The sequence below is a fragment of the Cygnus atratus genome, chromosome 7 (assembly GCF_013377495.2).
Source record: "Cygnus atratus isolate AKBS03 ecotype Queensland, Australia chromosome 7, CAtr_DNAZoo_HiC_assembly, whole genome shotgun sequence".
Classification (NCBI taxonomy): domain Eukaryota; kingdom Metazoa; phylum Chordata; class Aves; order Anseriformes; family Anatidae; genus Cygnus; species Cygnus atratus.
The window spans coordinates 38,003,435-38,114,802 of NC_066368.1; the positions used below are offsets into that span (position 1 = coordinate 38,003,435).

The 111,368-nt window shown below is 40.3% G+C and overlaps 3 protein-coding genes and 2 long non-coding RNA genes across 13 annotated transcripts; 3 read left to right on the forward strand and 2 right to left on the reverse strand.

Annotated features, from left to right (window-relative positions):
• Positions 1-219: 219 nt before the first annotated feature.
• On the forward strand, positions 220-52,620 carry PPP3CB (protein phosphatase 3 catalytic subunit beta). 5 transcript variants are annotated; one of them, XR_004778487.2, is made up of 15 exons: positions 225-584; positions 13,050-13,250; positions 15,399-15,523; positions 18,774-18,885; positions 19,769-19,914; positions 27,057-27,196; positions 27,295-27,372; positions 27,468-27,562; positions 29,130-29,255; positions 31,348-31,425; positions 35,568-35,652; positions 36,585-36,682; positions 46,198-46,257; positions 46,811-46,884; positions 52,304-52,620. XR_004778487.2 is itself a non-coding variant. In XM_035545639.2 (14 exons), exons 1-14 carry the CDS (start codon positions 515-517, stop codon positions 44,129-44,131), a joined length of 1,560 nt encoding a protein of 519 aa, XP_035401532.1. In that variant the 5' UTR covers positions 220-514; the 3' UTR covers positions 44,132-45,651. The 5 variants fall into 5 exon arrangements, 4 of the variants coding, with proteins under 4 accessions (XP_035401532.1, XP_035401523.1, XP_035401553.1 ...); XM_035545639.2 differs by lacking the exons at positions 46,198-46,257; positions 46,811-46,884; positions 52,304-52,620 and adding exons at positions 42,243-42,272; positions 43,953-45,651 and having other exon boundaries at positions 220-584; positions 35,571-35,652; XM_035545630.2 differs by lacking the exons at positions 46,198-46,257; positions 46,811-46,884; positions 52,304-52,620 and adding exons at positions 42,243-42,272; positions 43,953-45,651 and having other exon boundaries at positions 221-584.
• Positions 49,246-69,699, reverse strand: ANXA7 (annexin A7). The gene is given in 16 exon segments (XM_035545677.2): positions 49,246-49,595; positions 50,287-50,399; positions 51,586-51,661; positions 51,770-51,940; positions 54,937-55,058; positions 55,061-55,106; positions 56,405-56,518; positions 57,620-57,655; positions 57,657-57,715; positions 58,049-58,151; positions 59,103-59,143; positions 60,297-60,404; positions 60,724-60,913; positions 65,633-65,687; positions 68,828-68,877; positions 69,673-69,699. Coding segments are annotated over 15 exon segments (1,398 nt in total). The 5' UTR covers positions 68,869-68,877; positions 69,673-69,699; the 3' UTR covers positions 49,246-49,472.
• Positions 69,700-76,224: 6,525 nt separating this feature from the next.
• EIF3F (eukaryotic translation initiation factor 3 subunit F) lies at positions 76,225-80,957 on the reverse strand. Its single transcript, XM_035545692.2, is given in 9 exon segments — positions 76,225-76,612; positions 77,367-77,480; positions 77,613-77,749; positions 77,943-78,034; positions 79,083-79,220; positions 80,312-80,391; positions 80,481-80,551; positions 80,639-80,790; positions 80,792-80,957. Coding segments are annotated over 9 exon segments (1,002 nt in total). The 5' UTR covers positions 80,932-80,957; the 3' UTR covers positions 76,225-76,534.
• Positions 80,958-97,747: 16,790 nt separating this feature from the next.
• Positions 97,748-103,269, forward strand: LOC118247591 (uncharacterized). 5 transcript variants are annotated; one of them, XR_004778491.2, is made up of 5 exons: positions 97,748-97,881; positions 98,058-98,288; positions 99,734-99,954; positions 101,155-101,771; positions 101,853-103,269. It is a non-coding gene; the product is annotated as an uncharacterized LOC118247591 (long non-coding RNA). The 5 variants fall into 5 exon arrangements; XR_007708527.1 differs by having other exon boundaries at positions 97,748-97,849; XR_004778493.2 differs by having other exon boundaries at positions 97,755-97,881; positions 101,155-103,269.
• A 1,073-nt stretch (positions 103,270-104,342) lies between these two features.
• Positions 104,343-106,653, forward strand: LOC118244459 (uncharacterized). Its single transcript, XR_004777540.2, has 3 exons — positions 104,343-105,137; positions 105,797-105,889; positions 106,364-106,653. It is a non-coding gene; the product is annotated as an uncharacterized LOC118244459 (long non-coding RNA).
• The last annotated feature ends 4,715 nt before the right edge of the window (positions 106,654-111,368 follow it).

Sequence of the window (111,368 nt, forward strand, 5' to 3'; positions counted from 1 at the left end):
CTCTCCATGGTGGCCGCGGGGCCGGGCCGCGCCTCCCGTCCCCGGCCCCTCAGCCTCAGCCTCGGCCTGGCCACCGCGCGGCCCGGCGGCGGGGGCGCTCCCGTGTCGTGGGCCGCAGCCGCCGCCCCTCCCTGCGGCGGAGGCGTCGCCCCAGCGGGTAGCGAGTCGCGCCGCGCCGCGGGGAGTTTCGCTACGCTCCCTGCCGGCCGCGCTGGCGGAGCGGGTAGTTTCGCCACGCTCCCGTAGTCCCCTCGTGGGGTGGCGGCGCGGTGCATGCCGGGCCCGAGGCGGACTGACTGTCCCCTGGCTGCGCGAGGAGCTGGGAGCCGCGCCTGCCGCCATGTTCCGCCGGGCTGCCGCCGCCGCCGCCCGGGGCCTCTAGGCGCCCCGAGCCCCGCCGCGCCGCCCCACGCCCCTCTCCCCGCCGGCCCGGGGGCGGAGGAGGCGGACGAAGGCGCCGCCGCACCCAGCAGCAGCAGCCGACGCCGCCAGCGGAGCCCGGCAGCGCCCAGCGATGTCCGCCAAGGAGGGAAGCAAGGTGCTGCTGCTGCCGCCGCACACCACCAGCGAGCGCGCCGTCAAGGGTGAGCCACTCCCGGCACGGCACCGGCACCGGCGGAGCCGCGGGGGGGAACATGGCTGCGGGCGGCTGGGTGCCGGCCCTCGGCCGGGGATGGTGGCGACGGGAGTCGGGGTGAGGGTGGGGGGCTGGAGGGGGGCGGCCTCGGGAGGCTGTCGCTGTGCGGGGCTCGGAGCATGGGCAGGCGGCCCCCGGCTCGGCGGCGGAGCGGGGCCGGGGCCTGTGGTGCCCGCACAGCCCGCCTGAGCGGCCCTGGTACCGCTACGGGTGGGCTCCATGGGCCGGGGGCTCACAGCTTCCCCCTAACACCCCCCAGGGGCCTGGCTCTGGCACGCTCCGTTCCCCGCAGGGGTTTGGTTCTGCCCGCACGGCAGAGGTCCTTGCACTCGCTCCCAGTGACAGCGCTGAGGGGAAGGCAGTGGGAAGCCGTTGCCTCCTCTGCTATTGGTTGTCGGTCTCTCGCTTCCAGTCCTGAGGAAAAAACTCACCTTGATCTATTTCTTCCCGGCCTTCCTGGTATCAGGATCTCATGGGGAGGCTTTAAAAGCCTAACCTTATGCTTCTCAGAAGAAAAAGTAAAATGTCTCAAAGCAGATACATCTGTGTAAAACTAAGATGGTCTGGTGGCCAAGATGCCATAGAACATGAAGATCTGTGCACCAGAGCACACTGTGTATCATCTTAGCATTTTGAGGAGAATATTCCTTTGCAACTAAAGTGCTCTAAACGTTTCTTGTTAGATCTATATCCCCAGTGAAGAGGGTACCATTGGTTGCGCTTTAAAGAATTTCTAGTTTTTGTTCACTCAAATTGCGGATACATTCCCAGAGGTCTGATGTCACCCTCTATTTAACTGTGGCAGTGTGGGCATCAGTTTGAGGTAGCAGATCTTAGCAATCAGAAATTCGTGGTTGTATACAAAGCGGCCTGTTTTTAAGATTGAAATTCCAAAGAACACGCAATGTTAACAGATTTCAAAGGAGAGGAGATCTGTTCGTTTAACTTAATAGGGGTTCTTGAGAAATGAAGAGGATGTTTTTGTCTTCAGCAAGGCTTAATCAGGGCCTTGGAATCCCATAGTATGTTTTGGAAATCAGCGTGTTTTCCAGTAGGCTGGAAACCTTCACTCACAGTAAGTTGTTACTTATTTTGGATTGCTTAACTTGTTGATCTGTTTGAACAAATTACAAGGGTAAAAGTAGAAAATGGTAGAACTAGCCTACTAGGAGCTTGTATTAATTTGTGCTGTTGATTTGAGACTGTTAGTTTCACATATGGTATGGTGTTTGGACTTGCTGAATTTTTGTACCTTTACAGCAATCCCTTGTAACAAATCTAAGTTCCTCAAACAATGCAGGAGAACTATTGCTAAGTGATCAGCTACTTCAGAGTGCACTGGAATACCTGCTGATTTCCAAAACCTTAATAGTTCAGCTTATTAAATGCTACCTATGCATCTGGTTGTTAAAAATGGTAGTTAAGACCTGCTTCATTCTGACAGGATTACAGGCTGGGGTTACAGCATTTCTTTGAACCTGGGTGTGTGGGATACAGAACTCTTGTAATCAGGCTTGATATTGTCATCTGACGTAATTACAGCCAGTTAAATGTTCACATAGCACCATTTTTCTGTTCTTTCTGTTGACCTGTCCTGTCTATACCTGTCATGCTGAATCACTGGTTTCTGGAGAAAGCCTGGCCAGCTGTGCTAAGCTGTCTGTGTTCTTTGTAGGAAGGACAGGTTTTTCCACCACCCGCCATGAGATGCAGTGCAGTTTGAAATATTTTTTTAGACAGCAACCCCAGGGGTGCAAGATTGCAGGTTATGTCAGCGCTAAGCGGGAGTATCTCTGCAACAGAAATACATTTGTTGAAAGCATGTTAAAATGTGACATCTCTGTTCACAAATAGACGCGTTACCTCTCACATACCAAGATATGTTCGCCATGCTCCTACCTATGGTATGGTGAAAAGATTACAGATGGGATGGTATTCTTTTAAAATCGGTGGGTCTTTTGCTTTTGTGAAGACAACGCTCATACCAGGGGATCTAAAAGTATTACTTTCTTCTAATGGTAATATGTGGAGTGGGTGGGCTGGTGAAACTGTTAAAGATGAATTTAAATGGTTAAATAATGCCATTTTACTTCGTGAATGCTTATGAATCATTGTTGAAATTGGTGGGTTTTTTTTTTCAGAAGTATCAAGTTCTTTGTTGATAGCTACTAAAGAATTTGTTTACTGGAATAAGTTTTTGAGATTCTTTTTAAGGGAATAATTTTTCATCAAGAAAATAGAAATCACTATAGGACAAAAAATACACAAAGGTGTTCTGATTTTTTTTCACGCTGCCAGTTCTGTTTTCTGACTCTCGTTGCTGAGGCATTTCATGTATAATATCTTAGGTCCTTGAGAACAGCTGCAGAACTTGGAAGACAAATGTGGTAACGTTACCTGGTGTGTCTGCGTCATAGAGTATTGGTCAATGTTTCAACTTTCATGCTCTCCAGGTACTAGGTCTTTTGGGGAGGAAACATGAATTCAGGATTTAATGCTCGCTGGTGTTTGCATTGTTTTATCTCTTGCTTTTATTTTAGCTTTATTTTTCTTCCTCTGTATTAATGGGAAAGGGGAAAAAGTAACAAGCCATCAAAGACAAGAGGCTGTGAGAAATTAAATCCTTAATGATTAATAATACGTGTTGGCAGAAATGGGCTAGAGATGCTCATCCAAGAAAAAAATGGTTGAATTATTGTATCATCAGTAACTAATCTTTTCTAATAAGGTAGGATAATAATTAGGATATGCCCTTCCCCATTATATTTTGACCTGTATATTTAGCTGTTCATCAGAGGTGCGTGTGTCTGGAAGAGCACCTGAAATGTTATCAGGTATAATGCTCAACATTGGGCATATAGATAATAATATGATATGATATGATAATAATAAACATAATAATTATATGATAATAAACATAATAATGGTTTTAAATATGCAGTGTATGCAGTCTAGCTGTGTTGGTCTGGCATGCCTTCCGCATACGAGTTCTATCATCACAGATCTTTGGCTGCTTTTATTGAACTTATATAAAAAGCTCAAGTTGTCTGTTCATTTCTCAGTTAAAATGTAATTCGTACTTGAAATTTTTCTTACCAACTGATGGGTAGCTATAGAATTGAAATGTGTAAAGTCAGTTTGTGGCATTTGGTTCCCAAAAAATGTCTAGTGGCGAGGCTTTTGTTGCTGCCTTTAACAGAGATGAGGAAAGGTACATGTCTTCTTGATTCACTGTTTTCTAAGGTGCCTTCTTCATCCTCGAAGAATGATACTTAGCATTTCACTGCCTTGTGGAAGATAGAACTTTCCTCTATTATGTTCTGTCAAAATCACAGAAAAAAACACCTTTTTAAACTGCCACTGATATTTAACTGCTGTGTCTGGTTCTTTTTTTATGTTTTGTGGTGATCCTGGAAATGGCAGGGGTGAGCCTTCTCTGGCGTTCCTTTGCATGAAAAGCACCTGGGCTTGTCTGACCCACCTCTGAGCAGCTATGTGGCAACATGGTGCTTGTAACACTGCTCTTTGTCTGCTAGGAATGTCTTACCAGGATTTGGGATGCAATCCGTAGTACCTTGTTGCTGAGCTAGTGGAGGCTTTTTGCTAAATTTGAAGATGGTGTCTGTTCTGGAAATGGGAGACTTCAGTGTTCCTTTGTTTTGGATAAAAGTCATGATGCAGTGTGATAGGCAAACATTCATAGTAACAAAATGATAACTTATTGAAGCAACTATTCAGCAAATCCCTAAGGAAAGTAACTCATGACTTAGCCCTGAGCAGGATCCTAAGTTAAGATACCAATAGCTACTTTTTAACAATGATATCCATGTAGGAGAAAAATAAATCACTCTAGTATTGAACTTCAAAATATGGAGTCTGATTTAAAGAAAAAGAACCAGTAAAAGGATAAAGGCTTACAGGCAGCATGAAGACTGTTTTAAAAATATAGTAAAGGCACTTAGAGTGCCTTTATGCTGCTGGTCAGCAGTGATTCTGAAATAATCCAGGAAGGCAGGAGAGTAAAGAGAACATTAAGAAGTCATGCTTTGAAAAGCCATCACAGTTCTGATTTGGGATAGGAAATGGAATGGAACTGAATTCTGACAAGTTAGTGTTTGATTGGCCTTATACTTTGTTTTACATTTCTTGAGAGGGTAGTTAGAGTGAATGAATCTTAAACAACAACAACAAACCCAAACAAGCAAACAAATAAGAACAACATGCATGCCTTAGTTCCAGTAGGGCCAGCTGGCAATTGAGGCTTGGGACAGGAAGACCGGAGCAGAAATCTGGCAGCTACTTTTGTCTGCGTTTGTTATGTAAAGACCTAACAACTCTTTCAGACAAGTCAATTTTTTTTTTTTTTTGCTGAATGGGACTGAAGAATTCTCACTGAAATGTAAGTGGTTTCAGAACGTATCAACAATATGAATGTTTAAAAAAAAAAAAAAACAACCAAGACCAGAAGATATTTTTCTAGTGGCACTAACGGAGTTCTTTGGGGTTTTTGAGTGCAAAATTGCTCATCTATTTTCCATAGCCTGTGGCATAACTCATCTTTCGAGTCTGAGAAATGGAGCACAGAAGCATTTTTGAAAAGCTCCACATTGCGCCGAAGAGCTGTAGATCAGTAAGTTTAATTTAAGCAGACTCATAGCACTTGTGAAAGAGTAGACTAATTCAGTCCCTGGCAGAATATAGTATTAAAGAAGAGATGGTACGGTTTTCATAGAAGGAAATCAAGAGAAATTGTTAGATATTTTTTTTGCAGTAGCCAGTAGTCTGATTGATCCAGGCAAAACTGTTCATTGGGTTCCCTCATCAGAGTCTTTAAAGTAAGCAAAAGAGGAAATGACCTCTTTTGGATCAGAATTAATTGGGAAAGATAATAGGTAATAAACTTCCATGCTTGAGGGAGATTAACATTTGTCTTCAGTGCTCTTTAAGAGTATTCCTAAATTGTTTAGAAAACAGAGCAAATAGCAAAATAACACTTACTTGGGCTAGTTAACTTCCAGAGGTGTTTCAGAAGGCTTTTGTTAGACAGAGTGACTAGGCAGCGAAGTTGTAAGAAGCACTGTTGTGATAAAGGCAAGGAGCAGAGACTACGAGGGAGAGAGTAGCCCTTGTTTTGATGAGTGGGGAACTCAGGAAATAAACGGTAGGGTCCATCTGGATAGTATTCGGAAAATACTAGCTTGGTGGCAGTTGAACAGGCTGATGGGAATTTAGAGTTTACTGGAAGATCGTAGAATTACAGAATGGTTTGGGTTGGAAGGGGCCTGAGAGCCCACCTAATTCCAACCCCCTGCCATGGGCAGGGACACCTCCCACCAGACCAGGCTGGTGTCCCTGCCTATGGCAGGGGGGTTGGAATTAGATTAGATCAGTTTAGAGAAAGCACCATCATCCATTATATACATCTTGAGTTATATGTGCATCTTCAACAGTAGTGCGTAATTTTTGGTCCCCCTTCCTGCTTTTCTGCTTTATCTAGAGGTTATGTTCAGCAGAACAGAGTGCCTTTTATGCAAGGTGGAACTAAAAATTACAAATCTGTGACTTGGAAAAGGGGTAGATGAGTAGGGGGTGGTGTTGGATATTGTTTACATTGTGAGTGGTATATAATGGAAAAGATTAGTAGGTAACAACTGCTATTTTTGTCTCCCTGTGAAAAGGAGATAAGCAGTACATTTTTTTCTGAAGTGAGTATAAAGGAAACGTGAAATACTTTTTCATGTAATGTGCAGTTACAATTCTGAAATTCGTAGCAATTATATGCGTTGAATGCAAAAAGGATAAAAGCATCTATTGAGGGTCTGAGCAAAATACTGAAAAATAGTTCTATTTAGTGGTCAAAAATGTGATGAAACTTACCTCTAGAGGAAATCCTTAAACCACCCTGCTTGGAGAACGGAGTATGACGAGGGAAAGACCTATGAATCCATCAGTGCCAGAATCACATTTAAGCACTAAACAGTCTTTAGGCATAGCACGCTATGGTCATTTTTAAGGATGCTCCTCCCATTAATGATGTTCAGACAAATAATATTTTTACTGAGATAAGTTTTTAAGAGTATTAACCAAATTAATAGGAAAATTACACAGCATAGAAGGTATTATTAGGGCATATCAATTGTTTCATCTGAGATTTAAAATTTTATGGAACTTCTAAGACTGCAAGTACATGGTATGTAGAAATAAAATAAATAGTGCCTGCAGTGCTTTTGTAAGGTTTCAAGGTTTACAGGGTCATTTTTCTTTGCTTTAAGAATTCTTGACATTGTACCAAGAGACATGCCTTTAAGGAAACTTGAGCAAAGGGATAATTTTTGTGGCATTTAGGAATAATACCATAATTCGTGAGGAACTGACTTTGCTGAATCTATGCTTTGTTGTTTGGGATGAATAGGGAAACTTGTATCTTTTGACGACTATTGATTTGAGCTTTCTGGTTCAAGTAGTAGATGCTGCCCTGTGATTGTGCTTAACTGTGTTTTCAAGGTTGCAGGTCCATAGACCATCTGGGATGTCTTCATGCTATTTCTTTTCAAATCTGGCCTGCCAAGTGCAAAAGGATAATTGGATCTATTCTGTCCTCAGAGGAGTCATGGGTGCTGCACTTCTTTGTTCATTATAGATGTTGGTATAGAGAGGTGAAAGCTCCAGGGACAGACTGGAAGATTATCTGGGAGTTAGGCTTTGTGCTTCTTCTGAATGCCAGTATGTAAATAGCCATGCCTTTATAAAAACCAACACATGCACCTCTGCCACCCTTCCCTTCCCAGCCCCTCACAAAAGTCCACAAAACACAACCAAACAACAAAAGGAAAAACATGCAACAATGCTGTTGTGGTAATAAACCAGTTGGCAAAGTGAATGCTCCTGGCCCATCTTCACAGGACACCGTAGTTGTGCTGTGATAGCATCCATCCATAGCATACCATCCATCTCCACAGTCTGACGTTTCACATATATCTGCCACCAAGGCATCGAGTTGTGTCCTTGTGTTAATGTTGCAAAGGCTTACACAAATACTGTCTGTGTTAGTAACCTCGGTAATGGGAATTGTGGCTTGATCTGTGAAACTAAAAACACTCTAAGAAAAATGAAAACTGGGATGTTGGGCATGCTTTTACAGCCAAAGCTGGGATTATGGAACATGTCGTGGGGTCCTGATTATAGGACAAAAAAGGCTAGTTTTCTTTCAATTACAGAGAAAATAGTTCAGTTTTAAGGCCCTAGGAGCAGAAAATACTTTGGTTGTGGAAATGGAGTACCTTGTACAGTTGATCCCTGATGCTTTTTCCTACCATTTGTCTAGTGGCTTTGATCTCATCTTGTTTCATGAGCCTGTTCCAACAGAGTGCCTCTGATGCAAGCCAGATTTAACCACCATTATTAAAATGGGCATATATATCAGGGTGGTTTAAATTTACAGTATCTACACGTTAGATTTTATTAGCAGCTACTGTTGTACTGTAGCAGTTACTAGGCAATGTGAGATCTGCTTTGGGTCTCGAAGTAGCGTGTTTGTGTTAGGTGCCATACTGCACCTCTCCACAGGGATTAGTATGTTGGGTGAAGTGCCATGCTAATGTAGCTTTTCTGCTTTTGAACCTCTTTACAATGTAATGCAAGTATATCCATTCAGCTTGATGCTAACTTTTGAATGTATGTAGCATGCTTTTTTGTAAGGTATAAAGGTACCAGAGGTTTGCAGAAAGTCTGTCTGTGGAATTAGGTTTAGAGAATTGTTTTTTGCTTTTGATATCTCTGTTCTAAGTAGTACTGCAGTATAAAGCAAGATCAATTGTTTTCCTCTTTGCAAATGCACATGAATAGTAAAAAAATCACAACCTTTTTGCTAACAAAAAAAAGAAAAATTACCCACTTTTTTTCTCCAGGTTTAGTGTTTAAGATTTTGAATCAGTATACTTAAAATTACATCATCCATACATATTTTAAAAGTGAAATTGACTAATTTTGGCTAGTAAACAACAGTTTGTTTTAGAAAATCCAGAGTGTTGTTGTGAACCATGACATCACTGTTTTTACAAAGATCTCTACTTTTACTAATAGGACATAGTCTGTTATTTTGTACCACAGTGTGTACTGCTTTAGGGATTCATCTCTAAATGCTTATCTATTGCTTAGCTTTGCGGGGAGTGGTAGAAGGGAATCCTTTAATGACCAGCAACATATTATTTCCTTCAGGTAATTCCTCTTAATTACCATTCTGTTACAGTCCCAAGAGCACAGGTTATGAACAAAGACTTTGAAACGTGGATTATATTTCTGTGTCTTGGAATAATACATCATGCTGCAATTCTTTTACCTTAGGCTATAACGTTCTATTACTACTTCATCAAAGGTTTAATTAAACCCATTAGTTTGCAGAAATTGTCTAAATGCTTCAAAAATTACCATACTTAACCTATTAAAATGTTATTTGTAATATTTTTTCAAAGGTGTGAGCTCTAATATGTTAACTATGTTAACTATTATTGTGACAAAAATTAAGTATGGATCTGAAAGAAACATTTTTTTATAGTAAGTCCTTCAGTTTCATTCCAGTTGGGTGATGCAGATTAAATCTTTATTCTAAAAAATACCCTTCTTGAGCAATAGGAAATATATTGCAGAAAAGGATTCTGTTAAACTCTGAGGAACTGGTTTTAAGACTTTGTTTTTTTCATGAGGCAAATAGAGCTTTATAGATGCCTAACTACTTCTGATAGTAACACGATTTGGGGGCATTAAGGATAATCCCTGGATATGCAGTTTTCATTTGAAATATAATTTCTGTTAATATATTAATTGAAATAATTTGACACAGTTCTTCCCAGACACTAGACAAAAACTTCTGTTTTCAGTGTCACAGAAAATGCAGCTTGCTAGCTGAACTCAACTACCAGTAGTTGTTAAAACAGAATTATTTTTTGTGAGGATCTGATTTGAAAAATATTACATGGACAGTAAAACTTTGTTAAGGGAAGAAAATTTCATCTGCCTTGTGCTTAGAGTCCTTCGAGTATTTCAGAACTGTCACAAGGAGGACGTTTCAGTACCACCTTCCTGAATGCTGCGGCCATTGGTAGGCCACAAATCCGAGTGTTTTGCACAGGGGCAGTGAAGATCAGCTGGCCACAGGTGGTTCTCCATCACACCCTGCTTCTACCAAAAAAGTCACCCAAAAGCGAAAAGGGTTGTCTTTCATTGAAGTAGGTCATTATCCAGGAGTGATGCTGGAACTAATGAAGCACAGTTTCTGCAAAACTGAGTCTTGGAGTTGATCAACTTCGGTTCTGGGAAGATACGATCTCTAATGCTTTTGTGACAATTAGCGCAGGAGAAGCCTACCCCAGGAGTTGTCTGATATCTCATAAAAGGGTGAGCTCAACTTTGCATTGTTGAAGGCATTTGTGGTCCCATCTCCTCAAAGGACCTGCCTGTTTTTATAAGCTTACATGAACTTGACACCTGCCAACAGAAGCCACGGCCCCGTTTTAGTAACTGGCTTTCTCACCTACCGGCTCGTGTTGTGCGTGCTCGTTGGTGTACGTTCACAGTGCGTACGTTCGGGTACTCGCACCAGCTACGTTCAGGATGGACCTAGATTGAAAAGCACAGGTTCTCCGTCAGTCTTAGCACCGGTGCTTCTTGTGACCTTTGTCAAGCTCAGCTCTCCAGGCTCTGCTCCACACTTTCTCCATCTGAACTTTGGAAAGCGTCGCTTCCTAGTTCTGGATGGTCCTGTACAGTAATGGGCTTGTGCCAGTACCCCAGCACTGATGCTGAAATCCAGTCATAAAAACCATATCTGGCAAAACAAGAAAAGAAACAGACCCACTTCATTAGATAATACTTGATCTGCAGTTTATGTGGAGTGGGTTTGTTCCTTGTGGCACAAATAGTGTGTTATAGTGTGTTTAGAAAAAGGTGGGGGATTTTCTAAAAATAAATTATGTACAGGTTAATATAAATTTCCAAATACAGCAAAAATAACGTTAAGAGAATATGAAGATTGGAAAGTCAAGCTCAAAAAACAGTGAATGCTAGCATAGAGGTGGTGAAATGATGCTTCTAAAAGTGAATTACATTCCTGTCTTTCTGGAATGAGAGATTTCTCTTTTCAGAGATGGATTTCTGTTTGTAAATACTTGTTGTACATGGAACAGAAGTGGTTGTCTTTTGATTTCTTAAATACACTAAGTTTGTTAGCATTTGGGCTACATGGAATTTTAACACTTCCAAATGAAACCTGACAGATTACTAGAGAAGGCTGGAAGGAAAGGCATGCCGTTTACTTTTCTTAGTAAAATGTTTTATGTCCAAAAACAAAGTGCCAAACTTGTTCTATACTGTTTAATTTCAAGGCAAGTTTTTCAGCTTCTTCTGCTCATGAACCTTTATAAGAGGAAAAATAGACAATTCTGCAGTGTATTTTCTAATATAATTTAGTTTCAGTGAGTATATGTATGTGATTTATGCATCAGTTGTTTTATTGATGGATTTTTATTACAACACAAGGGTAGCAATATGTTACTAGTGATCTAGAAGTCAATTTAAATGAAGTCAGTGAATGTCTTAGTATTTAAGTATTGATTCTGGGGTGTGAAGTTTTACTTTGGAGAGTAAGAAAATAAATGAATCATCTAACTGAAAGTGTGTTCATACTAGTAGTTGTTCTTTAAGTAGATATGTTTCCCTCCATTTTTTAAAAAAAATGAAATAATATTTACAGAGAAATTGAACAGTGTTGCTCCTTCTTTTTTTCATTATTTTGGTAGTGGTATACATATATATTTATGTGTGTGTGTGTGTGTGTGTGTGTGTGTATATATATATATATATATACACACACATTTTTTCAGATGAGGTTTACTTCCTGTAACCCTGCACGAGCAGGATGATATTTGGGTGCGCTGCTTAATGGGAATTTCAATGTGAACCAGAACCCAAAGACTTGTGATACTTCCAGACATCTCCGACATTGTGTCTAGTGTATGGTCAGCCTTGACTCAGTTTAATTTTTTAGAGACAGTGTAACAGGAAAATAAGGAAAACAAGCTCAAAGAAGGATTTTCTATCCGTAATGGTTATGCTGTAGGCTCCCCAAATTACAGATTTTTCTGATAGTATGAACTTGTTCTGCTGCTTAATCAGTGGTTTGACAGACCTTCAGGCTGTCAGAGTCCATCTTGCAGCCTTTTTGCCATTTGGGGGCCAAGGGAGTTGTTTCACCTTCACCTTCTCCATTAATGCTGTCATAGACCCCTGTTATAGCCCCCCCCCTTAGTTTTCATGATTTTAGGCTGAAGAATTGTTGCTTACCTTAGTTATTCATGTAGCAGGAACCATCCTAACTTATTTTCTTTGTTCTTTGAATACCTTTTAAATTATTCTTTCCCCTTTATAAGATGGGTTAACCAGAAATACCTACTGGGCTTATCAGTGGCATAGTTGTATCTTCTGTTTTCTATTCCTTTGCTAACAATTCTGTTTTGTTGTTATTGTTGTTGGTTTTTTTTGTTTTGACTTGTCAGCATGGAGTATTTTCATAGAACAATAGGAAGGACCTTGCTTCTGAATAGTAAGCTTATAATCTGTAATTTTTTTGTGTAAAGCTAGAATTTATTTCCTTCATTAATTCTTATTCATTGATATTTAATGTCTTTTTTCTTCAAGCCATTCAGTAGCATGAATTTCTTCTGTAGGTCATCCTAATCTGCCCTATGCTTCATTGTCCATCCAGACTATTTGTTGTCATCTGAAACCTGCACTCCTCCATTAGTTACCTTTTTTTTTTCAGTGTACTTTACAAATATGTTAAATAGCACAAATCCTAGTGGGGCTACGTAGTGAACTTCCTTTCCATGTGCTGGCTATTACCTCCCTTTGATTACAGTCCTTTAAACAGTATTGTATCCTTTTGTTGCTAGCTTTGCAGTTTTTCTTATTTGTTAATTTGATTATTAAAGAGTCTTTGATGATGGACATATTTTAAAATGACTTTTGCAAGTCTGAGTGGATATTAAATGGATCTCCTGCATCCCCAATACTTGTTGAGACCTTCAGAGAATGCCAGTGTATTTGAGAGAGACCATGTCTCTTCGAAAGGCAGTTTTGACTCTACCAAATGTTGTATATACTACTGTGCCTTCTAGCACAGTGTATTTTATAGCTTCTATGAACTTGCGTGTTATAGAGGTTAATTCTTTTAATACATACACAGATAATACTATTCCATCCAGGTTTTAATGATGTAATTGAGTCGATTGATTGAAAGACAAATTTGCTACTTTGCATAGCAGCTGTTCCATGATAGATCCAGTTCTGTTCCCTCTAGCTGGAGTGTATATTTAGAATTGCATTGATATGACTAGTGTTTCTTCTTTTTAAATTTTAGCTGTCCCTTTTCCACCAACGCATCGCCTGACATCTGAAGAAGTTTTTGACACAGATGGAAAACCCAGGGTTGACATTTTGAAGAACCACTTGATAAAGGAAGGTCGAGTTGATGAAGAAATTGCACTTAGAATCATCAATGAGGGTGCTGCAATATTACGGAGGGAAAAAACTATGATAGAAGTTGAAGCTCCAATCACAGGTAATATTTCTAGATGATTTCACTCATAATTAAATTTGAAAAACGGTCACATTTTTTCACCAGTAAAGTTTCTCTTAAAAATTGTTAGAATAAAATTTCTCTATAATCTTTTTGAATAATCTTCCACAATTGCATTTGCTTAGCAGTACTCAAATGGTCTGAAAAAATATACTGCACATTATTGTGCAAAATGAAAGCATTAAACCTGTTAGGAAAAAATAGTGTAATCAGTATTATAATGACCAAAGAGAAAGTAGTTACATGCTGGTGAATTAGGGATTTCTAATTCCTGTAATGGTGTAAATGGGAATGAAGACATCTCTCTGGAATAGAAAAGTGAGTTCAGAATTATTATGAAATCTAAATACTTGAAGAGAACCAATTGCTGTTGTTTGAAGCAAATACTGTGACCTGGATTTCTGAGTAAAAAACACACCTTATAGTTCCTCTCTAGGTGAGAGTGATGATTGTATGTAAAACAGTTCTTGTGAGGGCAGTAGTTCTGGAAAGTGTTGTAAGATTATTTTGGCATCTTCAACACAACAGGACTAGACCCATTGAGATACAAAACTGCCTTTCAAGGTTTGGGGGAGTATTTTCCTAGTTGGACTAGTTCTGTTTCTGTTTGACCCGGATAATTATAGAATCACAGAAAGATGATATTACTACTTTTATTTATAAATAATCCAGACTTGTAGAAAATATATTATATAAATGTCATTTAAAATAATGCATGTAGATTTGATTTTTGTGTTCAAATTGGATGGTCTTTAGTTTGAATATGTTATATCTTTGAAATGGACCTTTGTAAAATAAGTGTTTCAAAAGCTTATTTTAGGGTATCAGCTTGCGTTAATTTGATAGCATCAGGTAAATGAAAATGTTTAAATAATAAGTCATTATTACTGACATTTTAAAGAAAATTAAACTGTTGAAAAGGTAGAAATAACTAAATGAATGAACTGAGTCTCTTGATGCTCCAGATCATGCTCAAAAGTACAGTATTTTCAGTATCTTTAGAATTTTTATATTTCAGTTCATTCAGTTACTTACCCTGAGTTACTGATGTATTGGAAGCTGAAAAAGGGGGAAAGTTTTTGCAGTGTTAGAGTAGAAACCTTAAGAAAAGTGACACACAAGAGGATGTATTGTATTTGGTCTGATGTTTTATAGGTCACTGTGACAATTGGTTTGCTCCAGGGGAATTACAATCTTTCAAGTGTGCCATATCTGATATTTCTTTGCAAAATTAGAAGGATGTTTTTCCCCCCAAAATTTACTAGTAAACACTGAGAAGTTAAAAGAGGCTGTTGGTAATCTGATCAGTGACATTTTGCATCAACAGAAAGCATAGGCTCTTGAATGTCTGTTAATTGTTATCAGCAATACCTTCATGCAGAAACAAGAAAGCAGCTCCTGACTTCCATTGCACTGGAAACTCCTGTGGGAATGAGGAGTTAGGAGCACTTCTCTTCAATGTGATTATTTTTCTAATTGTGAGATGACCTGGCTTTGCTGCATGCTCTTTGAAGTCTTCCCATCTGCTATCTTTGGCACTTCTGCCTTAGGTTGCTGACCACTGATCTTGTCCTGTCTCATATTTTAAAAACACAAGAAAAGTCCACTGTTGAAATAGTGAACATGGTTATTTGAAGGAGAAAAGTAACTGAGCAAAGAGAAGATATGATATTAAAAGGTATGTTAGTCTGACTCAGAAACAAAGGCATACTCTCCCTGCTTTTTTCAGTCCCACGTGGACACAGCAAATTGTTGCAAAGCAGAGTCATAATACCTTTTTCAAATTCATACCAAGGCAAATTCCTGAAGATAGATAAGGGGCTGGGGAGGACAGTAAAGGGCTGCTGACTGACAGCTTTCAAGGCTTTGATGCTCAGTGCGTTAACTGCTTTTGAAGAATATTCTGCAGTCTGCCAGATGCAAATCTCGTTATTGTCTGTGTGGTCACAGGTAGTGAGAACAGTATCTTAATGAAAAGCAGACGGTGAAGCTTCAAATCTTTGGTTATTCCTGCTTTCTATATGTTTTTTCTCTTTATTAGAAGTACTTTGTGGCTGTTAACTATAACTTAGTAACTTTTCTGTTAGATTTTTTTTTTTTAATTAATTTGAACAAAATTTTTGCTTGCAGTGTGTGGTGATATTCATGGCCAGTTCTTTGATCTAATGAAGCTGTTTGAAGTGGGAGGATCACCTGCTAACACAAGATACCTCTTCCTCGGTGACTATGTAGACAGAGGTTATTTTAGTATAGAGGTAACTGAATATATTAATCTGTTTTGTCCTAAATTTTTCTATAAGCACACTTTCATGGAGATTTTCAAATGAAATTTTAGGTCTGGTTTAACATGCGAATGTGTTCTTCCTTGCTGTGCTTTCTCCTAATACCAAGGCCTGCTTACAGGAGGATATTGACCAGCAGTTTGGACTGTCCTGTTGGAGTCATCAGACTTACTCATTTTTCCTCCTATTTCTTTAGCTAGTTTTTTTGTTTGTTTGTTTTGTGTTCTGTTTTTTTAAAGTTGAATTCTATAGCATTATTATACATAGTTTTGTTTCTCTGGTAATATGCGGTAAGTTTGGAGAACAGGTGAGTCATGACTGGGAGGTCTTTCTCTTCTTTTATTAAAAATGTTTATCTGTACAAAGAAGACTCCTTTCACTTATATAATCAAATGTTATTTAATAATTATTAATATTTTTCTTTACTAAAATTCTGAGGGCCATTACAGATATTCCCTAAGGATGACGTGTATCTGCCATTAATTTTTCAGGTATTTTGAATTCAAATAATTTCTTAATCTTCAGCATTTTTATTAAATATGTTATTTTCTGGAGATATTCACGTGTTCATATCAATTAGTTTCATAGCTATGATTTTTAGACTTTTCTGGAGCTAGAATGGAAGTTTCCTCAGCTTGGGATCTCGTCAAAGGTACCAGATCTATTAGAGTGGCTTACCATTTGAAATAATATTTTACAAGGCATGGTGTATGAGACTTTATATTAAAATCGTTCTGTTCTAATAATGTGTGAGTGTATACTGTGAAGGATATGCACAGTGCGCTTTGGGATTCTTAGGGATAGTAGACAACCAGAAGATAGAGCAAGAATGATAGCCTCAGAATGTCATTTGTAAGGAAAAATTACAGCAGACATTCCCTATTTATTCATTTGATCCTCATGGCCTGTTCTTGATGATTGCAAAGAATATAATTGTCCTTGAAAAGGACATTTGCATAGCAACAATGAACTATAGCAACAATGCAACAACTTTTCAGTCATTATAGTTAGGAAAAACTTCTAAGCAATGGATGTGCTTGAATATTTCAATAAGAATAGTCTCACTTTTTTTTTTCCTTCACATGTTCATAATTTAATTTTTAATATAATATTTGGGATGCTAAATACAGTTACGGAATACATAAAGATACGCTAAATATACTATTGAAAACCCCTCCAAGGTTCTTAAAATGCTTGTCTCTCTTCATTGGGGTAATCTGTGTCTCTTGCCCAAAGTGACTATTGGAACATCGCTAAAGTACATAGCAGATTATCTGAATGAAGTTGAAATGCTGTAAGTACACAGAGGTTGGCATGTGCTTTGTGAGCCTGTTGAGAAATTAAAAAATAGTATGCTAAAATGCCCTTTGCCTCCAACTTTTTGCTTAAAAAAAAATAAAAAAATCCTAGGTAACTTTTTGCTTGTTCATCTTTGACATTTATGAAATGTGAGTTAACCTCCAGGTTAAGTCTGGGAGTGTTCACATATGGTCACTTCAAAATCTCTTTTAGTCCTTGGAAATGTATTATACTTTTGGTAAAATATTTGACTTTTCACAGAACAGAGAGGGTGAAATCTTCTTAAAATGTACAAAAACTGAAATTTGATTTTTTCACTAATAAATGAAACGACTTTAATTGCATTGATATTTTAGTAGTAAATAATTCCCAGTTAAACAAATGCCATAACTTCTAGTGGGAAAGATCACTTCATGTTTCCATGGTTCTATAAGACAAATTGCTGGGATCAAGATGAAGGTCTTCACATAAGTGTATGCAAGCTCTTTTTTTTCTGCACTGAAAGTAATGGAAGATAAAGAACTCTGACATTAGTCTGTATGTAGTAATAAAAGAGAAATATGCTGGTACAGGAACAGTTCAAAAATGTTCTTTGTTTACTTAGTAGGTATCATGCTTGAGAATATGGTAAATTTCAGCAATTTAATTAAATGTAGTATTTGTTTATTGAAAGGAAGGAACTGCTTTTACACTCTTGTATTACAAGTCTATAAGGTTGCCAATATTTATAATTTTTTCATACAAACTGACTCAAAACAGTTCACAATTGTGGAATTTGCCAAATCAATTTGCATATTCATCTGATGATAAGCAGTCATTTTATCACAAACTGATTATGCTTGCTGCTGGGAAACGGTTTTAAAGAGTCTTGGAATTTGCAATATATCAAGATATTTTGCAGTTACAAACGCATTGGGGAAAAAATGGGTATGGTTAGCAAAATAATTAATTTGTATATTTTTACTAAGATAAAAAATCAGTAATAGTTAATCTAAACTTCTCAATAGAAGTCGTTGTCGTATTTCTCTATATGTATGTATTGTTTTTAAAGTGTTCCTTTGTTTTCTTTCTTCTTTCACGTACTCATTGTACTATGCAAAAAAAGTTTGAAGAATGATACCTTCAGGGTTCTTGTATTGGTTAACAATATGATAGTAATAACTTGTAGGTGACTTTGACATGGTCCAGAACTACTGGGATTTTAATTTTTCTGTGCTCAGTTAAAAATACAAGAATCAAGTTTGAAGATAAGAAATACATTTTGGGTGTTTAGGAATGACTGCGGAAACAAGCTCTAAACTTCAAAAATTGTGCATGTTTCACAACTGTTTGCTACTAATGTTGCAATGATAACAATATATGGAAACTTACTATACTACTTTGAATTTGCTGCTTGATCAGTGAATGAACAAGCAGCTTTCCAAGTTCTGGGAGGGGGGGGAGATCAACTCTGTCCATTCATAGCTAAAAACACCCTAGCATGATGTATTGTTGTCTTTAATGTAAATGGGTTTTTTTGTTTGTTTGTTTTGTTTTTTTTTCTATCTTTAGTAATAAATGTTTGCATTCCTTCTTATGCCAGTCTTTAGAATCGTATTTTGAAATCAGATTTTATGCACAAACACATACTTTGTCTAGATGAAGGAGTGTTCGGTAGTATAATTCTGTTGAATTTGACTTATTATTGATTGTCCAGTAAATACAAATACTACTTCAGCATTCTGTGCATTGGTTCTTAGGAAGGGTGATAATCTGTATAACTCGGGTCCAAAACTGGTGTGTTGACTCAGGGGAGTAGTGTTGTATTTCAGAATGGCACATTAAGCTGTACTTACGTTTGAAGCTGTTAACATTCTTACTCAAAGTTTCTGAGTAATAATAATTTTTAAAGTGTAATTTACTGTGTATCTTTGTTTTTCAACAGTGTGTGCTGTACTTATGGGTCCTGAAAATTCTCTATCCAAGCACATTATTTCTTTTGAGAGGCAACCATGAATGCAGACACCTAACGGAGTATTTTACCTTTAAGCAAGAATGTAAGTACTGTCTAAGAATGTAAGATTAGCTTACCTGAAAGCTACTGATCTCTGGTCTCTCATTTTGCTTGAGAGATGTTTGTTAGTTTAATCAAATTTTTGCAAACCACTGACTTATGTAGAATTGCTTGCAGTTAAGTAAGGCATTGGAGTGCAAGTATGAGAAGGCTTGTATTTGTAAAGATACATTATGGAGTAGATTTTGATGCAACCTGTTATTAAAATCCTGGAGAGAAGTAGGTTATTTTTTTATCTTGGCTATAACCAGTAGCACGAAGTAAGTTGCTGTCCAGTATTGTGGAGCTAGCAAGAAAAATAACCCTGCTGCTGAATATTTTTTCCATTTGGGAATTGATTTTAGCTGTTCTTCTAAAATAACTCTTTTGGTGATGCAAGCTGCTCCTCCTTTTTGAGGTTTGTTTAAGTATCAATCCATCGATAAATAGGTCATTTGGCCTGGTAAAACTCTTTTCAGAGAAGGTAGAAGTGATACAATAAGATGTATAAGCAGTTCTTAGCTTTTCACTGTAAATGACAAGTCACAAACTTCTCAATAGTATTTTATATTAAAGTATGCTATGTAATTGTATAATCTAAAATAATTTTTTTTTAAACAAAAATAGTTTCTCCATACTTGCAGTAACAGAAGAGGAAATAAAAAAAAAAGTTTTTGTTCTGGAAGAGAATGTCTAAGAAATGTGCTTGCTATTGTGGTGTTTAGGAACATGCATTTAAACTTAAAAAATATTTGTTTGTTTTAGTATATTTTAAGTACTCATTTTATGAGGTTGGCTCTTATATTTATCATCTACTAGATTACTTTTTCCATGGAACATAGAAATGAACATGGAATTCTTAACATTTTACATTTTCTTTCCTGCAGGTAAAATAAAGTACTCAGAAAGAGTCTATGATGCTTGTATGGAAGCTTTTGATTGTCTCCCCCTTGCTGCTCTTCTAAATCAACAGTTTCTTTGTGTTCATGGTGGACTTTCACCAGAAATTAATACGCTAGATGACATTAGGAGAGTGAGTATTTTGTGTACTTGAAAATAAGTGGAAATACAGATATTTATGATGATATACAATTCATGTATGTGAAATTGTCAACGCATTGCTTTCTTTTCTTGTCTGTTTTGAAAATGTAAATCAGGATCGGAAATTGAGACCAAGAGTTTTTTAAGTATGATCCTGCTTAGCCTATCTGGCACATTTTTCATTAGTTGATCTCAATAGGGACAGCTTGAACTGTTACAAAACACACAAAAAAAAACCCTCAAAAATTCCAGAGTCTCTTGAGATCTGTAGTGCATGTAAAGAGCTTCATATCCAATCTAAATAGTGTTTTTATTTCTTTCTAGATGAGAACTAGATTTCTGATGACTTTCAGAACTAAACTCATAGAAGTTGTAGTCTTGAAATTGTTTGGTATATCAAACATCATATTTCATTTGTTTCTTTGAAAACAGTTTTGTTTTGCTTTTACTCTTTTGAACAAAGGGATTTTTCTCTTTTTATGAAAGTATGAAATTGCAATATTTACTAGAAAGTCAGATTGCTATTTAAAATGGTAAATTTGGCAGGCAATTAATTAACGGTTGTCAAATATTTTACATTGTGGTAAATGTGCTGATTATATCTCATAAATAATAATAATATATCACAATAAGAATGAAAACAGGTTTTTAAAAAATGAACAATGGAAACACTGAATAGTTTAATAGCTTTTAATTTAAAGGGAAGAAAGTTAGTGATGAAATAAGGTACCCATTTCTAATAAATTGGTTTCAGCTTGCATGGAGTATTAATGTCAAGTGAAGATTGTATTGGATGAGAATTTTCAAGTTCAATTGCTTTCGTTTTTGTATACTCCTTTTTGACTTACTTTAGTTAACTCAGCTGGCATCTTGAATAAAGGACACAGCTCTTCTTCCAGGAGAGAGTACAGATTTTTTTAAATTTTGGAAAGCTGGCATACAGCCTGATCGGAGTGATGTTTCATTATATTGGATCTTATTTTCAAAATTTGGATTATTCAACAGTGGATAAAAAAAGATAACCAGTTGTTTGAGGACTGGAAATAAAACTGCTTGAGCAGAATCCCCGCCTTCCCTAGGTCATTCCTGCTAATATCTTTGGAGGTCAGGTACTAGAGATGAGGGATGGGAGAAGAGAGTGCCTCATCTTATGTTGGATCAGCTGCATGAGTGAGTTTTGTTTGCTTCCACAATTCCTGATGTGCCTTTAGTCATGACATATTTTCTAGTTTCCTAAATTCTAGGAGGAACTGTTGGATACCGGACAGGTTCTACTGAAAACAGAACTTCTGAAGAGACCAAGAAAACAACAAAAAAACTCTTTTGTCAGGCTTTTTGGACAGGCAGGTCTTACAAAACTTAAGATGTGCACCTCTTCTGTAAAGACCCAGCTGCTCTGAAATCTTTATCAGTTGTACTGATATGCCCCAAATATGCCATTGCTACTTGGTCAGAAAATGTGATAATATCTGTAATGGCTCTGTAGTCATTCCTGTACTGTTTCACTAAACAAAGAAAAATAAGAAAATTGTACCTTCTTCATTAAAGATGCAAAAGGAAGAAGACAGTAGTTTATTGTTTTATGTGTAATAGTAAAGTTTGCTTTAGAACATCTGTGGGTATTCTGGTTTTAGATATTTAGAGCATGACCTGTAGTTAAGAAGTCTTGGTATAATAATACTTTCCCATAAGACGACTTTTCCCCCTCATATTGGAATTTCTTCTATAATTTAATGAAGGAAGTTGTTTTTAGTATATATGCAATATCTGAAAAATACAGAGAAAAAAAGGGCTATTGTGTTGCATTGTGTTCACAGAAGTTGGTTTTAGAAGCATATAAAAGCAGAACCTTTTGAAGTGCGTGTCCAGGCTACAGTACACGACATTCTATCACTTTCAATGGTTTGTTCTGTTGTAGATGTGAATTCACAGTTCTTTTGCTTCATGAAATGAATTTTGGTACAAGAGGCGGAGGCTATAAATAAAATAAAGGGTTGAAATTCTGAAAGTATTCCCTAACGGGAAATCTAATGGCTGCATTTGGCATAGAATTGATTAAGTTTTATGGCCTCAGTAAGATTAATAGTTTTATGTTTATGATGAACTTAAATGAAACTACTATTAAAAATAATCATAAGCCTTTTCATGTGCTACTTATAGAAGATTTTACATACAAAATGAGTTACAAAGTGCCTTTTGGCAAGTTGTGGAAGTTAAAATAGCTGTATTATTTTCAGAATAGGGGGAAGTATTTACAGAGTTCTTCTAAAGGGAAGCACGTAAGTTTGGAATCAGGTTTCAGTTTGCTGAATGAGTGTAACAAGCAAACTGTCCTGCAGCTGATAAACTATTTTTGTAGACTTGAATAGGACATGAAATACGATTTTTGAAACTGAAGCAGCAAGCATAACTTTATGCTTCTGTTATTTTCTTTGGAATTATTTAATTATCTGTGGCTGATCTTAATCGTTTTGGCAGGGTATCTGGGAGTCTTGCCTGCTGTTACTCCTCTTTTACTTAAGAGTGTACAAATAACAATGCTGCTATAGCATTAGAGAGGTTTCTTACCAAGTCAGAATTTTCAAAAGCTGAAAGACAAAACAGTCTGAGTGTTAGAGAAACTTGTAATTTTGGATAAGCGTTTTTCTGTTTTTCCTATTTTTTGTTCGTTCCGTGAGAGGTGTGAATGTATCCTTTGTATTTTGCTCCATGCATTCTCAGATCAAGACCATTCCTGTTAGGATTAGTGACAGCTAAAGTGTCACTAATATTTTTATTTAATATTTTTAATCTGCTAATAATATAGCAGATTAAAATATGAACAGTTGGTTCTAAGAAAACTTTGGAATTATAGGTGAGGGTGGAAGAAAAAAAGAAGTTTATATGCATATGGAACAAGGTATGTGGAGGCCTATTTCAAGAAAGATCCAAATGTCAGAGAAAAGGGTAAAAGTATATACCTAATTTAGTTTTGTAGTATATAAATATTGATGGCTCCTTTTATTTTTTCTGTCTTCATTTATTGTATTTTGTGTTTTCTTAGAAGTTTCTCTACTACTTGTGCTCCATTTTCTTTTTTTACTTCTCCCTTTCCTCAGAATTACAGGCTGTCCAGTTGTATCTAATTTTAAATTCAACAGTTTTTTTGTACTGACTTGGACCATTTCAGAGGCTGGAATGTCAACGTATTTCACTTAGAAATCTTACACAGCCAAGCAGAATGATGTGTGAAGAAAATCGTAGAAAAAGAGAGGAAGAATATTTACAAGCTCAATGGTGTAAATGGGAAGATGTACTGAAGCAATTTGCATTTTCGAGGCAATATTAACATGTACAGAGATCTGTATGCATTGTGCAGAGAGAAGTGAGAAGGCGAAGCGAGTACATTGTGCCATTCTGAGGAGGCCTTAGCACTTCTCACATTACAGATGAAAAGAAACATGGTCAGAGCTTTCTGGAAAGTAGCACAAATGAAACAAAGTCTGAAAAAACACTTTATAGAGCCACATCCAATAGGATTGTGATTTATTTTTTTTTAGTCTCAAGTCTTGCAACTAATCAAGTTTCAAAGTGTCAAGTAAACTTAATTAAAAGGTAATTCGGTAGCATTGGCCTGTACTTTTACAGGCTCTAGGTTACATTAAGATGAGTTACAAGCTTGTGTGTTTGTGTGTGTGTGTGTATATACATATATATGAAAATCTGCGTTGTATATTGCTTCTGATGAAAACCATGTTTATAAATGTAAGACAATGTTATTAGAACTGTTCCTGGGGCTTTTTTTGTTGTTTTTTAAAGAATCATCTGGTAACTCTTGGAAAAAGCAGTAGTCATGGGTTGGCAGCAGTTTCAGGAGCTGCATTAGAACTTGGCATACAATGATATTGTAAATTTATTTAAATTAAATAGGTGATGTGAAATGCTCGTTTTGTATCTAGGAAAATACCATACACTTGTAATACAAGTGTGATGTGTGAAATGACTTCTGTAAACAACCAAGAGAATTGTATACTATTGTAAGCCTTCTGGTTTATTAGCAGAAGTCCTTAATAAGGACAGCTCTCCTCTGCAAACACGTGTAGACTTCATCATCTGGCATAAGAAGTGAAATCAGCTTTAAGCAGCATAGGAGTCAACTCAAAAAAAAAAAAAATCTGTATAGATGCATTTTTTTTTTCTAGATGAAGTCTTATGTCAGTATTGACATTCAGAAAGGTGATAAAACTACATGAATGAAATTATTATTTTTGCTGGCATACTCTTATTTCCAGTAGAGGACAGCTGTCATAGTAGATATGACGGTGAAGTCTAACCAGCAAGATTGCTGCAAGTGCTTCTTATTTCTGAGAAACTGCAGGTTTGTGACACTTGCAGTAATCTGATTTTTATCCTCTGAAGTTCATTTACACAAATGTTATGATTGTGTTGGTAGAGTGTCTCTTTCAGAGGCATTACCGTCAATTTAGAGATTCTGTTTAGTTGATTTCATTTACACTGCCAAGACTACTGCTGAAACAGAATTCCATGAATCTTGACTCTAAGACTAATGATTGATATGAAAATGTCCAGATAAGGTTATCGGGTCTCTTAAAGAAGAGAGGCAAAGAGATTTTATTTTATTTTTTCCCTCTGATTGACAACAGATGGTCATTCTTTTGTTTAGTTCTTGTTGTGGCAGTAAGGCTTGATCAGTAAAGTGCCTTGAAATTTATGGGTGCAGTCCTAGGAATCTCTTTATAATCCCTTACTTCATTTCTGTGGTATTCTGAAATTTTCTTTTCTTTAGTAATGTCTGTCTGCCACTCTTTACTGGCCTTCACATGATTTTTAGGGCTTTTAATATGTGATAGTTATCAGGAAAATTAGGTTAATTAAAACCTGTCTGTATCTTCAAGTATATGAAACTTCTCTGAAGGTCTTCTGCTTCAGAATTAAAGTATTTTTAATTTTCTATTCCTTAGTATATCTCCAAGGTTTTGCTATTCCTTAATTTGAGCATTCATGTGGAGGTATGGTGCACTTCAGTATAGTAGCCTTGACTTCATAGTCCTAGTAAATTAATTTAGACTTAATTATTTTACAGTGTGCATTAAAAAATGCTACCCATTTCTGTTTTAACACCAGATACAGAGATTGTTATTCTTGAATAAAATTGTGTCATTCTCAGTTAACTTAATCTTGCTTAGAAATACGTTAAGCTAATTTATATTGAGATTCTGCTTTGCTGTAGTCACAACATACGCAGAAATAGTTAATCATTAACAAGTGTTTTGAATTGACTTGTTCTTTGTTAACTTTATTGCTGTCCACGCTTAGAGAAACCTTAACCTGATTATTCTGGTTTGATATATGCAATCTGGGTTGAATAGAAGTGACATTTCCTTAAATTTTGAAATGTCTTGGGAAATATGCCAGTTTTTAGATTGTCTAGTGAAGGAGACGCTGATTTGATGTGTATGTAAGTATATTTATTTTTTACAAGCTGACCTCCTTACTTCAAGAAATGTCTACATTATTGTTTCAAATGCTAAGAAAAAGTAGCTTGGGAGAGGTACGTTGCTTGCAGCAGTGAAAACTTTTTATTTATAATGTCTTCCTCTATCCATTCGGCCAAAGCCGTAAGGAAAATCCTTGAAGAAAAACTCAAGAAAATTTCTTAGAAATGCTTTCTAGACTTTCAGCCTTCTATGTTGCAGGAAACATCACGAAGCACAGAATTGAATCTTCCTTATTTGAATGCTTCTGTTAGCTTCTAGACACAAATTTATTGCTGGAGGTTTAGAAACTCGATGGTTTAATCTACAGAAATTCAGGTACTTGCAGAAGTTGATGGACTGATTTCTTCAATCTGGAAGGAGTATTCCATGCCGGGTTTATCATCCAGTGTGGGAAATGTAAAACCACTGGACTTTTAATATTGAATAAATTCCAACAACATCTTCAGTTAATACCTGCCTTGCCATTATCTGGCAGGAATTTGTAAAGATCTGGACCTTTCCACTTATGTTACAGGTGGCAGCCTCGGGAGCTCTGATTTTCCAGGGCATGAGAGAGCTTGGCACTACTGCTGGTTCCATATTTGAATGGATTCCTATGGACCGTTAGACTCAAATTCACCAGGTGCTCACCAAACCTCCCTTCGAACCTGTCATGAAGAGTTAAGTGTTCTCTAGTACCATCAAAGTCATCTTCTTTGGTATGGGAGGTAAAGTGAGATAAATGCACTGTCCATCAAAGAACCGTTCCTACATTTCTTGGATAAAATCATCTTGTGAACAAACTCCAGCTACATAAAGATCAAATAAGCTTTACATTGAAACTGGGAAATCTCATTTCTGGGACGTCAGAGATTGATTGAATGGTACTTAAACAGGGTATTTTCCTTTTACGTTAACAAATGTGCTGTCCTCCTTACCTCTGGCTCTTTTCACTGTGGTTACTAGCAATGTTACAGGCTGCTAGAGCAAGCGTTTCCAAGTGGAAATCTGTAAAGAAGCAGCTAGAGGGAAGAAAAGCAAACAAACTAAGTCTCTCCCAAAATGCTTATGGCCCATTACACCAGGGCTATATTTGAGAAATAAAGCCTGTATGAAAGAAGTCTAAGATGGCTATGCTAGTCATCTCTTCATTGCATTGTTGAACAATCCACGATGGAGATGGCTGTTTCAGGGGTTTGGTTTGGGTTTGATTTTTTTGGATATATTTACTTTATTCTAGTCTATGCTAATTATTCATGCTTTTCTTTTACAATTCTTGTTTTCTGTACTGTTTCTCTTTGCTAATTCCTCGTAGTGTCTCCAGATTGGTAGATATGGCATGTGCATGAAAAAGGACCATCTAGTTTCTTGTCCGTAACTTGACTTTATATTACACATATCCATCAGTCTGGAATTTCTCTCTTTTCTCCTTACAACTAATAAATCTTACTGCTCTTAACAGGTTTGGTTTTTTTGGCATGCCTCTGCCTTATTTCTTGACGAGGAGAGGAAAAAATATACAGAACCTTTCTCTTTGATATGGTTGGGTTTTATTCTGTAAATGCTTGGTATTGATGGATATGTAGTCTAACAAATGTGTAAAACTTACAGATTTAATATTTAAAGAATTTTTATGCTCTTGCTTTTTCTCAAACAGTTAGATAGATTCAAAGAGCCTCCAGCATTTGGACCAATGTGTGACTTACTGTGGTCAGATCCTTCAGAAGATTTTGGAAATGAAAGTTCACCAGAGCACTTCAGTCACAATACAGTCAGAGGATGCTCATACTTTTATAGGTGAGAGTATGCTAGGATCTATTTAATATGTTCGTGCTAAGTCTTCCTGCATATTTTATAGAGGGTTTCTTTTACTCACAGTTGTTTTCATTTCACAGCTATCCAGCAGTTTGTGAATTTTTGCAAAATAATAATTTGTTGTCAATCATTAGAGCACATGAAGCACAAGATGCAGGGTAAGTACATTCCTTCAACAAATTATTCACAGTGTAAAATATAAAAAGAATAGCTTATTGCTGTAAGATGTAAAATAATCTGTTTGGTTTTACAGTTATAGAATGTACAGGAAAAGTCAAACTACAGGGTTCCCATCATTAATAACAATTTTTTCAGCACCTAATTACCTTGATGTCTACAATAATAAAGGTAAGAACTTGTAATTAATATCTGTATGCAATGCTGAAATAAAAATGTGTTGTTAAAATAAAAATGTCTTACTACATAAGTCATCTAATGTCAACATTTTTCTGGCAGTTAAGAAATTAAAGGACCAAAAAATCCTGAATGAAAGTTGTGTTGTGAAGTAACACACATGACATAAATTACAGTCTCATGTAAGAGTACCTTGGAGCTGAAATGTGGGCAGAAGTTTGTGTTGTAAAAATTGTTGTTATTTAATACTTACGAACACATCACCTGGTGTTTTCCAGTCAGGCAAGGCTTTGCAGTGCTGTGAGTTTTCACTCCTCTGGTTGTCTTTAGTTTGTGAACTAAAGTAAGGAAGGGAGGAGGCATTGGTAAGTAGCCTATGCATGAGGTAGTTCATGTTGTGTATCATGGCATCTGAGAGTCTTTAATTATGGACAGAAGAAATTACATGTGGATGAAATCCAAGAAAGTCAATTGTGGTAGGTACCTTGGTGAGGAAAGAGACAGAAATGGACAAAACGCCCATGCTTACAAATAGGTAGTCATTAGGAAGAAAATGAGACATGGAAGATATGTGTTCTCTGATCTTACAGGACAACAATGGCTGTGTTTGGGAGATCAGGGAAGGGCAAATATTGATCTAAATACTGATCACCTTTGGAAATGTTATTATGGAGGTGTCAAACAATTAATTTTTGTCCATACTCTGTTAGGGATGCAGTGTAAAGTTGCACAGGAGACATGCTTAGTAGTGCAGAGAAAGACATAAAAGTCAGAATTACAGAGAGCTTAACTGTGAATGAATATTATTGATATTATTTACTATTCAATACATTGAATTTTCTCCCACCCACCTCTGAAGAACCCTCACTCACCCAACCCATACCATTATGTAGGGTGATTAACTGCATAGAGGGAAAGATGAGCTGCTGTTACTTGCAATTGAAAGTAAAGGAGAAATAACAATAGCTTCAACTGTCTTTTTATGTTTTTCCATCATCTCTGTGGATATCACTTTTTAAGAATCTTTTTTCCCCTCAGCTATTCCCATTGTAGTGCAAGCTTAAGTATGGAAAAGTGCAATCAAGGCTTATTTAGCCTTGGAATGCTTTTTTTTTTCTGTTTTGTTTCTCTGCACTTTCTCCCTGATTTTTTCTAGATTTCCCTGGCTTTATTCCATTCTGTAAGTCTGCATTCTGAGACTTCATGTTGCAATGTGGGAAGACGCATGCCAAGAGTAAAACCTGAAACTGAACATGCTGCTGTTCTGAGTTAGGATTTTGTTTAAAATCCTTTTCAGGACTTTTTGAAATCATTGTTCATTTATTGACTTTTAATGGGATAGTATAGAACTAAACTGATAAGTAACAGTACTTTAAACTGCAATAATTGCAGTAAAATAAAATCCAAAATTCTCCACTAAAAATCTATCACTTAAATACTGTGAAAGAAAGACAATGGAGTATCTCTGTTTTTATTTCGTCTGTAGTATAAAAGTGTCTTTACATTAGTGATACTTGCAAGTTTTAAACAGTCATTCCAAAATGTCTGCATTTTATTTTAGCTGCTGTATTAAAATATGAAAACAATGTGATGAATATTCGTCAGTTCAATTGTTCTCCTCATCCTTACTGGCTACCAAATTTTATGGATGTTTTTACATGGTCCTTGCCATTTGTTGGAGAAAAAGGTATGCAAGAGTTACAGACCAAATAATTTCTTTTCTGTATCTCCCAGTTTGTTGTTGTGAAGGGTTTTTTTGTTTCCTTTTGTTTTTGTTTGACTTGGTGGTTTGTTTGTTTTTTTGTTTGTTTTAATATTTACCAAATAAACATTAATTTCATAGTTTTTGTGAAGTTGGTTATCTGCGTTTGTCTTTATCAGGTAGACTTCTTGGATGCTCGATTAGAAAGAAAATTTGGTAAAGTTGTTAAGCTGACCCTGATGAGGGTTTTTTTTGGCACGTGAAGATAGTATGTCCAGGAAAAGATAGACTGAAGTAAAACATGTCCTACAGTTTTGGCTGTTTTCTTCAGTTGTTTTGGTCAAGATAACCTGGATATAACAAAGGAAAAGTGTTAATACAAATTATAATTTCCATTGAGTGTATATATACCTGCATTGTTAGGAAGTACCTTTGAACTTCATTTGAAGTCAATATGAAAGGTGTTCATATTTTACAAAAGGCTAGGTTATATATAATTATTAATCTTGTATAGTTACAGGTATAAACTATGTTGAGATGTTCCTGTAAAATTTTTATTTTATTAGGTAGCTATAACAGATTGACCTTCATTAAAATAACTCTTTTCAGTTATAATTTTTCTTATAAAAGATAATTAAGCACAGGTCCACTTTTTTCCGCCCTAGAGTTAATAACTCTAAATCTAGGACACTAGAGTTCCAAGTAGTCTTCAGTTAAAAAGCAATGAGGTTAGAGGCTATTTGGGTCTATTTAAAATGTCTCCATGACAGGAACTGCTCTTTTCATAAAGAAGGTATGGAAAGCTCTGTGTATTTCTTTGTGAAATACTCTAGAGATAATCTGTTTACAGTCGTACAGACACAGGATTCTAGATTTGTTCATGTTGTGTTCATGTTGTCTTCAGTGAGCAGATACAAGCAAATAATTTAAACATTTTTTTGTAATGGTTAGTCCATTCAACATTTTTTTTGTGATTTTTAAACTAAGGGACCTGAAGTTTGAAAGGAGATTTTGTTTCTTTCTCTTACCTGATGATGCAGTAAATAACCCTTTGCTGTTAAAAATTTTAACGGTGTTTATTTTACTTTTGTATAATACTGGTAAGGAGACACCAAGTACTATTAAATAAGTTCCTCATTGCCCCACTGTATGCTTAAGACTGCTGGAATAATGGATCTTGTAATTTGTCATGACCTGTGGATATGTGCATACTTCAACTTTCAATGAAAGATATGGTGCCAATATTGTTTGGTCTACATTGAACAGATCAAAATCAGAATTATTTGTTGTACTTCTTCAGTAAAGTAGAGAGTAGCTCCCAAGAATGGAGAAGAGTAGCATAGCAGATGATACTGGGATTGTATGAAATAGTCACAAATAAATACAGACAGGAAATTACAAGGTTTCTAAACACCTGATTGAACTTCTGGAATAAGTTTCTAAGCCCTTTAGGAGAAAGAAGAAACTTGACTTTCTTAAGAAAGTCTGATGCATGTGTGAAAGATTGAGTGATAGAATAAGGAGATTCCTGGAGGTAGAAAATGTAAGATTTTTGAAACAAGTTTCTGTATCTTCTATGCCAGTGTTTAAGAGGAGTTTGAAAAGACATGGAGTTTGCACCATATTTATGCCATAATATTTTTTTGCTTCACTGCTTCTGCTAAATGCCTGCAGGTGCCAGGAATGGAATAGTTTTCAACTTTTTTACCTAAATTTGAGCTGTCCAAATATTTTCCTATTTATGCAAAATTTACTTCAAATAAAGACTTACCCTGATGTAAAAATACTAATGTACAAGAAGAGAATTCTTATCTAAAAGAACTCCTTGTAAGATAGGAGAGAAAGGTGTGCGGTGTTCTTTTATAGTTGGTGTAATTTCTGGCTTTTTTTTTTGTGAATTTTTAAAATTCTGTGACAGTGCACATTAAGAAAACCACATTTTAGAGACTAGATTACTGAGCAGAGTTTATGAGGTGGGAAGTTCATTCACTACGGTTGCTGGTGACGAGTTACATCGTATGTGCTTTGGAAATATTTAAAATTCTTCAAGCAGTTAATTATTTTTTTCCATATACAGTTACAGAAATGTTGGTGAATGTTTTGAGCATTTGTTCTGATGATGAACTGATGACAGAGGGAGAAGATCAATTTGACGGTAGGGATTAATTTTAGATATATTTTTTTAATGGAAATAACGTGTGAAACAGTAATTAACATAGTGGTACAATTTGTTACCTGAAATTTGAAGAAAATTGCTGTCAAATTTTTCCTTAGATGATGAGAATTCTGGGGGAGGGAAGGGAATTGTTTTTTCACGTTTGTCATCAAGAAGCAGTGATTGTATCCTTTACAAAAATTCATATGTACCTTGTATTGAAAGCTGAATCTTTGTGAAGAATTCTTAGAATTTGTTGGCACTTTATTTGAAAACATAACTAGACTTTAGTATTTGAAACATACTAAACTTACTTTACAGAACTACATCGTCTGATGTATACAATTAATAAACATCTAAATAGGACATTAATTATCTAGAATAAATTTATTATAATCTCTTAATTTTCTTAATGATTGCTCTTCAGTGAAGAATTGATAGAGGCAAAAACCAGATACAGTATTTCTTGTGGCAAAGTACTAGAGACTTGAAGTATGAAATGTGTTTAAATCTTGGTGTTTGAGCTTCAAGCATAAAAGTTAGAACTTTGTGTGCATTGTATAACAAGTATTCATGTTATAAATGATAACATCTTGTAAACTATGATACAGTGGATTGTTAAGATGTTTGTAATGTGATTAAGATGGTGATCAAGAGGCATGTAGCGTTGAGACAGCGCATCATACTTTTTTTTTTTCTGCAGTATTGCTTAACATCAGACCTGAAAGTTTTTCAGACTTGCTTCATTCTATCCAATAACAGAATTAATTTGTTGGATGGTTTGATGGCGGGGTAGGAAGAAGAAAAGTTTCAGCAGCCTTGGAGAAACACTAAAGATCAGTTATAAAAGATATTTGAAACGTGGTCCAATTCTTACTGTTTGGCAGTTACTGTGTTAAAATTTAGTAGCAGAATTGTGGCGTTCTAAAGTAGCTGTGTGTTTTAGATTGGAATGCATTGGTTATAAGCCACTTGAACTTTGCTGTCATTTACATAAAAAATCAGAAATAGTCTCAAATGTGATCCTGCAAACAGTGAATTTGTTTTTCATGCAAGTAATCATACTGAATTGAACATAAAACAGTTATACCAAACATTTGCAGTATTTAGGGTATGGTGGTGTTCTGGGATGCTAGGATTTAGGTTGTCCAGCATAAGTGTGCTCATCAGTTGATTGCATATGCCCTCTCTTTAGTACAATAGATGCAGTTTCCTAATTTGAATTATTTTAATTTTTTGTCTCTAACAATTTCTTTGCTTGGTGTGTATGTCTTAATGCCACCTAGGTACTGTCTACGCTTTATCTTTCTATGTGAATGATTTTTTTTAACTGTTGACTTTTGAAGCTTTCACTTGTTTATCATCAAATTTTAAAATATACTCTACAATTCCACTTCTTGTTCAAAGAAAGCATTTTTAAGTGTTGCAATTTTCCATTTTCTTTTTTTTTTCACATTTCTTCACCATTCCTTCTTTATTACCACTGCCAAGTTAAATATCTTTATTTTATTTGTCTCACTCACCTTTTTCTCCATCGTTCACGTCCTTTTTTTCTGGACTCTCCATCTGAAGAGCGACTCATATATGGCAATAAAAAAGGTACAGACCAGACAGAGTAGGAATGTTTTGAAATATGACTTCATAGAACCTGCTAGTACAAGTATTAATGCAGAAAATATCTTTGTGTTGGAAGACATACAGCACTTTATTACCCATTTTAAAGGGATGTTTATACAGGTTTGTGAATTTTGTTATCAGAAGTCATATTCCAAGACATCTGTCTTTCTGTGCATGAATTTTTTCCACCTTTCTTCCATTCCTTCTTCTTTTTTTTTTTTTTTTGTAGAATTTCATTCTCTTTCCTATTTCTAAATCTTTATCTTTGGCCCTGCATGTGTAGGGAGCATTCAGTTGTCTGTCTTGATTTTTAATAATTTTATTGTAAGCATTTTTTAAGATTGTGCATGGAATATATGTTTATAGTGTTCCAAAACCTGGCTTGTCTAGTACTTTAGTTTCCTTCACCTGAGATGTTAAAAAGATACTTTGTATGTTCAATTTTGAAAATGGTTTGATGCAAAATTTCAGAAGTTGTCTACTAATTTCAATTCATAGCCTATCACCTGCTTTTCTGAAATTCCAGGGTAGATATTTCTGTGCAGGAAAATTCTTCTGACCATTACTTACCTAATAGTCAGTTTGCTTTCTGCGTATATTTGTCACTTTAAGAGAGTATTTCTAATATTTGGGAATACATTCAGTTATAGGGATACTTGGAAAGTTTATATGAATTCTTTGGAGCATAATAGTATGAGCATTTCGGAAATTGTTTCTTGTACAGGCATTAGGAATGGGCAATGGGAGAGTTCTTTGTCATATCCCCTCTAATTTAGGGTGTAATCAAGACTTTCTTCTCCAGGCAGATGCTACTTGACTGTTCTCTGAACTAACCAGGATTCAGTGGCTAGATGTTGTGCAGTGCTGCCTCCTGGAGTAATACATTCTACGTAATACCATAAACCAGTATTTCTCTTTTTATGGCATAGTGACCTACCAGAGTGGAAATATGGGCCCTAGCAGTGCCTGTAATCTTCTGCCCCTGAATGTTATGGCTCTGCAGCAGTGTAGGCTTCAAGAAACCGGTGTAGATGGGAAGAAAACTGAGTGACTTGCATGGAAGGTGTATGGTCCCTTATCTAGCTCTAGCTTTTACAAAAACTCTGAAAAAGCTTTCTCATTACAGATCTTCAAGCTGTTATATAATAGTGTTCAGAGAGAGAAATTGAAAACATCTAGAATATTAAAAAGTAACTTTTAAGCTGAATTATTTTCAGTAAATGTTGATTTTTTTATTCAGTCTATCCCCTTGTTTTTTTCAATGGCCTCCTTTTTTTCTTTTTTCTTTTTTTTTGTTTGATGTCTGCAGTTCATTAAAGTTGTTCCTTTGTCTAAAAAAACTTAACTCAGCAGTTTGTTTTTTTTTTTCTTTTTGTATATTTCATTTAAATGGATTAAGATATTTGTTCTACCCCAGAATTCTTTCATCATGTTCATACAAAGGTTGTCTCTTCCTGCCTTTTTTTCTTTGTCTCTACTACACGTTTTCCTTTTTGTGTGGGTTTTTGTAGCAGTTGTTGTTTACCCCAATGTGCCCTTATCTTTTGTATTTCATTTGGTTTGGTGTTCAGGATTTGAAGTCCACCCACCCTTCTTTAACAGAAGGCCTTTTGCGTTCTTGCAGCGGTGGTCTGACAAGGTTTACTGTTGTGCTGTTTTGATATCTCCTCATCTGCCTATACTTTTTTTGGGGACCTGGGCTGTCCGCAAAAGGAAAGCAGGATGACTTTGACTATTATACATTGAACAAAATAAAAACCAGTGTTGAAGAAAGGCACTTATGTTTTTATAATATCAGTGCAGGCAAAGGTAGCTTTCGTTCCAAACCCAAAGCCTCCTTTCAGAATTTTGTCTTCACTTTTATCTGTCACAAATGGTATTTCTGTGCTCTGTGGAATATGCAGTATTTACTCTGTATCTTTGGTATTTGTAATTTCTGCAAGTGATGCAAACCTAAGATATATAGAACGTAGAATTAGTCGGTAAAGGAGGTAACACTGCAATTCTTTGGCATTTTATTTTGGTTTTTAGTTTGTGCAGGTGTATGTTTTGGGAAGTTGACTTAAAAACAAGAAAATCAACAACTGTTTTCTCATGGACAGCTGTGTAAGAATTAGCAACTAATTTTTTTTTGTGGCTTTTATATCTCTGGCTTCTGTATTGAGCTACGTAGCTACATCCTAATGAACACAGATGTCAGTGAATAATTTGATGCATAAAATTAGGCAGATGAATTATCATAGTTACTCTGTTGTAATGACAGTAATTTGGATGCTTGCTAGCTTTAGCAAATCATTGTGAACATCCTAAAATTTTTGTGTGTGTTTTGTGGACACGGAGGGTGATGATGGTTTTGGTGGTATTCTGAAGCCAGAATTTTATAATGTGGTGTTTTGTAAGTGTTTGGGTACTGGCCTCCTGTGAAGAATACTGAATTTAAACAGTTGTATTGAATTTGATATGCTGTGAAATGGTGGCTTTGTAAATATCAATGAGCTTGAGACTCTCTCTTATTCCATTGAAAGTAGGTACAGCTGCTGCACGGAAAGAAATAATCAGAAACAAAATTCGTGCAATTGGCAAGATGGCAAGAGTCTTCTCTGTTCTCAGGTACTTGGGTGGTTTATGCTTTCCTAAAACCCCTCTTAATATGTATATTAGGAAAACATACCTCTATTCCAGGGTAATAGATACCAAATGTTTTTCAGAGAGGTCATTGTGTATCAGAATCTTATTTTGCATATCGACGTACCCCATTGATGTTGGTATTTTTGGTTAAAAATATTTTTAAGTTATTTTTGAGACATACCCAGGCATTAACTACAAGTGTTGGAAAGGCAATAGCAAAATAGAGATACTGAAATCAAAGGTGTGAAGGAGAAGGTCTGGGCTGGCTGGGAAAATTTCTGTCATAACTGAAAGTTCAGGACTTTGTGTTGGTGGTTGTTGTTGTTGGGGGGGGGGGGGTTAGTTGCTGGTTTGGGACTCACTTATTTGTTTGCTTCCAGCTTTTAAAAAATACCGTTTTCTCCTGCTGGTCTAGACATAGAGATTTCGCAATCACATTTACCCAAAATAGTAGTAGTATGTTACAGTACATGTATCGTGTGTGTGTTTGTGTGTGTATAGCTTTCCACAGACTATAATTGTTCAAATAGGGATATTTTTTTTGAAGTTGGTATCTCCTGAAGCTCAGACACGTTCAGTGAAATTGTGGGTTGTTTTATGGCACTGAGTTATGCACAGTACCTCATGAGGCATTCAAAATTAATGAGCCTGCACACGAATAATTGCTTATAAGTTATTTCAGAAGTAATCAGTGTTTATAACTCCTAGACAGGAAAGAATAGTATAGCATAGAAATATTTGTTGATGATTAAATTGAATTTGTTGTTGATTAAATTTGAATTTGCATTAGCCTTGGCATGGATAAAGGACAGCAAAAATAGGCTCTCCCTTTCCCCATTTCTTATTTTGCTTTAATACAGGTATTCATGAGCAGGTACTTAAGTTTTTGTTACCGTTGTTTTTTCTTACACCAGGGAGGAGAGTGAAAGTGTGCTGACACTCAAGGGTTTGACTCCCACTGGAATGTTACCTAGTGGAGTGTTGGCTGGAGGACGACAGACCCTGCAAAGTGGTAATGATGTTATGCAACTTGCTGTGCCTCAGATGGACTGGGGCACATCTCACTCTTTTGCTAACACTACACATAATGCATGCAGGGAATTTCTTATGCTTTTCAGTTCTTGTCTTAGCAGCTGAAATAAGCATAGTGTTATGTGTTAATCAGGCAATGTGAAATGGATACTTAACCAGGGTATAAAACTAAAAGCAATTGAGTTCAGCCGTGTCAGGCCACATTTTTCAGACTTCGAGCTTCCGTAGTTTACAATTTTTCAGGTGATGCAGATGTCTCAGGTGGAGTGACCTTATAAATCTGATATTAAGGTATTTGGTTGTTACAGATACAAGAATTACAATGTAATTTTGCATCCTTACTTGTCTGCTTTCCATTAAAATGATTTTATCATAGATGTATTAGTATTTTCATTGACGATGTCAAATTCTCACGGATAATAATCTTAACAAATAACTACAGGCTGCAGAGTTCCATATTACACTCCGTTGATAGATTGATATGTGCTACGTTTTGTACCCTGGTAATTAATGCCAAAGTTTGTTCTCTATGTTGTTTGTCAAATGTTCTATGTATAATTGACCTCCCTGAATTGTCCTTGTAACATGCTGTTTCCTTCCTCTGCAGATGTAGCTGCTTTCTTAGATCTGTCTGTCTCTCTCTAGGTATAGATGTATGTCTGTATAAGTGTTAAAATTAAACCACTATCCCAGACACTTGTCTGTCTCTTGATGTAGAAGCAATGTTGTAGCACCTTGTTTTTGAGGTTTGCTGCATTTGCTGCTGCACATTGTCTGTGCATTTTGAACAATAATGTACTTGAAAAGTATTCAGTAATTGTTATAAAATCAGTTGAGAATAAAGGGATTGAATTTAAAACTTGTAAATAAATCAAAATAAAAGGGTGTTATTAAGTGTGCATATATTTTTGCATGAAAATAAAAAGAACTCTATACAAAATATACCTGTAATCTGGCTCATTGAATATTTTGTAAAAGGTTTTTCTTCTTTTTTCTTTTAGTTTGTTGAATCATTGGATCATATTTTTCACAAGGCCCATAAACAATTAGCTAGGCTTAGGAAGAACACTGTGAGATTGTACCAAATGTATTACAAAATGAAGTCCAGGTTTCTGTTCACAGCAATGGATAACTAAAATATATCCATCTGAAACTGGACTTCCTATCAGCAGCACTCAACATAAATTATTCAGTGACAAAAGATATATCAAAAGATATTTTTATTTGCCAATCTTAGGTTTTAATAGAACGTATAAAAATGTCATATTTGATCAATTAATTTTATAGCAGTTGAAAGACTGTGATATATTGATGAACTGAATACCATTTTTTATACAATCTCTTTTCCAAGAGTTGCTGCTTTTCTCATTTTGGGATTTAGGATATTTATGTGTATACTTTTAAATTTTCTATGTAGCAGTTTTTTGTTTTTTAAACCCTTTCACTACATTTTCTATTAAACTATCAAAGCTGTTCTCTTATAGCTTTGAAACATGAATGTCACATTTTAAGTCATTTCTCAGTGGACATATAATGTCTGCAAGTAAGTTTATATGTCCAGTGTGTGTATGTAATTGTTTTGTGAATGTCTATAACACGAAGTGATGTATGTTTCCTAATCCATCCAACTTTTTCAAAAGCATATGTCCTAGTTTTAATTTTCATTGTTTAATAAGATACTTTATATGCTTAAAAGAGTTCGTACTCCTCTCATTCATTTAAGAGATTTTTAACCATGTTGCATTGCAAATATTAGAGAGGATCAAACTGACTAGAAAATTTTTTAACATAAAACTTTGTACCATTATTGAAAATGTGGGTTGTTTGGAAAGTATGCAAAATGCATTTTGGATTTTTGTGGGTTTTTTTTTAAATTTTTTTAAAATTTTTTTACTAGAATTTTTGATGGCAATATTCCTTGAAGCATTACATTAATATACCTCATTTGTTTAATCATGTTGATTGTTCAAAATAACTCATGCTGACTGTGAGTTCTCCTTAAATTGCAGTAACTTCTTTTTACCGATAAGAATTTTACTGTCTCATTTTTCAAAAAGAAGTTTTCAAATTTAATATGCTCAACTGCAAAACTAAAAGTAAACCAAAAATAAAATAAAACTTCACTAACTGATACTTTACTAAGCCTTCACAATATCAGTGAATTCATATTCTTGGCAAAATATGGTCACTGATAGCGTAGTAGGATTTTTGTATTAGAAATTTTTAATTACTTCTTGAAGGATATTGCAGTGTGTTGATCAATATACTATCAATAACTTAACTCAAATCCCTAGATTTGGGAAAATAAATAATATCCATTGTCGTACTCTTTTTGCTTATCCTATTTTATTCATGAAAAAATTCACGAAGATCTATGTGGGCTGTTTCCCAGTAAATCTCTAAGAAGCTGAGAAAGTTATAAGAAATTGGAGTGTATGTCTACATTCCTCTAGAGATCTGGGCAGAAATTTTTTTATCAGGCCAAAATATATGCAAACATTGCATATGTATTGCATTAATGGTGTCTTAGTTGCTTTGAATTGGATTACATTCAGATCCAGTTTCATCTTTTGGGGTAGTAAAATCTGAATTGCAATGGTATTTTATTTTGAAGCATCAGTAAATAAGCACAATAAATTCTTAATGTCAATAACGCATTTTGTGCTAGATCTTAGCATATACCAATACTGTTTCAAGAATTTGTTCAACCATGCCTGCTGTCTTTGGTAAGATAGAGGCCGTTCTCATAGAAGGAGTGAAGCTTGTTGGCATTGATGTGATGCAGAGTGGGGCACCAAAAATGTTAATCAATCTAATACAACTGCTTTATGGCGGATGGTTGAACAGATTCGTACTGCAAAAGAGAGGATTCTGAGGGTAAAATAGAAATTGTAACTGCAGTGAAAGCATTAAACAAAGATGAACAAAGATAATTTTGAAAATTAATGTAAAACTACATACTATAGAAGGAGTCAATATCTGATTTTTTTTTTTTTCTAGAAACACATGGATATATTTTTTGAAAAAGAATCAAAAATTATTTCTAGATAGCTTTATTTTACTAGGATAAAAATACACTTTGAGAAATTATAGCCTTTGATATGTCTCTATAAACTCTGGATTTATGGTTTTGATTAATTACATTACTTACATTATAGAATCTCAAATGTTAAAGACCATACTTAAGTATCATTGCCTAGTGAACTATGAACTGAAATAGTCAACCTCTGTTTAAAACAACAAAACTACCCTAAAAAGCCTTATTCAGCACATAAAAAGCCACAAGCCTAAATTTAAAATCTTAATACTTCCACAGAAATCAGTTTAATTAGACAAATACTTCTTGATCAGAGTCATTGCTAACCTTACTATTAGTCAGAGTGACAATGAGAATTTTTTTTTTGATTTTGTATTGTAAGTTGACAACAATTTTGTATCAGATCTGTCTCCTAAGTAAAACAGGGCGAGAGTTGGAGTTGAGAATGGAAATGCTTAAAATTTGATGGGAAGGTGAGAATTTTCAGAATGAAGAGTTCAGGTTTATAAAATATATGATGCAGTATTTTTTCTAGATTTATCAGGATCTATCAAGGATATAGTTTTAATTTAGAGGTACCTGCAAAAGAGGATCCAACAAAATTATATTCCAAATTGAGTCTTTACAGTGTGTTTTTTAAGTGATTGTATTTTCCAGTCAGTTTGTTCTTTTATGTCAAGGTGAAAGTTCTCTTTTCTTAAGTGCATTGTATATTCCAAGATATATTTTGGAGATAAGGTAGTGATAAAAGTAGAATGAATTTGGAGTAAATTTTAAAATCTGTATTTAGTATGAAGCTACATAATTTACAGAGATAAATTAGTATTCATGATCTTTTCAGGAAAAGATTGAAAACAGAGACTTCACGGGTAACGGGAAATGGTGGAAAGAGGTGGTTTTTTTGACGTAGTTTTATATTTACATGGCAAATTGGTTATAGTATGAAAGTATATATTTAGTAACTTTCTAAAATAATTCTTTTATTTTTTACAAAATGAGAAAGCTTTTTCACTAATACAAACATAAATAGTGATCTATTCAAGTGGCTTTTTGATATAATTCTGGGATTCCCCTTGTCTCTTTAGATTTGCACAAGATTTTTTTATTATTACTTTTTTTTGGCAGCTGGGAATGTGCAGTATGTAAAAATTAAAATGCTGCATTACCCTTACGTATTCCACATAATCTTATTATGAATTCAAGTTTTTTATTTTATTTTTTAGAACATCTCATTGGAAATGATAATTTGCTGTAATAGGTTAAGGCAGAGTGTAGGCAGTTGATGATACATCTGCTGTGTCTGGTTTATGCTCAGTAGGAAACGAGAAGTACTAAGCTTTTAATTCACCTTAAAGAATTCTATTCTTCAGCACATACGAAGCACAAGCCTAAATTTAAAATTTTCTTCTTATTAAAATTTTCTTAATTTAGCTAGTTTGCTTAACACTCGCTTGAATACTCCTTAATGATATCCTTTGTTATTAATCTGTATCAAGCACCACGAAAGTAGGTTTACAACTATGTATACAATTTTTTTGTTAAAGTATATTACTTTATGATATTAAGAGGCATGGTAAATAGTAGGGGAGGTAAAAAGTTGTTACCATTATTGAAATTTAGCTACTATTTAGATCTTAGTTACAAGTGGTTTATTTGTCTGGTCTAATAGAAGATGATTTTGATGTCCTGATAGCCTTATGTTATAGCTTTGACTTTAGATCTAAAACAATAAACAATGGAAAAATCTTACACCTACGACATTACAGCATTTGTCGTGGTTACTTAGTTCAAAAAAATAGTAAGCTAGGTTTTTATTCTTATCCACATAAAGTCATCCACCAAGACTATGTTAAATCGAGAGCTCTTCCTGCTCTAGACTCCGTTGTGGATTCAACTAAAAAATTTATGAGGCTTTGTAAATATGACTTGCTAAATTTGTCTTTTATGGTTTAAATTTCACAGTTCAGTTCTCAGAGATACCCATTTAAGCATAAAATACGGTGAGAAATTGAACAACTAGTTTAACCTCAGGGAGCTAGCCATAACAAGAAAAACATGTTATTAGAACACTGACAGTGTTGTATTTATTGCATATTTCCTGGTAATTTAATGAAGCTCAGTAATACATTTTAATCTTCAGAAAGAGTAATCTCATAGATTTTCTTTTTAACCATACTATAACATTAGTTGAAATTTTATGTTGCTGCTTTAAAATATATACATATCTTTTAGAAATGTACATTTAAAACCATAAATGAAGTTCCAGTAATTAGTGTTTCTCTTGATATATTTTTAGTTGATAAATTGTAATAGTTAAAATGTAGGAGAAATTTCACTTTAAGCTTAAAAACAACCCCCAAAACCTTAATTATAATTTTAAATAATTGTAATCTAATCTGGCGTAGCATATTATATTAAATTGATCATTGCCTTTTCTGCTATGCGATATTACACTCTTCATCTTTCTCATTCATTTTGCATGCATCTGCTCACTTCTGTACAGCCACTGTAGAGGCAATTGAGGCTGAAAAAGGTATGATCAGAGTCTTTGCCATTGGCAGAGATCTGTGGTGTCTGGGAGGGAATTCAAAAGTACTCTGTGTGGGTGTGTTTTACTTTCAACTTGCACAAGCAGAGATGAATCAACTGTATTGATTCATCCCTTTGACATGTAACATTCATTTCTGGCCTCAGGATGATGATTATCTTTAATATTTTAGGGATATTCTTGGGGTTTGGGGTCTTTTGTTTGTTTGTTTTTACAAAATATGCAGTAGGTTTTTGTATAATAGCATGTTGTGATACGTGGTGTTGTCTTGAAATCGTTAAAATGATAGTGTTTAGTGTGGTTTTTTTCTGCATTCAACTGCAAGGGTTTGTTGGGGGGAGTGGGTTACCTGTGGAAGGAGGGTTTATGCATGCCTTTTCTCATAAAAACAATTTTTAATGGCTTTGAACGTAATTTTTTAAAAACTTCCTCTAACTGTTCTGGTAGTGCAAGACATACAACCGTAATTTTTTTTTTCCTATGGGTTTTGCACATAGTTTGATGACCAAATTTATTTCCAGTATATAGGCTAACATACCGGTATGAGGCGTATTAAATTCCATGGATTATCAGTGCTTCTGTGCTAAATAAACTGTTGTATGTACATCCTTTTTAGCAGCGTTGAGTAAAATGCCTTCAGATTATTTGCTATTCAAGTACTCAAATTCAGATTGTTGAAGTTTTTTCATAGACCCTTTAATTTCCTCTTGCTCTATATTCAATGAAGTGAATGACAAACAGCATAGCAATTGGGACAGCTACCTTTGTGTGTATTCTGATTTGGATGCAAAGCACCATTTAATAACTGCATTGTTTGTTTTTTAATTAAGGAAGTCAGATGTCCAAAAATATAAACGAGGGCCATATTCTGTTCTCTCACACACGTGCAAGAGGTTCCGTTGTTGTGAGTGGAAAGCTGTACTTAAATCTCCAAAGAATTATTTCATCCCAAAGGCTTCGGTCTTACTATGTGGTCAACCATTTTCAGGTCTAAATTCAACTACAGACCTCATTCATTAAAATAATCAGTAGAAAAATAATACCTATTTTCTATATGTATTTTAAATACATACGTATTTAAACGATTCCATTGTTTGAACACAGTGCTAACCCAGTGATTGTGGTTGTGTCCATTTCCATCATCCACGTGATTAGCACAGAGTGTGATCCATATCCCGCAGTTTTGCCTGCATGAAAACTGCAGGATCAGGCCATCAGCGTGTATGCAGAACATAAATCTCCTGTTACTTTTGTAGCCCTTTGCTGCTTTGCCTCCACCGCACTTGCTGTGCTGCTTAGATCTTACTGACATTCCATTGAAGACAACAGGGATGTTAAAAGATAAGCCTGATGAACTTGACAGCAGAAGCAATTGGTGCTTAGAGCTGGCCACACCAGGGACATGCAGAAGCAATCAAGTGGGCTTAAGCGCCTTGATTCCTACTTGCAGAATATTTGCCATACTTTGTTCTTTTTGTTATAAACCGAGATCATGATAGCCATATCAGGAGAGCAGATTAGAGAAGCTTTTACGTAGTACAGATACAGAGACACACATTTCTTTGACTGATTTCTTACCTGTTTTTAAACATCATTTATTAGAAAAAGTGTATGCTTTCAACTTATTTTTCCATTACTGACATATCAAATTTGCATTTTGTTAAGCAATACGAGGATTCTCTCCGCAACATAAAATCTGCAGTTTTGAAGAAGCAAAAGGTTTGGATAGGATCAATGAGAGAATGCCACCAAGAAAAGATGCTCTTCAACAAGATGGTATTAATACTATAAATGCAACAAATGCCAATGGAAACAATGGAACTGGCAACAACAATGCACAGTGACCACGTCAACTTCTGGTTTACTCACTTATGTCTTGCCTGAGAATTCCTAGATTACTGCTTTTTGATGTGACAACAGATGAAATATTCAGGGGGATCAGCTGAAGTGACCACTTAGTAAGAGGTGGAAAACCAACTAACTTGATCCTGCTGAAGAAAAACCATCGTGCTTTTGAGACAACAGCCCCTCTCCTCACATGGTGACACAACCTCCTGGGAGCATGCTTCGTGGATTTACACACAGTCCATCGCCAGCTGCTGCATCTTCAGAAGAGATCTGAGGAGAGAATCGGGCTGTTATCGCTAAAGCACATCTAGACTAGCATCTTACGCTTATTGTTGTCAACACTTTAAGTTTACAAATGGGATTTTCTTTCAGTAGAGGTAGCTCGTTTGTTTGTTTGTTTTTTTTAAATCAGACTTTCAAATACAACCCTAAGAGCTAACTATTTATTAATGGACATCAGTTTCATGAAATGTCTTTAAAACAACAGATTAGAAAGGTCTTAAAATATCTGAGGCTGCAAAAACTGTATTTTAAATGGAAAAAAATGCCAAAAAAAAATCTCAGTTGGTCATTCTGTAAAATGCTGACCTCAGGTTTACTCCTTAGATGTTGCTAATTCTATATTTTATTCACTGTGTTTTTTAGTTACAGCTTATCAGAAGATTTCTATGTAGGAATGTTTATTACTTGAACACAGATTTTAAGAAATATTTAATTTAGAAACATTTTTGCCCAGCTTTTTCAAGACTCTTCCCCATCTTGAATTTTAAAAAAAAAATATATACTAATTTTAAAAGTAAGAAAAATATGGAAGTGTTAATTTTAAGGTACTTTTAATTGAACTTTGTACATTGTTTAAGGAAATTTTGATTCATATCAAGTCTGTAAAGCTTGGCATTGTATTTTGTGTATGCATGTTTTCATTTTGCAAATATTTAATATATAGACCTATTATGTACATCTATAGATTACGTAGATGTTATGGGTACTTTTACTTTATTGTGAGTATTACAGTTGCATAAATAGCTAGTAATCACTGGGCTGAATAGCTGCAAGCTTTTTATTATTTTTTAAGCTGCAAAGGAAACTGAAACCATTGGGCATACTTTTTGTTCTAGGCAAAGCAGCACGTAAGCAATTGCTCTGTTCAACTGCTAAGGCATTAGTGAAAGTGTAAACTTGAGACTGCATGTATTTTGATATCTACAGGACTGCTTGGTTAAAATAAAAATTGAAGCCCTGTGCTAATTTGTTCACAAATAATGGACTGTACTGATTGCCACTGTACTTTGTTACCTATTTTGACATTTGCTACGTGTCCTTCTCATCCCCTGGAACACAACTTGAAACTTATGTCACTAGAGTTCATCTCCCTTTTTTTTTTTTGTTTGCCATGAAGTACGATCTGTACGTACCCCTGTCAAAGTTGGAAATTTTATGCATGTTCTGAACTATTCAAGTATTTTATAAACAGTAGCACACAATAAATTTTGTGCATGGGCTGCGGCTCTTATCATTGTGTATTGGTTTTATTTGGCATACTGAGATCTAATCTGACTCTGAAAATTGTTTTGAAATGAAATACTGTTCAACATTTAAGCTATTGAAAATACAGCCTAAGAGGTGAGATTTAGCTTGCAAAGAACTAGTTTACCGTAAATGCTGTTTAATTAAGATATTACTCCTGCTTTTTTTTCCTTTTTTTTTTTTTTTTTGAGTTCTGTCTCATATATTAAGCACCTGAACATTTTCTGTGTGCTAGACTGGACATCCATTGTTAGTTTGTACAGAGTTGTAAGAGCAGTGTTAGTTTTTTATAGAGGGGCTGTGAAGCACAGCCACATCTTGTTTGTTGCTTTGACTAAGTGTGTTCAAGACACTAGTGAAGTGTGTTGGGACTGCTTTGGGAGGGGCTGTTTGTTTTGACAGTCAGCAAAGTTACCTGATCTTCTCTTGGTATATTGTCTTTGAAGTATGTAGGGCAAACTGCTGAGCAGGATGAGAACGAAGAAAAAAATGACACGTGGGATTTTAATGATTTTTTGATTTTACTTTATTGCAGATGCGTTCTGATTGGAAACTATTCTCAAAGTTTGTGTGCAGAAGATCAAGTCAAAAAATGGTAAGTTTTTTTTATGAAACAACCTCCATACTAGTGAGCTGTACAGTCTATGTGTGATGTTGTGATAGAGCAGACCAAACGCATGCTACTGAAGTACAACTGAGATTTTACATGGCAAACAATATGATGGTACCTTCCTCCTTGTAAGCACTAATGAAAACGTCTCAGTCTCACAAGACAGTATATCCATGATTTGATACTCAGATCTTAGTTCCCATTACGATTCTGACTAGCTGGAATTGTGTGCACAGAGAAAATACAAATTCAGTCTTTGTGTGGAAGGAGCTCGCGGTAATTGGAGAGAACAGCTTCTTGTCCAGCAGTCAGTGCTCTGATTCCCCAACAGTAATCAGTTGTATGAGTAGTTTTTACCAGGTATGAAGGCAGAGGTACAGTAAAGGAAACTTTCTGGGCAATTTTTATCAGTCTCTTCTCTCGTGTTGTGTACTTTCGTGTTGCCCTTTAAGCAAGCCCTCAGGTGACAGGATTGTGTCTGTGGGCCTTCTCTGTTTAGGAAGAAAGTACTCATTTTTTGCTGCTGTGTTTCTGAAAGGTGGAGCCTGCAGCTGTCTCTAATTCTTTTATTGTTGACGAGAAAAAAAAATGTATCCTCCCTTCCAGAAAACCGTAAGTAGTTTTGCTTTGTTTTCTGCTTTCAGTGTTTTAAGTGGGGGGAGGCTCTGTGTGTCATTAGTCTATTCTTGGGTTAGGAGGGGAGAATGCTAGGAAAGTAAATTTGTGAACCGAAGGATGCAAGTAGCAAAGCATGGATGGTTCCTGGCTCATGCCAGAGCAGTCACTGCTTTCTCCTGCTCCACTGCATGGGGCTCAGTGGGCAACCCCAGATGGCTCAGAGTCCTGGCTACATCCTGCCCTGAGCTGCTGGTTCTCAACAGCACCTGTAGTGCTGCAACCTGCAATGAGGATTCAGAGATGGCTGGGGATTGGGGGGAGGTGTTCCAGCTGCTCTGAGAAATCTAAATGCATTTTAGTGAAACTGAAAAGTGGGCCTGAAAATACAAAATGTGTTTGAGTGTGGTGTTCTGGGGTCATGCCAAAACAGGACTTGGTGCTGTCGGGAAGCTTGCTGCCACCTGGTGAGCCAAACAGGGAAGATCAGCCTAATTTACATACTCTCCTTACATTTAGTTAAATGGTGAATATAATAACCTCACCATCTGAAATTACTTAGTGTTAAATAATAGTTTTCCTTTCAAAGCTAATTAAATTCCAAATTGTGAAATTGAAAAACTTAATTGTGAAGAAGATTGGCCTTTTTAGCAAAAAGACAAGTGATTGGGATCGGGGATACTTTTTTCTTTGAGGTAGAATCCTGGTTTGAGTCTGAACAGTTTTTAAGAGACATAGTCTCATAAATGGCTTTCTTTTTTCTCATGTTTAATCTTGAAACACCATTATATTAGTTATATGTAAAAATCAGGCTCTTTCAGAGGCAGGATAGATAGTATTCGTCATAGTATTGTTTATTCTTCTCTTGCCATCGCTTCATTCAATTTTTATTACACATTTAATAATTCTTAATTAGTAGCATGTAAGAAAAATAACTTTTTGCCATAAAACACGTGAATGGCATTAGGACATAGAAGTCTCTTCATCTGTTCGTTTTCTTGTAGTAACAGGATGTATGACCCAGATTTAATCAACATTCTGCTTTGCATGACAAATAAATTCGTGGGGATATTTGAGTTGCATGAAGAGATGCAGGTGCATTAAATATGCTTTAATTATTAAATGCAAAGTTTCTTCACATGTAAGGAAGTTTGCTCAAGAGCAAAGAAACAAGAACCAAAGCTCTGAGAGTCTTGGTCATGCTTGGAAGCCTATTGACAGATATATACATATATATATATATATATATATATATATATATCTCAAGTGTGTGTGTGTGTGTGTGTGTATATATGTATATATACACATATCTCACAGTGGATGCTTGCCCCAATGATGACCAAAGTAATACACAGTGGAATGTCCTTTAGTCTCCCCAAATCAACTTCTGTCGTTCACATTTGGATTATTTAGCTTCAATCTGACTCAGAAATTTTAAATTGGACTGTGTTTCTAAGTGTAGTATCAGAAAACATTTGAAGTCAGATTTAGATTGCAGAGTATTTTATGTAAGTGAAATACTTGAGTTTTTTTATAGTAGACTTGGTATCTGCTATTGTTTTGCAAAAACCGTTATGTACTTGGTGTGCATGAGTGAAAGGTTTCCCCTATTAGAATCAACTCTACTCTACTTGTGCTAGCTAATTCTGTTTGAGGGCTAACAAAAATAGAGCTTTGCTGTTGTGGGAGGTTCCTATTTTTTTTTTTTAACTTGATAAAGCATTGCTTAGAAATGCTAGCTGCTGGACTTCACAGCTGCCTGGGGACAGATTCACTGTGGCTTTCTAAAAAAAACAAATGTACTTTCAAAGCTGTTTGTTTTTTAATCCTATGAAACCGTCCACATAGTCACTTGTATCATCTCTGTTGCTGTCATTTCCAGTTTGAATTTACACATGTTCTGTAGTGTTAGTATTTGCTTACAGCAAATTACTGAACAATGAAAAAACAGTATAATCCACTCCTTTACAAGATGATTCTTCAAAATTAGATTAGATTTTATTTTTTTCTGCCTTAACCACAATCATAACTAACTGCTAACCATAATTAACTTAAGAACTTAAATAGGGGAGTACAGTCAACTTCTGCCTAGGTGCTTAAACTGTTAGTGTAGTGTGACTTAAACTGAACACTTGTTTTTTAGCACTACCATGGAAGGACTTTAAAGAGGGCTTTTGTTAGAGAACCTGGCTGGGTTTTTGTAAAATGCTTTACATCATCGCCTCGGGCTTTTTTGTAATCCACAGATAGTTCAGCAGTTAAATTTAGATTTTTTCAAGGAAGTCTAATTATGCAGGAGTTTGGCAGAGGACAGGTGGAGGTGGTTTTGTCTGGGTCAAAAGAACTAAGACTTAGGGCTAATACATAAGATATATCTTTTATTATACAATAAAGAATATTATGTGCTGTAAATTAAGGCAAGGGTAAGTGCAGAAAGCTTACTAAATCACCAAGAAGGCATATTTGATTATATAAAGTTTAAAATTATTTTTTTTACGCACAAGGGGTCAGTGTCTGCATAAAGCATGTTACATGTCCTCCAGTTTGTTTTTAAAAAAGAAAACCAATGAACAGATAATCCTCTTCTATTGACCAACAATTGCCAGTAGCAAACGCCTGTAATCACCACTTGTATCGCTTGATATCACTGAAGCCAAAGTCTTCTGATACATTTGTGTGAACACCTGTTTAATTTGCACGAGATCAATCTGCAGAGAAAAAAAAGCACAAACCTTAAACATAGTGCATGATCTGAACTCTTAGACAGTTACCCCCATCTCCCTCACAGACTACAGAATACCAGCCAAGGGTGTAATGTACAACTGATTAACTCTGTACATTATATAAGCCATCAGTTCCCTCTACAGACAGATAAGCAGCTCCCAAAGCAGTCTTAACAGCTGCTCCTTGCTTTCACAGAATCGCAGAAAGGTTTGGGTTGGAAGGGACCTTAAAAACCATCTAATTCCAACCCCGCCCTGCCATGGGCAGGGACACCTCCCACTAGACCAGGTTGCCCAAAGCCCCATCCAGCCTGGCCTTGAACACTTCTGCAGCTCTCTGGGCAACCTGAGAACCTTGCCTAACTTTGCTAGAACTGTAGTATCCTTACTTCCTGCAGTTGAACCTTTGGATTTGAGATGCTTTTCTGCTACAGAGACAGGCAATCACATTTAGGAAGGTAGACAAGTAGTATTACTACTTAGCTAGAGATAATTAAATTACTATATGAAACATGGCTTTAAAACAAATTGCTTTGTTCATCCACATCTGAACCAGATAAAAGCTTCATTACAGTATGTGATTTCTACAGCTGTGAAGGAGGGACTACATAGAAGGCTGGTTAGAGTAGATAGCTTTTCACTACATGTGAGGTCTACAGAGGAGACAGTTTCTTACCTCGCTGCGAGTGACTATAATCCTGATGAGAGTAGAATCATCCGTGCCAGCTCCTTTCATAGAATAATAAAGTCTTTCTGCAAAAAAGGCTGGGCGATTTAAAGCACATTGCACTGCAATAAAGTATATTTTTAGGATTAGTTCCAGTATAGTATACTGTATGGTGATACCTAGCATGATGAAGTCAAGATTTATGCTTTAGACAGCTAGAGGTAGATATCGATAAAGATTCAATACTGTAGATTACAGGAACTGTTTTATAAAGCTGAGTTTATATTGTATCTAAACAAATCAGTTAATCCTTCACAAGAAAAGTTATGGTTGTTACCAGTTAACTTGCCTGGAAGTGCTTTTGAAAGCTGGCTGAAACCTTAATTACCAAATCTATAAACAGATCTCTTCTTTGGATAGCTGGTACTAGGATATGAGGTATTCAAGTTGTGGTCCATTGCTAGAGTCTCACTAACAAAAGTACAAAGGTAAAAAGTTCTCATTCTCAAGTAGTTGTGGAATTGATCTTGTTTCAGTTAGTTTCTTCTTTCTCAAAGACAAGCCTCTATTTTACATGATTTCAGAGGTGAATTTTTCCTGTAGAACTCTTTAGTAGAATATTATCTGGGAAGATTTTGTTCAATACAATAGGTTTTAATGGTTATGGCTGCAGAAATGCAGTCAATTTGATAAGCATTGGTGGGATTGGTGTGTGGAGTACTTGTTTCATTAGTAGTAAATCATACTGGTTCTCACTAACAGCGAATCATGATAAATTTGTAGTGCTTTAGAGTACAATAAGCAGGGAATAGTGAATTCAAAACAAGTCCTCTATTTTGGTGACATTTTCTTTAGAAAATGCTGAACTTTTTGGAGTAGGTGATGGTGGAGAAGAGAACTGGAAAGGGAACTGTGCCTAAAGGAGGTTCTTGTTGGTTCTGTGATCATGTGCACCACAGCTCTGTTACACTGGTACTCACATAAATTTGCAGAGTGCTGACACACAACCACCAGTTCTAAACATTGACCCCTGTTTCTGTGTAGTTACATGCCTTTCCAGAAAAGTGACAAGTAGTTTCTATGTAACCTTTCCTCATTTGCAACTGACTTTTTCAAGCTAGATGCTTATTTTCTCCAATATAAGTGCATAGTGAGTAATTTGAATAATTGAAGTTACTTTTGTATTAGTGGAGTCTCAGACTGTGTATTCATTTGCCATATGGACAGTGCTGAATTGGGTTCTTCTTCAATTACATTTAGAAGGTTTTATTGCCAAGGGATAAGAAGAGGGAAGAACATATCACTTACAAATAGCCTTCAAGCCACGTTCCACGTTTCCAGAAAATTCTCGATCGATGCTGCTTAACAAATCACGATTAGCAACCTACAAATAAATGAGATTAACATGTGGATAGTGAAATGCAACAACAAGTGGAACCTTAATTCAAAAAATGCTGCGCACACTCATTTGAAATCAGTGAAGAACTCCTACCCTGGAGTATGCCTCAACTGTTGCTTTTAATTGGGGAAAACTTCTGCTTGCCAGAACCATATTAAAGCATGATTCATCTGTCCCAAGTCTTCCTTCTCCTGCTTGGTAAAGACGCTGAGCATCTTCTTGAGCTTTTTGATAATCCACATTTTGATTCTCATCCCGATTCCCCTAAAAGCAAAGATAGCGGATATCAAACATAGTTACACAGAGAAGGCTATGTGTTTTCATTGCTTGAAGTGTAGACCCCGCACACGTATATCCAAAGCTTGAAGCAGGAAGAGTAATACCAGTTTGAAATACATTACATTGTTTTAAAGTTACTTTTTGGTTTAATAATTCTTGTAAGCAGAAAATAGAAAAGTGGCCCAAAACTCTTATCTGTAGGGTTTGGCTTAAGCTGTAGATATACTGTATATATACTGGCACATAATTTTGCCTATATATACTATCTCATAGTTCTAGTCTTTTTCAGGAGCTATAATCAATTCTGTTTTACTTAATAATGTAAGTTTTCTCTTGATTTGTTTCTAGGCTTCAAGTTACAAAGAATCTTCTCAAATGAACTAATGAATTATCTTACTGAATATGCACACCTGAAATATCTCAGGCTTTCTATTATATTTAGAATTTGCTAATTTCAAGTATGAATGTCTCTAAAAAGCACTTAGTATAGTTGTTATATGTCAAGTAGGGCTTGTGTGACATTTTATGTGCTTTGGTATTTGTTTTTTTGCTGCACAATGCATGGATGAATACTGCTAAATATACTGTCTGAGTAGGCTAAATACATGCTCTTAAATACTGTTGTGTCTGTAGCAGTTAATATTTAAATTATGTGGTTGTCAGTTACTGTAAAGTACTGGATTTATTGAAATAAAAATTAGCATGAGCTTCTCAAGCTTTGCTTTCTTGTGGATTTTGACTTTGTAATCCTAATACCTAGTGAATAGCTGAACTGTCTTAAAGGTAGAAGCAAACAATATAGTCATAGAAATTCTAACAGCAAATAGGCAGATTTATCACAAAAATGTGGGAAGTTACATTTACTATGTATTTCTTCCTAAACTGCAAGTTACTGTTCTTCAACACAAAAAAAGAGCCCTATTACAGAATCACAGAATCGTCTAGGTTGGAAGAGACCTCCAAGATCATCTAGTCCAACCTCTGTCCTAACACTAACAAGACCTCCACTAAACCATATCACTAAGGACTACATCTAAACATCTTTTAAAGACCTCCAGGGATGGTGACTCAACCACTTCCCTGGGCAGCCCATTCCAATGGCTAACAACCCTTTCAGTAAAGAAGTTCTTCCTAATATCCAACCTAAACCTCCCCTGGCGCAACTTTAGCCCATTCCCCCTTGTCCTGTCACCAGGCACATGGGAGAATAGACCAACCCCCACCTCTCTACAGCCTCCTTTAAGGTACCTATAGAGAGCAATGAGGTCTCCCCTGAGCCTCCTCTTCTCCAGGCTAAACAACCCCAGCTCCCTCAGCCGCTCCTCCTAAGACTTGTTCTCCAGACCCCTCACCAGCCTCGTTGCCCTTCTCTGGACTCTCTCGAGCACCTCCATGTCCTTCTTGTAGCGAGGGGCCCAAAACTGAACACAGTACTCGAGGTGCGGCCTCACCAGAGCCGAGTACAGGGGGACAATCACCTCCCTAGACCTGCTGGCCACGCTGCTTCTTATACAAGCCAGGATGCTGTTGGCCTTCTTGGCCACCTGAGCACACTGCTGGCTCATATTCAGCTGCCTATCAACCAGTATTCCCAGGTCCTTCTCGGCCAGGCAGCTTTCCAACCACTCATCTCCCAGCCTGTAGCGCTGCTTGGGGTTGTTGCACCCCAGGTGCAGGACCCGGCACTTGGCCTTGTTGAACTTCATACAGTTGACCTCAGCCCATCGGTCCAGCCTATCCAGATCCTCCTGCAGAGCCTTCCTTCCCTCGAGCGGATCGACACACGCACCTAACTTGGTGTCATCTGCAAACTTACTGAGGGTGCACTCGATCCCCTCGTCCAGGTCATCGATAAAGATATTAAAGAGGACCGGCCCCAGCACTGAGCCCTGGGGGACTCCACTAGTAACTGGCCTCCAACTGGATTTGACTCCATTCACCACAACTCTTTGGGCCCGGCCATCCAGCCAGTTTTTAACCCAACAAAGCGTACGCCAGTCCAAGCCACGAGCAGCCAGTTTCTTGAGGAGAATGTTGTGGGAAACGGTGTCAAAAGCCTTACTGAAGTCAAGGTAGACCACATCCACAGCCTTCCCCTCATCCACCAAGCGCGTCACTTGGTCATAGAAGGAGATCAAGTTCGTCAAGCAGGACCTACCTTTCATAAACCCATGCTGACTGGGCCTGATCGCCTGGTTGCCCTTCAAGTGCCGCGTGACGACATTCAAGATAATCTGCTCCATGAGCTTCCCTGGCACTGAGGTCAAACTAACAGGCCTATAGTTCCCTGGGTCTACCCTCCGGCCCTTCTTGTAGATGGGCATCACATTTGCTAGCCGCCAGTCGACTGGGACCTCTCCTGATAGCCAGGACTGCCAATAAATGATGGAAAGCAGCTTGGCCTATTAATGATATGAAATAAGCAGCCTTCAATGTTCACCTGAGTGCAGTAGCAGCACATACCTAATTCTAGTTATCTGAAGGGAGGGCTGTGATGTGACTTGGGAGGTAAGTTTTGATTTACAATGCCTCTAGGCTTCTTTGGGGAGATGCTTGCTGATATTTTACCTACCATAAAAATTATCCTATCAGTATTACTCAAATACTGATCTAAATTTTGTTTATGCAAAAAAATTTAAAAGTGTCTGGCTTTAACAGCAGTGTGGAACACTGCTTGTACTTTACAGTTTGATTGCATCTGCTCAGTAAAAAAACAAATGTGAGTTCTCTGATGTGAATTGGGTGTTCAAGTAAGTCACTCAGCTCATCATATAGATAGGAAGTAACTCTTCCTTGAGGAGGGGCTGAAGTGCCTTGTCTTATCATTAGAGAATATATTAGTAGTCTAGGGCTAAGTTCTAACAAAACCTAGCTCTAGCTAAGCATGCACAGGCAATTCATTTACGGAGCAATTATAAACACATGCATCAAAGTGTGTATACCCATATCTTAACAAAATAAGAAAAAAAAATCAAGCTCACTTGGCACATAGATATAAGTAATCGTTCAAAGTGTCCGGAAGTGTCTGCTCTGATGTCTTGTTCGATATCCCTTCCAAATTCTGACCTATAGCAGTTCACTATGTCTCGTATTTCCTGGTTGTCCTTGTGCAAAGGATCTCAATCAGCACTCTCTCCTGAGTGCCCGCTCCCTGTAAGCAGAGGAAAAGAAGGTGTAACTGCAAAACACCACCTACTTTATTTTGTTCAACTGTGGGGGAAAAAAAGCAGTCATCTGTTACTTTAAAACTCAATACAATCCACATTGTAAGAACAGTATTCTTGCACTGTGAAAGCACCAAGTTTACTGTATGCTTACTTAAAAAGGAATGAAGAGTTCAAAAACATTAAATTCTGTACTAGCTTAAGAAATACCCCCAGCACTGTACATCCACAATTGTGACATCACCCAAAGATAACAAGAAAAAGATTTAGGAAGAAAATGAAGAAATTCTTTGGCAACCTTATTGTGCGAACATACTGGAGGAAGGCAGAGCCTTATCTCTTGCTTTAAGGGCTATCATATGCATGTAAATCCTATCTTGATCAGTGTATAAGTGTGTTCGCCATTCCAAATGTAGCTGCTTCCTCAACATGGAGTACCATCAGGAACTTTCCATAGATGCTTCCCTCTCCTCAGGATAGAAATTACCTGTGAGTTCTGTGTACAGTCAGATCTTAATAGCATGGTCCATCTATACTCAAGCAAGGATTAGATGGGGTAGATCTATCTGAGACTTCTAAGCAGTATTGTAATCTAAATTTAAAAAAAAAAGGTTGAGTGGTTTTTGCCTCCACTAAAGCCAGATCTTCATTTGTGCTCCATATTCTTTGGAGCTCTGCATTCATACACGGATTAAGTGACGTGTTTCCAGTAATCAGGCACCTGCTAACTGCTACAACTCAAACAAACAATTCAGGTAAGCTGGACATACCAGTTCACCTGAATGAAAAGTTTAATCCAATTATCTCACCTAACCTCCAGTGCAGTCTTAGCACATGAACAAATGCAAGCATCACCTAACCTTAAGAAAATACTCTTTCATTTTCATCCTATTGAAAAACCTGGGATAGTCCAAAAATATCTTTTTGTACCAGTGGCTTGTTCCCAGCAAGGAGAGGTATGTAAACTTCAATTTGAACAGTGGTTAGTTTAAAAGCACCATGGCTCTTATTACATTCTAGCAAAAAGTATGACCAAGAGGGTGGCATAGAGCAAAATTCCATCCTGCGGCATTTCATCCCCTGCTGTACATCTGCTGCAAATTGGCCGATCCTGTAGAAATTGGTCAGTACTGGGGCATAAAGCAGAAAATAATTTTAATCCCCAGTCCCTAAATTTGCTTTCCACCACAGGATTTTTCAACAATGCAGGGATCAGGTATTCTGTTCCCTTAGATGAGCATTTTTAAGATGGTTTGAAACTATTTTGTTCAGAGGAGAACCATACCTTCATTGCATGACGTAAACTCCAGGCATCATAGTATATGCTAGGCATGAAGAGTGCTAGAATCAATTCTTCCACATTTCCGCTTAACTCAGACTTCAGATCTTTAATTAAATCCTGTCCAATTATAAATACAAAAATTGAGTAATTATATAGTATGGGGGCTAGAAAATACTTTGTGACACTGTTCAAGTGGCACAAACTTATCCCAAACCATCCACTTAAAGCAGCTGATGATCTTTTTATGCTTCTGTTTGCTACAGTACATTGTTATCCCTATTCTGAGAATCCCTACCGTTCCTTACAAAGCACAGACATCTCTCCTTTCTTTTAAAACACATCTCTCCTTTCTTTTAAAACACTGTCAAAATACATAGCAATACACATCCGTAACTCGATAGTGATTGGAGAGCTTGCTGAGGAAGGAGGCCTGAATTCAGGTCAGGCCTTCTTGCACCAAATATTCCAATCCTACAACAGTCTACAACTCCTACCTCTTGTAGAAGTATCTTATCCAAAGATACAAGTTCAGCCTGGTGGGGGAAGAAGCCAATTCTTTCAAAACAGTGCTACTGAGCAGATAAGAATGTAAGATTTCACTGCAGCAGAAAGCACAGAAATGAGATCACTTGAAAGCAATTGTTTGCAGCACTGTCTTGTCTTGGAAAGGAACCTTCCCTTATGGATCATAAAGAAGGAAATGGGAGTTAGGTACTGGCCTGCACCTTTAAAACCGAGCACAGTTAGTGTAATAATGGCATGGCACTGAATTACTCTAGCGAGCTAAGCCCTTGATGTTGAATCACCACAAATTCTCAACCAATTTCTCAGTTTGTTTCTTATGAGTGGAAAAAAAAAAGATTTTTTTGAGCTTGTTTGTGCACGTAAAAAAAATGTATTTTCAGACTAATACATAAACAGTTTATGCTTGATTATTTTCTTATCTAATAATCATAGCAAACTCAGAGAATCTTCTTGTTTGGTCAGGGTCCTAGTCAGACTCCTCTGTGCCCTCATTTCTACCAGATATCAGAACAACACTCTGGTAAATAGCAGCTGTTCACCTGGTGTGCAACAAAAAAAAGTTAACCAAAAGAGTTGCATTTAAAAAGTGCCCCAAACCACTTCCTAGGACTAAAATGCAATCAGGCAGTTATAGCAGCGGTTGAAAGTTTGTGGGTTTTTTTGTTTACTGATTCAAAGAGCTAGTGAACATACCTTGCCATACATAGTCTTGAAGGCTGCCTTGATTTTTTTGCCTTTGATCATTGGAGCGGTTAGCTACAACATTGATGATAGCCTGCTCATCAGTTCCTTGAACAGAGAAAGGCAGTGTAAGGGCTTAATCATAGAATGGAATCATAGAATCCATGTGGTAATCCTTCCGACACCGTGCATTTTATAATCTCCAATTTGGGCATAGTTACCTAATACATGTATGAATATCAATAAGGTCAATTCACCAAATTTCCCATATATCTTAGTCTATAAATTGCCCAAGTCATCTTGGAAGCATGACTTTTGAGAAGATGAAGTAGAAAAAAAATACATACGATTAAGTAAAAACTGAAGAAAAGGACCAAATAGTCTCAGTAAGTAAGTGAGTAAGTAGCTGAACAGAAATTTAAGTAGCTGTTGCTTACTTACCAAACCCCTTCATAGCTTTGCGCAGAATTTCTGCATCCCTGTTAGCATCAAAGTTTGGAGCAGCTTGAATTGTGCCCTGGGTATACTGAACCATTGCTGCAGGCTGAAAATAAGAGCCATGTTTAACTAGCTGTACTGCACAATATAAATTAAAATTAAAATCACAACTTTGGAGTCATTGCTTCAGGAGAAATCACAGAACGGTTCATTCCATTAGTTCACCATTTTTTCTAACCCAGAAGCAGGATGGCATTTAATTGTGTTCAACAGCTTTGGCCCACCAATGCTTTTACACAGTGGTATGGATCAAGAGCTACATGATGAGTATACACAGATACAGCGTTATGGTTTTGTTTGGGTTGTATTCTGAGCATAGCTGGGAGATCTTGATGCAGAACACTCTGTATATTAACTTCATCTGCAAAGACATTTTTTATGGCAAAGGACAGTTTGTTACTTTTAAAACCATTTGAGAATACACGAGCAATTTATACCCTTTCATATCAAACTCATTAAGAAAAGCTGTATTAAAATACTTGCATGCAAATACGTTTAAATTTTTTTTTTTTTCAAATACAGAGGTGTAAATCTGAATCCTATCAAAAGCAATGGCAATGAATTAATTACTTTTCTGTGTGGCCAAGATTGGTACTATTTTTTTTTCTTTTTTGCCTTTAGCACAGTGTCCCTCTAAAATAACATCATGGAGGACCCAAATGCTGCAGTGAGTGACCCAGTGATTTCAGGATTGAATTACTTGAGTTTCCCCTTGCTCAAAATTGCCTCTCATAGCAGTTCTTCCTTGCATTGTGGACAAGAACAATTATTGAACAATTGTTACTGAACAATGTGTAATACTAACACCCAAATACATTTTCAGCCATCATATATCCTTTCCTCTATGACACATCCCCAGCTCATATTCAGTGCTCCTCCCTACCCTCTGCCACACAATGAATTGTAAAAACATTGCTTTACCCCAGGAACAGCAAGATGGAAAAAAAAATACAGAAACCGCTTTAAGGTTGATTATAGAAGAGGATACAACACATACCAGACCAGGCATTGGTGATGGTGCTTGTCCACCGGTATAGTCTATTGAAAATGAATTAAAGAACAAGATAAAAGGAATTAATTGTTTCTTATTATGTACATGCTATCTAATCTGAAAATAAAACCATTTATAGACCTGGTAAGTTACAGGTCTACCACTGCACAAAACCTGTTTTTTGCTAAGGAACAGTACTTTTAATAATCAGTAACTGAAGTTCTTGCCCTTGGGAACAATGGGAAGAAGTAATCACAGAAGCATTCTGGTATATACACTAGCAAGGGAATTCTAAAAATACTAAATTTACTGGTCGCGTGGGAGCTGGAAGGATTTCTCCTTATTAGATATTGCTGTTCTTGACAAAAGCCAACATAGGCCATACCAATGAAGAATGCATGTCCTGCGCTCTCTTTCAAAGTTGTATTACTCCGTTAAAATGTCTAACACATTAACAATAAATACCGAGAATTCATTGGTGCAAAAAGAACTGAAGGAATCTCATTTCGTGATCAAAAGCACTGTGAATACCAATGTTACAATTACATTTATTATACTAGAAGTTTATTTTTATCCATAGTACATATGTACAGTTATTTTTTTTAACAGCAGCTTAGTTATTAGAATCAGTGAAACACTCATTAAAAGAAAGGTTTTGCTGCTCTGAATTTCTTACAACCACAACTGACATGTTCTAGGATAAAAGTGTTCTTAATGGTAACTGACTACTCAAAGCATGAAAAAAACTGCGCTGTTTTTAAACAATGGTGTGTATTCTCCTTTTCACTTCCCCTGCAGTGCCCAGGATCACCATGAACACTGAGATGCTCAGATTCAGAAAAACACATCCATTTCTTTGAAATTAACAGAGCAGCTAGATACTTTTTGAATGTTGCCTCTGGATTTCACAGTTCTGGTCAAATACTTGCAGTTCGAAGAATGACAAGCACCTAAACGACCACATCATGATCATTAATCAGTGGCAGCCGTCCCTTTTGGATATAATGTATACAGATGGTTCTCATCTGCTCTTTACTGGTCTTGTCAAGAAAGGTGGTAGGATGCATACAGCATACAAAACTCAATAGCTAAAAGTAGCAAAGATAAGGGCCTATTTTGTTGCTACCTGTCTTGGGCTCTCCTGGTTTAACTTTGGATGCTTGAAGTATCTTAACATATGGCAGGGAAACACCCACGTACCTGGAATTTGCGCTGGTCCACCTCCACCATAGCTTTGGACAGGAGGCTGGGGATAGCCACCAAAGGCAGGGCCAGCGGGAAGCACACCAAATCCAGGGCCTGTGGGGGCTAGGAGAAGATGGCAGATTTTAGCACACATTTTGTAAGTGATTTCTGGCACAACACGAGCCAGGTTATTGAGCAGAGCTATGCAAGAGATTAATTTTCTTTTCTCTGTGTCTGTGCAGTGGCCTAAAACCCAAAGGTATCAAGGCCCTACTATCGGCATGCAAGTATTTATGCTAGATAGCAATCTCTCTGGCTGTCTAAACGCTGCTGCCTAAATTGATCACTGAACAAAGCTGCTTTTCATCACTACCTCTACCAAGCACAAAGAACAGTTACAACGGAAATAACTCCCAAGTGGTAGTGTAACAAAGGACCTTACCTCCAGGGTAAGATGTCATTCCTCCAGCCTGGGGAGCTCCAGGGTAGCTCCCTGGGGCAGGATATCCTGCTGCCCCTGGATACCCAGCATTCAGTGGTCCCGCAGGGTACGTCCCTCCTCCTGCTGGGGGGTATCCTGCAGGGTAGGTGTACTGACCAGCTGGCGGATAGACAGACTCCTGCCCTGTTGGCTGAAACGCAAAACCCAAAGATCTCTGTATGCCTGTTATCAGGATGATAGAGTAAAAAGCTCTCAAAATGTCCATGTATATAATGCTGTGATAAGATTTAGCTCTTAGGAACAGCAGCAGCATTCCCTAAGCCTGGGTGTGGGCCTTCTGGATGGGTTCTCTTGCTCTTAAAAAACAGGTATTTAAAATCAGCTTTATAACACGTACCATATGGACTTAATACTTACTGGAAACAATCCTTACTCACTAACAATAGAAGGGTGAGCAACACATTACATACAGTACACACCCATTCTTGAGTACAGAAAACACATAAAAAGCAAAATAGTAAAGTCTACCTCAAATGTTTTCCTCAGGTTTAGTTGCTCCAATATTTCTTAGCCCCAGATTACTGTGCCCATAGTACAGTGAGATCCTCTTCTATAGCAGTAGTCTAACCTTTCTCAGCCAGACTCAACAAAAAGATTTTAATGGGATTTAAATTCACAAATCCAAAGTTAGGATCCCCCAAAGCCCTGCTGGGATGACCATTACAGAAGAAAATCTTTCATATTGATTTTTTGCACAGGTTATTACTTCGGGCATCATCAGTAAGACTAGAAAACCTAGAATGACTCATCTAGCATTTAAAGGGTGTTTTAAATTCATCCACTAAAGTTGGCTACATTTTAGATGCTATCTAAAAAAACAAAACAAACAAAAAAAAGGTACAATGTAGTTAAAAGTGGCAAGCAGGATAAATTACAGCTTTAGAGCTTTTCAGTATTTTAGTGGGATACAGTGAGCTCCATCCTTAAGTCTAGTTCAGTACAACATAAAACATAAACCATATAAAATTCCCACAATCACATTATCAGCACTGTACTAACAAAAGCATACAGCTGCATCTAGCTTTGAAAAATGATGCAGGCATCGAAAAATGATGCAGGTGTATCAAAAACACTGCAGTATCAGCCACACCTGATAAATTCCATCCTCCTGTGTTTTGTTGGAATGTATAGTCTGTTCAGTCATGAGCTGAAGGTGGAACAAAGTACTGTGGCTGAAGGACTGGGGGGTCAAAGTCAAGCTACTGTGTCCTGTATCCTCAGAAAAATATTTACTTGGTGTCGTATGAAAGCTGCATACTTGAGCTTGGATTGCTCAGCAGCTTTACTCTTCCTGAACGTAACAGTCACTTAAATTTGTTCAGCATCTCTGTAAATACTGGGATACGGGTACACACATTATTTGGTAGAGGCTGGTTCAGACAATACCTCTGATCCTGTACCTAAAGACCCTTCTATTTATGTAAGAACTACTGATACTTAAAAAAAAATTATTTGCTGAGACAGTTAGCTATAGAGAGAGATAAAAAACAACCCATAAGACCAAGGCAACAGACCAAAACGGAACCAACCAACTAATCAAAAACCCTTCTGGAACAACAGGCAATATTAAAAAAATAGGTCATAAACTTCCTTCTTGGAATTCATATCACAGAATCACAGAATCGTCTAGGTTGGAAGAGACCTCCAAGATCATCTAGTCCAACCTCTGTCCTAACACTAACAAGACCTCCACTAAACCATATCACTAAGGACTACATCTAAACATCTTTTAAAGACCTCCAGGGATGGTGACTCAACCACTTCCCTGGGCAGTCCATTCCAATGGCTAACAACCCTTTCAGTAAAGACGTTCTTCCTAATATCCAACCTAAACCTCCCCTGACGCAAATTTAGCCCATTCCCCCTTGTCCTGTCACCAGGCACATGGGAGAATAGACCAACCCCCACCTCTCTACAGCCTCCTTTAAGGTACCTATAGAGAGCAATGAGGTCTCCCCTGAGCCTCCTCTTCTCCAGGCTAAACAACCCCAGCTCCCTCAGCCGCTCCTCCTAAGACTTGTTCTCCAGACCCCACACCAGCCTCGTTGCCCTTCTCTGGACTCTCTCGAGCACCTCCATGTCCTTCTTGTAGCGAGGGGCCCAAAACTGAACACAGTACTCGAGGTGCGGCCTCACCAGAGCCGAGTACAGGGGGACAATCACCTCCCTAGACCTGCTGGCCACGCTGCTTCTTATACAAGCCAGGATGCTGTTGGCCTTCTTGGCCACCTGAGCACACTACTGGCTCATATTCAGCTGCCTATCAACCAGTATTCCCAGGTCCTTCTCGGCCAGGCAGCTTTCCAACCACTCATCTCCCAGCCTGTAGCGCTGCTTGGGGTTGTTGCGCCCCAGGTGCAGGACCCGGCACTTGGCCTTGTTGAACTTCATACAGTTGACCTCAGCCCATCGGTCCAGCCTATCCAGATCCTCCTGCAGAGCCTTCCTTCCCTCGAGCGGATCGACACACGCACCTAACTTGGTGTCATCTGCAAACTTACTGAGGGTGCACTCGATCCCCTCGTCCAGGTCATCGATAAAGATATTAAAGAGGACCGGCCCCAGCACTGAGCCCTGGGGGACTCCACTAGTAACCGGCCTCCAACTGGATTTGACTCCATTCACCACAACTCTTTGGGCCCGGCCATCCAGCCAGTTTTTAACCCAACAAAGCGTACGCCAGTCCAAGCCACGAGCAGCCAGTTTCTTGAGGAGAATGTTGTGGGAAACGGTGTCAAAAGCCTTACTGAAGTCAAGGTAGACCACATCCACAGCCTTCCCCTCATCCACCAAGCGCGTCACTTGGTCATAGAAGGAGATCAAGTTCGTCAAGCAGGACCTACCTTTCATAAACCCATGCTGACTGGGCCTGATCGCCTGGTTGCCCTTCAAGTGCCGCGTGACGACATTCAAGATAATCTGCTCCATGAGCTTCCCTGGCACTGAGGTCAAACTAACAGGCCTATAGTTCCCCGGGTCTACCCTCCGGCCCTTCTTGTAGATGGGCATCACATTTGCTAGCCGCCAGTCGACTGGGACCTCTCCTGATAGCAAGGACTGCCAATAAATGATGGAAAGCAGCTTGGCCAGCTCCTCCGCCAGTTCGCTCAGTACCCTCGGGTGGATCCCATCCAGCCCCATCGACTTGCGTACATCCAAGTGCTGTAGCAGGTCACCAACCATTTCCTCGTGGATAGTGAGGGCCACATCCTGCTCCCCATCCCCTTCCACCAGCTCAGGGTACTGGGTATCCAGAGAACAACTGGTCTTGCCGCTAAAGACTGAGGCAAAGAAGGCATTGAGTACCTCAGCCTTTTCCTCATCTTTTGTAACTAAGTTTCCCCCCGCATCCAGTAAAGGATGGAGATTCTCCTTAGTCCTCCTTTTTGTGTTGATGTATTTGTAAAAACTTTTTTTGTTATCTTTAACGGCAGTAGCCAGATTGAGCTCCAGATGAGCTCTGGCCTTTCTAATTTTGTTCCTGCACAGCCTCGCAACATCCTTATAGTCCTCTTGAGTAGCCCGCCCTCTTTTCCAAAGATTATAAACCCTCCTTTTTCTCCTAAGCTCGAGCCACAACTCTCTGTTCAGCCAGGCCTGTCTAGTTCCGTGCCGGCTCGTCTTTGGGCACGTGGGGACAGACCGCTCCTGAGCCATTAAGATTTCCTTCTTGAAAAGTGCCCAGCCTTCCTGGACTCCTCTGCCCTTCAGAACCTCCTCCCAAGGGACTCTGCCAACCAGTGTCCTGAACAGCTCAAAGTCAGCCCTCCGGAAGTCCAAGACAGCGGTTTTACTGGTCCCCTTCCTGACTTCGCCAAGAATAGAGAACTGAACCATTTCGTGGTCACTCTGCCCAAGACAGCTCCCGACCACCACATCTCCCACCAGTCCGTCACTGTTTGTGAACAGAAGGTCTAGCGGGGCACCTCCCCTGGTAGGCTCTCTAACCAGCTGCATCAGGAAGCTATCTTCCACGCTCTCCAGAAACCTCCTAGACTGCTTTCTCTGGGCGGTGTTGTGCTTCCAGGATATGTCTGGGAGGTTGAAGTCCCCCATGAGAACAAGCACTGACGATTTTGCAACTTCTGCCAGCTGCCTGTAGAACTCCTCATCTATCTCCTCATCCTGGTTCGGTGGTCTATAACAGACCCCCACCAGGATGCTTGCCTTGTTGGCCTTCCCTCTGATCCTAACCCAAAGAGACTCAACCTTATCAGTCCCAGCCTCAAGTTCCACAACATCAAAACACTCTCTAATATAGAGAGCCACACCACCACCCCTTCTGTGCTGCCTGTCCCTTCTGAAGAGCCTATAGCCAGGCATTGCAGCACTCCAGTCATGAGAGTGGTCCCACCACATTTCCGTGATGGCAACCAAGTCATAGCCTTCCTGCTGCACGATGGCTTCCAGTTCCTCTTGTTTGTTACCCATGCTGCGTGCATTAGTGTAGATGCACTTCAGTCGGGCCATTGCCTTCTCCCCCGGCCTTGCCATTGTTCCCCCTGGTACAGCTCCAACAAGACTTATTTCAGCCCCGTCCCCCTTCTTACCTAGTTTAAAGCCCTCTCAACGAGCCCTGCCAGCTCCTGGGCTAGGATCCGTTTTCCCCTTGGAGATAGGGACCCGTCTGCGGTCACCAGGCCGGGTGCCGAGTAAAGCGCCCCATGGTCAAAAAAAACAAAATTTCTGGGTTATATAAATATGAGACAACTGTAGAGTCTCACTCAGGATGGATATGTGGATGACAACTAAGACCATAATCTATAGCAAATACTTTATATGGACTAACAGCTGCTATTTACACACACACACAGCATGGTAAGAAGGGGTACTGACCAGCCATACTTACAGGATAGCCAGGGAAACCAGGGTAGCCAGAAGGGGGATAGCCTGGGTATGACATTCTGGAAAAAAAATATATTTTGTCAGGCACTGTAGATGAGTTTGTAGTAGCTATTTGCTAGCTAATTACCTGTGACATCACTTGAAGAACATGTTTAGTGCATTCGGTATTGCTAAGAGTACTTGTCAGCTACTAAACCACAAAACCTTTCCTTTTTCCATACACATGACAGTAGCAAGCAGGATTCAGAAGAGAACCATCATCAACTTTGCAATTAACTGCTACCCTTAATTAGGGTCAGATAGATACTGATGCATGGTAAGAGACCTGACTCCAAAATAATTCTGAAATAGACCTTTCAGACCTTGACGTGCCAGCAGAAGGGGGCTGAGCCTTTGCCAGAATAGAGACAAAAGGGTATGGCTAAAGTAGGTCTCAATTCTCTAACGCATCAAGCATTTGTCTCCTGTCAGCTTGCACTCCTCCATTCACAGGAATAGTTCTTGTGAGGAGAGTAGTCCTTATCTATCCCAGAGAAAAGGATCATTTGATAGAAACGTGGTCAACTGTTACCTCCTTTTAGCTATTCTTATGTATGCACTGCTAAATACAGAGCAATGATTTAAAAGATCAAATAAAGTGATTAAACCAAAAATAACACACAAAAAATTTATGCTAGCTGTTACAGGTATGACAGCAGGACAGTTTCATTATGCACATGTTAAATACAAGCTCAAGCATGGGAGGACCATGGTGGTTGAGCAATCACAACTCAATTACTTTGACCTTTAAGTCTCTTTCAAAATTCCACATTTGTCTGACTCCTGTAAAGCATAGTGACTCAGACTTTCTGGTGGTGATGACATGGGACATCCTTTAAAATTAAACTGCACCAGGCACTGGTTAGTGCACCATGAAAAAGGTTTGCAAAGATCTAAATTTTAATCTAAAATGAGTATTTAAGGATAAGAAAGAAAACTCTATAAATGGAGGTTTATAATGTAAATGTTTTAGAATCATTAAGGTTGGAAAAGAGATTTAAAAAACAGCTATTAGCATAATACAAATTTACAGATAAACCATGACAAAAAATGGGAGGAAAAGGTCAGACAGATGAAGTTGCAAAGGTGCCTGTTTTTGAGCATGCAATCTTTTAGTCTTTCATTGACTATTCTGCCAACAAATGCCTCCGTGAGACATTCCTGTCTTGCATAAAGGTCGCTGAAGAGGGAAAGAGGCAGGGAACCTGCTGGAGGGGGAGATCCCAGCACGAAACCCACCTTCAGAGCAGCTCCTCAGTGACCCGTGCATATCGTCACGTGTGTAAGAACTGCTTGGGCTGGGAAGGGAGAGGATCTGTTTTGGTTTTTTAAATTGTTTAAAAATAAAGTAAGCTGCTATTTTAGAATTTATGAACAGAAAGATTGAATTTAGCCTCTCTACAAATACTTTATGCTGATGGAATTATTATTGTTTCTCACTTTAAAATACTATTGCCCTCGTGCTCAAACAAAACACTGAAATGAGGAAGCATCCAGGAATGAGTTCAGCTTCCAACATACTCCCCAATTACCCCCACACATCATTTGTAATCCCTCAGCATTACTTCATTTGTGTAGCAGATTTCTGTTTCCTGGTAATAGCTATTTATTTTAGTCCCATTTTTAATAGAGGGACTTGGGAAGTAGAAGCAGAACAGGACAGAGATCATCGACCATGTCCCCAACCAGCTGGACAGGGAGTTTCGAGGTCATTAGCCATACTACTAAACATCTAATGGCAGGGGAAAAAATCCTGTTAATGCTAATGAGTCAGATTCCCTGATCAGGCACTGGGAGTTACTCCCTGCATGTTTATATGGTAGTATCTTAGCTGCATAAATCAAAGGAAATCGGATATATAAATACGACTGTAATACAGTTAATGACTATTCATGTTTCTAGGTATTTGTTGGCCAAAACAAATGGTTATGAAAGCAGTATTCTTACTGCATTGTACCATTAATTGCACAAGAACTTACTGCCTGAAATATCTCAGATTTAATGTGGAAAACGTTAAAACTTAGAGCAGGTTAGTTCAAGTAAGAGCCAAAACAAACTCGTAGAAAAGTACAACTATGCAGTCTCCTACCGATGAAGTAGGATTATCTTTTAGAGGGTCTTTTTAAGTAAATAAAGGGGGGAAGAACGGCATGAGGTGTACTTGTGAATCTATGCTTTGATCATAAACACTACTAATTGCTATTTGTTTCCCTAAGAGGAAACTCCTTAAACCAATACCCGTACAGTACTTATTACTGACAGCTATTTGAGTTGACTTTTAATTCTGGCTTTCAACAACACATTTTTTCTGGTATTTCTGTTACTTAAACACCATCTGTAACTCTATTCAGGAACAAGACTAGCAACACTTCCTCTGGATTTCAGTTACACTCTTTTTGCTTAGAGGAAAATACTGTCAGCAAAACTGAATATTAAAAATCAAAAAACAAAAAACTTTTGTTTTTTAGCTTCATATAATTCAATTAAAGTTACACTGTTAGCAAGACAGTAACATAAAGCCTGTAAAACTTGAAGGTGTGCACAATATCATTTCCCCTGTATTATATTCTGTGTTTTTCATAATGCAAAATCAACAGCTGGTGACTGCAGGTCAGCTGTTTTGACAGCTGTAAAAAGTTTAATTTGTATGTAAATGGGACCCAATAATCTTTTATCCATATTAAAACATACCAGATTTTAGACTTATTGATATTTATTTCAGAATTAATTTAATTTTTTCAGCTGTGACTTTGATTTGCTATCAAACATATTCTGGCAAAAACTTTTTAAGATATCATTTTCCAACATCTCATTTTCAATCCAGCATGGTATTTTTGATTAGCAAATTAACCACCTGTGTACACCTATGACAAACAGCACAATGTAAAACTGCTTAACACTTTCCCTACTTTCACTGTTTCTGTTCCTTTCTAGGATTTGGATAATTTGTGATACAAATTCTTTTGGGAATGGCAGCATTTCATTTAATCGTCCCCTTCTACCAAGACCCCATCCCTATTTCTTATTTTGTGTTTGTAACTCAGAAGAACAACTAAGTTTTTGTCAGTTTCCTTGATCATTCTGGATAAAATCTTGAGTGCTAAGTGGGGGTTTGAGACTCGCCTCAGACCTCAGGTACTAGAGTCTCCAAAGAACTTACCGAGACCAGCCAGCAGTACTTACTGAAACAGCTTTCTGCATATACACATCCTAGAGGAGATAAATGAATTCCCTTACACAACACCAAGTACTTAATAACAAACATTGCCAGCTGCTTCCCTAGCTCACAGCCTTCCTCACAGCACCTAAGCGCCCCGGGGCAGAGCAGGGGCCGTTATGACTTGCACAGCCAGACCGCCTCAGGCCTTTTGGGTCTCTCTGTAAGCTGCAGGCCCAGCCGACCCCAGGCGTCCCATTTTTTTTGTGCTTCTTGGTTCGTTTGGCGGGGCGGGGGCTCTGGCTGTGCAACACCGGGCGGGCGGAGGAGGTCCCGGGGTGGGGATAGGAGGGAAGGGGACGGGGACGGGGACGGGGACGGGGACGGGGACGGGGACGGGGACGGGCCGGGGGCTCCAGTCAGCCCCGAACCCGCCCCCGACGCCTTTAAAGGACCCACTGGGGGCCGCCCTACCCTGCCCCGCCCCGCCCAGCCCTGCCCGCGGGGCCAGGAGCCGCAGCCCGCTCGGGGCAGGGCGGTCACGGAGCTCTGGGGGTTCTCACCGGGGGGGCTGCAGCTCCCTAAGCGTGGCGAGGCATGGCTGCAGGTATCAGTCGCTCTGGTTACTCCTCCTGAGAGCGGGACCCCGTCCCCGTTCCGCGAGATGGACCGGCTCCTTGCCCTGCCGAGCCCCAGAGGCTGGGGTCTCCCTGGGCTCCAGCCCGGCCGTGCCCCGGGGCCGGGGGGCTGATCCCGAGCCCTCCTGGGGCCGGGCCGGGCTGCTGAGGGCGGAGGACGCGCGAGTCTCGGCAGCTACCCATGTCCCACCCCGCCCCCCCCCGCCTCACCTGAGAGAAGCCGCGGAGCCGCCAGCCTCTGCCCTGCAGCCGCCCCGCAAAATGGAGGCTGTGGGGCCAGGCGGTGACCGCCCCGCCCCCGCCACTGGGCCCGCCCCGTTGCCCGCGGGCAGGGCCGCCGCGCCCCAGCCCGGGCAAGCGGATCCTGGCGGTGCCGACCCTGCGAACCCAGGACCCCTATTCCCGTCCGTGCAGGCGTGCCCCGTGTTACCGAAGGCCGCGGTATGTGCCGTCCTCCCTCGGAGCGGCGGAGAGGTAAGCGGCGGGCACCTGTGCCACAGGGGCGCAGAGCGCCTTGCGGGGGGGCTGCGTGAGGGAGGCGTTGCCGTGACACCTGAACCCTTAGTCACCCGCCTCGATGAGCCAGGGGGATGTCCTCAGAGCGGCTTCCCCTTGGCACTGGTGCCATGAAATTCCACCCTAGCGCATGTGGCTTTGAAATAAGTCTGTTTGCTAGTAATACATGAGGGTTTAGATCAAATCTCTGGTCCGGTAGCTGGCAGTCAGTCAGCCAAGTTACCTAGACCACCAGAACAACACAACGGCAAAGTATATCAAAGACTTCATCAGGCCTGGAAGAGTTACTCTTTTCCATATAGTTACTCAAGATCGAGATCTAGGTCCCAAGGCGGTAGTCCTACCCATAAAGGTAGGACTGTCCTGACTATTACACTCCTTTCTCAGAAAGAAATCTTTATTATTACCACCTGTATGCAACTACCTGCTGTGGGAAGTGCAGTCAGTGTTTTGTGACTATTTTAAGTCTATTGTAATGCTTATTCATATTATATTTAGAACAAATCCTACATACACACATTCCTGCCTTTACCCTGTGGCTAATTGTTTGTAAAAGATTCTGACCAGCAAAGTACAGTTTATGAAGGATCCACCCATGATATTATGCAGTGGTTACTTGTGATTATTCAAAATAACTTCTCCCTACTCTTTATGATTAGCATATCTTAGCAGTTTAGAGACCATTAAAATGCAAGCAATCTTATCCTGTAACCTTGTGTGGCACTGGAATGCTAGATGCCAAGTAAAGCCACTGTTTTGTCTGTAAAATAGCGTTAAGTGCAGGCAGCAGAAAATAGGTGGGTAATAATTTACCATGCCTGCCCACTTCAAGTGAAAAGCACCTAAAAACATATAAAGAATCTAATATAAATGATCTATCTTCAGCAATATTGGGCTTTTATTTCCCTTGTTTGTCCAGAAATATCATGAACAGCTTTAAGAATTTAATCCTTACAGCATTTTTCAACTGACGCTTCCAGCAGATGTGTAGTATACTTTACCTCTGTGAAGCTCATTTCTTTCAGAATAGGTATATATTAAAATCCCTGTTTCCATAGGAACCAAATACACTTATAAAACACGATTCTTTATCTCTTCTATTTAGTGGACTGTTTGGATTTGAACTATTCAAGAAAGGAACCATCTGTTTTTACAAACAAGTGGGAAAAGAACGAGAGAAAACAAAATGGCATACATTTGAAGAATCCCAATCTATGTTCAACATGTTGCGTGTGTATTTGTTAACAGGAATTTATGGAATGACTTTTAAAGTATTGGAATGGGACCATTGTGGTCATCTAACTTCACTCTGTATGTTCAAGGAATTCCATTGTCTTGTTACCACAGTTGGAGCTGTACATTTAGGAACGCTTCTTAAAACCCACAGAGTCAAGACAACCTCCCAGTTCTAGAAAAATCAAGTTCAGTAAAATAGGGGGACAAACTCTTGCTCATCTCTTTTGTAATATCCTTGTATCTTCTGCAAAGACATGATACTGGACAGAATTCTGGTCCAGAAGTACTTGTCTCAACTATATACTTGTACTGCGTGCTATCAGTACATACAAAACAAAACTTTTTTTTTCCGCCCTCACAAGTAATTTATTGTCTGTAACATAGGACACTAAATGCATTGCTGCTTCTCTGTGGTATGTATCCTGATTGGAATATCCCTTCATGCTTAATACAAACCATTGCTTTTGATCTTATATTTGAGTCAGGACACTTAAAGGGGCAAAAAAAGTTTCCTATAGTTTGCAGTAAGCAACAAGATCTGGTCAGCTTTGAACCATGGGTCAAAGTATAACAAACCAACAGGATACTGCAGTGATCCAAGTCTAAGTTAAGTACTAAAAATATTTTCCCTCTTACACTACCTTGTGACTGCAGTAATTAAAATGCAGATAGTTGAAGTTAGTTGTTGAGTTAACCTCCTGTGTGAACAGGGAGCAAGGCAAGTACAGTTCACTCCAGAAAATGTTTGGTTTGCTGAAATGAGAGTCACTACCCAGTGAGTCATGTTAGGACTCCACCCACTGTAGTCCAAACATCAGCGTTTCATGCAAACATTACAACTGCCGTCAGGGTCTCCTGTTCTGCTGGGTGGAACCACACTAGAAATAGACACTTCATCCTTACTCAGAGCATGCAAGGAGAACAGCAGGTTGTTCTGCTAGATTACTTGAAATAGCAGCATGTCCAACAATTTTCACCACTGATGCTTTACTCCTTATGATTAAAACCACTCATTTCAGATTAGTTACTAATAAGTAGATGGCATACATCCACAGGCTCACAAAATTTTGCAACAGACTGAAGTATTTTGCCAAGAAACTTAAATGACTCAGCTGACGATGCAAAGTTAGTGACCTTCATCCCAGTTTACCGAAATAATCAGCAAATGAAATTGTGATTCTGGCAGCAAGGATATTTTTTTAAATACCAAATTGCAGATGACAAGTTTTGTTACTCTCAACAACATAGAACGCTTACTCTTATCTCTGCTTTCCAAGGCTTACAACCAAACACAAAGATGTTCGTGTTAAAGATGAATCACTGGACGTACTGGATCAGGCTGACACAACGTTTATTCTGATTGAGGAATTCAGTATAAGTCGCTTGGACTTGACAAGAAGAACCCATAATTAAACTAGAGAAGACAGAAATTAGCATGACCAAGGAGGAAGAATTTGAAAGTAAGCACAAAGGCCATATTGAAAAAGGAATTTGTTGAATTCTGCTAAGTTGGTCTGGGATCAATTCCAAGTTTTCTCTTAAAATGAGCACAGAAATTCTCAAAAGTTACGAACAAGCTAATGGTACCTGCTGATGAAACTGAAGTGTCACCAATATTGAGAATAATCCAAACCAGAATAAGTATGGGGATCATTATAACGTCTAGATTTGCTAATTAAGAACTGCTGTAATGCCAGGTCATGCATTTAAATTAATAATTTCCATGGTAATTTGGAGGTCAACTGCAAGTGACAGCAGTGAAAGGATTAGGGTGGTGCTCAGCCATTGAAGATGACAGACACCAAGAGGAAAACAAGGAATTTCTAACAGGGAAGTACTAATATATTCTTACATCCATTGATCTATACACTGATACAGGTATGGTCTTTACCAAAAAGAAAGACTGAAATTAAGTTTAAAATGAGCAGCTAAGTGAACAAAGCATAAATAGGGCAGGAGAAGAGAGGAGATGCAGCTTAATATGTTTAGTGTAGCAAAATGAAGACTGCTGCATGATGACTATCTATAACAGATGATGTATAAATACCAGGAAGAACATGAAGTGAAATTTAATAAGGACAAAGGGTATTTAGGTGTATTTAAAACAGATTTTAAGATATGGTTGGTCAAAACAGGAAAGAACCGAATTCATGATTCAGGAAACTCCCTCTAAAGTAAAGCTAGTGGATACAGGGAACCAGAGAACATGGCGACAATGAAGTAGTGGCTGTTAAACATACCACAACTAGCAACACAAACTTCTTTCTCTGTTCGGAGAAATGCATCGTATTAACCTTTTTCTTCCATCACATGAATTTACGATGTCAGACTGTAATTGCTTTTTAGTTTAGCCAGCACAAAGCAGTTTGTAAGGACTTACTTTAGATCTTAGTCTAATCCTACAGTCATCATTACTATAACTGTTCTGCGCATCATCAATCCTAAGTACTTTACAGATGTCATAGGAAACCTGACTGTTGCATACTGCCTATCCACAAACTTCTCATGAAGAATCATCCAATTATCATCTGCAAGCCTTGCAGCACAACAGAGCACACAAGGAAGCTAATTACCATCATGCATCTGCAATTCCCATTGTGGTATACAACTTTTGTTTCTACTGCTGAAACTGTAATCATTTAAGAAGTATTGTGGTTTTAATAAGGCATTTCTATTAGAATTCATCCAGCAAGTATTGATTTTGGTAAGCAACACAGAGTACCTTCATGTGCTTGTGGATTTTACATTCACTTGCTCAAAACGCAAACAAGCACAGGCTTATACTAAGAAGATGTCAGAAAAAAAGTATAATGTCTGTATGCTAATTAAACTGCAAGTTATCAGAGGTTACCATGCTCACTGGAAAGACAACAAATAATTAACAATAAAAATAAAAAAATAAAAAATATTAACAATAGCTTTGTCAAAGCTATTTGGAGCAATGCATCCTAAACAGAAAAGGAAAAAATCCCCCTAATAGATCCAAGAACTCAGTGATTTACAAATAATAGCAAATTAGAGCTTGAAATCCTTGATGTTGCTTGACTCCCAAGCTTTTTCCACCAGATTACTTATGCAATTTCAGGTTTTCAGATATGAAATTCCCTACAGTGGAGCAACAGAAGACCTTTAGGATTTCCTGCCTAGATTTTCGAACTTCAGAGAAGGCAATGCCTCTTTCTTCAGCTTCCTAAGTAATAATGACGCAGCACAGGATTTACAATCAAGCAAAATGATGCATTACAATGTGCTTGCAATGTCGTCCTTCACAAGAGTGGCCACTGAAATTTGAAAATTCCGCAGTCAAAGCAAGGTTCACAATACACCACTCACCCAGTAACAGAATGGATGGAATCAAATGTAGCATTTTTAAGATGGCAACTGCTTTTCTGCTCCAATTCTATGTATTTGTCGCTGTGATGTCTAGCATACAACTGAACATACAGATTGTGGGCTCTTCTGACACCCCTGCTTTGCAGTGCATCATTCCACACAGGAAGACACAGCCTCAATCCCTTGCAATGCATCATCATTCATCTTCAGGTACATATAAGGACTGTGGCAAATTCCACAATACCTTTTCTATAGTAATGATCACAAATTGATCTTTCTTCTCAGAAGTTTGCGTTTTGTCCACAGCTGTTGACTAAATAGAATAGCCATTCAACGTGAAAACTTTCAACTCTGAATCTTTCTTCTTACATGTTAATTTTCCTAACAGAGAATGACAAGAGTTTACTACAAAGGGGAGAGATCAGAGAAATAATATGCTTTTTTTCCTCTGCTTATTGCAGTAGTTACGAAAGACCTATCCAGCTTTGCTGCTCATTCTTTTCCTCCATCTATTTCAAGGCTTATTTTAAAAAGAACACTCTGACCTGAAAATGTGTATAAGTGGCCAAAGATTGAATATTAAGTTTAAAGAAGAGAACGGGAAAAAAACATTAGTGAGACTAGTAAAAATGAGGCAAGTTTTAACACATTTAATGCTCACTTTGAAAAGAGGTGAAATCTTTGCTGTGTTTTCAGTTTTCAGGCGCCTTGCCCTTGCAATTAGATCTTAGAATTTAGCACTGAACAGGGAATTCCCCAGATAGGAACAACTAGAACAGGATTTATAGATTTTTTAATGGGTTTCTCACTCTTCGATTAATGTGGCAAATTTTGCACAAAGGTATTTGAGGTGAACACTGGCTTTGCAGGCTTCTCTATGATGTTTCTAATTAATTTCTCAAAACAGATGTGTGCAAATGCATCAGAAATAGTTATTAGTACATAAGCATGAACAGGTATGTTGTAGAAGAGGGGTACTTCTACTGTATTAGGTGAATCCACTGCAATACAGTTGAACAGACTACCAAAGGTAATGTATTAGCTGAAATTGTAAAAAGTTACAATTCAGAATGGCTTTCCTTCTGCTAAAATTAATTCCAGGTGAAATAGGTTCAGGGGAAAAATAGGAAGTTTCTGACCCAGCACTACAGGATCAGGGAACAGGGAATTCCTATTTGATGACATCCAATTTTTAATCTCAGAAATTCACTGAAGTATATTGTTGGGCTTTTCTTTGCAAACAAGGAAACTCCAGTAGCAATGGTTTGTAGGGTTTTCTAGCACTTAGTTGCTAGTTTATTTCTCTGAACCCCTACTTTATGAGGGTGTAATTCCATTATACTTTATTTCCTTTTCCGAAGGATCAAATATGCATAGAAATAATAGAACAATGTAAACTGAATTTGGTGTCTCATACCCCACCAATGAAGACCATATACACAGCACTATTTATAAGCCAGTGACCATTCTGTAGTCCCTCTGGAAAAGTATATTATGTGCAGTGCAAGACACCTCCCTGTGTGCTTTATTAGTTAGGGGGAAAACACAAGAAAGCTGCAGAATTTGAGATGACTTGCATCCACTCTAGTTTGCATTTCTGATACCATGTTATCCCCTCCTTCCTCCGAAAGGGGATTCATTATACAAAAAAAGAGAGCTTTTTTTCTGGACAGAAGGTATTCTTGCCAATAAAATTGAACTTTTATTTCAAATTCTTACAATAAAGCTGTATTTTGTAATACAAGTAAATAAACCCAGAAGACAAGAGATTCACTTACTCCATTTTAAGATAGTGGGTTCATCCAATCTGCATGAGTTCCCATTCATTACCTGCACTGTGTTAGGGATTTTTCAGGGAAGTAGAAATTAAGATGTAAACCAAGTCATCTAGGTAAGTTATGGTCCAAAGCAATTTGTACCACCACAGAAGTGGTAATCTGCTCATTCTTGATGCTTTTTGAAGAAGGGTCGAATGGCAGAAGTTTCTTTATAAACTCAGAAGTTTTTCATTAAGAGCAATCTGTGACTGTGTGAGGTTTGCCAAGTAGGTTACCATCAGCAGGTCCTGAGAGGAAGGGAAAGAAAATCTTTGTTAATATTTCTGATCATTGCTTATAGCCTATTATGGAGATGTGAATTTTTAACAGCTGTAAAGCAGTGTAAAATCAGCTACTGGAACTATAGCTATCTTGAATGTCCTGCCCTGAGGAATGCTTCCCTCACAGAAAGGAGGTTTTGGTATTCCTGGAACATGAGACACTACTTGTGAAAGTTTAACTCTGAGTTAACCAGGCGAGTCAAAGGGTATAAGCAAAATTAAAAATTATTTCTGGTCTTGCAGACTATGGGTGAACAACAGATTCAGAAACTTAGCCTTCTAAAAATCTGTGACAGAAATGAGGTAGTGCACTAAAACCTTGCTCATGCTTTAAGTGTCATGTAATGAGACAAGAACTTCAGCTCAGGCAAAGAAAGGTGGCAAATCAACAATTATCCTTGAAATTTATAATGCATTAAGCTTGGTAATTCATATTTTCCAGCCACTCTAAAAAAACAATCAGAGCTGCCTTTCAGATTACTTGCATAATTCATAAGTGCTTTTAAATTAATTCTCTCATTTTCAGTTGTCTTTAAATTATGATGAGCTCCTTTATCCACCTTCAGCTTTTAAAACATCAAATTAGAGACGAGAAAGGGCTGTATTTTCTATGAACATGTTGGTATGAAAGAGTAGTTTTGATCATAGACAAATTTGTGTCTGTAGGACAGATTTTCAAAATTACTGGCAATACACTGAAAAAATAAGACAACGAACTTACATTAATGTTGCTGTTCAACATTGTCTCAAAGTCTTCTGGTGAAATCTTTGGCACCTGGTTAATAAGATCCATCAGGAAACGCCCAACGGTGTTGTCAGCAGCCACTTTGCCGGACTATGCATAAGAAACATACTTAGCATGAGTAAAACTCTGTGAGTTTATGATCCAGAAAGAAAACATCAAAAAGGAAAGAACGTGTAATCTTATATCAAACTTATCTGCTGTCTCATTAATAGTTAGCCTTACCAATACATCCTCTGCATACTGCAGCACCATAGTCAGGGTATCCTGAATCCTGGCCGAGGCTGACCCCACCTGTTGTAAGTCACTGGACAAGCCAATCACTCGATTAGGGCTAAAACAAGTCTTCATGATAAGATCCACTGAAAGCAAAAGAATGATCAGAAAACTGAACGCCATAGAGGACAACTTAAATCCTTAACCTGTTGCAAAATTTCAGATGTCTCAGCAAGACAGTTTAATTCCCTGTAGAATGGCAGTTTTATCAGAATTAAAAAAAAAAATTGATAAGTGTCACGACAATGGTTAGAACCAAAATATGAAGAAAACATTCACCTCCTATCCGCTCTGTATCATAATAAACATACTTCACTGTTAGAGGTGTGAACATCACGCCCATAGTTTTACCAGGGACTCCCATCGGGGCACTAGGGGAAAAGAAAAAGTTTTCAGTATTGACACATGAAAGAAAGGAAATAATACATTTCCATCTCAGTGATCTCTATTAGCACTGATGTCTGAGCAAGTGTCAGTTACTCATTCTCACTAAAATCAGCAATATGAAGACCCAGAATGAGTGAGGACAGAAAATCAATACAGGCATATTATTAACTGCTCATTTTCATCTAAGAATATTCCTAGCTGGTCTAGCATTTGTCGATATGACAACGTGAAGTGTTAAGTACTGTCTTAGCCACAGTTTCTTCTGGCTTGTAGAGCGCTTATTTTTCCTATCCTGGAATACTCCATGCTCTTTGAGAAATTTAAGAGACAAACAAAAATAGGACAAAAATTCAAGAACAAAACCATCTATTATTATTGAGAATATCTGAAGTTCATTTATGCTTTCAGTATGGAAGACGTCATGGAACAGCTTCCTTTTTGAAGATGCACAGGCAGGAAGCAGAATGATTTCTGCTACAAGGAAGGCTGGGGTTTTATTTTGGAAGGAGGAGAGTTCTTCAGCAAGTATGGAGAAGAACAGTGAGGTGGAATAGTTTAATTTCTTAGAATCTAATCTCTATTATCAGTTGATAATTGACAATGGAAGGGGATGAGGGGAATAAAGACTCATCAATAAGATGCTCTTTCAATCATGTTCTGAGTGCACTAGAACTTTGCTGAGCAGTAAGGCTCAGTGAGTAAAGGCTCGCATTCAGAGAGTATTATGGAAGTTAATTACATTAATATTAATGCTAGCTATATGAATTCTGTGAAGCGCCATGAATATGTTCAGAACACTGTTAATACACAGTTCTCCACCCACAACGAGGAATCGCCTTATGAAAGTTTAAGTCTTTCAACATATATACAGTGGTCAAGACATTTCAATGGGAAGAAAGCTATGATCTCTGGCTCAGTTATGGTTCAGCTACTGCACAATATTGTCCAAAATAGGCCACTGCAGCCCACTACATTTCCCGTTATCCTCATATGGTCTTTCTTGGTAATTCAGACAGCCCCTTCCCAGAGTACCTGACATAGGCTTTAATGCTCATGCGTGAATTCTGAAGACTTGTGTCCACAGTCAGGTGGATTGGATTGTGCGCTTCCCGGCTGTAATACTCATGGATCAGGACAGAATGTTCTGTGATGTCGTGACCTGTTGCATACCTTCAAAAAAGCAAATATTGAAGAACCATTCTTCTAACATTTAGGTGCCCAGCATTTGGTATTTAACAGCTTTGTATCCTAAAAGCCTAATTTCCAAACACTGAGCTGCAGAGTATAGTAAATACAAATGTTTTAACTAAGGAATTTGTAACTTTATGGCCAGCTGTCCTAGAATTGTAGGATTCAGGCTGAGCACACACATGCCCAAAATATGCAAAGGGCCGTTGTAGTACCATCCACAAAGAGTCCAGTTGCCATCAGACACTAAGAGTCAGTTATTGGTCACTATGCTCTGGACCAAATCTTTATTTCCTTGCAAACAGAGGCATGCCAAGCAAATTTGGACCACCCAAGTAGATCTTAAACAAATCACACATCTCTGTTCAGGAGGCAAGACTTGTTAATCTAGCTCCTTCAGCTGCTCTGCAATTAGCTTCCCACATACACAAGAAAACTCCTGTCATTAGAAGTGCACTTTGCCATGCCACTGAGGATTGTTGCTGAGGAAGGTAGGAATTCTGTGCTTGCACGGTTTTGCTCCACAGGAACAGGGTTAAACTATTTTGTAGCATCAGAGAAGACATGAAAAGACTAACGAAGCTATCCACAGACACACACAGGTTCTTCCTATTACACTCTACTGATCTTGCTTGGCATCACCAAGTACTTCCACCTTTTCTCTGAGAGCATCCGCGTGCTCAAGGTAACATCACTCACTCCTCATGAGGCCTTTGAAGCTAAACTTGAAGCTAGTCTTTTATGTTCTCCCTCCCTTCATTCTAACCAGTCATCTCCCATGGTACAGGTTGCATTACAAGTGGCTAGGCTCTAGCAGATCCACACAAGCATTCTCTCGCTCACTTTTGTGATGCTTTTTCTAGACCTCTAGACCTAAGCAAAACCAAACCCTCCAAGACCCCAGTTGCGTGTCCTCCTATTCTAAGTTACAGCACTTTTACAGCTGGCTGTCTAATGAGAGCTGCAAGACCTTACTGTCACGAGCGTAGGTGCTTCTGCTTCTCAGCCTATGACGAGAGGAACGATGTAATTTGTGTAGTATTGGGGACCCACACAACTCTCACAGAACTTACCAGCCCAGGATGATCTCGCTGGGCGAGACCTTCTTGTGCAGCTCGTACATGTTTTTGGCGAACTCCATATCAACCGCCACCTGCGAAGCAGGACACAACCGAGTCAGCCGGCTGCGGGAATGCGCAGGGCACAGGGGCAGCACCGCCCGGCGCCGCCGCCCCGCCGTACCTCATCCTCGGACTCGTTGTGCGGCACGGAGAAGCAGTTAGTGACCTCCACTGAGTGCTTGTCCACGGTCCCTGCGGGGAGAGCAGCGCGCTTAACGGGGGCTGAGGGGATCCGCGGCCGCCCAGCCGCCCTCCCCCGCTCCCTCCCCCGGCCCTCACCCAGCAGCGTGCCAATGACCCGCGCCGCGCCCTCGTTGCGCCGCTCAAAGCTGTCCACGATGGAGGCGAGCACCACCGGGTGCAGCCGCACCACGCGGCCGCCGGGGAAGGGGCCCGAGAGCGCCGCGGAGAGCGGCGGGGCGGGCTTGCGGTGCCGGTGCAGGCGGGGCGGTGGCGGCGGCGGGGGGCGGAGGGGGTGCGGCCGCTGCCGCTGTAGGTGGTGCTGCCGGCGGGGTAGGAGCCGGGGGTGCGGCGGAAGGCGCCGCAGCCACAAGGGGAGCCGGAGCCGCCATTTTGCGAAAGAGAGACAGGGCAGGAGGGGCAGCAGCGATAATGATTGGCTGAGCGGGATGCCTGTCACGAAGCGCAGTGGTTCTATTGGGGAAAGGGGTGCGCTAAGGACCGCCTGGCAGCCGTCAGCCAATCCGCAGGGAGGGGTGAGGGATGGTGCTGCGACTGGGGAAGAGCACGGTGCTGCGGCTGGAGCTTAACCTTGGTCCCGCCCTGTCGGCGCCAGAAGCTTCCTTGATTGGGCCTTCGCGCGCACCTCCTCCGTGTCCCTCAGCTCTCTCATTGGGCGGCGGCGCTCTTAACTCCTGTCCGTCAGGCTAAGCAGCCCGGACGGCGCTGCGCGAGTGTGCAGTGGCCGCTGCAGGGTAGGGGGAGCCGCCTTCACACCGCCACTTCGCCTTCGCTATCCTTACCCTAAAGCTGCGCTTGGCGCGTGTGCGTCTCCTCGGCCTAGTTCAAAGCCTTCCCCCCACAGCTTCCAACGTCACTTTGGCAAACTTTGAAAACAGCAGGTGCCTGCAACGTTTGCTTTTCGCCTCTAGCAGTTCTTTTACTCGAGGGTGTTGGTGCTCCTGCACACGTAAGGGAGCACAGAAGGAGCCAGTGGTCTCGCCCCTAAATAAAATGCTCAGTTAGGTGAAGCTGTGCCAGCCAAAAACTGCATCAGTTCTCTGGTACTGGTCCATCAGGTGGGGGTTTGAATAACCGAGAATGTTTCCAGGGAGCTGTTTTCCAGGTGCTGCGGACAGAAGGATGCAGTGGTGGTTACCGCACCTCTACTCTTCAGCCCTGGGCTCCTGAGGTGCTGCTCCCTGTGGCTGGGTTACCTTTTCAAGTCCTATCCGCATCACAAACAACTTGAGCACGACTGGGTCTTCTCAATTTCAGCTTACTTCATTAGCTGAGGGACGAATGCCATCAAATGATAAGCAGCTTCAACCTGATCACTGAAGCATATCGAGAGCAGCTGAATAAAAAGAAAATACTTTCTACCCATGTGCTAGCAATTTGTGGAACACCTGTCAAAGCCACAAAGGAGACTAAATGCTTGGGAACACGAACAGTTTTTATCTTTTCCTAAAAGTGCATTCCCTAGTGTGTGCACCTGTAAAAACTGGATCTCCTGTTAGGCTTTTGCTGTGCACCCTTCATTTTCTATAGGTATGTCCAGGTCAAATTGCATAAGGCTTTAAAACGTTTCTGCTCCAGGAGCTTTGGTGCGTCATTGAGAAGTTTAATGTGTGAGGCGTGCTTGTTAGAAAGCAGCTGTTTGATCTCATTTTGTTTGCATGAAACTAAGCCTCAGTGCTTAATTTTGCATAGTCAGCGGAGAGTTCATGTGAAGTAAGCAAGCTCTTTAACATCCGCACATTATATCTTAACATTGCCACCTTTAAAATTGGGCAACTTAATACATACCTGCAGCTGTGCTTTGAAACTGGCAACTGTGACACTCTTCTTTTAATATGTTGGCATCAACCTGCTGGATAGCGTGCCAGAGAGTGTGTAGTGAGCAAGGATGGGTAGCCTTTATCTCAAAAGTCAAAGGTCTGTGGTCATGCAGAGCCTGCTTTGTACAAAGTTTGTATAAATCTTTCTCTCTAAGGATAAGAAAATCAATCATGTGAGAGTGCTTGGGGCAAAGGTGTCCAAGCTACAAAACCATTTTTCTTTGCTGAGTGACTGGTGAAAAATAGAGACCTTCATAATTAATATTGTTCTGCAAATGATCAGTTTACAGTTTGAGGGCAGTGATGCATATTTGTGGTGCCGGTTGTTGAAAAACAAGTGTCCATCTCTGTGAGGCAATTAAGATGTTTGTATACCACCCCATTACTATGAAATCTGTCTGTCTGGAGGAGAACAGAAGACACATTGTCACATGAAAGCGGATCAGTGTGATAACACAGGGCCTTCTGATTTTCCATTTTTCCTTGCTTGGTTTCCCTGCATCTGATTTTGACAATTAATATAATTAACCTTCTATCTACCTTTTGAATGATTTCTCTTCACAGTCCTTATGTGTGACTGAGATATGATTATTGCATATGCTGTCACGTCAGCTGCATTTTCACAGATGATATGTAATTTCTATATCAGTGGCTATCTTGCTTGTATTACTGGAAGCAGCAGCATCTCTTGCACCAAAGAAAAAAAAATCTTCTATTGTGTTACAGGTAAAATAAAATATTTATAATTTATTTGATTTCTCATTTCAGGGCATAGTTTTATCTGGTTAGCTTCGTAGGATTAGATATGATGCTTTTATTCCATTATTAAAAGAATATTTTTCTGTTGTGTCTAAGAAGGAGTGTCTGTTAGGAGAGCCTTTCTGTTATTTCTACCAAGAGAAAAGTCTGTCGCTGAGCTTGACATACATTTCATGTAATCATTCTTATTCTGGAAAAAAAATAATATCAAATCTCATTTTCTGAATCACTTTGGGGTCAAAGGAGGGAGGTCAGTTTTCCTGCTTGGGATTTCAAGTCTGTGTCTCCATCCTTTGCTGTGCTCACAGAGCTCTCCCTTCACCTTCACTCACAGTCAAGTGGACCCTCTTTTGTTGTCTCTCAGTTATCTGTGTTTTTCAGGACCCAAATGTTCTACCATCTGTCCAGGCTTCCTTCTGTATAGGAAGTAGTGATGAGCAGCGGCCCCTGTGTTTGTTTGTTTGTTTGTTTAATTAAAACAAGGTAGTAGTTTTCTTGTTTAGTCTTAATGGAGCGTCTTACTCACCTGCTTTGTGTGCATTTGGGATTGCTAGTAGATGAAAGGTGGCTGTTGGCAGCAGCCTAATTCCCAGTGTAATGGGTCAGCTGATTCATTTTTGTGTTAGCAAGAGGAATTCAAGCCCTTCCCCACATTTGCATAATGTTTTATAGGGCTGCCTTAATTATCAGAGAAGAGAACAGGGGACTACTGAGGTAATGCTAGAGTGAAAACCCAAATACTACCAAAAAATAGTGAGGTGTACTGTTAGTTGCATACCACACTGGTATAAGAATGTTCGTTGTGTAAAGTTAGAGTGATAATGAACGCTATCACCAGGTGTTCAAAAATAGCACACTGGAGACTGCTGTGTGCTTGTTAGTCACTATGCAGAAATACAGAAATCCAAGCTAAAATAGAAGTAACTTCACAGAATAACTGGCAGTGAAGAGTAACTGAGAGAAATGTACACAAGCTGGCATATGTAGGATATAACAGATACTTTTGTAGTTAGAGTTTTAAAGCCGTTGAAGGTGGAAAAATAAAGACACATATTGAACAAAGGATGTAGGTGGAAATTAAAAAACAAAGCAAACAAACAAACAAAAAAAAAACAGAAACCCAAGCATTAGCAAACCCCCAGTGGCATGACATAATTGGCTCAGGCAAATGTTGACATTTTTAAATTGTAGAAATGTGTCTCCAAACCATTTATGTAGCTGTTCATTATTCTTGTATGTACTAGATCCTTTGCTTCTGATGACCAATGCAGGAGCTAACAAAAAAAAAATAACATGAAGGTTGGAAAAGAACTCCAAGATCATCTGGTTCAACCATCCCCCTACCACCAATGTCACCCACTACACCATGTCCCTAAGTGCCATGTCCAACCTTTCCTTAAACACCCCCAGGGACAGTGACTCCACCACCTCCCTGGGCAACCTGTTCCAATGCCAAACCATTCTTTATAAGAAGAAATTTCTCCTAATTTCCAACATGAAGAGGCTGCACAGTAACCCCCTCAGATATCAGTGAGAATATATCAGAAATAACTTGGAGCAGGCTTTTCCTGAAAATAGAGTGGGTTTTGGAGTTTTGTTTGTTTGTTTTGTGTTCTTGTTTTTTGTTTATTTATTTATTTTTACACCAGGAAGGATAGCCTGTTACCCAGGAGAAAAGAAGTGGCACATTGTAGCACATTAAATTCTGACACGCAGGGTAAATGCTCTGTGTCTGGAGGAACAACCCAGAAATGAAAGGAGAAGGAAGTGGGGGGAAGACCAGAAATATACTGAGAAAAATAAAAGAATTAACTGAATAAAAATGTAAAAAAGTGGAGAAAATTAGAATGAAAATGTTTTTGTTAGTGAAAAACTGGAGAATTAATAAAAAAGGTTGCAATTAAATAAGAAATGACAAAATTTAATGTTTATAAAGGAGAGACAGATGGATATATGGACAAGAGAAATCTTTATTTACCTAAAGTGTGAGGTAATAGAAAATTCCAAGAAAATGGAGTACCTTCTGATAAGTGAGCAAGAAAAGTTGATACTAAATCCCAGTAAATGATTATAAACTTCTCATTTTCTACACAGAGGAGGACATTTCAGAATAACTGCCAAAGATAAATTTTGAAAAATTAATTTATTTCTTTGTTATATTTACATCTCTTTTGTATCAGAAAAACATACCATAGACTGCCTTGCTGAATGGAGGAGAAATTGTTAAATGCAAAAAATAAAAAATTCTGAGCTGTTTCAAGGCACTGAAATGGGATGTAGGATATTACTCCCTTGTCCAGAGAACATGAGCTGAGTTTGCAGGTTTGGGGGGTTCTGCATCCTTGTTTTTTTTCTGGAGTTACAGTATACCTAGGACTTAAATACAGAATAGGGAAAAGATTAAAGAGTAATTTTGCACAATCAAATGTATTCCTTGAATAATTTAGAGAACAGTTCTCAAACTTTGTCATCAAATATATCATATCTTGAATAACTGTGCTGTATTTTGTACTGTATCTCTAATGTGTGTTTATCACTACACTTATCCTTAGCTGTGTTAGCTGCTATTGCAAATGCTCTGAAATACCCTTAAATGGAGGGTCCTTGCTGTTTTCATGTCCTGGCCAAGATCGTATAATTCGCTGAGCATTAAATCAAGGTGCCTAAAAGGGCAGTCCTGTATCCCCTCTTACCGGCGCTCTGTTCTGGCTGCAGGGTGTCCAAACACCTGCGGCAGGCTCTAAGGCTGCTCAGACAGTACTGGAGAAGCCAACAAGGCACGATCCCTGCGCAGCCATTGCCCTGTAAGTGAAATGCCCTACCAGTGTGTTGGGGAAAATCGGAACTATTCAGTAGTGACATCCCAGCTTGCACGGACACGTTGCAAACGTTTGCAGAAAGAAAGATGTTGCTAGAGCAGACTCCAGCTTTTCGGAGCAGTTACATGTGAGGCACTTTTCTTATTTTAGGCACTGTACAGACCACCATGAGTGCTTCAGATCCACTGAAGGAAAGGCACCAGGAACAGGCCTTGCCATGCACGCTGCTGCACAGGCTTTGCTTTTGAGAATGCAGAAGTGCCAGGAGGGAAGTGTGGAGATGCAACAAGGATTGCCCATCTTTGTACGTGTGCAGGGGGCAGGGAAGAGGAGCTCGGATTTGGGGAAGGTGAGGCTCCATGATGCACCCCTGCACCCTGCTGGCAGCTGGCTGTGCCCATCATTGCTATCAGGTGCTGTTTTGTCATCCGCAGACACCCAAACCACTGCCTTTGTAATCACTTAACTCTGATTAATTAGTGACTTAACTCGGCCTGGTTTGAAGCGAGTTGCCTGAGTAGAAGTCTGTGAAGGACACTTTTGCCACTGATATTTATTGTAGACATTTCTGTGGCATGCCAGTTTCTTACTTCAGTTTATAAAATTAAGGTAGGATCAATGAGGTAGAATTAACTGAGGTGAAATAACGCTTCTGTGGCATTTCACAGAAACACATGGCACATGGAGCCGTATGTATGGATGACATAGTGGTGCAAGCCTGAGACGTGCTGTACAATCCCCGATTTAACTGAAATATATGGTAATGAAAGGTATTTGGGGCCGTCGGTGAAAACACAGACTCTCCAGCTGCTTCAGGACATTCCAGCATCTGGATGATCTATGACTGTGATTAGTTTCTGCTTTGACTGAAATCATGCTCAGAGTCAGGTTTCAGGTCAGAGGCATGCTATCTACTGCTCGGGCTTAAAACTAAGAAGGAATGTGCTTGCACTGACCTCACAAGGCAGTTACACACACTGCTTTGCAAGATCAAACTCGTGTCATGATATGACATTACATTCCTCCTGCCTACCCCATGCAGTGAGAAGCAAAGAAAACCTAGATGTTACTCCTGGCTTTTCTTTTTTTCCTGTCTATCGCGGGGCAGAAGTGTGGCAGTGCTACCGTCCTCGCGGTGTAATCGCCCTGCGTGAGGCAGGCAGCCTTTAACACAGTGCCCCTTCGTATGCTAACTTGGTGCTACTGTGCTTGGCTTGAAAGTGTAGTGAGTAGGCACAGAGTAGTGCTGTGTCCTTGGGTACCTACTGACAGCCAAATAGAGTGAAATGTAATGTTGTTGGTAATAGAAGATGAAATAATACAATATTGCTTAATATGTGTTACATTTGCGACGTACTGTTCCGGGGCTGCGCTTGGAAGATACAAAATATATGTGCAAGGATAGCATGGGAGAATGCACCAATTCATGATGAGGAGTAAGGAGGACTAAAAGAATGCTCAATTTGCAAGACATCTAGATAACTGGGGCCTCTTGGACCCTGGGAACTGGATCAAACCAACCTTGCGGTTTGGACTGAGACCGAGGGCTCAGAGAGCATGCGCAAGAAAAAAAGGTTAAAAAGTTCAACTCTGATGAAGACATCTTACTTCATCCCGACGACCACCCGGACGACCACCAGAGAGTAATACGCAAGTGCAGAAGGACTGATAAGATAATTAGCATACGAAGCGGGGCTAGGCGGAGCTAGGAAATGAATATGCACAGATGTGTTGTGAAACTTAATGCATATGTAATATTTTAGGAGATAAAAGAGAACTGAGTGAACAAATCGGACGAAGTTAGATTTGGGCAGGCATGCCCCTAACTTCCGGCGCCTAATAAAGCACCTTCATATAATCACTTTGTGGATTATGTGTTTTCATGAACGCTAACAATGTCACCAGTTGCAGATACGCATGAAAGTCCTTGTGCAGGCAGATTTCAAATATTAAACATTTTTCACACTTGTAACAGTTAATACATCAGCATGCCATTTGTGGGAAAATATAATCTCTTCCCTCCAGTCCCTTGGTTTTACAAAATAATTTTACAGCTCAGCTTTGCTTCTCTTATGAGCAAGCATGTCCTTTCCGTGGTGTCGTTTACAGCTTGGGTCAAAGTCACCACTTTCCGTTCGCTGGAGCCCAGAAGAAATCACACGTGACCCCAGAGGCACTGAGCTGGGCGCTTCGGACTGGTGCTGTGAGCTGTGTCACTCAGCACAGCTTCTGCTTTGGTGTCTTGAGGTGGAACCTGCATACGAAGTGAAATAACTAGACTGGAAAATCCAAATTGCATTTGGTGGGGTAGGGAAGCCTGCCTGGAGATGGAATGGCAAAAATCTTGCTATTCTGTGAACTCCAAGGATGTTGTTTGTGAACTCTGATGTGATTTTTTACACCACTAGAGTCTGACAGTGTTGTCTGGGTACAGATGTGTTCCTTTTTTTTTTTCCTAGCATAAAGTAGACGCATCATGATAAATATGGGGGTAATGAGGGAGAAGGTGAGAAGATAATCATTTGCATACAGAAATGGGAGCTGAAAAGGAACAGAGACAGTAAAATCCAGGGGACAGTTACTATATAGGAGCTTGGGAGACGAGAGAGCCCATTGCATTTCTGTTACTAGCATCTTGGGTAACAGCAAGTCGTCCATATAGCTGAAGCACTGGCAAAAGCATGGTTTAGGCAGTATCTTAGCTCTTCCGATGTAGCATTTGATAACAATTAGATAGTGTTATTCTGCTCCTATCTCTGCCACTGACTTTGGGGAAGTCATTTAACATTTATATCTCAGTTTTCCACTTCTGTCATATTGACTGATGATATTCGACTGGCTAAGTTTGCATATAGGACATCCACAGACAGTCTTCTGAGGAAAGACAGGAAAGCCCTTGCTCTTTGAGGAAACAGCTTCAAGAGGAAGCTGGAGAGTGCATTTCCTGACCTAGAGACTGAACTTTGGAAAGGGAGGAAGCGTTCAACTAGCCTGAGGGGAGGAGGGAAGTAGCTGTCTCTGTGCTGTTTTCTAATAATAAACATAAGTAATTCTTTAGATGAGGTGAGTTCATGCTGCTGAGACCTCAGATACAGCAGCAAAATATGATTGCATTTTATATCAATCCTGTCCACCAGGAAAGCTGGGGCTGTTCTACAGTATTTGCAAGGGCTGCTTTTGCTAAATGCTGGCCTAGCCAATCTGTCTGGATCTGAAATGCCCCAAGCACTGGCATATAAATTCTCCTTCTATAATCTGTTTGCTAATCTGTCTTTCTGCATCAGAAAGCAAGATTCAGCACTGGCTGAGTGAACCGCACAGGGCTGGCCGGACTGATCCGCACAAAGAGCTAATTCCAATCTGCCTGATACTCCAGCAGAATCACAAGCCTCTACCTCTCTGTTCAACCTGAGTTCCTATGGCAGGTAGAGGAGTACATGAACACGAGTAATTAGGCTTTTCCAGTGAGATATCCAGGCCCCTTCTGAAAAGTCAGACTTTGTTTGCAGATACCACCTCACAGATGATTTTGTACACCCAGTGTAATTTGACCTGAAAAGTTCAGCATTTACAGGGTGGATTTTAGATGTCCTGGGGATTTTCTATTCTAATTCTCTCAAATATTTGCCATTTAATACTCTGGATTACATCCCTCTGCATATCTTTTTTGCATTGGAATAAATAACAAGAGCTGATCCATCACTGAAATACCAGCCCAGTCATTTGTTTCCATAGCTGCCAGCAAGGCTGCCCTCTGCCAATGGCAGAATTTATGAGAGACATCCCTTGCCATGCCCAGTCATCCCTTAGTGAGCTCTGTCTAGAAATCTTTACTTTTCATTCTCTGCTCTCTCAAGTCTGGTGTGGATTCTGTCTCTCTCAGAAAATACTGTAAAACTTCTCTCCCAGATCCTTTTGTTGGTAGAACTTTTCCATACCAAATCTAAATATATTTCCCCACTTTAAAATGTGTTGCCAGGATCATACGTTTCATCTGTATATGCCTTGGGATATTCTGTGGAGCCTCTTAACAGAATGGTCAGGCTTAGTAAATACATGTTATCTTAAAGACCGTGAAAATCACAGCCTTTTGCATTTACAATTGGTTGTCCCTTTTTAGCAAATCTGAGAAATAAATCCCTTCTTCATTTCTGAAAAAAAAAAATATTTGAATGGTAGGAGAGGCCTACCCAGAAAAAGGCATTGTTTTGACTTCTTCATAAGATGTCTCCCAAAGGCTCTGAAAGGTAGGAGCATGTAGGTTTTGCAGCCTTGAAAAGTACTTTTTAGTATTTATTCGTCTTATATCTCCCTTGACATTTTAAAACTTAGGTAGCCAAAAAGTTACTGGGTGATACTTTTCTGATTACTTTAGGCCAAGGGACATACCACGGAGTATTTCCAGAGTTTATCTGTTGTCTTAGATGACTGCCCATGTCTGGAGCCTGGACTCCAGGTGTTCACTCTGTAGCCAGTGGTAAAATAAGTGCCTCCAGCAGGTGATTTGGGCACCTTAGTTGCCCTCTGAAGGCAGTTGTCTTCCTGAGTGCTGGTTGTATTGAGAGTCTGCAGAGCCTAGATGTCTAATGCAAGCATCCAATTGACCTGCTTAATACAAACCTTCTGAACACAGCCCTAACCTGTGAAAAGTGGATTCCAGCATGACACAAAGAACTGGGGTGGTGTAAACTTGTGATAGTGTGATAGTGCTAGCCTGCAGGGGGGCAGCTGTATTCTGAATATTTGGGAAGGAGTGGGAGGCTGTGCTAATAGCTTGCTTCTCTGTTCTTGCTTCTGCACTCTGATCACCATATTTCAGTTCATTTATGCATTCTTTCTCATTCTGAGCATGCCTGCAACTATGGCTTCAAATATCTGTTGTCTGTACAGCATAAAAAAAAAAAAAAAAAGTATTATCTCTATAAATTATCTACTTTCGTAGGAAGGGTTTTGTTTGTTTCTATGTTGTTGGTTTCCTTTATGTTTATATTTTTAACAGTTGAATATGTGATTAGAAAAAGAAGAACTAAAGACTGGTTTTGGAAGCAGCACAGCATCTCTCCAGCAAATGAAAGTCTAGAACACTGGACAAGGAAACAGAAGCTCTCAGAGAAGTAGAGGTTAGACATACATTATGCCCAGTGGAACTGAGTCAGATTTTTCCTCAGTCCCTGCACTCAGTCCCTGTCAGCCAATACAGTCCTGTATTGGCTGACATCACCTTCAGAGATAGCTAGCATGTAGGAAACTCTACGCTTAGGGACGTGGATGAAAATACCAGTCATTCGAATACAGCCTGGAGTCTGTCTGCATCAGAAGAAGATACAGATCATACCACCACCTTGCTTTGCAGTAGAATTATGGAGATAATTTTTTTTAGTTTGTTAGAAGCTCAGATATTCTGTCCTGGGAGATGTATGAGTACTCTAGATAAATAAAGGGAGTGAAAAAAGCTTCTCTGCAGCATTTCTTCTTTAAAGCACTTCGGAGACTGGCAGTCTGCAACCTTTCAGCAGTGTTTAAATTCAGTCTCTTGAAAAGAAAAGCATCTCACTCTCTGTGGTAGTTTGCTGATTGAAACCAGCCCCCAGAGGGTTTCTTAAACAGCTGACCATTAAACACAGTAAAGAACAAAGATCAATTGAAAACACATTTAGATTCAGCTTCCTGGCCTGCTTTTAATTTATTTGAATTGAGGACTGGGAATTATTGCCATGGCTATTTTGGCCCTTTATTTGTTTCATAGTTTTTCATATAAACAATCAACTTCAGGGATACCCAACCGCTTTCTGGATTTATTTATTTTTTTAATATATATATATTTAATCTCTTCCAAATATTCCCAAAGTTATCAAATGATTATATTTTTACTGCAGAAAACATGTTAAATAGAAACATGTTAATGGAAACAGAACTATGCTTATGAGCCTACAGGGACTTCGCAAGAAATTTGTTTTGCAAACAGAATTTGGGTTGTGGGACCTTAAATGTTCAGTAGCTTCTTGAGTCTGGGATCTGGATGATCATTTGCTCACCTGGAGCTCCACAGGCACAAAAGGATATATGGCTCCAAAGGGTTTGCAGTACAGATGGAAATAAGGAATAGTCAGTGGTTTGCCTGAGTGCACTTGTGCCTTTAGGGGGCAGGCAGGGAATCCTTAATGTAGCTTGTAGCAGCCTCTGGGCATGAAAACCCCTGAAGCATGTGTAGTTCTGTCCATGGCTGTTCTGAGACCTGAATTCCTTTTGTTTAAGGTGCCATGCTACAGTATTGCCACCAGACCTGTGAGGCCAAACACATGGCTTTGTTGCGAGTCTTGCAATATTTGCTGCGTTTTGTTTCTGGGGCTTTTTTCTTTTATTTTATATATATATTTATTTTTTATTTTCTATTTTTAAAAGGCTACAGGGATGCTAAAGTAAGTGATAATATTAGCTTTTAGATTTTTTATGTTCTTAGTGCTCAATATTGCAAAGAAAATTATGCACATTGTATCAAATAACTATTGTTTTGTCAATACGCAAAAACTTACACATACTTCTTCAGATTTTAAAACCCCTTTCACAATTTTGGGGAGTTTTAGTTAGGATATTTGAATGTTGAATGCTGATGGCAATATAGCATCACTATCAAGAAGAAAAAAAAAACACACCAACATACATATGCAGTTAGACCAATGCATGGCAAATCCAGTGGAAGTGCAAGAAGCCCTAAGGCCATGTCAGCAGAGCAGATCCTTTGGATAAATACACTCTTCTGAGCGGCGCCACTTAATTTCTGTACTCAGGTACAGAAAATGGGGAAGGTTTGGGGCCAGAGGGGAAGGGGCTGGAGGGGAAGGGGCTTTTCCTTAGGGTTGGGGCCAGAGGGGAAGGGGCTTTTCCTCAGGGTTTGGGCTTTTTCTCAGGGTTGGGGTGGAGGGGGAGGGGCTTTTCCTCAGAGTTGGGGCCGGAGTGCAAGGGGCTTTTCCTCAGGGTTGGGGCCGGAGTGAAAGGGGCTTTTCCTCAGGGTTGGGGCTGGACTAGAAGCAGCTTTTCCTCTGGGTTGTGGCTTTTCCGGAAGGGAAAGGGCTTTTCTTCAGTGTTGGGTCTTTTCCCCAGGGTTGGGGCCGGAAAGGAAGGGGCTTTTCCTCAGGGTTGTGGTTTCTCCTTAGGGTTGCAGCCGGAGTGGAAGGGGCTCTTCCTCAGGGTTGGGGCTGGAGGGAAAGGCGTGCGACAATGGGGCGGGGGTGTGTTTCTGTGGGTAGGAGTGGTCAAGAAGGGGGCGTGTGTGTGTGTGTTTTTGGTGGTAGGGGTGCAGAAGAAGGGGGTGGTGTTTCTGGGGGAAGGGTTGCGCAACAAGGGGGTGGAGTATGTTTATTGGGGTAGGGGTGTGCAATAAGGTGGGGAGGGTGTGTGTTTCTGGGGGTAGAGGTGTGCAAAAGGGGGTGGTGTTTCTGGGGTTAGGGTGCACAACAAAGGGGGTGTGTTTCTGGGGATAGGGGTGTGCAACAATGGTGTGTGTGTTTCTAGAGGTAGGGGTGCGGAACAAGGGTGGTGTGTGTGTGTTTCTGGGGCTAGCTGTGTGCAACAAGGGGGATGTTTCTGGGGGTAGGGGTGGATAACAAGGGGGGGGTTGTGTTTTTCTGGGGGTAGAGGTGTGCAACAAGGGGGGGTGTTTCTGGGGGTAGGGTTGCGAAACAAGGTGGGGGTGTGTGTTTCTGGGGGTAGGGGTGCACAATAAGTGGTATGTGTGTTTCTGCAGGTAGGTGTGCGCAACAACGGGGGGGTTGTGTTTCTGGGGGTAGGGTAGCAAGAAGGGGGGGTGTTTCTGGGGGTAGGGGTGTGCAACAAATGGGGGGTGTTTCTGGGAGTAGAGATGTGCAACAAGGGGGGGTGTGTTTCTGGGGGTAGGGGTGCGCAACAAGGTGGGGAGGTGTGTTTCTGAGGGTAGGGCTGCACAACGAGGCAGGTGGGTGTGTTTTGGGGCTAGGGCTGCGCAACGGGGGGGTGGTGTTTCTGGGGGTAGGGGTGCACAACAAGGGGTGAGGTTTCTAGGGCTAGGGCTGTAAGGGTTTTTAGGGTTAGGTCTGTAAGGGTTCTGTAAGTAAGAGAAAAACTCTTCAGCTCTCTAAAAAGGAGTTGAAAGAGGGGACTGCAAGGGTTTGTAGGGGTTAAAAGAAAGGGGGGGCTGCAAGGGTTTGTAGGGTTAGGGCTGTAAGGGTTGTCTAAGTAAGAGAAAGAAACTCTTCAGCTCTCTAGAAAGCTCAATAAGTTCTTTTGCTGCAGAAAGAGGAAAATGCATATATACTCCCAGTGAGTCAACAACAGCTTTTACTGTGAGCCATGATTTGTCCACTGACAGAAAACTACTCCTCACAGTAGACCTTGTTGGGAACACACATGTCTAAAAGGTGTGGGGAAAAGTGGGGGCCACGTAGGCCACAACAGAATTAGACTTAATCATCACCTTTCTACCTGCACAAGCCAGGACAGGCATCGCAATCTCACACCTGCACTTGGTTTAGAATTTTGGCTAGAATTTGGCATAAGGCACTCATGCCTCTTACAAGCACCCAGAATTGAGAATATATTTCAGCTGTGGTGAGCAGCACTGCTGCTGTGTGAGCAAACTTAAACTGCTTACTGCCTGGAGAAAATGATTTCAAGGTCTTACTTTTGAGACCCCACCTGGAGCAGTGTGTTCAGCTCTGGGGCTCCCAGCAAAAGAAGGACATGGGCCTATTAGAACGAGTCCAGAGAATGCCCAAAAAGATGACCAAGGGGCTGGAGCCCCTCTCCTACAAGGACAGGATTTAGGGAGTTGAGGTTGTTCAGCCTGGGGAAGAGAAGACTGTGGGGAGACCTTATAGCAGCCTCTCAGTACCTAACAGGGGCCTACAGGAAAGGTGGGGAGGAACTCCCCAAGGGGAATAGTGATAGGACAAGGGGGAATAGCTTTAAACCAGAAGAGAGCAAGTTTAGATTACACATCAGGAAGAAGTTCTTTACTCAGAGGGCACTGCGGCACTTGGAACAGGTTTCCCAGAAGGTGTGGATGCCCCATCCCTCAAAGTGTTTAAGGCCAGGCTGGATGAGGCTTTGAGGATCCTGGTCTGGTGGAAGGTGTTCCTGTCCCTGGCAGGGGGGCTGGAATTACACCATCTTTGAGGTCCCTTCCAACTCAAACCATTCTGTGAATCTGCAACAGTGGTAGCTCAGCATAACGCAGCTAAAAAGTTCACCAGTATTTTGAACTCTACATTGCCGCTGCTACAGTGCTGTCCAGAGTCAGGTTTGATAAAGCCTCAGAACAGAATGTAAATATATCCTTCAGAATGTAACTTTAGTACAAGTCCGAGACTTTTTTTCTGGATTAAAAGCAGTACAGAGGCACAAAAGAGCATTGTAAATTACAAGTGTTCCAGTCAAAATAGCCATCTATGGTCCTCAGTGACATCTCCTGATGGTGCGCACACCAAGATGCATACTTAGAGAAGTCATCTACATTCAGATTTCACCATTTCAAGGTATTACTACTGTGCATTTTCATTTTCTTGACCACCTTAAAAACATACAACGTGCTTAGCAGATGATGCCAGGAGAAAAAGAAAAACCACTCAACTTCTCAGAACATCTGAATCCCCCACCTTACCCCAGTCGTACCAGTACACTCGTTTGCTTGTCACCAGTAACATGATCTTCCTGCATCAACCCTAAGCCCAAGAAGGAAAACATTTGCATGAACTTCTCCAGTATAAAAAGTGATTATAAAATAGAATAAGTTATTCCATCTCTAAACTTTATTTCCCATGGGAAACAGATTAAAGTGGTGGATAGGATGTGACCTTCAATTTATTAATGATTTAGCACAGTCAACTGTGATTACTTGTACAGAGACAAGAGCATTTGAATTCACACCAGGAACCCTGCTCACAGACTGCTTCCGCTTTCCTCTGCAATACGCATATCCTTACTTTAAACTAGACTGTAATTCATTCAATGATATCAAACTTGGTATGTCAAAAACTCATTCACCTGAGCAGCTCTGTTCTAGAGCACTTGCATGTTTAAATGGCTGCAGCATCGTATGGCTCAAAAGCTTTTTACTTGTGTATTGATGTTTCCAGTTCTGTTGAACTTGTATTCCACATAATTGGCTTGCAGAGTATTACCAGAAAAGAAAGTAAACTTTGTCAGACATGCAAATGTATGTGAAGGACAGAGTAGAGCATTTTGACTAATCACAGTGAAGAAAAGTTATAACCATTTTCAAAAGCAGCTAGAAACAACTGACATTATTATTATTATTATTTTTAATTCAAATATTTTTTTTAATTCAAGACTCACTCACGTTCAGTCATTTGGGAAAATCATCTTAGTGTAACTGCCATACCAACACCATTTAGCATGCTCTTTTCCCTTTCTTCCCAACCACCCTCTCTGTGCCCCACCCAGGCATCGCTCTATTGCCAAGACACTTAAAGTATGCTACAGCCTCAACTATGATAGTTGTAAGTCCCATTCCTATTTTTCAGAGGTTGCCTGTCCAGATTCCATTAAAACAAGATAGTAGCTGCTGCACCACCTGAAATGCATGGAGATTAATATAACTGCTAACAAACCTTTTCCTTCTGGCTTCTTTCAAGACTATCACAACTGTTTCCACTCCTTTCAGCAAGTAGATTGCCACAAAACAAACAAACAAAAAAAAAACAGGAACCTATTGATCTGGAAGACATCCACTCCTCTGGATACATCCATATTCTAAGCACAAAATGCCACCATCTAGTTTTCTTAAGTGTACTCCAGCAGCATAAGACAACAATTCAGCACTTCATTCCTTCTTAAAGCTTAACAAACAAACCACCCAAAGACACCGATGTACCTTAAGCTGGACCAGTCCCCTCTTACAAAATAAAATAAAATAAAATAAAAAAATCTCAGGGAGCTTGCTTCTAATATATAGCAGGCTGATGAGCACCACCCAAAATGCTGTATCCAATAGTTGTGTCATGGTGATGGAAGCTCACCTGCTTGACTGACTGCTGAAACGAAAGGGAAGGCTGGTAACAGAGGCTGTAATTAGAGAGAAGAAAGTATTAGAATCAGCTGGAAGCTCTGATAGGTGGTAGCTCCCCACCTGAGCTTATGCCCCTAAACCACTTGTTACGTGTTTTATTCTAAATCTTTTTTTTTTTCACTGGTCTGACGAGTTATTTTCAGATCAAAAACAGCCACTGGTGCTGCATTGTAGAAAACCAGATGCAGTTATCTACACGTGGGGTGTGATTTTGATTGTATTGTAATTTTGAACACGCAACAAAACTAAAATTAAAAAAAAAAAAAACAACAAAACAAAACACGTGGGGAGAGCAGCTGTGGCATGGTGCTGAGTCCCTAGAAAAGCCATCATCTGGCAGAAGAAAGCCTAGGGGGACTTCTCAGAGGTAAGCAGCTTTCCTTTTGTTTCCCCGTCCTCTCAGGAGCCCTCCTTATGCTCTTTGCGCACTCTTGAGGCCCACAACACTCATTTTTGAGTGTGCGGGTGGTCGGGACGCCACGCGGTCGGCGGCTTCTGCGGAAAAGGCCCTTCTGCGGGGCGGGGGCGGCGCCGGACCGGACCTGACCGAGCGTGCTGCCGAGTCTGCACTGCGCGGAGCTTCGGGGGGCTGGGGGAGAGGGGGGCGGAGCGGCGGGAGGCGGCGGGGAGGAGGGGAGAAAGGGAGAAAGGGCGGCGGGGGGGCGGTTGTGTGTGCTTGGCCGACTCCGCTCTGGGTTGGATGGACTGCTCCGTCCCGAGGCATGCTGGGAGCTGTAGTTCTGTGGTGCCGGGCGGCCATGTGGGCTCCGGGGCGCGCGGCGGGTCTTTCCCCGAGCCGGGGCCGGGCTGTGCGCGCCAGGAGGCGCAGGTTGCCGCTGGCTGCGAGCGCGGTTGCCGGCGGTGAGGCGAGCGAGGGCCTTCGGGGGTGCCTCCCCGGAGCGTCGGGCCGGGAGGGGTGGGGGCTGCGGCGGCCGGGCGCGGTTCCTTGCTGCGCTTGATCGTTGGACTGCGCCTCGGAGGTTTTCCTCTCCCTGTGTTCTGACAACCGGTTCTCTCCTTTTTCTGCGGTTCACCAGGGCAGAAGCAGCTCCCCGCTGCTAGGAAAAAACCCTGTGGGTTTTGTTGCCGAGCGAAGGTGGTGCACCGGGTAAACCGAGGAATCTATTACAGAGGGATGCAGCTCTCTCGTTACCACTTCTGCTGACTCCTGAAGCGATCCTCTGCCCTGGTCCGATATCCCTGCCCGTCTGTGGCAAAAGAGTTTGTCCCTCAGATTGCAGAAGCAGCATTGTGGAATTTAGGTTTTGGTAGGTATTGAGATTGTACCCCTGAAATCTCATCTATCTCAAGATACTACCTATCCTTGCAAACCTTGCTTCTCTGAAATCCAAGTCGTTGTCCTTACCCCAGTAATACCGAAGGGAGAAATGCTCCATTGAGAAATTATCAGAAAGACAGAATCTGTTTTGGCAAGCCTCCCCCCCTTGGAATCTGTGGATTCCTTAACCTGGCCCTGGCATGAGTATTTGAAGCAAATGCTATCCAAGAAAGAAAAATTATTTTATCTCTCATTTATCATTCTGTAATAGTTTCAGCTGACTTTGGTGACAGCATAATAGCGAAAGTGATTTCACTCTCTACCAAATAAAACCATAAATTACATCTTTTGACTGTCTTGAAAGAATGGTACTAATAATAAATAGGTGGGAAAACCAGAACTGTTGGGAAACTGAAACTGAACTGTTGGGAAACAGAACTGGTGGGAAAACCAGAACTGTTGCATTTCTGGAATTTTAGGTAGCCTGAGAAACACACAGCATGCACTAGGGTAGCAGCACAAAAGTATCTTAAAAACGGACTTCTGCAAACAGAAAGACCACTGACAAAGGTCACTGACATTTGGTCAGAGTGGGCTGACTGAGCCATCGTTCTGCCTTTGTAATATTTCATAGCAGTTTTGCGATATTGCATGTCTTCAGCTTAAGGAAGACTTTTCTTCCAGGGATTTTCCCTACTGCTTTTACTTCAAACATTACCAAGAAACAAAGTTGGAAGTTCTCACATGTCCCCTCAAGGCTAGGAGCTGGTTACCCAGCAAGATGCTTGCTCGAGGCACGGGCTCACCAGCTGATTAAATAACTGTCCTGGGGCAGGAGCGTGTGGGACAAAATACTGCAGACAGCACAATCCACACGTTTATATTGCCTAAATAAACATATTGCCTAGTTTGTCATACAGCATCGCTGAAGTACTGTTTTATTTGTATTTGTGAAGACAGCAGAATGAAAGACAGCAGCTCGGTGACTCCCACCGAGATGGTCATTAGGATAAAACAGTGAAGTTTCTAGCATATATTAAAAAGCCTGGAGGAATTAGCATAGCTTGCAGGAAAGCGTGCTGGAAAGAGATGATATTTGAGAGCAAGCGTGAAAATGTTGTCTTTTTACCAAGAATGATGAGAACTGATGCGTCCGCCCTGTGTTTGGATAGGTGAGTGAGTGAAGAGGAGCTGAGCATAGAGTTTGCAGGGGAATTGGGAAACGAATGAGATAATTTAACCTCTTTTCCATGCAAGGGTGTGTTTTTTTTTGTTTTTTTTTTTATCCCATACTTTTGTTATTATCCAGAATTTTTAATATAACTCTCTATTTTAACTGGTTTGGTTTTATGGGTAGCAGCTAACTATAGAAAGAACTAAAATCCTGAAGTATCCTTGGAGCCGCTAACTCTACCTCTTTATCTGTTCCCTAAGATGTCCTGGATTTAAAGATGATGTGTATTAAATGAAGTATGAGAGGAAACAGCTTCTTCCGACACTTGCGCTCCTTTTCTTCAGCTCATGCAGAAGGCTGACAGCCTGTCTCACTCTCATCAGTGCTATCCCACCAGCTCCTTTAGGAGCTCAGCACCACGTTTGGCCTGTTCCGATCTCCTCATTTCTGTGCTGCAACACCACCATCCATAAGAAGTCAGGTAGGATCTGAAGACCTTTGACATTGCTAAAGAATCAAACCTCAGCTGTCAGTTTTAGCCCTTTGTGTTCCAGATGTTTGTTTTGCTGGATGATGATTTCATTTTTGATTTTGTAATATGTTCTTTGTAGAGGTTATTTTAAGCAGACAAGTAGGTAGCCTCCTTCCTTCAGTGGAGTTGTGCGGGTTTTAGCTGAGCTTTGCACATCTGAGCAATTGCCCAGTGGTTGTTCTAGTCTTGACGCGTCTCTAAAACCTTTGTCTGCCTCGTTCCTCCTCTTTGTGTATTAAGATGCACGTTTGTGCAAAAATTATGTACGCTGTGCATAAGATGCCCAGCGGTTATGGGGCATTCTCAGCGTTTCACAGATAAGGCTCCATGTTTACTTAATCACTTAAGTGTAGCCCTGGCTTTAAGCGTAGGTGTAGCTAATGATGGTTACTGAAGTGGTTATAAAGTTCAAAATGTTTGTGTATATCTATATCTATATAAATATATAGATATATATACATACATATGTATATGTATGTATGTGTATATATATATATAATGAAACTGAGTCTGTGGAGTAAAAGACTTATCTGCTTGTTGCATATATTCATCTATCAGCAGGCTTGTGCAGGCTGATCCAAACTGGGTGCTGTGCCTTTTTTGTTGCCTGGAATATGCAATCTGTGCACCTCAGGTGTACCTGGTCTATTGACTATCTCTTATATTGTGCCACCTCGTTAATATCAGTGGATGTACCCAGCACCACCTTGGGGCTACACATAACGTGGAAATTTCTAGTATGTTAATGTCACTCTGTTAACAAAGCTGACGTACTAGCTGCTTGCTGTTTCCATTTTTTTTAGTTTTTCTTTTCAGTAGTCTCCCCAAAAGTTTTTGTGGACATGTTGTGTATCTTTTCTGTTCTTCCAGGATTTGTTTGTCAGGAAAGACGACCATGAAATCCGAGGGCTGTGGACAACCATCTACCAGATGGTTGTTGCAGATGCCTTTGGTCATGTTATTTGTCCTTTTAGCTTGGCCTTTCCTTTATCTTGAGTTGAATTTTTTTGCAGCGCTATGTTTGCAGTGATAACATTGCTGCCGAAGTGTTTTTGATTAAAAACGATCTTAACTGTAATAGTGAATTCACCGAGTGTGGCTTTGTATAATGACTCCCACGATCATAACATTTTTTTTCCTTTGTCACAGAGAGGAGAAAAGCTCTTTCCAGCGAGATGGAGAAGGAATTAATTATACCTCTGCCTCATCCTGTGAGACCAGAAGACATGGAGTAACTGTAAGCTGCGATTCTCAGGAGACACTAAGAGTCTTGGGTTCCTTCTCTGCCTGCCTCCCAAGGCCTCAGGGATGAGAAATCTTAGGCTTTATGTTTTTCCCTATGAAATACTGTCGTGTTAAGGGGCATAGCTGACTAACTGTTACGGGTCTGGTCGGATTCAGGTTACTGAACTATCACGGTCACGGATTCACCAATAACGTAGCACATCCTTGATCTAGTCGCATTCAATGAGAACTATCACGGCTAGGAACAATGCAATGAAGGGCAGTTTATTACAGCAACCAGGGACACAGGTTCTTTGGATTGCCGGAGATAAATTCACTGTCCGCAAAAGCAAGCGAGCACGCATGAAATACACAGGTACTCGTCCTGGCTATTAATGCGTTAAAAGGCACAAAGGCTCTAGAGATTTCTAAGTTTCCATGGAGACACCTGCTACAGCCAAGTGTTCAAATCTTACCCCACGACATCCCAATGCAAGGGGAAGAGAGGCTCAGCCCATCGACTGATCCCAGAAGTCAGAAAGGTATCCTTCGTGATGGTATCTTCCCTAACATCCCCTTTCACTTAAGCCAATTTACATTGTCCGCTGATCTATTCTCTTTAGTGACCAGTGATAGGACCCGCAGGAATGGTGTCAAGCTGCGGCAGGAGAGGTTCAGGCTGGACATCAGGAAGAGGTTTTTCACTGAGAGGGTTGTCGCGCACTGGAACAGTCTCCCCAGGAAAGTAGTCACTGCACCAAGCCTGTCGGAGTTTAAGAAGCGTTTGGACTGTGCACTTAGTCACATGGTCTGAATTTTTGGGGTGACCTGTGTGGTGCCAGGAGTTGGACTTGATGATCCATGTGGGTCCCTTCCAACTCGGGATATTCTATGATTCTATGATTATTTTCTGTCCTTGTAGGTGGAGCTTGAGTGACTCTAGTCAGGCACATCTTGGTTATGATTGGTAAAAAGTTATCTCGCTTTTGTTTAAAGGAGAAATTCAGAGCGCATGCTCAGTGAGGGGTGGTCGCACCTTGGAGGCACGGAGCTTTTGGGATGGAGGTGTGTTTTGATATTATAATGATGACATAATGAGCAAAAGTTCAGTAGAGTACAGAGTTTTTTCAAAAACATGACAGGTCGTTGGCTCAGGGTAGCAAATGTGCAGCTTATCGGTCTCGGTGTGCACAAGAGCATCGGGTCCGCATCTCGTCACAGAGCCTATCTGTGGCGTCTCCACTCCGCTCTACGCTCTGTACTGTTCCTTAGAGTCAGCACACCAAGTTCCCCTAGTGCGATAGCATGTGAAGTTGGAGGCCTAGGGAACGCTTAGGTAGCGCAGCTACCCTCCACCCTGAAAGCTTCTTCAATGCTGTACATTTTCTTTAAAATGTGAATATTAGTTTAATTTGCCTACTTACTTCAGGCAATTATTCCACAAGTACCAAAAGTGATACTGAGAAGCCTAATTCCAGCATCTCTGTTGGTAATAATAGCTTCATACTTCTGTGCTTATCCTCGTAGCTTTTCCTTTCGCATACTGGAAAGGCAGAGACTGTTCAACAGAGTCATCCCTGATCCAAAACTCTGATTTCATCCCAAACCAACACTCTCTGATGTCAGTAAGAGTAAAATTGCTATTACTCTTGGTCATCCTGGTCGTCGCAGTTGTGCCTCTGTTGGGCTCTCTGTCCAACCCTGTCGATCACCCCTGTCCTGCTGCTTGCCCCCTGGGTGGTTTTTCTGGCCCTCTGCCCCGCTGGCTGTCCGTCCACCCAGTTCCTCTCTTGCTGCTTGTGTCCCGCTTGTGCCGTTTTCCTTTGTTTTTTTTTCCTCCTTCTGTGCATCACAGCCCATTTCCCCAGGAGGCAACCGTTCCCCATGGGATGAACGCTGAGAGGGATGGACAGACCTGCTCGATGCCTGAGCCCTGCAGCCCCCCAGGGGAAGGGGAGAACAGTCCGGGCAGGGAGTTCCACCGCAGTCTCCCTGCCAGGAGTCCTGCGCAAGAGTTTAATAAAGTTCGCTTTCTGGCTTGTGCTGCCCTCTGTGTTTGTGGCCACTGTAAGTGGCCGTGTTGCCGGGTGCAGGTTCCTGGGTGTGGAGGGGGCAGGGGCTGGGGGGGGTTGGCCCCGTGTTCGTTGTCCGTGGGGGAGCTGATGGATACAGACAAGCGATCTGGGTGTGGGGGCCACCCTGCTGGGGAGGCTGCAGGCTGGGGGGGGGAGTAAGGGCAGCAATGGTGGGGGGAGGCCTGTGCTGTCTTTGCTCCCTCGGGCCAGGTGTGCTGGGGCTGGTCGGCTCGGAGGGAGTGATTGGTGAGCGTGACCTGGGTTGCGGCTGCTGCGGAGGAGCAGGTGAGGGAGGGACTGGGGTCCCTGGTGAGGGGGAGGGAAGGGTGTTGGGGAGGCTGGGTCCTGCGGGATCGGCGGCTGGGGTAGGGAAAGCTGCGGGGGGTAGGCGGCAGGTCAGAAAGCACAGATTTGGCTCTGGGGCAATGGCTAGGAGCATCTTGCCCCAGAGCATGCCGGGAGTTGTGGTCTTTGGGCGCCGGGCTTCCGGTCGGCCATGTTGGTTTCCAGAGCACGCTGGGAACTGTAGTTTCACGTTGCCGCTCGGCACAGGGCCATTTAGGATGGGCAGTTACTTCCTCCGCGCCAGTGGAGCGGGGTGCCTTTTCTTGCCGTTTTCGTGTGGTGTTCCACGCGGCTCCCACCGCTTCCCTTAACGAGCAGACGGCCTGGGAAGCTGTGCCTGCCGTTCTGCTTCTGCCCATGCACGGAGCAGGCTGGCGCGGCGGCGCCTGGTGCCACCTGGTGGCCGAACAGCGAGCGGTGCTGTAGGCGAAGAGGCGCTGCAGAGACGCGTCGCTCTCTGCTCCCTCCTGCTGGCGAAAGGGGGGTACTGCAGGCGGAGGAGATGCGCATGCGCTGTAGCAGTTGCCAAGCTTCGTGCCCCGCAGCATGCCGGGAGTTGTGGTCTTTGGGCTCCGAGCTTCCTGTCGGCCACTTTGGCTTCTGCGGTATGCTGGGAAATGTCGTTCCACGTTGCTGCTCGGCTTCCAAGCCGGGAGCAACACGGAGACAGGTAGGAAGGGCAGTTGTTTCCTCCGCACCAGTGGACCGGGGTGCCTCTTTTTGCCGCTTCCGTGTGGTTTTCCGTGCGGATCCCACTGCTTCTGTTAACGAGAAAACGTTTTGAGAAGCCGTGCCTGCTTCCACGCATGCGTGGAGTCAGCTGGCGAAAAAGCAGTACCTCCGGCGAGGGGCCGGCGTGCATGCGCTGTAGTGGTGTGTCGCCCTATGCCGCCACCTGCTGCTGGAAACGTGACACTGCAGGCGGAGCGGCTGGGTCAGGGAAAGCCCCGGGCGGGGGTTGGGGAGGGGCGTCGGGCTGCAGGTCAGGGAGCCGGGGGCTGGCTCCGGGGCATCCGCAGCGTCAGGTGACCTGAGGGTCTTGCCCCACAGCATGCTGGGAGTCGTGGTCTTCGGGTTTTGAGCTTCCTGTCGGCCATGTTGGTGTCCATGGCATGCCGGGAAATGTAGTGTTTCACATTCCTGTTCAGCTTCCTAGCTGGGAAGGGCACGTTGCTCAGGGCACTTATTTCCTCCCCGAGATGACGTGGGGTGCGTTTTTCTGCCGTTTTCATCTGTGGTTTTCCACGCGGTTCGCACTGTTTCCATTATTGAGAAAACGGTTTGGGAAGCTGTGTCTGCCGTTCTCAGGATGAGGGCGGTAGCGCCCTCTGCCACCACCTGCTGGCGAAAAAAATCAGTAACGCAGGCGGAGCCATGTAGGACTTCTCAGAGGTAAGAAGCCTTCAATGTATGGGGACCCCTAAACTTGTGTGCCAAGCCCGCAAGACAAATGTCCGTGGCACGAAGATCAAGGACGACTTCTCAGAGGTAAGCAGCTTTCCCTTTGTTTCCCCATCCTCTCAGGCACCCTCTTTACGATGTTTGTACACACTTCAGGCTCACAACACTCATTTTCTCCTCTATTTAGTATTCCTAGTCCCCGCATAACCCCCCTCCCCCCTGCCCCACACACTTTCCAAGGACCTATGTTCTCTTCTCAGGTCCCTCCTGAGGTCCTACAGGTCTTTTAAATCTGCTTAGTGTCCTTTCCAGCCTGTACTGTGCCACTATTTTTTTCCCTGCTCCTTTTGAGAATGTCTGTACCCTTCTCAGATCTCGATTGGGTTGGCTTTTTTGGACCCATCTGCATAGTCTTTTGTTTTTTAGATAGTCTACTAAGGTATGTTACTTCTCCTGTGAGTTATTTTACTACATTGAATTGCTTTTTTGTGGTTTGTAATCTGTTACACTCCTAGATTATTTCTACCTATGTAAAGAAAGGTTTCAGCTAATTACAGTCAAAAACAGCTTTAGTTACCTACTTGCTCATATTGTCATTTCAATAATCAGAACTGAAGCAAAAGCACAGGAATTGTTGCTTTTAGTAACACTCCACACACCATTGAGCTAAGGCAAATAAAAAATGCAGCTGCTGCTCCTCCTGCTCTCTTTATCCCTTCCTGTGCTTTGCCCCTCCTCTTTCCCAGGTGATTCGGACAGGGTGCCGGGTGGGGCCTAATGGTATATGAGCAGCAGGTGTCCTATATGAGAGCTCATTCTGCCTGAGCTGCTCTTTGGGGGTAAGTGCTTTGTTCTTCCTTCAGTCAGTTGCAGGGTTTTTTTTTTTGGGTGGGTCAGAGTCTATGGGTTGATGTGTTTCCAAGTTGAAACAGATAAGTACATCTATTTAAGGTAATGTCTAGTAGGCTCATTTAAAGTAAATTAATCTATATTAGTAGTAGGTGCCTGTATTGCATGCGGCTCTTCTTCAGGTGAGTAATTCTTATAGCAATTCTTATAGTATAAGTAATTCTTTTCCTGTGTTTTGTTCATGGTGTTTGTAGCATGCCTCTTTATGTGTGTGTTTGGCCTGGAGCTGTCCTGCCTGGCAATTAGCGATGGTAGCTAACGTGGTGGTCCATCAGTGCAATAATACATATAATACATAATACAATACAGACCTGACTCTTTTGGGTCTATCTCTTCTGGTCTGTCTCTGGGTGAATACTCAAGCTCTGGGCAGCTGGCACAGAGTCTTTTTTTCTTTTTTCCAGCAGTAGGTAAACCTTAGGAGGAACCAGTCAAAGGAAACAGCACTTTCTGGAACTGTCAAGTTCTTGTTCGGCAACTCGGTGACTGGTTTGATCTACTTTTCAGATGTAGAGGCAAGCGGACTGTTGTCTTGAAATGATAAAATTAAAAACATGAAGTTTGTCAAATGTGGCAGTGCCTGTTTACAGTCTGTTTATTGCTTTTGCCAGTGGTAGATAACACTTACAAGGAATCGGTCAAAGGAAAGAGTACCTTCTGGAACTGTGAAGCTCTGCATTGGCAACTCAGTGACTGGCTTGACCTACTGTCCAGCTCCAGAGGGAGGCAGACCCATGTTTTGAAATAAAAAAAAAAAAAAATTATGGCACCACTCTATGGCACCCAGAGGACCGCTGCTCTGTGGTGCCCAGAGGGCCACCACTCTGCGTGGCAGTTAAAAGAATCTGATTTAGAGATGGAGAGCAGCAGAAGTAAAGCAGCTGGGAAGAGACAGGTATTGCAGTAGGTAGGCTGTGGTTATGAGGTGCCTCAGGACGTGCTTTTCGTCTTGTTTCTGCTGTTCCCTTGTGCAGTCTTGGAGAGGTGAATCCCCCATGTCCTGGAGTGGTGCAAAAAGGTGAGAGAGTTGGTCGCCCGGTCAGTTTCCTTCACCAAAGGTGAGGCAAGTCTTTCAAGAGAAAGCCCGGTTGCCTGTGCTGCGCTCTGCATGGTGTTGACCTAAGCCAGACCAAAAACAGGGCTGCTGTTCCTCCTGCTCTTACTTCCTCTCATGTATGGCTCCTCCCCTTTCCCAGGTGATTGGGTTTGGGTGGTGGGCGGGGCCAAATGGTATATGAGCCCCAGGCAAGGCATGAGGGAGCTCATTGTGCCTGGGCTGCTCTTAGGGGTAAGTGCTTTGTTTTTCCTTCTGTCAGTTGCAGGGTTCTTTAGGTGGGTTGGAGTCTATGGACTGATGCGTACCGGTCTCTACTTGGAAATGCACACCTTTTCGAGGTAGGGGCTAGGAAGGATCTGTTAGAGGAGAGCAATCTGTGTAGTAGGAGTAGGTGCCTTTATTGCGTGCAGCTCTTCTTCAGGTGATGAAATTGTTAGAGCATGTTTAGGGCTAGGATGGTAATGTTAGCTTGTGTGTTGTAGGTCCCTGAGGATTTTCACAGATTGATGGGGCTTGTTGTGAGTCTTGTCCTGTATGTCAACTATTATCCAAGTTCCAAGTGTGGTGGTGAAGTGATGGAGCAGGGTTTAGGAGAACTGGATCCTGGAAGCTCCCTGTGCAAGCATGTATCTGAAAAGAGCAGCAGTAGGCAGGTAAGGTGTAGTCTTTTTCAGGGTGAGGGACGCTTTGTTATATTTCTGGAGCTTTTGCCTGCGGTTTGGCTGGCTGTAGAGTCTTTAGAGCTTGCAGCCTTCTAGATGTGAAGTGCTTGGAATTCACGTACTAGAGGTATGTTTAGGAGGGGTTGCCGGCTGACTTGTGTTTGGGAAATGGTGGGGTACAGTTCCTTTTTCTGGGGTTCTATTTTAATCTGTAGATATATCAAGGCATTTGCGTAACTGTCCAGAGGATTGACAAAGAGCCTCAGTATGCATGGCAAGGGCCTTGACTGCATAAGGGCAGTCTAAGGAAGAGGCTGAGCAGGGTCACCTTTTTCAGCTGTAAAGGATAAGTCTGTGATTCCCCCTGCTGGGGCTGCTGTGCATTCATGGCCTTTGTGGACCTGAGGGTGTTTTTTTTTCTGGCTGTGGTCTCTGTGCTTGAGACCTCTGCAAGGAGCTGTACTGTTTGCGTGTCCATCATGGGCATGACCTTCTCTTTGTTTCTTGTAGGCCAGGTCATGGGCATGGACTAAGCTGGAAACTGGAAAGAGACACGAGGGTGAGTGGATGGCAGTGTGGGCCCTGAGTTGGTGGGTGGATTGTGTTAGTCTGTTTGGTCTGTCGGGCAGGCTTTGCAAGCACTTGGGACAGCATTGTGCATCTCCTGCCGCGTTGCTGAGGGGCGTCAGGGGGTCCAGTTCCTGAAATGCTGACCCATCAGCATAGGCTTTTGGTTTTCAGATAGCCTACTCAAGTGTGTGATTTTTGCTGTGAGTGATGTTATTTCATGGAATTGATTTTTCTGTTTTGGTGTGTAATCTGTGATGCTCCTAGATTTTTCTTCCTATGTGAAAGAAAGGTTTAATGCCAGCTGAAAAAGATGAGTTACTTGCTTGGTCATACTGTCCTCTCAATATTCAAAGCTGAAGCAAAAGCCTGGGGATTGTTGCTTCTAGAAACACCCCAGTTCTCTTGTCTGCACTCTCTGCATGGTGTTGAGCTAAAAACCAGATAAAAAAAAAAAACCACAGCTGGTGCTTGTCCTGCTGCCTGTCTTGTTGTTTTTTGCCCCTCCCCTTTCCCAGGTGATTGGGTTTGGGTGGTGGGCGGGGCCAAATGGTATATGAGCCCCAGGCAAGGCATGAGGGAGCTCATTGTGCCTGGGCTGCTCTTAGGGGTAAGTGCTTTGTTTTTCCTTCTGTCAGTTGCAGGGTTCTTTAGGTGGGTCGGAGTCTCTGGATTTCTAGATTGTAAGTGCTTGGAATCCTCTTGATAGAGGGATATTTAGCAGAGGTTGTTGGCTCGCTCCTTTTTGGGATGGTGGGGTCCACTTCTGTTTTGGGGTTATATTTTAATCTCTAGGTGCATCAAACCAGTCGTGTAACTCTCCAGAGGACTAAAAAGAGCTTGATTACACACTGCAAGAGGCTTGACCACAGGTGCAGTATTACCAAGAGACTGAGCAGGGTCATATCATTTTTCATCTGTAAAGGGTAGGTCTGTGATTACCCCTGCTGGGGCTGCTGTGTGTGCATGGCTTTTTGGTGTTTGTGGAGCTCAGTTGTTTTTTTTGTGTGTATGTTCCTACTTTTTTTTGAAGGGCAAATAGTGTGTGTGCTGAGTGTGGTTGGCAAGAGGAGGTGGGGAGCTGTTCAGGACTGGTAGGTTTGGTTTCTAGGAGCGTGCGGCATCCTTCCTGAAGTGCGATGTGACTGACTGTTGGGCGGGAATGTTCCAGCTCGTGTGTCTTAATGCAGCTTGTGTAGTGTGTTTTGTGTGGCCTAGGCAATTGGTGCGGAGCTGTGAGTGAAGAATCTGTTAGAGCTGGTGAGCAGCTGAAGTAAAGGAGCTGGTAAGAGAGGTATTGCAGCAGGTACGCTGTGGTTGTGAGGTGCCTCAGTATGGGTGACCTGTTTGGTGAGAAACTGGAGCTGATTGATACGGCGGTGCACTAAGGGTTGAGAAGAAGGTTACTCAGAGGCATAGAGTGGTAACCAGGCTAGAAGAAGAGAAAGTGGGAACCAATAAGGAGGAGTTGTTAGGCTCGGACGGCCTATAGAGGGCTATGCGTGATCAAAAGGAATGCACCAATCAGAAGTCTGTAACTGTTTGCCAGCCATGTGCAGCGTGTGCAGGGGCCCAGAAAAACTATATAAGATCTGGCATTGGAACAATAAAGTTTCTCCATTTCTCGACTATCTTGGAGTCTGTGTTGTCATTCCCTTCAAATAGTGACCCCAACGTGATAAGGGGTAGAGCAGTGCTGTATGAGCAGTCCGGAGGGAACCCAGCCGAATGAATCAAGCTTGCAGCTGGACTGCAGCTTCAACTGTGGGACATCACCTGAAGGACAGGTGAGCAGCTGGGCATTCACAATGGGAGCCAGTATCTCAGCAGCAGAAGAGGCAATAGTAAAATTATTAACGCAATTATTAATAAAAAGGGGTGTAAAATATGACCCATTTAAAATAAAGCTACTATCGAAGTTTTTGCAAAAACAAGGGGTCCCCTTGACGGTCTCAGCTGTGTTCGATGTAAAGACTTGGGAACAAGGGGGGAGAAAGTGTGGGAGGCAGCATCAAGTGGGGATACAAACGCTGCTGGGCTGCGGGCCCTCACCTTGCTCCTCCCCACTGCCGGAGGGCAGCGCCATGGCGGTGGGCAGGGTCCGGCACCAGTGGCAGTCCCCGGAGCAAGGCAGGAGCTCACTGGAGAGGAAGAGCCCTGGCTCGCCGGACTGCAGAGCTGACAAGTTAAGACCACCTTCATCAAGCCCTTCCAGTATTATTCACCGGACTTCCTCGTTGGACACACTTGCTGCTCCCTATCTTGCTGGACAGTGGCCTCGTGATAATCATGGCCAAGCTGTTCCATGTATGAGAGACAAAGCCACTCAGACTGAAAGTGCCTGGGCTGAATAATATTTAGAAAAGAAGAGAGGCTCACACAAACGTTCAGCATCGTGGGGCAATCAAATGGTTTTGCAAGATGTCTTTTGTATGAAAAGGTGTATTTTATAACAAAGACTTTTGTGGTGTGTAGCAGATAGTGTTTAAAAGACACTCTTCTGGTGACAATTCTCTCCCCCCTTTCCCCACACACTTTTTTTAGGAGGGAAGTTTCTTTCTACTTGGCTGTTTTACAGCTACTGGGACCAAAGGATTGCTGAAGTATTTCGGCAGTCTCAAATTATGTGACCTTGCTGAACAGCCTCAGCCCTAAACAAAAGGGCTGTCCTTTCCTTGCTTGATGTGGTAGTCCTGTAGCAACAAATTTAAGTACTTGAGACAGTAAAAGATAATGATTATTTTGTTTATCGCGTTTGTTGCAATTATAATAGTTACACCATGCCTGCTGCAATGATTGCAAAAAAAAATGATTAATTGTTCGTTGCACACAATTCCCCTTGTAGAAACAAAAAAGGGGGAATTATGTCACCGTTTGGTGACAAACTGGAGCTGAATGATATGGTGATGCACTAAGGGTTAAGAAGAAGGTTACTCAGAGGCATAGAGTGGTAACCAGGCTAGAAGAAGAGAAAGTGGGAACCAATAAGGAGGAGTTGTTAGGCTCGGACGGGCCTATAGGAGGCTATGTGTGATCAAAAGGAATGCATCAATCAGAAGTCTGTAACTGTTTGCCAGCCATGTGCAGCGTGTGTAGGGGCTCAGAAAAACTATGTAAGATCTG

Excerpts from the sequence above, each read along its gene's own strand:
- PPP3CB (XM_035545630.2), top strand. The coding sequence starts at position 515 with ATGTCCGCCAAGGAGGGAAGCAAGGTGCTGCTGCTGCCGCCGCACACC. Across the intron at positions 36,683-42,242 it reads ACGACAGACCCTGCAAAGTG|CCACTGTAGAGGCAATTGAG; the intron begins GTAATGATGTTA and ends ACTTCTGTACAG. Across the intron at positions 42,273-43,952 it reads GGCAATTGAGGCTGAAAAAG|CAATACGAGGATTCTCTCCG; the intron begins GTATGATCAGAG and ends CATTTTGTTAAG.